General features: G+C 43.8%; 1 protein-coding gene across 1 annotated transcript; it reads right to left on the bottom strand.

Annotated features, from left to right (window-relative positions):
• Positions 1-55,299: 55,299 nt before the first annotated feature.
• LOC137327288 (prostaglandin F2 receptor negative regulator-like) lies at positions 55,300-117,185 on the bottom strand. Its single transcript, XM_067992941.1, has 9 exons — positions 116,840-117,185; positions 87,029-87,394; positions 80,576-81,007; positions 70,656-71,042; positions 69,517-69,939; positions 68,585-68,998; positions 65,253-65,360; positions 60,217-60,519; positions 55,300-58,873 (listed from the first exon to the last, which is right to left on the bottom strand). Exons 1-9 carry the CDS (start codon positions 116,880-116,882, stop codon positions 58,710-58,712), a joined length of 2,640 nt encoding a protein of 879 aa, XP_067849042.1. The 5' UTR covers positions 116,883-117,185; the 3' UTR covers positions 55,300-58,709.
• Between the last annotated feature and the right edge of the window lie 10,086 nt (positions 117,186-127,271).

Genomic DNA, 127,271 nt, shown 5'->3' with positions numbered 1-127,271 from the left:
TCTGAAGAGTCTGTAATCGGGAGGGCTCGGGAATCGCTGGTGTTGGCATTCGGGGGGAGGTCTCGGCAATGGGAGGGGGGAATCTCTAAAATTGTGGGGGGGTAGTTCTGAATTTGGAGAGGGGGTTTCTGAATAAGGGATGTTTCAGCAATCAGGGGTGCTCTGAAATGGGGGTTCTGAAATCGGGGAGGGGGTCTCTGAAATAGGTGGGCTTTGAACTGGGGGTCCTGAAATTGGGGGGGGGGCTCTGAAATAGGGGGGCTTTGAAATGGGGGTCCTGAAATCGGGGGGGGCTCTGAAATTGGGGGGGCTCTGAATTAGGGGGAGCTCTGAATTAGGGGGAGCTCTGAAATGGGGGGCTCTGAAATAGGGAACTTTGAAATAGGGGGCTCTGAAATTGGGGGGAGATCTGAAATAGGAGGTCTCAGCAATCGGGAGAGCTCTGAAATAGGGGAGCTCCGAATTAGGGGGAGCTCTGAAATAGGGGCCTCAGAAATGGGGGAGGTCAGAAATGGGGGGAGCTGAAATCAGGGTGGAGGGGGTTCTGAAATAGGGGGTGGTTCTGAGGTCACTGAATGAGAGGGGCTGAAATGGGCAGTCTCAGGGGGGCTTGAGAGTTGGGGAGAAGAGAGAGAGACTGGGACTGGAGGATCAGGGAGAGACCGGGAATTGGGAGATTGGGGAATGGGAGCTCGGGGAGAGGGAGATTGGGGAATGGGAGCTCAGGAAGAGGGAGATTGGGGAATGGGAGTTCGCGAAGAGGGAGACTGGGGAATGGGAGCTCGGGAAGAGAGAGACTGGGGAATGGGAGCTCGGGAAGAGGGAGATTGGGGAATGGGAGCTCGGGGAGAGGGAGACTGGGGAATGGGAGCTCGGGGAGAGGGGGATTGGGGAATGGGAGCTCGGGGAGAGGGAGACTGGGGAATGGGAGCTCGGGGAGAGGGAGATTGGGGAATGGGAGATCGGGAAGAGGGATACTGGGGAATGGGAGTTCGGGGAGAGGGAGATTGGGGAATGGGAGCTCGGGGAGAGGGAGATTGGGGAATGGGAGCTCGGGGAGAGGGAGATTGGGGAACGGGAGCTCGGGGAGATGGAGATTGGGGAATGGGAGCTCAGGGAGCAAGAGAGACTGGGGATGGAGAATGGGAAATGGGAACGCGGGGAGAGGGAGATTGGGGAATGGGAGCTCGGGGAGAGGGAGACTGGGGAATGAGAGCTCGGGGCGATGGAGATTGGGGAATGGGAGCTCAGAGAGAGGGAGACTGGGGATGGAGAATGGGGAATAGGAGCTCGGGGAGAGGGAGATGGGATGGAGAATGGGGGAGCGAAGAGGATACTGGGTCGGGGGTTTGGAGCTCAAGCAGCCGGTGGGGGGGGGGGGGCGGGGGGGGAGAATGTGGTGGGGGTGGGCGTGGGGACCAGCATTTACTGCAGAGCCGGGAGCAGCAGCAGCAACGTAGTGAGAGAGGAGCAGTCAATAGTGACCTTACTGTGGGCAAATAGTGAAAGATTATTTCCACTGGTGGGCGAATGGGGAGCTAGGGAACAGAAACCAAGGATTCTCACTGGAAGAAACAAGGGGAAAGGGAGGAGGAAAGTGCTTGAACTGAGGGCTATTAGACCGTGGGATACTTCACCACACGTGGCTATTGAGGTAGAGACTAAAACTTCATTTCAAAGGGAATGGGATATATATTTGAAAAAGAGGAATATGAAAAGATCTTTGGGGATGGGGGAGAGGGGAATGGGGTTACAGGAGAGAGTGCCAGAACCGGGGGCTTAATGGCCTCCTCCTGTGCAGTATTTTCTATAATTCTATGAAAAACTTTCCTTTATCGAGTCTGAGCGCAGGGAGTGGTTTAGAAATGTTGGCGCTGGACTGAATTTAGGACAATGTGCCCTGTAAGAAGTGCCCAAACACAGAGCCTGCTGCCCTATGTGTGATTTCTTGGTTGGTTCAGGTCACTCTGTGCTGCCCGGTTTTGAAGTGTGAAGTCTAAGTTCAGATCAGCTCTGACTGAGGTTCACAGTTCAGAGTTGTCAGCTTCATACGGAACCTCTCTTCCCTGCCCTGTGTTTCCTCTCTTCTCCGCCCAGGGTTTCCCCTCTTCTCCGCCCAGGGGTTCCCCTCTTCTCCGCCCAGGGGTTCCCCTCTTCTCCGCCCAGGGGTTCCCCTCTTCTCCGCCCAGGGGTTCCCCTCTTCCCCCCCCCGGGTTTCCTCTCTTCTCCGCCCTCTGTTTCCTCTCCTCCCCGCCCAGGTTTCCTCTCTTCCCCCCCAGGGTTTCCCCTCTTCCCCCCCCAGGGTTTCCTCTCTTCCCCGCCCAGGGTTTCCTCTCTTCCCCCCCAGGGTTTCCCCTCTTCCCCCCCAGGGTTTCCTCTCTTCCCCCCCCAGGGTTTCCCCTCTTCCCCCCCAGGGTTTCCCCTCTTCCCCCCCAGGTTTCCTCTCTTCCCCCCCCAGGGTTTCCCCTCTTCCCCCCCCAGGGTTTCCTCTCTTCTCCCCCCAGGGTTTCCCCTCTTCCCCCCCAGGGTTTCCTCTCTTCTCCACCCAGGGTTTCCTCTCTTCCCCCCAGGGTTTCCTCTCCTCCCCCCCAGGGTTTCCTCTCTTCTCCGCCCTAGGTTTCCCCTTTCCCCCCCCAGGGTTTCCCCTATTCCCCCCCCAGGGTTTCCCCTATTCCCCGCCTTGGGTTTCCCCTCTTCTCTGCCCTGATTTTGCCCTCTTCCCCGCCCTGATTTTCCTCTCTTCCCCGCCCAGGGTTTTCCCTCCTCCCCCCCAGGATTTCCTCTCTTCTCCCCCCCAGGGTTTCCTCTCTTCCCCCCCAGGGTTTCCCCTCTTCCCCCCAGGGTTTCCTCTCTTCGCCCCAGGGTTTCCTCTCCTCCCCGCCCAGGGGTCCCCCTCTTCTCCGCCCTGGGTTTCCCCTCTTCCCCCCCAGGGTTTCCCCTCTTCCCCCCAGGGTTTCCTCTCCTCCCCGCCCAGGGGTCCCCCTCTTCTCCGCCCTGGGTTTCCCCTCTTCCCCCCCAGGGTTTCCCCTCTTCCCCCCCAGGGTTTCCTCCCTTCTCCGCCCAGGGTTTCCCCTCTTCCCCCCCAGGGTTTCCTCTCTTCTCCGCCCAGGGTTTCCCCTCTTCCCCCCCAGGGGTCCCCCTCTTCTCCGCCCAGTGTTTCCCCTCTTCCCCCCCAGGGTTTCCCCTCTTCCCCCCCAGGGTTTCCCCTCTTCCCCCCCAGGGTTTCCCCTCTTCCCCCCAGGGTTTCCTCTCCTCCCCGCCCAGGGGTCCCCCTCTTCTCCGCCCAGGGTTTCCCCTCTTCCCCCCCAGGGTTTCCTCTCTTCCCCCCCAGGGTTTCCCCTCTTCCCCCCCAGGGTTTCCCCTCTTCTCCGCCCAGGGTTTCCTCTCTTCTCCGCCCAGGGTTTCCCCTCTTCCCCCCCAGGGTTTCCCCTCTTCCCCCCCAGGGTTTCCTCTCTTCCCCCCCAGGGTTTCCTCTCTTCCCCCCCAGGGTTTCCCCTCTTCCCCCCCAGGGTTTCCCCTCTTCCCCCCCAGGGTTTCCCCTCTTCCCCCCCCAGGGTTTCCTCTCTTCCCCCCCCCAGGGTTTCCTCTCTTCTCCGCCCAGGGTTTCCTCTCTTCTCCGCCCAGGGTTTCCCCTCTTCCCCCCCAGGGTTTCCTCTCTTCCCCCCCAGGGTTTCCTCTCTTCTCCGCCCAGGGTTTCCTCTCTTCTCCACCCAGGGTTTCCTCTCTTCCCCCCCAGGGTTTCCTCTCTTCTCCGCCCAGGGTTTCCCCTCTTCCCCCCCAGGGTTTCCCCTCTTCTCTGCCCAGGGTTTCCTCTCTTCCCCCCCAGGGTTTCCCCTCTTCCCCCCCAGGGTTTCCCCTCTTCTCTGCCCAGGGTTTCCTCTCTTCCCCCCCAGGGTTTCCCCTCTTCTCTGCCCAGGGTTTCCTCTCTTCCCCCCCAGGGTTTCCTCTCTTCCCCCCCAGGGTTTCCTCTCTTCCCCCCCAGGGTTTCCTCTCTTCTCCGCCCAGGGTTTCCCCTCTTCCCCCCCAGGGTTTCCCCTCTTCCCCCCCCAGGGTTTCCTCTCCTCCCCCCCAGGGTTTCCTCTCCTCCCCCCCAGGGTTTCCCCTCTTCCCCCCCGGGTTTCCTCTCTTCTCCGCCCAGGGTTTCCTCTCCTCCCCCCCAGGGTTTCCCCTCTTCCCCCCCCAGGGTTTCCTCTCTTCCCCCCCCAGGGTTTCCTCTCTTCCCCCCCCCAGGGTTTCCTCTCTTCTCCACCCAGGGTTTCCCCTCTTCCCCCCCGGGTTTCCTCTCTTCTCCGCCCAGGGTTTCCTCTCCTCCCCCCCAGGGTTTCCCCTCTTCCCCCCCCAGGGTTTCCTCTCTTCCCCCCCCAGGGTTTCCTCTCTTCTCCACCCAGGGTTTCCTCTCTTCCCCCCCCCAGGGTTTCCTCTCTTCCCCCCCCAGGGTTTCCCCTCTTCCCCCCCAGGGTTTCCTCTCTTCCCCCCCCCAGGGTTTCCTCTCTTCCCCCCCAGGGTTTCCTCTCCTCCCCCCCAGGGTTTCCCCTCTTCCCCCCCAGGGTTTCCCCTCTTCCCCCCCAGGGTTTCCTCTCTTCTCCGCCCTCCGTTTCCCCTCCTCCCTACCCTCGGTTTCCCCTTTTCCCCAGCCTCCATTTCCCCTGCACCCCGCCCTCAGTTTCCCCTCTTGCCTGCTCACAGATGGCTTCCTGGTTCTTATGACTTGAGGCACATCAGTTGCTGGCGTGACACCACAAGCAAAGATTCTCAACTACAGGGGACCCAACCTTTATAAGGGGGGGAGAGAATGAGCAGTCTGTGGGGGGGGGGAAATGATCAGTCTGTGGGGGGGGGGGGTAATGAGGAGTCTGTGGGAGGGGGGGAATGATCAGTCTTGTGGGGGGGTGAATGAGTAGTTTGTGGGGGGGTGGAATGAGGAGTCTGTGGGGGGTGGGAATGAGTAGTTTGTGGGGGGGGAATGAGGAGTCTGTGGGGGGGGGAATGAGGAGTTTGTGGGGGGGGGAAATTATTAGTTTGTGGGGGGGCGAATGAGGAGTCTGTGGGGGGGGGAAATGAGTAGTTTGTGGGGGGGCGAATGAGGAGTCTGTGGGGGGGGGGAATGAGGAGTCTGTGGGGGGGGGAGAATGAGGAGTCTGTGGGGGGGGGTGATGAGTAGTCTGTGGGGGGGGTGAATGAGGAGTCTGTGGGGGGGGGAATGAGTAGTCTGTGGGGGGGGCGAATGAGGAGTCTGTGGGGGGCGGGGAATGAGGAGTCTGTGGGGGGGGGGAATGAGTAGTTTGTGGGGGGGCGAATGAGGAGTCTGTGGGGGGGGAATGAGGAGTCTGTGGGGGGGGAAATGAGGAGTCTGTGGGGGTGGGGAATGAGGAGTCTGTGGGGGGGGGATGAGTAGTCTGTGGGGGGGGAATGAGGAGTCTGTGGGGGGGAGAGAATGAGGAGTCTGTGGGGGGGGGGATGAGTAGTCTGTGGGGGGGGAATGAGGAGTCTGTGGGGGGGGGGAATGAGTAGTCTGTGGGGGGGGGAATGAGGAGTCTGTGGCGGGGGGGGATGAGGAGTCTGTGGGGGGGGGATGAGGAGTCTGTGGGGGGAGAATGAGGAGTCTATGGGGGGGGAATGAGGAGTCTGTGGGGGGGGAATGAGTAGTCTGTGGGGGGGGTGGAATGAGGAGTCTGTGGCGGGGGGGGATGAGGAGTCTGTGGGTGGGGGGAATGAGGAGTCTGTGGGGGGGGTGATGAGGAGTCTGTGGGGGGGGAGAATGACGAATCTGTGGGGGGGGAATGAGGAGTCTGTGGGGGGGGGAATGAGGAGTCTGTGTGGGGGGGGAATGAGGAGTCTGTGTGGGGGGGGAATGAGGAGTCTGCAGGGGGGGGGGATGAGTAGTTTGTGGGGGAGGGAATGAGGAGTCTGTGGGGGGGGGTGATGAGGAGTCTGTGGGGGGGGCGTGATTAGGAGTCTGTGGGGGGGGGGGAGAATGACGAATCTGTTGGGGGTGGGAATGAGAAGTCTGTGGGGGGGGGAATGAGGAGTCTGTGGGGGGGGGAATGAGGAGTCTGCGGGGGGGGATGAGTAGTTTGTTGGGGGGGGAATGAGGAGTCTGTGGGGGGGGAATGAGGAGTCTGTGGGGGGGGTGATGAGGAGTCTGTGGGGGGGGGAGAATGACAAATCTGTGGGGGGGTGGAATGAGGAGTCTGTGGGGTGGGAATGAGGAGTCTGTGGGGGGGGGGGGTGATGAGGAGTCTGTGGGGGAGGGGAATGACAAATCTGTGGGGGGGGGGGAATGAGGAGTCTGTGGGGGGGGAATGAGCAGTCTGTGGGGGGGGGGAATGAGTAGTCTGTGGGGGGGGGAATGAGGAGTCTGTGGGGGGGGAATGAGGAGTCTGTGGGGGGGGAATGAGGAGTCTGTGGGGGGGGAATGAGGAGTCTGTGGGGGGGGTATGAGGGGTCTGTGGGGGGGGGAATGAGGAGTCTGTTGGGGGGGGAATGAGGAGTCTGTTGGGGGGGGAATGAGGAGTCTGTGGGGGGGGGGTGGAATTAGCCGTCTGTGTTTGGGGGGGCGGTGAAGCTCGGTCTATTTGGGGGGGGGTGGGAAGCTCAGTCTATGTTGGGAGGGAGTGTCTGTCGATGTCGGTGTGAGTGCCCTGATGAATGGGGGGCACAGAGCACCTCTGATGCAGCCTGATCTCCCCGTCCATACCTGCTGCTATCAACACCTCAGTTCGGGAGATACGTATTGAGGTGCTGGGCAGGAGAGATAAACAGCAAAAGCATATAAAAAATGACTAAAATGATCCAGATCTCTGTACAAACCTGCAGCTTTTAAATCAACTACCACCACAGCCGATTGTTTAGTAACAGTGGATGGCCATTTCATATGTTAAAAAACAAACTGCATGCCTGATGTTGAAGAATGGCTTGCAGAATGTCCTTGCTCCCTGATAGATACCTAAATAAAGTCCTGCCTGTTTGAGGCGGGTTCTTCCTATTCCACTGGTCCCTACACCCCCACCCTTTCCGTAGAAGACGGGGACAGGACAGAATTACCACACAATTTACAATATGAAGCCAGCAGCAGAAAATCTCAGCTGGAAGGACAGAAGAAGAATGTGAGAAAGATAACCTCTAACCTGTGTTTGTTACTCACATTGCAATCTACAATTTTGTGTCTAAAACATGCAAGCTCTTGACTTTGGAAAGCAATGTGTTATATCAAAGATGCTGCAGAGCTGAAAATATGAAGTAGCATTGCAGCTTTTTCAGGTTTAAACTAGAATTGAATCTTGAGTTGTCTTTGTTAGACCTTATAACGAATAGGGATACTCAGTGCTTATCTTATCTTTCTCAACAATGACTGCTAAACACTTTATCATTCTGTTTGAAATCAAGGCACTCCCGCTAGATTAAAGACTGTTATAGTATCATAGTGTCATAGTATATTACAGCACAGAAGGAGGCTCTTTGAAAGAGCTATCCAATTAGTCCCACTCCCCCGCTCTTTCCCCATAGCCCTCTAAATGTTTTCCCTTCAAGTATTTAGCCAATTCCGTTTTGAAGTTATTATTGAATCTGCTTCCAGGCAATGCTTTCCAAATCATAACAACTCTCTGCGTAAAAATGTTTCCTCATGTCGCCTCTGGTTCTTTTACCAATCACCTTAAATCTGTGTCCTCTGGTCACTGAACCTTCTGCTACTGGAAACAGTTTCTACTTATTTACTCTATCAAAACCGTTCATGATTTTGAACACCTCTATCACTTTTTTTTTATATTTCAAAATATACCTTATTTCATAAAATTTAAAGATACACACAGTTCAATGTAAAAAGACACAATTTCAAGCAATATAGTGCAGATTGTGTACATTATGATCTCATTATTTCAATTCAGAATATCTTCTAATATATCTGTACAATACAAGGTGGGGTGGCCTTACACGGTGGCCTTTCCCCATGGAGCCTTTGCGTAGGCCGCACCTCGCCTCAGTGCATCCCACAGCATGTACTCCTGAACCTTGGAGTGTGCCAGTCGGCAGCACTCGATTGTGGACAGCACCTTCAGCTGGAAGACCAGCAGGTTTCGGGCGGACCAAAGGGCCTCCTTCACTAAGTTGATGGTCTTCCAGCAGCAGGTAATGTCTGTCTTGGTGTGCGCCCCGAGGAACAGCCCGTAGAGCACAGCGACCTCTGGTACAGAGCTGTTTGGGATGAACCGGGACTGATATCAACGCATCTCTCTCCACACCTTCTGCACGAAGGGGCAGCCCATCAGGAGGTGGACGAGCCCGTCAGTCTCGTCCCCGTAGCAGCCTCGAGGGCAGCTCGCGGTGGCACTGAGATTCCATGCATGTTGGAAGGACCGCACTGGGAGGGTCCTTCTCACCACCATCCAGGCTACATCCTGATGCCTGTTGGTCAGTTTTGGCGACGGGACGTTCTGCCAAATGTCGTTTACTGTCTGGTCGGGGAAGAAAGTGATTGCGTCCACCCTCCCCTTTCCCTGCAGGACTCTCAGAACGTTCCGTGCCGACCACAGTCTGACGGCCTTATGGTCGAATGGGTTTCCCTTCAGGCACTTCTCCACCTGCGACAGGTGGAGGGGTACGGTCCAGCTGGACGGGATATCCTGCGTCTGCTCGGCCAGCGTGGCCAGACACAGCCTTCTCAGTGTGATGGACAGGTAGAAACTCAGCACCTAGTGACACTTGGTGTTTACGTACTGGGACTCTACACATATCCTGAGGCAGCCACACACAAAGGTGGCAATCAGGATCAGAGCGGCATTGGGGATGTCCTTCCCCCATTTGTCTGGGGGTTCGTACATGGTGTCCCTGCGGACATGTTCTACCTTGGAACTCCAGACAAAGTGGAAGATAGCTTGGGTGACTATGAAGATGAATGGGTGGGGAATGGGCCAGACCCTGGCCACGTAGAGCCTCTTAACCTTCTCATCTCGAAGGAGAACAACCTTGTCTTGGATCATTTGTCTCAAAGCTCAAGGAGAAGTGAACTTCTTGTAGTGCGATTCCTATTAGCACACAATCGACGTATTGAATGGAATTAAATTGTTTGTCCTTTTTTTTAATTAACTCACGGGAATGCAGAGTTTCACTGAGTGTGCTTTCTCGAAACTATGGTGCACTACAAAAAATGCAAAACTAAGTGTTCAATTGAAAAGCATTTGCACAGATACTGCTGAAATAGCGAAGCAATGACAGCAATAACTTGCATTTATATTGCGTCTTTAACATAAAAAAAATCCCAAGGCACTTCACAGAGACATAATCAGACAAAAGTGGATGCCAAAGCAAAGAAGGAGATATTAGAAGAGGTGACCAAAAGCTTAGTAAAAGAGATGGGTATTAATGAGGGTCTTAAAGGAGGAAGGAAGATCGAGAGGCTGGTGGGTCTAGGGAGGAAATTACTGAGCATGGAGCCTATGTGGCTGAAAGCACGGCCACCAATGGGAGGAAGGAATGCACAAAAGGCCAGAGTCAGAGAAATGGAGAGTTTGGGGGTGGGGGGTGGGGGGTGCGCAGAGGGGATATTGTAGGGCTGGAGGAGGTTACAGAGATGGGGAGGGGCAATGTAGGTCAGCAAGGACAGAGGTGATGGGTGAGTGGGATAGGATATGGACAGAAGAATTTTAGATGAGATGACGTTTAGAGTGTGGAGCATGGAAGGCCAGCCAGGAGATCAATAGACAAGTCTGGAAGGTGACAAAGGCATGGATGAGCTGAGGCAGGGGTGGAGGAGGACGATATTATGGAGGTGGAAGTAGGCACTCTTTGTGATGGAGAGGACATGGGATCGGAAGTTCAGCTCAGGGTCAAATAGGATGATGCCAAGGTTGCGGACAGTCTAGTTTAAACTGAGACAGTGGCCAGGGAGGGGGCTGGAATTGGTGGCATAGGTATGGAGTTTGTGGTGGAGGCTGAAGATGATGACTTCAATCGTCCTAATGTTTAACCCATTTTAGTGGATATTAATAGATGTGTTATGTATTGTCTGCATACCAACAACATGCCTATCAATGCAAGTGTACTTAACATGTAGTCTTTACTTCTTGTTAAAGATATTTCAGAACTCCAGGAGCAGCAAGCCAGACCGTCTGAGCAACAAGCAATCAGTGCCATAGCACTCTGCATCATCATGTCTTGAAGCAGGCACCATGCCAGAGTCACTCACTCCGGAAGATTTAAAGGAAGAAAATAGGACAAGTCACAGATGTGAGAGGGACGGAAGCGAGGCTTGAAGAAGGTCCGGCTGATAATATTGTCAATTTGTTTTGAGCTGATTCATGACACAGACCTCATGGGGTCAGCTATGGAATGGAAGATATTTCAGGAACATGAACAGATGCATCAGTTACTTGCCTTCTTGGAAGAGAGCAATGTAAGCAGCTGGTAGCCAGTTGGGTGATATCTTACACCAAAGATTCTCTGTTCTGTCATTAAGCAACATGCAGCATTAGAGTCTTCTTCAAGGACAACCTCTGGCATGGCTGCTGAGCACAGTCGGAGCATCTCTCAGGAATGCTCACATTGATGCCGTTGAGACATTGAGATTTACACTCAATGATGTGATAACAGGCAGCTTTAACACACTCATAGACAGACACCCGAGCACCATTTGGACCTGGTGGCAATGCAAACAGTCTGCGCTCACATAGATCAGTGACCAAAGTGATGACTCAGCCTCCAGCAAGGTTATGTGGGAAAATAGACAGGGACAGGCAAGCTGGTCTCAAATTTCACCACTTCCTTTGTCGGCAACTGCCTCTGAAAAAGAGATAAGACAAACTCCAGAAGCAAACACCATAGAAGCGAGCTGGGCCCTCTTCCAAGTTGGGTTAGAGAGGATGTTAATTCTGCCTGAAAGATCAAGTGCAAAATAGTACTCAATTTCCTGTCTACACTAATTTGAATCATTATTCACAACTCCAGGTGCAAACTCAGACGGATTTATGGAAGACATTAGTGGTGGAAGGGGAAAATTGCATTCCATGAAGTATAAAGAGTGGGGAACAATTAAAGGGAAGTATCACCATGAGAGAACAAAAATTCAGCAAGCATTTCAAAATATTTAAAGGCTTTTCAACTCATTAGCAGCCTTTGCCAAGACTAAAGGGACAGGGGATTAAATAGTAGCAGGCAAAAATGAAAGTACGGAGGAGCCCAGTACTTGACCCCCTATTTAATGGCTGGTGATGGGTGCTACATGAAATGCTAATGAGGAGGATTGCTCTCTCTGCCACTTAGAATCATAGAAGTTACAACATGGAAACAGGCCCTTCGGCCCAACATGTCCATGTCGCCCAGTTTATACCACTAAGCTAGTCCCAATTGCCTGCACTTGGCCCATATCCCTCTATACCCATCTTACCCATGTAAATAGAACCATTCTTATAGGTCAACTTTGTATCACGGTCACAAGGAAATGCAACCAAGTTTCAGGCCACAGGTGATGGTTATTGTCCCAGCATGTGCCAGTCTTTATGCTGCGTTGTAGTTTCAGGCGTCCTTGCAGCAGATCGCACTGCTTGACTTCTGCCTCTCTGCTGACCCAGGCTATGAGGAGACAGATCTGCATGGTTATTGGCAGGTAGGTGTGCCAGGGCCTGCAGAATTGGTGAGGGGCATCTTGTTGGCTGCGGCCAATCCGGTAAAGCTGGCTCTTGATTGCCTTGGTATGCCTTCTTTCATGTAATACCACATAAAGCGTGATATGTTGTGATTGGGTGCATCTGAAGAACCTTCCAGGAGAACAATTATTCACGATAGTGATGTCTTCAGGATGTGCCTTCGGAGCTCCGTCGGAGGTCATTTCACCCCCATCTGCAGATATGGGTGTTTGACTGCTAGCAAGATGCACACACAGCACTTCTCAGGCTGACTGACCTGCTTGGCATCCCCCTGTAGGTCATTCTCTTCTTCCAAACACTTCAATTCAGATGATTCCCATTGGCAAATCTATTGATGCCAAGAAGGGTTGATGGGGGCTAAAAAAAATTAACTGGCACGAAGGTTCATGAAAGCCTAAGTGCCGACAGAAAGAAAATAGAAAAAAATTAACAAGAAGAGCACAGAAAAGTCCAAAAAATACATTTTAAAGGCCCTCTGCCTGAAGGACTGCCCTAAGCTTCTCTTCCCACCAGGTTTCCTGGGCATGTTGTGGACCTGACATTCAGCATGCCTGGGAAATGCAGTAGCTTTCTTCCCTGCTTCTTTTGAATATCTTAATGAGCCTTCTGCCTGCTTTAGATAGGAACTTCCAACACTTGCTCCAGCCCTGCCCGGAAAATGGAGAGAAGCCCAAGTTGGGTAGCAATATGATGGAAATGATTTCTGCTGGATTTTGCAGTCCAGTACACCCCATCTGTGCCCATAATGTACCGGATACTAAAACTGCTATTTCTGGCACAAAAGCACGACCATCAAGGTTTGCAGAATGTAGAGGTGGACGACAAGCACATCATCAGCAGACCTCCAAAGCTACTCCTCCCAATGATACATCCTATAGAAATGGTACTGTAGAAAGACCATGGTGCACTAGTACTCAGCACAAGAGGGAAGCACAGCAGCACATCACATTAAATAAACAGGACACCTTCACTATTGGGAAGTCTCACCACCGGCTGTGCATATCAGAAATTTGGGTGTGCACTACCCATAATTTTCCAAAGCATCCGGATTTCCAGTATGCGCTGCCAGCGGGGGAGGCTGACATTCACATTTTCCCCATAAATAAAAGCATTAACGAATGGTGGAGTTTAAAAAAGAAACACAAAGAACATCCAATAAAGCCTAAAGACTGGCCTCCACAAAACAACTCCTGAATCAAGCCCTGGCGAACTAATGATTTTTGCAGTGGCTGCTCTACTTCTGCCAACTCCTTGCCATCACCCACCTCCTCACCCTCTGCCACTGTGGTTTACTGTTCTTCATCTCCAAGAAGGGTGTGCTTCTTTCCGTGACTATGTTGTGCAATGTGCAACTCAACATTACTGAACTGCTAAGTTTTTCTGGGGTATTATTGCACTACACTCCCAGCACAGTCCAAACTGTTGTGTGTGTTACCTGTATTAATGCCTTGTACCAATGAATAACAAATCAAATTTATAGTTTGACATCGGCACTTCGCCCAGCTGCCACAAATTAAGGCGAAAAATGGGTTGGGTACTAATGTGGATGGAAATTCAGTTTGACGGATCTCTGCTTTATTTCCCACTCCCACCCACCTGCTTGCTGCTCCAAATCAGGCAGACACCAGTGGAAAATCTAAGCTGGAGTGTCAGACGGGTGTTAATCCAGCACCGCCCCCAATTCTGGTCAGGCTAATGCCTAGTCAGAAAATCTAGGTTACCACGTCTAGTCACTGAAGGAGCAGCTACCAGCAAAACAAACACAATCCCGAGCTGTAAAGGTAAATTTTGTGAGGCTCAGTGCCACTGAAGGGGCCTCACAGCACAGCCAGTCTGTATTGGGAAATCACAAGCACTGAGTGCTAGGCCGTACTGGTGGTGCAGGGCTCCCAAAATTGACCCTTTATCACCAAATCAGTAGACCATAGAGTGTATTTTCCAGCCTCTAATACTGGCAGCACAGGAGTGGAACAGGTACCAGGGAGCCAGAATATATGACTCAGATCCAATTAGGTGGATCCGCACCACTGCAACTGAGCAGCACCATTTGCACAATTGTCCAGCAGACCTTTTAGGCTGGCCTAAAGTAGTCTAATTGAAATGGAGACGTAGCAACACTGAAAAGAAGGTAATGACATTGCCTGTACACTTAGCCCTATTTTTTTGAAAAAGACAAAAATGGAGTTGAGTTGGCCCATGGCATAGGCATGCAGTTCAGAGGGAAAGCCCTGCCAAATTTTCTGATGGGAGTTCTTCTCTAATTTGAAAAGCTTGCCTAGGAAATTTGACCTGTGCCATATTTGCCTGAGAGTGTAAGTAGCTGAAACGGCTTCCACCCAATTTTCCAGCCTGAAAATATTTCCTGCACCATTTATGCACTGAAAACAGCAAGGGAATTCACCCTCCAAGAGGTCTACATGAGCTGCCAGTCCATGGTGAACCCCGCACCCGCCCCCCTCCCGCCCCTCGCCCCCACGTGCAATTTTTATCGACAAGCAGAAGACTGGAAGCAAACGTTCACCTGCATGAACAAGGTTTGACATGGGATCCTTTTTAGATATATGCACAGATTAAAATGAAGTTGGCTGTAGAGTGGCCTCAGTTTTTGGTCCCTGTAGGGTCTGTCACTACACAATCCAAAGACCGGTCCCTACCAGTGCCCAGGGGTTGTTGAACTCTAGACGGTAAATTTTGGAAAAGAAATACATGAACAAATCGCTTTAAGACTAAACACAATTTTATTTAAATGATTACAAGTACAAGTTCATATAACCTTTTCGCAGTAAAGAGTGGTTATTGAGTTTACCGGGTGATCACTCTGCCTCACTCAAGGCTGTTGTTCTTCTTTGATTTTTTCCTTCTTTGATGTTGTAGCTCTTTGACAGCAGTCATAGTAAGAGACACCAAGCTTTTGCCCTGAGGCCTCCTTTAATGTTGTTTTAGAACAAGGCGATGTAGAATTGGGGGAGGCATCACCCATGTCCAATCGCCTCTCTTATTAGGCTTCAACCACCATTAGACCTCAGGATCTGATGAAGGGTCATCAAAATGAAACGTTAACTCTGTTTCTTTCTCACAGATGCTGCCTGACTTGCTGAGTATTTCCAGCATTCTCTGTTTTTATTTCAGATTTCAGCATCTGCAATATTTTGCTTTTGATTGGAGCAGACCTCATGATTGACAGGTTAGGCTTTGATCATTAGCATACTTCAATGATTGACAGTTAAGTCAATTAAAACTAGATGCCATGATCTCATATGGCAGAGAATTGGTCTTCAATAGTCCTGTTGGTGCTTCAAACTTCTATTGCCTAATTATTGTGTGTGTTGGAGACTTGACTACATTCATAGTCTCTTCATGGCCTGGTGTGATGTTGTGGTCTGTGGCCATCAATGAATTTTGCACATCAAAAACCTGTTAGACGATTTCTGGTAGTTCCTGTTCGCAGTTTTTAAATTGATTGCCTAAATGTTCAAATGTAACATTGAAAAAGCTATCTACCAATTTCTGCTCCTCCATTGTTCTGGCTGGTCTCTGGTATTAACACACCTCAGAAAAAAATGGGATCCTTTCCACACACTATGTGGATCATCGCCGAGCTGTCTGCCTTCACTGTCCCGGCTAAGTTCCAATGTTTTTACAAACCAAAAGCTTGTTCTGCAGGTTTAAGGGACAAAGTTAACCCTTTCCCTGAATGTCACAATATCAAAAAGAGTTTTAACTCTCGTCTTACAGTGTCTTTAGTGTACAGATATGCAAGAATGCCCAACTCCACGGCGCAAAAAGGCTCTCAAACCTCACATCCCTAATCATCCATCAGAAAATTTTGCAGTTGATCTCACACTATTGATTCACAGGGCATCTGATTTTCCAATTTGCTGCTTACAATATATTGCAAAATCAGGGATAAGGTCACATATCGCCATATGTAGTTGTGATACTGTGAGAAGGGTTTTCTGATCCAGCGGGAATGCTGCTGAATCAGTGGTGGGATGGGCTTTTCACCTGGCCATTCCAGTCAATGCTAATCCCAACAGATCTCCTAGGGTCAAGGTCATTTCTATGTGGTTGGCAGCCTCCCAACAAAATTTACATCACTGCTGGGTTCCTGCCTGAGCTGGAGGGAGGGAAATGTTTGCAATGGCTGCTGTGGCATAGCATGGCCGATGGCTTCGGCTAAAGGAAATAAATTAATGATATTTTTAATCTCTTGCCTTGTCTAGTGCAATTGATTGCACTAGACAAGGCAAGAGCTCCAGAAGTACCTGAAGCCAGAGTTGTTAAGGCGTTAATAATGGGACATCCGTCAGAATACATATTCCTATAATTAACATTTACTTTAAATATATCCATCCAAATATGGGTTGACGTTTTCAGCATCAGCCATCACTTCTGATTACAGTAATTCAATCTGTCCAGATTCCTCAGACAGAGCAGCAAAGTCACATTCAGTAACAAGAAAACTCATGTTTGTAAATCGAAACCAGGCTAAAAGTCCTACTTCAAATTCTTATATTGCAAACATTAGCTCCCAAGTATATTCATAAATATGGAACCAAAAATAATGGCCTACAAATTCATGTGTGCCAACTTGCTGGGTGCAAGGATTAATCCCTGCACCTGAATGGGGAGGCCTGAAACCTGGGACCTCATTTAAATGAGACTGGCAAGCTGCGGACACCTGATGGGCATCCTCAGGCAGCTTGCCGACAGAGAGGCTTCAAATTTCGGACTGCTGCTTCGTCGGCAGTGGCCTCAGGTAAGGTCCTAAAGGGGAAGGGAAGGCGATCGGGTGGGAAGATGACTGGGAAGGAAGGCTATCGGGAGAGAAGGCCACCAGGAGGGGGGCGACCAGGGGCAAGGCTACAGACTGCAGGACTGCAGTGGAGCGAGGGGGAGCACTCCTGCCTCTCTCTGCTCTACATTCAGGTAAGTAATTATTTTAAAACTTACTGTTTTGGTGGCGGTCTGCAGTGGTCCATTTAAGCACCCCTGGTCAGGCTGCATGTAGACTTGGCTTTCCTCAATGCAACCAACCTGGTGTCGGCTGCGTTTAGGACAACCCAATTTGGCACAGGGGGCCTCAAACCGGCATATGCTAAGGACCTAACACCTGTTTCAGGCGTGGGTGCTAGACGCCTATTGTTTTGCCTATACCACGATGGCGGGCAGCACACTTCCATTTTGTAATGAGTACGCACTTCCTGCCCACCATATTTAAGGTTTAGTGCCTGACAAATGGGCACCGTACCATTAAATTTCTAGGCCGTAATCACTGCTGAAGCAAACCTCAGCATTTGTACTGTTACATCAGCTTGAAAATTTGTAAGTTGTTAAATGTATCTGATAACATAGGAACAGGAGTAGGCCATTTAGCCCCTTGAGCCTGTTCCACCATTCAATAAGATCATGGCTGATCTGTGACCTAGCTCCATATACCCGCCTAAGCCCCATATCCCTTAATACCTTTGGTTAACAAAAATCTATCAATCTCAGGTTTAAAATTAACAACTGAGCTAACATCAACTGTTGTTTACGGAAGAGGGTTCCAAACTTCTACCACCCAATGCTTTTGGAAGTATTTCCTAATTTCACTCCTGAAAGTCCTGGTTCTAATTTTTAGGCTATGTCCCTAGTCCTAGACTCCCCAAACAGCGGAAATAGTATCTCCCTTTCTCCCTATCAATTCCCCTTAATATCTTGAAAACTTCGATCAAATCAACCCTTAATGTTCTAAATTCCAGGGAAAACCACCCTAATTTGTGTTAGAATCTTAGTAGCTGATACTCCCTTTCAAGCACAACGTGAACTCGATCATATTATGATCGCTATTAGATAAATGTTCACGCACCATTAGGCTGTTAACTAAATCTGGCTCATTACTCATCCTTTCCGCTAGGACCCTGGTCACAGTCTGGTTCCGGTGGAGCCTGTCCCAGCGGTAGTTTCTGTCCCAGTACTAGTGCCAGTGTCCCATGAAATGGAACCCCTCTTTCCCACACCATTCCTTCAGCCACATGTTCACCTCCCTAATCTGCTTATCCCTATGCCAATTTGCACATGGCTTGGGTAATAATCCAGAGATTATAACCCTTGAGGTCCTGTTTTTTAATTTAGCTCCTAGCTCCTGGTACTCTCCGAACCGAACCTCTTGCCTACTCTTTCCTATGTTGTTGGTCCCAACATGAACCACACGTCTGGATCCTCGCCCTCCCTCTCCAATATCCTTTCAAGCCAGTTCGAGATGTCCCTCACCCTGGCACCGGGTAGGCATATGGGACTCTCAGTCCTGCTTACAAAGGATACTATCTGTCCCCCTAATTATTGAATCCCCTACAACTACCACATCGTGCTTCTCCTCCTCCTTCTCCCCGCTTTGGACAGCCTCCTGCTGCATGGTGCCATGGTCAGCATTCTGGCTATCTTTCCGACAGTCTTTATCCTTATCCTCACAGGTAGCAAGTACATTGCACATGTTGGATAGGATCAGTTTCTGCAGATCCTCATTCTCTATCTCACCTGGGTTCCCCGTACTCCGTACACTATAACAGCAGAAGTTATTTTAATAAATTATTTTCTTTTATTTGCAAAGCACCAATTATGCCATAGAGATCTGTTCATCCTCCACCATGTTCTGCCCTAGGGCAAGTCCTGACTCAAGTCTCACACATAAGATTCTTGATTCACTTGAGCAGAGGTGGATTTCCTGTTGCTTTCCTTATGGTTTTTGTCTTCTCCTAGGTGGGCTGCAACTAAGGCTAAAGAGTCCCACCTATCCTTAGAGTGGGGAGACCACCTGCAGCCACCAAACGGTGGACATGAACCCAATATTCAGTGCTGGCGCTCTGCTTGCTGTTAACTTTCTGGAGGTGGCATGAATCCAATCCTTCAGACTCAGAGATGGAATACTTCCACTAACCTGATGGTCACTATGTCTGGAAGCGAGTACCCCATTGGATGTCAACCCTGTATTTAGAAGGTTCTAGACTCCACTCGCCAGGGCTTGAACCCTTTACCTTCTGACTCAGAGGCAGGAATGCTACCTCTAAGCCAAAGACTCACTGCCCATAGGGATCATTTTTTGCAAAATAACTATATCAGCTATCTGTTGTCACTGTTCAGACCTGGATATTTCTAGACAATTATTTATACAGCAATAGGTCTGCACAATTACTTATGGTTGACATCTATGCAATCAAGGCTTCTGATAGAATAGGCCTTTTTAATCGGATCCGTGGTGCAGTATCTTTACTAAGTACTGCCAAGGCAATTTGATTAGAAATGTCTCCAAGAAACAGTCAAGATGATTAATAGTTAAAACTGTTAAAATAAACCAGCCAGAGACATCTTGGCCAACTCCATGTTCTTATGCTGTACAACATTTAACCTCAGTGATCAGTATTTGTATTGTCTTAAGTAGCAAATTATTTTTTTTTATTAGGAGAATACTATTAATATGAAGATGTTTAATATTTAATGGTATAAAACATTTAGGCCATAGTGAACAAAAAATGTGTTTATCACAAGTTTTGCACACTAGGGATGTCAACCAGATAAAATGGACGTTGGATGAGCCCTATTGGTCATCTTCATGATGGGGATTACAGCAATCAGAACAGGCAAATGAGGTCGGCACCAATACTGACCACAAGGAATTCATTAAAAATAGCATCAAGTGTGCTACAGTATTAGTGCTAATTATTTTGTTTGGGTGGCATCAGATGGCTTTTGAGCTGACCTGCTGGGCCACCAGCCATGAAAGTTAACAGTTTACAATGTAGCTGCTAATGTAGTAATACACTAAGGTGTATTAAAATGCAACCCAAGGGAAGTCCTGATTCCAATTGCTCCAATCTAAATACAAAATCAGCATTGGGTAGTTCCAATATTTTATAGCCTAACAAAGCTGGCATTAGGTGGAATCAAATAACGTGGGTGGGAACAATATAAACAAAGGTCTGTCATCTGTATATGGTGACATGGGTCATGGGCAGTAGTGAGACTTTATCAAAAGTTAATGGATTTTGAAGAATGTTTAGATGGAGACATGAAGGTAAGAGATGAGGATCGTTCCCTTGGAAGAAGTCATTATATTTCAATGTACAATAATAGGAAGGAATTAGAAAGACCATTCCTGGATGAAGTTTGGAAACAAGGATGAAAACAGGGTCCTCTCAACCCCAGTGCCTCAACTCTGATCCTACTAACCTTAAGTAAAAAAGCAGAAGGGAAGACTGAAAAGGATGAATCTGAATTTAACAGAGGGAAGTGAAAGGAGGCATGGAAAGGGTTAATTTGAGCACAGCGAAGTCAATCCAAAGTCATACGAGGACCAGAAAGGGTAATCTGAGCTGAGTTGAGCCCGGATAAAAGGAACAAGTATCGTAAGTGGAAACAATGTTTAGAGGGGAAATATAGCAGTACAGTAGTGTAGAAAGTTTTTTTTATATACATATCTTGGAGGATGGATACGAAAAATAGAGCCTATAGTTAGTATCCTAACCACAGAGATAAGAATTCCCATAATATTGTATAGTCAAATTAATGTTCATGAAGTAAGCACCTGTCCAAGGCTGCCATACCCTGATGCCTAGGTGGTAATTGTTTCTAAACTTCTACAAGATGCTATAGTCCCGAGAGCAGTCTGGTGTGGGGTAGATTTGTCAATGAGTGCTCCATTGCACTCTGCGAGGTTCTGATGATGCATAAGGCATACATGATATAGATCCACAGGAAAAGGTAAGCATAGATATCTACCATGATACTTCTAGACCTGCTGATGTTAGCTCTACCTTACAACTGCTGCCATGATGTTTGACAAGGCCGCTCTCCCCCGAAACCCAGGTAAAGAACTGAAAACAAAATACAAAGAATATCAGTTGTAACATGTTAAAAAGGCTCCTCTGTTTGAAATGTGACATAGACATGCTTTGAAATAAGCCAGTGAAAAAAACAGTGTAATTGTTCTGCACTTATTATTTCAATAATTAGAATGTCATTGCTTATGATATTTTATTTCAACATTTGCCGAGGACTGTACAATATTATTAGGAATGAACTTCACTTTTACTCCTTGCAGGTTATTGTTCTGTCTGCTTGCACTCTTACTGCCAGCATTGACTAATATGAGGCTTACTATTGTCATTAAAAGCACATGTTACCATAAAGGCCACATCAATCTTAAGAACAGGTAACCTTGATTTACAAAGATTCATTTAGACATCAAGGCCTTAACAATCCTGTAACAATTTGTATGCTAATACATTATTTGCAGTTGTAAGAAAGACCTTATCTGGCAAGGAGCCGTACAAGCCTACACTATATTTATTCATGATGTGGAGATGCCGGTGATGGACTGGGGTTGACAATTGTAAATAATTGTAAATAATTTTACAACACCAAGTTATAGTCCAGCAATTTTATTTTAAATTCACAAGCTTTCGGAGACTTCCTCCTTCCTCAGAAGAAACATTTACCTGAGGAAGGAGGAAGTCTCCGAAAGCTTGTGAATTTAAAATAAAATTGCTGGACTATAACTTGGTGTTGTAAAATTATCTATATTTATTCAACAGCTTAAGCTACAGGGCCATGCACTATCTTTTATTTATGCTACAGAACTATACACTCATAGGACTATTTACAGCAAGCAAGATTTTAGCTGCAGTAACAGAGTACTCACTAGTTAATCTATCACACACCACGCAGCTCCAGGGACCACAGTATCCTGTGGAAGTTTAGGTACAATTCAATATTTAAGCTTTATTCTATTTTTTATTCAGAGAAAAGAATGCACACATATAGTGTGTTGAGTCGCTATACCATTTTGCCACATAATACTTACAGGAGATACTATACATAAAACTATTTGTCAAACAAACTAAGCCTAGTTAAAAAGCAAAATTATAATTACCTCATAATCCCTTCTAAACAGTTACATCACACAAGTAAGCACCTCCAAGAAAAATTAAAGCAGGTCATATGCCAACACATTAGTACACAGAACAATGAAATGGTGTTAAAGTATCTGAGTGGTGTCTCTGAATGACTCTGGTTGCTTTGATATGAGAATCACATTGTTTAGACTGCAGCCGTGTTATTGGAAAGACTGCAGCAGACTAGCAATACAACACCATATTAAATAGTGCTGAGTATGCGGTTTGTTTCCAATTGGAATTTTTGGCGAGAACAAAAGCAAAATACTGCTGATGCTGGAAATCTGAAATAAAAACAGAAAATGCTGGAAACACTCAGCAAGTCGGGTAGCATCAATGGAGAAAACAAAAGTTGATATTTCAGGTGTGGATCCTTCCTCAATACTGAAAGACATTATAGAGGAACGGCATTTAAAAAGAAACAGAATGAGAGAAAGGAAGAAAGGAGGAAGAAAAAACACAACAACATGCACTGGAAAAAAAAAACGACAGAAGTTATATTCACAGGAGACTCATGCCACTCACTATTCCAGGATCATCCTGGCTTCTCTTCTCCACTACAAATCGTTTTCTTAAACCCATCTCTCCTGCCTCCTCCACCCTCACCTCCAACAAGTGCGAGGAATTCATGGACTTCTTTGTCATTAAGATTGAGACCATCTGTTCAGCTGCCTCTGCTGCTTCCCTCCCTTCCCCAGTCCACCAAGCCAAACTTCCCCCAAGGTTCCCGCCTGCTCTAGCCCCGAACTCGCATCTTTCTCTAGTTTTTCCCCTATCTCCCGTCATGCCCTCTCTGAGCTCATCTTGACCGTCAGACCCACCTCCTGCTCCCTCGACCCTATTCCCACCAAACTGCTGACCACCCAACTTTCCTTCCTGGCCCACGGATGGGTTGGGGGCGGGTGGGAGTTGAAAATAGTTGTCTTTTGGGACGTGACCGCAACTTGGTTTTATTTCTGGGTTTAACGTCGGCGCGGAAAAGTACAGGCTTCCCACTGGGAATACCAAGTCCGAAGATTTTGCGGTCGCGACCCAAAAAAACAACTATTTTCAACTCCCACCCGCCCCCAATGCACCCGTTCTTGGGGTTTAAAATCACCCCCATTGTCTTCGGTCCTTGCCACAAACTCCGTTGTCCAGCCACTGACTCCGTCCCTGTCCCTGGCCACTCTGAGGCTGAACCAGACCGTTTCCAACCTTGGCTTTCTGTTTGACCCTGAGATGAACTTCTGACCACATATCCACTCCATCACCAAGATTGCCTACTTCCACCTCCATAACATCGCCTATCTCTGCACCTGCCTCAGCTCATCTGCTGCTGAACCCCTCAACCATGCCTTTGTCACCTCTAGACTGGACTATTCCAATGCTTTCTGAGCCAGCCTCCCATCTTCCACCCTCCATAAACTTGAGCTCATCCAAAATTTGTTGCCCGTATCCTAACTTGCACCAAGTCCCATTCACCCATCACCCCTGTGCTTGCTGACCTCAATTCGCTCCCGGTATGGCAATGCCTCGATTTTAAAATTCTCTTTCTTGTTTTCAAATCCCTCCACTGCCTCACCCCTCCCTATCTCTGTAAACTCCTGCAGCCCCACAGCCCTCCTAGATCACTGCGCTCCGCCAATCCTTACCTCTTGCGCATCCCCGATTTTAATCGTTCCACCGTTGACGGCCGTTCCTTCAGCTGCATAGGCCGTAAGCTCTGGAATTCCCCCCCTAAACCTCTCTGCCTTTTGACCTCTCTCTCCTCCTTTAAGATGCTCCTTAAAACCTACTTCTTTAACCAAGCTTTTGGTCATCTGTCCTAATACCACCTTATGTAGCTCAGTGTCAAACTTTATTTGATAATGCTCCTGTGAAGCGCCTTGGGACGTTTTAGTACGTTAAAGGTGCTATATAAATGCAAGTTGTTGTTGTTCTGCAACTAAACACTTTAAAGGTCATTCTATTTCTGAAGATAAATGTCATATCATATGAGAGCATATTAAAGTACAAAGAAGCCATATATGTCCCTAAAGTCAAAAGAAGTCCCATTTGAATTTCTCCGGGATAGGGGGAGTTTTAACTTTTATCACCGGGTGACAAACGAGCGAGTGAACCGGCCACCTGTTTTACATCCTGCCCAATTTTCCTTTCCATTGACTTCAATTTTTCGCCCCACGGAATCTTTCAATGACCCAATAGTTCTTTAACTCCTAACGTAGCTAAAAAAGCTTTTATCATTGTGACCGCAATTGTCCACTATCCTCTTTTCCATTGACCCTTTAGCTGCTTTAGTTGTACTTTTTGTTTCCTTTAATTGTGCACGATACATATTTTTGTCTTCCTGAGAATTGTATTCTTTTAATCTATGAAAACATTTTTGTGTAAATCTAATTTGCCTTTGTACATGCCCAGTCAGCCACCTCATCACAGTCCTTGAAATCTGTGAGCTCTCTTAAATCTGGGGTCCGCTCACCAGTGGTGCAGTTTGCCCATGGCTGGAATCTTGCCCCACTGGCAATACTACAGCATAAATGCCAACGCCCCCCACCCCACCAAATTTTCAGCCCCGAACAATTTTATTTATTTAAAAAAATCCCAAGACTAATTAAAAAAAGACTTTCCATTCGGCGGTCAGAGTGCTGTTTGGGCCTGTCACGTGTTAGTGAGACCTGATCGGTACTTAGTGTACAGAGTGCAACAGAATGAAATGGGGAAGTGGCTGTGGTGCTGAGAACTTGCATATAGTTTATGCACATGGTTCATTAAGGCCCGATATAAATTGGACGCTGCACCGGAAAGCTGTTGCAACATGTTGCGCCCTTTCTCTGAAAGTGACTCGTTTGGACTTGCAAGTAGCTACTGTGTTTGTTTCCACCTATTTCAGTGCTTCTTTGCTGTATATCTGTTTTGACACGAACAAATTTACTGAGAGCTTCTTGACGTGGGGCCATATCTGCTATTCGTGCGAGTCTTTCTCACCTTGCCTGCCCTTGTAACCTTTTTGCTGCCTATATAGGAGCTGTACAGCCAAATGAGCACTGGTGTGCTTGGGGAGCTGCTCATGGTCAGCAGTATATGCAGATCACCACATTGGGAAGGAAGGTCTCAGTGCACTCAGCTCTTAACTTCTGGTTCTGTTGGAGGAAAATTCTTGAAGCAACTCTTTGTGCATGCACCAACTTCTTTAGCCTCACTGAAATAAGACCTGGCCAATATTTATCCCTCAACGAACACCACTGAAACAGATTGGAGGCGATTTACAACTGCCGCCTGCCCATTTCTCGCCTGATAAAATCAGGGGTTTGCTGCCCCGTGGACACCTAAAACTCACCTTATGCAACTCTCAGGCAGACCTGTAAATGGGCGAACATCACCCCCGTCTGTTTTGTGTGGAAGACTGTTTTAATATGCAAGTCGGGTTCTACCCTGTTGTAGTATCCCGATTGCAGTTTTGAAGTACAAATGGGCAGAGCATGTGGCTTGCATGCTCCACCCATTTGTACCAGGCGGTGAACGGCCTAACGAGCGGTCCTCAAAGGTCCACAAAAAGGCCCCAAACCTTCCTTTACATTTTATTTTTGTGAGGCCATGAAGAGCAGGACTGCTCCTCCTGGTTCCGCAAAAATACTGCAGTCTGCTGCCGACGCATGTTCACCCCCTCCTGGGTCGACTCCCCCCACCCCCTCAGGACTGACCTGTTGTTGGGCTCAGCATAGGAGCCAGCCGATTTCTCACCTTACCACACCTGGCGAGCTGCAGCGGAGCGCCCGTTTGGCTCCCACAGCTTGCTGGCCGCAATCAAATGGGGCCCGAACCTGAAAATGGTTCTTGATATTGGTTTCGGGCAGGTGACACACCCGCTCTGCCAACCACACACCCGTTTTGGGCGGAAGTCCAGAATCCCCCCAAGTTTTCTGGTCATTTATCTATTGCTGTTTGTGGGGCCTGGCTGTATACAAATTGACTGCCGTCTGCTGACATTAGAACAGTGACTGCACTTCAAAACTACTTCATTGGCTATGAGACACTTTGAGACGTCCTGAGGACATGAAAGGCACGATACCAGTGCAAATTCTTCTTTCGGTAAAAAATAAATCTACTGCTTTGTAGGTATACTTGATAACTTGATACTTATGTCCCGCTCAACCCACCCCCACAAAACTGACAACAGGATTCTATAGTGTGGTTCCAATGGCTTTGGCTCTTCATTTCCTGATTCAAATACTTTCGCTTTTTAAAAGTTTGGCAAAGCCAGGTAAGTAATACTTGAATTTATGCTGCTGATGGCTGCTTACCATTCCGTAACTGTCTTATGGGTTCTAAAGAATAAATTCCATCACAGATGAAATGGCACAATGTTCAATATGGAATAATTGCAAAAATTGCAGAGCGGTTTTGGAAGGGAGGAGATGGAACTGATTATTTCTACTGCAGCACCCTCTAGAGGAAAGAAACTGCATTTACCTGACTGCCCAGTGAAGCACCGTAGAAAACCGAGTTTACTTTTAAGGTTGCAATTAAGTTTTCCACACAAGCAGAATAAACCGTTGAGCGTGCGCTGTGTTTATTTTTATTTCACTTCAGTGCAGGTTATTATAAGCACAGAGGATGCTTCATTACAACAGCAAGTTAAATTTTAGCATCTCTCACATAGAATTCTATCTGAAAATGCTTTACAAGAGGGAGAGAAGGGGACACTGAGCAAGAGTCAGGAAAGGTTACGGGTAGAAAAAAACCAAATAGAACTGTCAAAGAAATAGGTTTTTAACATGTATTTGAAGGAAGTGAGACTGCCCCAAACCCTCATCTATGCTCCAGACTCGACTATTCCAATACTCTCCTGGCCGGCCTCCCATTTTCCACTCTCCATAAACTTAAGCTCATCTAAAACTCTATTGCCCGTATCCTAACTTGCACCAAGCCCCGTTCACTTATCATCCCTGTGCTCGCTGACCTACATTAGTTCCCGGTCCCCGAATGTTTTGATTTTAAAATTCTCACCCTCGTATCCTAATCCCTCCATGGCCTCCCCCCTTCCTATCTCTGTAACCTCCTCTAGCTCTACAATCCTCCAAGAACTCTTGTCCATCCTCTACTCCCTTCTCTCCACCATTGACGACCGAGCTATGTGCTGTCTAGGCCCTAACCTCTAGAATTCCCTCCCTACACCTCTCCAATTCTTTCTCCTCCTTTAAGACCTTCCTTAAAACATACCTCTTTGATAAAGCTTTTGGTCACCTGTCTTGGTGTCTCTTTGTTTGGCTCAGTGTCAATTTTTATCTGTTGTAAACAATTTTACAACACCAAGTTATAGTCCAACAATTTTTATTTGAAATCTACAAGCTTTCGGATGCTTCCTCCTTCCTCAGGTAAATGAGGAAGGAGGAAGCCTGAGAAAGGAGGAAGCCTCCGAAAGCTTGTAGATTTCAAATAACAATTTTTATCTGGTTACACTCCTGGGAAGCGCCTTGGGACATTTTATTACGTTAAAGGTGCTGTTGATTTTGGGAGAGATTTCCAAATACACTTCACTAACTATACAAACAATCTCTAACCTCACTCACCAGGCTGCCCTTTTGAAAATTCTTTATACAGCATGAAATTCACAGGAGTGATTTGGCTCCAGATATTAATACTTTTATGAGTGATTCACGATGGTGGCAGTAAATGTTTACTTCTGTGACTTCTTACAAAGAAAACAATAAAAGATGCTGACAATTTCCTACCAGTCTCTGTACAGCAACACTGCTTCAATTCTTCATAATAGCTCGCAAGTGTAATATTACTGCTGGAAAGCACCTGATTACTACTGATTCACATCAGTTATCATAGAAGAGTCATGTAGCCAACATAATAGGCCTGGTTTTATGAATATACGTTACTACTATTGGGGGGCCCTGACCTCCAGCCAAGTATATGAGGAAATTGTGGGTGCACTGCCCTTGATTTTACAACCATTAAAATTGATGGACGGAAAATCTTGATCATTGTGCCCATGGTTACCATTATGCATGGCCAGCACGCCAGGTCCCAGTGCATTCGCAAAACCAGCTGAATAACCGAAGAGGCACAAACGCTACCTCACTTGTTTAATACGTACAGTAGCTCCCCCTGTTTCTGTCATGCAATCGCTTTACAAAATTGTTAATGAGTATTTAAAAAAGTTATATTTTAGTTTGTTTTTGCATACTTTTGTTGGGATCATTATGTCTGGAAACGTGAAGGAGTCTAACCTGTGAGTAGTCTGTGAAGCGAGAAAGTTGTAGGAGAATCATTTGTGGGCGTAGGGAGAAGATTGAAGGACTAAAGCCCAGGGACAGCATTGAGCGCGATGCAGTGTTGTCAGGGAATACTAAGTAGGGGCCAGGGTTTGAATATTGCTGGGCGGCACAAGCCACGTGAGAGCATTTGAACCTTGTGCAGGATTCTTGTGCCAGGGTCTAGAGTCTTTTTTTCCTTTTGGTCTTCAGTAAGTTATAATTATGGACATAATGTTGCGAGAGTAATGTTAGAAAGCAGTTTGTACCCTCTGTGGTGCTGAGCTTTTGATGCAGGCCAGATTGCTGCAGGAATGTGGCAATCTGTAGCCATGACACACCTCCACAGGGTATGTAAAACCGGATGCAGGACTGCCTGCAGGTCATCCTACTGGCTGGTTCAGAGCATCATTATCAAAGGCCTGGTAGTAGATTTTAACCAACATGGAGAGTAAACAGGGGAATGGCAGCGTTTTAAAATCATGATTGATCCCATCGCAATACAAGAATTTTTTTTTCAGATCACATTCTGGCGTGACAGTTGACAGTAAAAATACCAGTTGCATAAATAATATTAAAAACAGGTGGCATCATAGTGTGGTATGCTGGAGCACCAGATGCAATGCTATTACAGGTTACCCCATACTGCTGAGCTCTAAATCTCAGACAGTGAGGCAGCAGCACTGAGCAGAGCCAGGCTCATTGCACCGATAGAAGACAAGAAATTTAGATGAAGAAGCATCGTTGACCCATGCTGCACTCGGACACCTACCATCAGCTGGCTGAGAATGGCATTATTGTATGTCTGTCAGCCCTTTGGCACATTCAATCACAGGACCAACATTTACTGGGGAAGAAAAGCAAAAATAAAGGTATTAGCTGTACTCACTTCTCACAATAAAATCCTAACTCTAAAATGAAGTGGTTGTAATGTTATTATTTTTGTAAGTGACTTGATATAACAAAAAATGAAAACACATCTAAATTGTATTACATCAAGATCTTGTGCAGCAATGGCAGACCATCGCTGCCACTGAAATTAGAGGAACACAGGAATCTATGAGTAACCCACGTCCTTGTGGTAATGATCCATAAATTCTAATCAGTCAATCTTGCTGAATTGTTGGGATCCACTGGCAGAACAATGTTCAAAGTATGTTGAAGGGGAAAGTTCATGAAAACACAGGGTCTCATTTATAAATGGTGGGTTGTGGGGGAAGAGAGAAATGACATGATTGAAGAGCCGGTGATGTTAATTCATCACTGACTGCACTTTTAGTTTGTGAAGACCCCCAATGGCTCAACGGATAACTGCATTACTCATTGTGGTACTAAGCCCAGCAGTCCAGGAACTACTGTACCAGTAAATAGTACAGTCCTTCTTAAAGTTGGTACTTTTTAAGGTCAGAATTCGAGAACAACCATTGTTCGCATAAACATAAATAGATAAAGCTGCTGTAACTATTTAAAATACTTTATTAAAACAAAAGCCTACTGCAAGGGACTCTTAACTTGTCGGTTTTCTGCTCAGCTTTATCTATATTTGGCTCTCACTGTATTTTCCGACTGTAGTTGTGGAACATCAGCTGGTGCAGACGTTTTTGCTTTCAAAGTTACCTCACAGCAACTTGAAGAGTTCATGCTTTACATTTTCTGATGCTTTATATAAACATATTGTGACGATTCATAAAAATGGTTTCTCAGTTGTTACAAAGTCACGTCTCTGTACATACTTTCTTGGGTTCAGTGGCGTCAGTTGCTGCTTTAAGCTGTCTGAGCGTCTTACTTTTATGGGTGTTCACTTACGTTGCTCTACATTTAATGACTGACTGCCCCGGTGTTTCTTTTCTCTCCCTGCATTCAACGTGAGTGGAAGGGCGAACCCCATTCAGAAATTCACCAATAATTCTGTCAACCTCTCCGAAGAGTATAATCTGCTGAACTCACATGAATAGAATCATCCCAATTATAATAAGTGTGGATGTATTATTGGCCACCCAGAATGACATAATGAATTGTTTACTGTTTCCGATTATTATAACAAATGTCACAATGCCTGGCTCATTAATAATTCTGTCGCTATGCCTGTCAATTTTTAAGCCTGTGTGAATTCATTTTGTTTAAAGCACAACATGGAAACATGACTCATTCCCAAATCTATTCCATGAAAAGAATGATCAAAATCCCCCTTAGAGCATCACACTTGTGGAACATGGGATGTGAGACCAGGCTGCCTAGCTCCTTGCTGATTGATACATTTTATGACTAAGAAATTTGGTATGAAAGTGTGACACAGAAATTGGCATATAAACAAGTATGACATCCAAATGTGACAGACAAATGACATGCTTGATGTACTGCTTCATATAGCTGATTATCCATGGCAGCCCGTGTTGAGTCAGAAACTATGCTGTTGCAAGTGGGTACTTTATTGGGGTGTGAAAGCAGGGAAGCTGTGCACACCTACAGTGAAAGAATTTGGAAACAAATTTGTAAGAGACCTACACAGGTACAGTACAGTAAATGCTTTTTATTTATTGGTTGCTAGAAAATAAAGCAAGACAGCTACTGTCGCCTTCTAGAATACATTACAAAAGATTCCACTTTGAAATTTGGCATTGTTTAAAGTTTTGTTTGTGACATGCTGCAAAGCATCCCTTGAATCTAGTAACTTTAAATTGTTTTATTCAGAAAAATTACCTCAAAAAGTTGAAACAGTCATGCTCTACCTTTTTATGCAAAAGAAGTAAATGCTGATATTTCTACTGTTCTAAAAATGGTTTCTTCGGTTTTTTGTTCTCTGCAACTATCCATTGGAGGGTGTGAGGCTTCCAAACCCTGTTATGTCGAAGTATAATGCAGTAAGTGAAGGACAAAAGAGAATGCGGACATTCATACCATTTTTATTACAGTATTATAGATCTCCTATGGTATTGATTACAGTATGTCAGAGGATACGCTGCTATATGAGAACCATGTAATGCAAAAATATTATTCTACTGTTGATTTAAAGTTGTGTCCTTTTAAGGCCACAAAATCCAGCTGCTGTTAAGTAAACACTAAATGAGGTCAGAGTTTTAATACCCTTCAGACTGCATGTCACAGCTCTGCCTATCTTTTTCATTTTTCAAAATTGTGATTTGTAAGGTCAGACAGATTTTACAGACATTTTGCCTCCTGTGTCAAATGACTATCTTCAGTTATATGTTTTCTTGAAGTGTGACACCAAAATTTGAGCCTGACACTTGAGAATTATGATCACAAGAAATGTGCAATAGACATACAGGGCTAGATTTTCTGTTATTGCAGAACTGAGCCTCATCTTTGGTGCGGCAGGGACTTCTGTCCCCACAAAGCTAAAAATAAACTATAATCTTTTTAAAATAATTATCAGCTTATTGCCAAACTACTTTTATGCTTCAATAATGGTTATTCTTCTCCGTGTTACCACTAGCTGCTTGCCAGCACCACAGCATTCCAAACACTTAAAATCCAGTCCCAGGCTTTAGGCCCATATTCTTCATAGCATTCTGACAGCTCAAGCATCACATTCAGCTGACAACTAATAAACAAATCGCAATGCATAAATCTGTGTTATGACATGCATCAATATAAATGAGTGCTCCATTTGTGCTTTCTTTTCTTCTCTATCCAGCATAAGTTGGTATCTTATACTGCAGTATGGTTTCATGGATTCCAATAGTCCTCTAGTACATTCATAGTATCACAGTATGTTACAGCACAGAAGGAGGCCATTCAGCCCAGCATGCCTGTGCCAGCTCTTTGAAAGAGCTATCCAATTAGTCGCACTCCCCTGTTCTTTCCCCATAGCCCTGCAAATTTTTTTCCCTTCAAGTATTTATCCAATTCCCTTTTGAAAGTTATTATTGAATCTGCTTCCACCACCCTTTCAGGCAGTGCATTCCAGATCATAACAACTCGCTGCATAAAAAAATGTTTCCTCATGTTGCCTCTGGTTCTTTTGCCAATCACCTTAAATCTGTGTTTTCTGGTTACCGACCCGAATGCCACTGGAAAGAGTTTCTCCTTATTTACCGTATCAAAACAGTTCATGATTTTGAACACCTCGATCAAATCACCTCTTAACCTTCCCCGTTCCAAGGAGAACAACCCCAACTTCTCCAGTCTCTCCACATAACTAAAGCCCCTCATCCCTGGTACCATTCTAGTAAATCTCTTCTGCACCCTCTCTATATTGCCGAAGTAAACATTCTTCATATGTGAGCCTTGACAATCAGAGTTGACAGTGTATTTCATCATAAAGGGCATCAAAGCAGAGCTCGGTCCTGTCCCTACACAATACCCACATACGAGAACATTCCACTAGATGTCATGGCATAGTGATTAGGTGAGGGAATATGGCTATTTTTATTCTCCCCACCTCATTAATGCCAAAGTCAATTTTATAGACCCCCCCCCCACCCCACCCACCCCGCCCCGTTAAGATCAGTTTCCTGGTTGACATTTGCTAACTCAGCACAAACCTTACATTGAACCGTGGATCTTTCTGGTCCTTACAGCTCAGTACCATACCATTGGGGCATATTCTCACTGATCCATTGGAAGAGCTCTGACACTTCAGCCTGGATTTTGACTCAGTTCACCCGGCGTGAGTAGGGCCGACAGGTTGTTAAAATGGCGGTTGGGGGTTTGCACTGCGTTCCCGATGAATTCCCGCCTGTTGCCATTTGACTCACCTCAAAGCTGGCCACCTGCCGCAGGCAGATGTGAATACTTTACATTCAAAAGTCACAGTTGCACGGAATTTGAACTCAGAAAAATCGGCAGTTCCGCACAAGGCCAAACCCAATAGCCAGACCTGGTGGGAGTCAGCAGATTTGTCAAAAGAGGCCAAGGCAAGCATTTTTATTTAACTTATTAGAGGATTCATAAGGGCCAGGAGGAGCAGTAGTGCTTTCCCCTGGTCGTGCAAGAAGTCTGTGGGCCTCCTCAGCCCCGGACTTGCCTCTCCCTCCCAGCGTGGCATCTCCTTTCAAACTCCTCCCCCAGCACTAACTTTATATTGGGAACCACTCCCTTGGGTCCTTAACGCCGGCCCTGACGTCACTCCTGCTGGTTTCACTAATGAGGCTCAGGAGTTAAAATGGTCCAGGCCTCGCGTTCAGCTGTCGGGGATTCCGTCCATCCCGCCCTGAGTTAAAATTGGGGCTTTCATTTTCCCTAAATTTAAATTTTACATTTTTTAAAATTCCCTATCCATTGCAGATATCAGAAACCTCAGTGATCTAGGGTATAATATTTAAACAATGGAAGGACAGAGCCAGACAAAACACACTAACAACTTCATCACTCATTTGTTAACGGACAAACATGGTCACTGGGGTAGATTTTAAGCCCACCCTGGGGGATCATTGCGGGTGGGAGCTTAAGATAGGGAGGAAGGCTGGTGCGGAGTTCTTGACGAGTTCCTGCCCCACAGCCATCTTAACTTACCCAAGAAGAGGGCCGCCCACCCCCGACAGGTGGGGGCCTACTCTACATTGTAAAGTCGCGGCACTGTTACATCAGTGCTGCAACGGCATTTTAACTTCTGGATGCATGAGGCCCGCACAAGTCCAACCCCGACAGCCGAACCATGGTAAGGGTTTGTGCAGTGGCCAGAAGAGGACAAGATAGGTTGAAAAATTTAACTTTTCTGTGGAATCCTTTTGGGGCAGGAGGAACGGGAGTGCTCCCCCAGGCCCCACAAGGAGTCCACGGGCCTACCCAGCCCCGGCAATGCCTCCATCTCCCAACTGTCAACTTCCACTCCCCAGCACTAACTTCATTCCAGGGACAATTCCCTCGGGTCCTCGCCTTCCTCGGACTCCCAACCTGATTTTTCCTCCCGCCCGCCAGCTCTGAGGTCACTCCTGCCGGTTCAGGCAGGAGACTGTCCTGCTTCATTCAAATAAGGCCTGGAGCTTTCACACCCGCCCTGCACCCCCTGTCCATCACGAACATGCCCCCATTGTTTCAACATTGAGTCACATCACAGAAAGAACTCATAATATTCCCATGTATTTTTTTTTTGTTGAAGCTTACAGGGGGACCTTACTGTTTCTGCACTTGGTCCTAAAATAGTGATCAGCCATCAATCTCAAAACTGTGTTCACCACAATAATCAATGAACTGAAAATTCACAACTTGACTGATAAGAGGCTCAGCACTTACAATTATGGTGCCCATTCATTGAATGTAAGGTCAAGAAGGAATTTAATCCTCACTGAAATATATATACTTCAAAAAAGCCTAGTCAAAGGAATGAGTGCTGTTATTGTAAAACAGTTATCAGCCATGGCTCTATAACACTGCTCTTCTCTGTCTGCTTCAAAAACTCAGAAGGCTTGCTGTAGGGAATAATCTGGATTCCAGTTAAATTAGTTACAGTGCAGTTCCTTTGCTCTTTTTAGACCATTGTTGAGATGCACACAGTCCAAACAGACAAGAACTTCAGTGCCCCTGTAGTGGTGACCCTACATCACCCAAGATCCTTAAAGGGGGGGGGGCTTTTGAAGTATGAACAACACAGTATAGATAGTTAAAATGACATCAGCTATAAGGAATGCAGCAAGGGCTTTAACAGGCAGTTTAAGGTTATTTAGGGAGGTCAGTAATTTGCTAATATCGGATTTAGCAGTTAGTTACTTCCATTAAACACAAAACAGGTAACCATTTTCATTTTGACCTGCACATTTAAATGTGTGACTGTGTGTTTTAAAACTCTTACAGGGAAAAAAGTATCTATCTTAAAGTGTCTGATTCCAGAAGGGATAGCAGCAGAGCCTGCTTCTGTATTAACACACTATGCCATGAAGGGTAGGTCAGAGTTCCCAGCATTGGCAATGAAGAAAAAAAGCATTGGCTATGGTAATTAGAGCTACTGAGCTGAGAAGAGTCCTTTCTCCAGTTCTTTTTGCTTTCCGCCTTCTGAATTGGGTGAATGGTGCATTAAATTGGAACCTAAAACTCAAAAATAAAAATAAAATGTAATAAATGCAGCTGCTGTTGACATTTAGAAACTGTGCCTTAGATAGCAAGTAATGGCACCTAATATATTTATTTTTTGTTAAAACTTATGGGAGCTTGCTATTTCTACAGTTTACCTATATTAAAAGACAGCATTACTTCATGCACTAATTTGCATATTGAGCAAATCATAATATTTCTGCAGATAAAACATTTTCCAGTTGTCAGGTGAGGCTTGTGTGAATACAGAGTCTAATTATATGATCACTATTAATATCACTGACAGCATAATGCTGTATGGTAAAAGTTAAGGATACATGCCACTGCTTATCCTGGGCAATGGGCCTAATGACTATCCAAAGGGAAGCCAGGTCTAAGGTTATTCCTCCCAATATTACATATTTTAGGAAAATGTTCGTACCTCATAAGGGGACAAAAGACATAGATATCTTTGGAGACTCTTTGCCTGGCTTTCTTCAAAAGAAACTGCTAATTGCTTTGCCTTTACTACAGCATCAAATATGTGGTGTGATCAAAGTCTGTGTGTTAGTGGACTTTAAAGAGCATCAGCACTGCAGGGAATGGTGCAGTTCACCTTATTGAAATGTCTCCGCGTCCCCATAAAGGTTGAATCTAAAGCCCAGCAGCAAGACAAACATTATCTGGAATTTTACACGTCACCATAGACCAGTATTTGTGCAATGTGCAGTAAAATAAGATCAATGGAAAAGCCTAAAGAAATAAAATCATGTTGATTTACTATTTCTGGGAGTGAAAGTGTTAAAATATTACTGCTTCCTTCAAAAGCTCAAAAGGTTTACTGTAAAGAATAATTTGAAAATATTAATTGGAAAAGAAAGTCAAAAATGCAATCAAAAGTCATTTAGTTCAAGCCTTTTATAATCACTTAAGCTGTACCTCCACTGTGCTCTGAAGTCCTGGATTATTGTAGAAACTGTTCTTTAAATCTTACCATTTTGAAAAAGACTTGTATTTTAAATATGAAAGTTTTATTAAATGTGACATCGAAAAACCATCTCATGTTACAAACCTTAAGATTTACATATTATGTGGATACCAATACTTAAATCCCCAAATTGTGTGACTGGTGGTGTAGGATATCACCATGGGCCGATGCCGGTCAGATTTAAGCCGTGATCCTGAGTGCTGCAATTCACGGCGGGTAAAAAAAGTGGCGAAGGTCATTCTCCTTTCAAAGGAAATGTTATAATAATGAAGTTCCACTCCAAAATTCACATTGTTTGGGCTAGCTTCACGCCGCAGTACTCACCTCGCCCATATAAAATGGCTGCATGGCTAAGTCACAGGCTTGATCTGCTGAAGACTATTCTTAAAATTAAGTTATCATTCCCACAGATTAATCAAAACTTAGTGTGTAGTGCAGATGTGTTCATTGTATTTTACCACAGTACTTTGTGAAACTGTATGTTGTGTGTCTCTTACAAATTTCATGTCTGCATTAGGTATTCCTTTGGTTCAGCATCACCAGTCTCTCCTGTAAATGGATCCTGTGTCCCTTATGATCAGGAGTTTATTGTTACTGCCCAATATCTAATCATACAGCAGCATCATCCTGGGGGGTGGAAAGTAACAATGAAACTGCCTTCATATGCTCTTCTCCAGTGTTCTAAAAGGCAGCTTGATTCACACTTTAGTGAGGTGATGCCAAATGTAAATCAACAATTTGGTTTATTTTGCACTTGTTAAGGGAACAAATAGAGAAATATTTGTAGTAAATCTTACTGCACTTCAACTTGATTTTCTGTCACTCCTCGTAACAAGGAAAATAATATAATATGCCACATTCCTCCTGTTAGCAGGCTAAATTTCAATTTTCTGACCAAGACTTGCACTGGGCCTGGTCAGCTATATCCTATAACCCTCACTCAGAGGGTTGTGAATCTTTAGAATTCTCTACCCCAAAGGGCTGTGGATGCTGAGTCGTTGAGTATATTCAAGGCTGAGATAGATAGATTTTTGGACTCCACGGGAATCAAGGGATAGGGGCAGGAAAGTGGAGTTGAGGTCGAAGATCAGCCATGATTTTATTGAGTGGCAGAGCAGGCTGGAGGGGCCGTTAGGCCTACTTCTCCTTCTAGTTCTTATGTTCTTAAGGAAGACATGCTTCCTGTCTATCCCCCTCAGGAGGCTTTCTGCTCAAAGTTCTGACAATGCGTTCAGCTGTCCATTTGTTCCTCAGCTGGGCAGGGAGTCAGCAGCTTGATCTCTGACTGTCCCAGCTCTCCCTGTTTGAGGGTTGGTTTGTAGGACTGCCAATTAAACCAGCAACTGCTATCCTGCAATGGGCCGGAGATTTTTTTATGGGCCTAGGAGGAGCACATCTGCTACTTGCACCCACAAAAATAAAAACGGAAGATTTCCTGGGCCTGTTCTTGGATCGCTGGTTAGGCCACGCATTGCTTGGTACAACTAACTGGAGTGTGTGAGGCGCAAGATCCTCATGTTTGTATCTGCACTTAGCATTCGAGTTGCTGCACCCAGTGCAACCTTGATTTGCATATTTAAGGAGCCTAATGCCCATTTCAGGCAGGTGCCCTGGATGACTAAAAGTCACCTCAGTCAATATAGTGTGTGACTCACTTCTGGCGCAGTTTGGGCGTGGCAGATCATGACATGCAATTTGAACATCTACTGTGAATTTTATGTTGGAAAATCTATCGGCCATGAGTGGAGCTTCTCCCCCTGATGATCCTTAAAAAAAGGCTAAAATAGACAGTAACAAAGTTACAAAGAATAAAAAGAATATTATTAGCTTAATTTCTACCATGTATTCTAATCTGTTGTAGCTATAGTATTGACAAATTAAAAGCAGAATTAAATCTGATTAAACTGAAGGGGAGCCTCTCCTCCTCTGGTAATTTTAACTGTATTTGACTCCAGAGTTAGATCACTCACCCTGGTATGATGCCTGGAAGCAGTTTTCATTATTCTTAGGAACTTACTTTTTGTGTCTCTTGTAGTTCTGGCCTCCAGCCCCAGGCTTTCATGTGTGTTTATGGCATGTGCAGTTCTTCAGAACTCTTGTGCACATATCTAAAATTCACAAGGGCATATTTTTCTGAAATGGCAGAAAAGTCAAATATCAGTTTCAAACCTTGCCCTCTGTACACTCATGCAAAACTTGTATCTAAATGTTGTGAAGCCATTAATCAGCTGGTAAATTTTGTCAATAGGGCATGCTAGCATTTACACTGGCAACTGGACTTGTACTCGGTATTGCTTTCATAACGGTATGAAGTGCCTTGTGTAAATAAGGCTGCAGACTGGCTCAAGAGATCATTTTTAAACAATGCTAGTAGATTTCTTGTAGTATTCCTCACAGGTAGTCAAGGTTATAGGATTGAGAGTGGAGTAAACAGGCGGGGAGGAAGGTGTAGCTGGGGAGCAGAGCAACTGGAGGACGGTCAGGCAGTGAAATCACGGAGGCTGGCAATTAAAGTGCACCTTATTCTCACAGCAGAAACTCAGTGGCTCCCCACCACTGGGAAGAGGAAGAACGGGTGGCGACAAAATTAAAGAGTCTTGAAGGAGACTGTGAGCCAAGGAACAAGTGGGAAACTGGCTGGCGTCATACATGCAATTCAAGGAAGGGTGGGTGGAAAGATGCAATGCTGGGTTAGTATCAGGTAGGTGGAGAGGCCAGCAACAACATCCATTTATGTAGCACCTTATACGTAGTAATATGTCCCAAGGAGATTCACAGGAGCGTAATCAGACAACGAGCAAAAGGAGGAGACATTAGGATAGGCAACCAAAAGCTTAGTCAAAGAGGTTGATTTTAAGGAGCATCTTAAAGGAGGAGAGAGAGTTGGAGTGGTGGAGATGTTTAGGGAGAGAATTCCAAAGCTTAGGGTCTAGATGGCTGATGGTACGGCCACCAATGGCGGGACGATGGAAATGTAAGACCAGGTTAGACGGGGGTAGTGAGATTTTGGGCTCAATTTTGCAGGGAAGTAGCAAGTGCGTTGGGGGCGGGGGGAGCTCCGAAAATTGGGGAAATCCCAATCGGGTTCGGAACCCGGCTTCAACCTGCAGACTTCCGGGTTCCCCACTGACGCGTCTGGGTGCACACATGCCTCCCGAATGCGGAAGTCCCACCGGCAATTAAAGTTGGTGAGATGATACTTTACATAGTTGTTTAGATAGTTTAAGTACCTGAAGTACTTAATTTTCTCCACATTGAGGCAGGGGTCCGATTTTGAAGCATCCTCAGCGTGTTTCCCGTGCTGTGGGAAACACTCCACGTTCTACCAGACGTGTTTCAGCCAGCAGCCAGTTGCACATTCAAATGCTTGTTTGACAGATGGAGAGAAAAGGTGAGTTCTTGCTGCAGGGCACTCAGTTCTTTCAGACAAACTTTTGGCTACGAGATCTTTGTATTTTCACTGAAAGTTCTTATTTTCCACTCACAATTCTTCTGTTCACACATACTTACCTACTTTTCGGACCCCCTCAAACTCATACCATCAGGATGGGGGGGCACGATAGCTGCATTCACCACTACATCCGAGGACGAGCAACATCACCAGCTTCGCCAGGCATGGCGTCCACCTCTGCCACTTGGTGCTCCACAACACAGTGCTGCGCCACAGACACCTGCACAAGAGCACGGAGGGCAACAGCAGAGAGAGCGATGTCGCAGGTGGCAATACCCTCACCACAGGGTCTACAGACCGGAGGCTCAGCTTTCTGGACCTCTCTGAGGAGCAGTGCATACGGAGGCTAAGAGTGAGTCGTTAGGTTGTCGCAGACATCTGCAGCCTCCTTCATGCCGAGCTGCTCCCGGCTGGGCTGAGCGGCATCTCATTACCCATCACTATCAAAGTCACCACTGCCCTCAACTTCTTCACCTCCGGACCATTCCAGAGTGCCACTGGGGACATCGCCGGGGTCTCTCAGTCATCTGAACACAAGTGCATAATGCAGGTCGCCAACAGCTTGTTTCACAGAGCCTCGCAGTACGTCAACTTCCCCATGGGTGACCTCAGCCAGATGGAGAGGGCAGTGGGATTCCACGCTGTGGCTGGCTTCCCACGGATGCAGGGTGTAATCGATTGCACGCATATAGCAATACGAGCATCTCCACACGAGCCAGGACTGTTCATCACCAGATAGGGCTATCACTCTATCAACACTCAGCTCGTTTATGACCACCGCAAAAGATTCCTTCACATGTGCGTCTTATTCCCTGGCAGCTGCCACGATTCCTTCACCCTCCGGGAATCCAACATCCCGCCCCTCTTCCACGCACTGAACACCCTTAAGGGCTGGCTCCCCGGGGACAAGGGATACTCCTATGCACACGTGACTCATGACACCTCTGAGGAACCCCATCACCGAGCAACAGCGTCGATATAACGACAGCCACATCGTCACCAGGTCTACAATTGAGCATGTTACAGGGCTGCTCAAGATATGATTTAGGTGTCTTGATCGTTCTGGGAGAACGCTTCAATACAGACCAGACAGAGTGGAACGCATTATGGTCGTGTATTGTGCCCTGCACAGCATGGCACAACAGAGAGGGGTTCCGCTTGAGGAGATCCCATCCACATCTGCCATCCACATTGAGGAGGAGGCAGAGGAGGAGGAACAGGACGAACCCATGGGCAGAGCAGTGGCTCACCTGGCTGCTCGTGAGGCCAGGGAGTGACTGACATGTGAACAGTTCTCCTAACATCAGAAAGTGTGACGAGTCCAGTCCTCAGACCACCTGGAAAGAGCAGCGCCCACACCCCCCCCCCCACCCCCCATCCCCCAGCCCCCACCCTTCCCTGCACAAAACAGTCCTACAACTACACATACACCCACTGTCAAGTGACCCAACGGGTGGCATCAAGTGTCGCCATTCATGGTGAATCTCATGAAAAGGCCCTATCACAACAGCCAGCCAAGAATGGCCAAGACGTGGCAGTAGTGGTGACAATCATAATATTTATTATGATTTTAACAAAAAGCAAATATAAATGAAAAACATGACAGTCTGTCAAACACCCTTGTGCAAACCCTTCATGATCACAAAACCTTCACCTTTCTCTTCCGACTACTTCTACGTGTTGCATCCCCTGTGGCTGCAGCAGAGGTAGTGGCAGGTTGCTCTTGTTCATGCCCTGACCGATTAGATGCTTTGGGCCGACGCCTTATTAGTTTCAGTGCCCATGAGGGCCCGTCCAAAGACTGCTCCGCCTGCACCTGTGCAGGGTCAGACTCAGCCACCTGAAGAGGAGGCAGCATTGCGGGTATTGGTTGAAAGGGGGGCAACGGGTGAGACGTGGGAGCGCTTTGAGTGGCGTCCCCACTTCCATGTCCCCTTTCACCATCATCCCTCCCCTGGGCCAGGCCCACATCACTCCTACCACTCTGCTGGACAGTAGTTTGGAGGACACGTGTGATGCCGTGTAAGGCCAGTGCTAGTGTATCTGTCTGCCTGTTTAAGGTGGCAGAATGTTGTTCATCCTGAGCCCGAACGGCCGTTGTCAGGGCCTGAATGGACTCATTTGTGAGCCATGCTTGAAGCTCAATGGAGGCTCCCATTCTCTCCATCGCAGACATTCCCGCACTTACCTTTGACACTATCTCAGAAAGTTGCTCACGTCCCTGTGACAGTATCTCAGAGATTACCTCCCATACCTGTGCCACCATTCCACTCATGCAGGAGTTGGACTCCTCCATTCTCTGCGCTATTGTGGAGAGTGTCCGTGGCACATGTTCCAGTATATTACAAATGTGCTGCTGTCCCTTGATCATTCTCCTTTTAAAAGATGGCCCCCAGGGTTCAGCATCTGCGTCCAGCTGAGCAGACGCTGGAGAGGAGTGCGCCCACTGACATGGACTCTCCGCAGTTGCCCCTGCCACCAGTGTCTACTCGTGCTCACTTGTGTGTGGTGACTCACCAGGTGCCAACCCAACTAACTGAGGACTAGGACGCACCGAGGTGTGAGTATCTGCGCTGGTGGATGGCTCGCTAAGATGTGACGGTGCCCCCTCAGAGGCCGGCAGGTCCTCTGAGGAATCGCTCTCTGCTGTCACAGCAGTCGCTGAAGGCTCTGTAAGAGAATAGAAAGCAATATTAAGCATCATCACAGATGTGTCATGTTGCGATGAGCATACTGAAGTGCTGAAGATGGCAAGGCATGTTAACATCAATTCATATTGTGTGTGATGAATGTTAAAGTTGTGTCACCAAATGTTTGTTGGGTGCCAGTCTCGGCATCCCCGACGGACAGGCACTCGAGGATTCAGCTGAGCTCCAGCGTCTCCTGCTCTGCCTCTGTGAAGATGACGATTTGTTGTGGCCCTCTCCAGCCCTTGCCCTCTCCCATGCATTTTGCGCTCTCTTCTCCTATAAGAGGAGAAAGTACAGACGTGTGAGTGAGTGATGGTGAAGTGGCCAACCGATGAATGCATTGCATTGGGTGCGGCTGACCATGAAAGAGATGCATCAGAAGGTGAGTATGAGACAGAGCCATGACATTGGATGAGGATTGGGGTGAGTGGTAGTGGTGGGGTGACTAATGGGGAGGTGAGGAATTGCTGAAGAAGTGAAGGTAAGTTGAGGATGAGCCTTAGTGGATGTGAGGAGTCATGTGATAGAGTAGTGTTGGCAGTGCAGAGTGAGTTGGGGGGGTGGGGGCGGTGATGTGGAAGGCTGAATGTAGGAGAATCAATAATTGTACTCAGTTTGGTTGGCCTAGTTAGGTCATTGAAGCTCTTCCTGCGCTGGATCCAGGTGCGGGAGATGTTGCTGCTGCTGGTGACCTCCTCTGCCACCTCGAGCCAGGCCTTCTTGGTGGCAGAGGCAGGGCACTGCCTCGCATCCACCGGGTAAAACACATCCCCCCTCCTCTTCACCCCATCCAGTAGCACCTGGAGTGAGGCATCATTGAATCTTGGAGCAGCCTTGCCCATGTGTTGCTCCATTGTGGTGTGTGGGTCTTTGCTGCAGCAAAAGCCTTTGGAGCAATGGCCCTTTAAATAGAGCTCCTCCGGCTGACTGCCTGTGATGCGGGTGCGCAGTCCGCCCGCTGCGCAGCTTTCAGATGGCAAACCCGGAAGCCACGTTAAGTGGCACCATTGAATTGCGATCGTGTGGGAAACGGATGTTTGTTCTTGGTCGGGTTACCCGCGCGCCCATTCACCGCCCGCTGCCATCCCGCCTCCATTCTAATATCGGGGTCCATGTTGTAGACATAGAGGCTGGACAAGCCAGGACCTCGGTATGTAAAGGAATTGGAGGGGAAGAACGATTTGAATTGGGAAAAGCCGAGAGACTGAACTGGTGAGGAGATGGAAGCATAGAAGAAAAAAAGGGAAGTCACTCGAAATCATATTAAGATAGAAATTTAAAAATAAAACCAGTAATGTTGTCATGGGAGTGTGATTAGTTCATGGTATCATGTACCTAGCATGGACAAGTCAGTAGCACATAAGCCCATTGCAGTATTACAGACATACTGACATACTCATAACAATATTACAGGCACAAGATATTTATTATATATATTTGGTTGTTTATACTCGGGCAAGAAATGTCATCAAGATTACGTGGCATCACCAGATTGTAATAAAAGCAGAAACTTCTGGGAATACACAGCAAGTCCAACTGCATCTGAAAGTGAAAAGACAGCTTAATGTTTCAGATGTAGACCCTTCATTGGAATGGGTACAGAAAGGCTAGTGAAGCTTCCTTATAGGACTGACCAAAACATAGATGTCAAGGTTAAGAGTACAGAATACTAACTGCTTTCATAAAGACTTTTATAGGTGTTAATTGCCTATGAACTGATATTATAAATGATTAAAAGAAGTGATAACTGCTAGATGACATACCAAGGTCATCTTACTCCAGCGGCATGAAGTGACATTAGAAAGCCAAAAGGTAGGTAAAATGGCTTGAAAATGGAAAGTAAAATGGTGGAACATCAACGGGAGGATATGAAAGGGAATTCGGGCGGGAACAAATAGATCTGAAGTTGCTAAAGTCTGCCTCAGTTGGATTTGTAGTGAGGCCTAAGGAAGCAAAAGTAGTATTCTGATATCCCTAAAAATCATGGGCCACATCTTCTTCACCCTCAGGAACTGAAATGATCTGATTTTCTTTACTTGCATTCTCCCTGAAACAAGCAGTGTCCCGGTAACCATCCACGGTGTAAGTTATTACAGGAGTGGGAAAAACTCTCAGTCATAAAATAGAGTGAGAAGTTTGTTTCTCCTTTTTCCATTTTCTGCTGTTAGACTGCCCAGATTGCTTGAGGAATGATTGGAATGTGCATAATGATGTCCTTTAAGCCACAAGGTTAAAACCAATACATTGATACATTCCATTACTAAATTGAGTTTATCTTTCATTCTAATTGGATTTTGTTGATATATGACATATTTTGGAAATTTAATGTATATACTCACCAGGTTGAAGAATCATTGCTAGCCAGTCCAGCAATGCCTACCTGAGGCACAACTAGTTCCTGTTGATTGCAGGGTTAAATTTTAGCTGAATATTATTTAGAATCAACAACAACAACTTGCATTTATATAGCACCTTTAACATAGTAAAACATCCCAAGGCGCTTCACTGGAACGTTATCAAACAAAATTTGATACCAAGCCACATAAGGAGGTATTAGGACAGGTGACTAAAAGCTTGGTCAAAGAGGTAGGTTTTAAGGAGCCTCTTAAAGGAGGAGAGCGAGGTAGAGAGATGGAGAGATTTATGGAAGGAATTCCAGAGTTTAGGGCCTAGGCAGCTGAAGGCACCGCGCCAATGGTGGAGCGACTAAAATCGAGGATGCGCAAGAGGCAAGAATTGGAGGAGCGTAGAGATCTCGGAGGGTTGTAGGGCTGGAGGAGGTTACAGAGATAGGGAGGGGTGAAGCCACGGAGGGATTTGAAAACAAGAATGAGAATTTTAAAATCGAGACATTCCCACACTGGGAGCCAATGTAGGTCAGCGAGAACGGGACTTGGAACGAGTTAGGGCAGCAGAGTTTTGGATGAGCTCAAGTTTATGGAGGGTGGAAGATGGGAGGCCAGCCAGGAGAGCATTGGAATAGTCCAGTCTGGAGGTACAATCAGAAAAAATAGTGCTTAAAATGTAGTTTTTAACCAGTATACATCAGAAAAAACTGTAAACCTGATTAAAATCTAATTCAAACCATATCTTCAGCCTTTTAAAAGTGGAGCAGAATGGGTCACTTTTTGTGACACTGGTGCCTACTTTTAGTGTTAACACATATGAGTTAAAGCTTCAGTGTTTTGCTTGAGCTCATTCCCAAGTGTACACAGAAAGAATGAAAGATGCTTTAAAGAAGTGTTTCTAAAACGATTAGGCTTTCATCCACAACCATCTCCTGAAATCAACATTTTGCAAAAAAATGATAGATTTTAATCCCCCTGCCTGGCATGAACAGTGTGGGCATGGGGTTAAGATGGTGGTTGGCCCGGGGGGGGAGGGGAGCGAAAATTGCACCACATTCCTGCCCCTCACCATCTTCACTTACCTTAATTTGGGCACGGGAGGGGCTACTTTTTAAATTGAAACATTGCAGCCCAATGACATCATCAGCACCGCGACAGCTTTTTAACTTCATGAGGCCGGAATCGGGCCAATCCCGACAGCTGAACAATCGCAAGAGTTGTTCAGGGGCCAAAAATCTAAAAAAATTACTTTTCTGTGGAATCCTTGTGGGCCAGGAGCAGCAGGGCCCTTGGGCCTCCCCAACCCCAGCCTCTCCTCTCCTCTCCCTCTCCCTCTCAGCGCTGGTATATCAGCTGCTAAAGCCCCTGCCTAGTGTTAACTTTATGCCAGGGACCATTCCCTCTGGTACCCTGCATCCTCAGGTTCCTGAACCGATTTCTGCTCAATCTCACTGGCCGTGATGTAATTCCCGTTGGTTTTGGCCGGGAGATTGTCCTGGATTATTTAAATGAGGCCTGAGGGTTAAAATGGCCTGGGCCTCACACTGAACTCCCGTGAGGGATATCCTCCCACCACTCAACATATGTGTTTGGTCATTGGCAATACTCCCTCACTCGGTCTTCTACCAATGAATTAAGTTGTCTACATGGAAAGGCCAACAGGGAAAGGCCAACAGGAAAAGATGAACAGGAATTTAGGGATTATTTTTGAGGATGAAAGGGGATTCAATGTAATTTCTAGTATACTGCTAAACACAGCAAAGCAAGATCTAAATCATAATCTTTGACTTTCAACCACTTTAATTTCCCTAAAGGGGGAAACACAGGAAGACACTGCTTTTGTTTCTTTTTGCCCTGTTGAAAAACTAAATTTGCTCCGATTATGGGCATTGAAAATATTTGGCAGCAGTGAATTCAGTATAAATTCTAATTAAACAGCCAAAAATACAGACCAATCACTCCTCTTCATTGTGGTGAAACACAGTTTTAAGCATTTAGCTGAGTCAAAGGAAAGAGTTGGATAGCTGTATGGGAACATTCTTAAATTTCAAGGGAAACTTAAGAAATTTTCCTGGGGAATTTCATGTTCACACATGTAACTCATGATTGTTCACAAATATCTATCAAATATTAAATAGTCCTTGCTCAAGACAATCACAACAGAAAGTGAAGTAAAGCACAGCTTGGAAATCGGCCATTAAGAGGTGCAGTTGTTTCCCAGGTTACCGCCATCACGAAGCTGCACGGAAGTCATTTGTAGCTGTTACACAGCCTCAGCTCCTATCTGTACCAATGTGAGCTCATTGAATGAAACTTTGATGCAACAAACAGATTAAACAGAGTTCAATGATGCTTTTGCTATTTGTGTATTATTTGGCTGGGTCCAGTCATTGGATAAACATTATAGGCTCCAGTGAAAATTGTCGATTTGTTATGAAGAATAGAGCTGATCCATCGTGTTCTACTCCATATCTCTTTCTAGATAGTCACTCTTTGCACAAATGTTTTTAACTTTGTCTATAAGTTCCCAGCCAACAATAACTGTGATGAGGATAACTTCTGACATGTGCTGGGTGCACAGAAAACCTGGAGAAGTTATACTGGAGAATCAATGGCTGAGTTCCAAAATATCAGTTTAATGTGTATTCCATGTAAGTGACAGCGGTCCGGGCAATGACACTGTCTGGGACAAAATTCAACATCAGGAGAAAGATGCAAGAAGCTTAGCTTCTGACATTATGTTCAAACTTTTTAGGGTTGAATGTTGAGCAGCTCTCATTCCTGGCACAAACATGAAGGTCAGATTTGAGTCAGTAACTTTTGTTGTGCTGCAATGGTCACAATCATTCCAATATTGTCAAAGTCCGATTTTTACACGAGTTGAACTTGATGGCAACAGCCCTTTTAAGGTCTAATGTTCATCGGGATTGCAAATTGGTTTACATTTTCAGAACAAAATAGTTTCCATTGTATATTTATCTGGAAGACTCTTTGTAATAAAAATGTTATTGCCATATCTTAACTTTAGACAAGAGTAAAAGATGAAACCCTTTTAAGAGCTGCTATTAGTTAATTGTGGTTTCAGTTATGGCAGTCCTGACTTTAGTGGCATCACTGTAAAATAGGCGAGGCGGTACCTCAGTCTACCTACAAAAGTGGTTTCTCCAAGCAAATCTTTTTATGCTGAGCTTTACGATGCAAAGCCCACAGACAGCATGGACTCCCAATCCTTCCTGTCCTCTATCATGGAAGTCTTAGAGGACAGCGAGCGGGAGAGCATGGATTGGGCACTGACCTTGGACGAGCTGACAAAGGCCGTCCAATCCTTCGAGAAGAGTAGAACTCCCGGAAGCGGCTCTTTGTGACTGGATAGGCCCAGATCTACTGGAAGTGGTATGGTTCTGGCAGGCAGCATGTCAGAGTGCACGAGGAAAGAGGCATCATCACCCTCATCTACAAGCGGAAGGGGGAGAGGGAAGAAATCAAAAATGTCAGCTCCGAGCTAAGCGAGATCGGAGGCGGATAAAGGAGGGCCCGAGTGCGGGGGAGTTGAGCTAAGTGAGATCGGAGGTAGATAAAGGAGGGTCCGAGAGCGAGGGAGCTGAGCTAAGTGAGATCGGAGGGGGATAAAGGAGGGTCCGAGAGCGAGGGAGCTGAGCTAAGCGAGATCGGAGGCGGATAAAGGAGGGTCCGAGAGGGGGAGAGCTGAGCTAAGCGAGATCAGAGGCGGATAAACTGAGACCAGCGGTGGAGTTCCAGAGGTGACGTCACCAGTGAAAAAGTGACGCGGCGCAGGGGAGGCAGCTGATTGGTAAGTAGGTTCAGGTGAGTATTTCTACTATTCTACAGTGCAGTGACTAAAGTAAAAAGAAAGGGAAGGTCTGCAGGTCTTATAGCAAGCAGCGTTTTTTAGTGAATCAAGGTCCCTAGTGTAGTTAACATTCGCTAAATAAAGAGTAATTTAAAGGAGTAAACTCCTTAAAGGGAGTAACTAACGAGCTTAATCTAAGGCAAATCATGGGAGCAGAGCTCGCACCTGTGATATGCTCCTCCTGCACTATGTGGGAAGTCATGGACACTACCGGTGTCCCTGGCGACCATGTGTGCAGGAAGTGTGTCCAGCTGCAGCTACTGGCTAACCGCATTTCGGAGCTGGAGCTGTGGGTGGATTCACTGTGGAGCGTCCACGATGCTGAGATTATCTTGGATAGCACGTTCAGTGAGGTGGTCATACCGCAGGTAAAGATTATGCAGGCAGAAAGGAAATGGGTGACCGCCAGGCAGAGTAAAAGGACTAGGTAGGTAGAGCAGGGGTGCCCTGGGGCCATCTCCCTCTCAAACAGATATTCCGCTTTGGATATTGTTGGGGGAGATGGCTTATCAGGGGAAAGCAGCAAGAGCCAAGACAGCGGCACCACGAGTGACTCAGCTGCACAGGAGGGGAGGAAAAAAATTGGGAGAGCAATTGTGATAGGGCATTCCATCGTAAGGGGAACAGATAGGGGTTTCTGCAGCCGCAGACGTGACTCCAGGATGGTATGTTGCCTCCCTGGTACTAGGGTCAAGGATGTCACGGAGCAGCTACAGGACATTCTGAAGGGGGAGGGTGAACAGCCAGAGGTCGTGGTCCATATCGGTACCAACGACATCGGTAAAAAAAGGGATGTTGTCCTGCAAGCAGAACATAGGGAGTTAGGAAATAAATTAAAAAGCAGGACCTCTAAGGTTGTAATCTCAGGATTACTCCCAGTGCCATGTGCTAGCAAGAGCAGAAATAGGAGAATAGACCACATGAATGCGTGGCTTGAGAGATGGTGTAGGAGGGAGGGGTTTAAATTCCTGAGGCATTGGGACCGATTCTGGGAAAGGCGGGACCTGTACAAGCTGGACGGGTTTCACCCAAGCAGAACCGGGACCAATATCCTCGCAGGGGCATTTGCTAGTTCTGTTGGGGAGGGTTTAAACTAGTATGGCAGGGGGATGGAAACCAAAGGGCAGGTACAGATAGACAAATTCAGACCAGGAAACGGGAGATAGAAAAGCAGTTAGTGACGTAGTTAGCGACTCAGAAAGGCAAAAGAAGCAAAGGTTAAATAGTGTCCAGCACAGGAATTTGACGGGATTAAAGGGTATATACTTCAATGCAAGGAGTATTACAAACAAAGCAGATGAACTAAGGGCACAGATAGACACATGGCAGCATGATATCATTGCTTTAACGGAAAGCTGGCTTAAAGAGGGGGATAATTGGCAGCTCAATATCCCTGGATATAGAGTTTTCAGGCAGGATAGATTGGGTGATAAAAAAGGAGGAGGGGTAGCATTATTGGTTAAAGAATCATTTACAGTTGTGAGAAGGGATGATATGCTAAATGGATCATCAATCGAGGGTTGAGCTAAGAAATAAAAAAGGGGCAGTCACACTACTATGAGTGTACTATAGACCCCCGAATAGCAAAAGGGAGATAGAAGAAGAAATATGTAGGCAAATTTCTGAGTGCAAAAATAAGAGGGCAATAATAGTAGGGGACTTCAATTAGCCTAACATCAACTGGGATTCAAACAATGTGAGGGGCACAGAGGGCGCAAAATTCTTGATCGGTGTCCAGGAGAACTTTTTTATCCAGTACGTGACAAGCCCAACAAGAGGGGATGCAATTCTAGATTTCGTCCTGGGAAATGAAGATGGGCAAATGGGTGAAGTGACAGTGGGTGACCATATTGGGGATAATGGCCACAATTCAGTTAGTTTTTAGCATTATTATGGAAAAGGACAGAGTTAAATCAGGAGTGGGGGAAGGCAAATTTTACAAAACCAAGAGGTGATTTGGCAGAAGTGGACTGGACGCAACTACTTGAGGAGAAATCAGTGACAAGCCAGTGGGAGGCACTAAAAAGTGAAATTCTACAGGTACAATGCAGACACGTCCCTTCAAAGAAAAAGGGTGGCACTGCCAAATCTAGAGCCCCCTGGTTGTCTAGAAGTATACGGGGCAAGATAAAGCAGAAAAAGAAAACTTATGACTGTCACAGAAAACTAAATACTGCAGAAAGCCTAAAAAAGTAAATAAGGAAAGCAAAGAGAGGGCATGAAAAAAAATATTAGCTAGTAAGATTAAAGAAAAGCCAAAGATGTTTTATCAGTACATAAGAACAAGAGGATAGCTAAGGAAAAGGTGGGGCCTATCAGGGATGATAAGGGTGACTTGTGTGTAGAAGCAGAGGATGTTGGTGGGGTTTTAAATGAATATTTTGTCTCCTTATTCACAAAGGAAATGGATGATCCGGACGTAGTAGTTAAAGAGGAGAGGTGGTGAAATATTGGATAAGGTAAACATAACGAGAGAGGAAGTACTTGAGGAACTGGAATCCTTGAAAGTTGATAAGTCACCAGGGCCGGATGGATTGTTTCCTAGGCTATTGAAGGAAGCCAGGGAGGAAATAGCAGATGCTCTGAGGATCATTTTCCAATCTTCACTAGATATAAGGGAGGTACCGGATGTCTGGAAGACTGCAAACGTAATACCATTGTTTAAAAAGGGTACGAGGGAAAGGCCGAACAATTATAGGCCAGTCAGCCTTACCTCGGTGGTGGGCAAACTATTAGAATCAATACTGAGAGATAGGATAAACTGTCACTTGGAAAGGCATGGTTTAATCAGGGATAGTCAGCATGGATTTGTTCAGGGAATGTCATGCCTTACAAATCTGATTAAATTCTTTGAGGAAGTGACAAGGAGGATTGATGATGGTACTGCATTGTCTACATGGATTTTAGTAAGGCATTTGATAAGGTCCCACATGGTAGACTGGTCAGAAAGGTAAAAGCCCATGGGATACAGGGAAATGTGGCGAATTGGATCCAAAATTGGCTAAGTAACAGGAAACAAAGGGTAAAAGTTGATGGATGTCTTTGCGAATAGAAATCCATTTCCAGTGGTGTGCCACAGGGCTCAGTGTTGGGTCCCTTGCTGTTTATGGTGTATATTAATGATTTCGACTTGAATGTAGCGGGCATGATTGGAAAATTTGCAGACGACACAAAAATTAGCCGTGTAGTTGATAGTGAAGAAGATAGCTGTAGACTCCAAGAAGATATCAATGGGTTGGTGGAGCGGGCGGAAAAGTGGCAAATGGATTTCAACCCGGAGAAGTGTGAGGGCAAACAGTAAAAGGGAATACGCAGTAAACGGGAATATATTGAGAGGGGTAGAGGAAGTGAGAGACCTTGGAGTGAAGGTAGCAGTACAGGTAGATAAGATTGTGAAGAAGGCATATGGAATGCTCTCCGTTATTAGCCAAGGTATAGAATACAAAAGCAGGGATGTAATGATGGAACTGTATAAAACGCTGGTAAGGCCACAGCTGGAGTATTGTGCGTAGTTCTGGTCACATTACAGGAAGGACGTAATTGCTCCGGAGAGAGTACAGAGAAGATTTACAAGAACGTTGCCTGGGCTTGAAAATTGCAGCTACGAGGAGAGATTGGATAGGCTGGGGTTGTTTTCCTTGGAGCAGAGGAGGCTGAGGGGTGCAAAATTATAAGGGGCCCTGATAGACAGGAAGAACCTGTTGCCCCTAGCAGAGAGTTCAAGAACTAGAGGACATAGATTTAAGCTGATTGGCAGAAGGAATAGAGGGGACATGAGGAAAAAATTTTTTACCCAGAGGGTGGTGGGTGTATGGAATTCGCTGCCCAAATTGGTGGTAGAGACAGGGACCCTCAACTGTTTTAAAAAGTACCTGGACCTGCTCCTAAAGTGCTGTAAGTTGCAGGGCTACAGACCGGGTGCTGGAAGGTGGGATTAGAATGGGCACCTGGTTGTTCTTTGAGCTGGCGCAGACACGATGGGCCGAATGGCCCCCTTCTGTGCTGTATCTTTCTATGGTTCTACAAGATTCTGTGTAAGGCCATCGCCAACAGGCTCAAGTCTGCTCTGGAGCGGCTGATCCACCCGGATCAGACCTGTACTGAACCTACCAGGAAGATCTCTGATTGCCTTGCACTGCTCAGGGATATGATCGCCTATGTGCAGGACCGGAGGGTGAACACCTGCCTCTTCAGCCTGGACCAGGAGAAGGCCTTTGACAGAATATCCCACACGTACATGATGGACGTGCTCTCAAAATGGGTTTTCGGGAGGGAATCTGTGATTGGATCCGACTGCTCTACGCGGACATCCATAGCGCAGTCCTAATCAACGGGTGGGAGTCGGAGAGCTTTCCGATCAGATCTGGAGTCAGGCAGGGCTATCCTCTCTCCATGGTCTTGTTCATATGTTGTATCGAGCGATTGGGCGTGTGGGTAACCCGCCCAATAAAATCTGTCTGTTCCCCATGCAATCGCGGGTAAATTGGAGCCACTTAACGTGGCTTCCAGGTTTGCCGTTGGAAAGCTGCGCAGCGGGCGGACTGCGCACCCGCATCACAGGCTGTCAGCTGGAGGAGCTCTATTTAAAGGGGCAGTCCTCCACTGGCTGCTCCTGGGGCAAAAACCCAAACAGCACAATGGAACAGCACAGGGGAAAGATTGCTCCAAAATTCAACGAAGCCTCACTCCAGGTGCAACAGGATGGATGTATTCTACCCAGCGGACGGGAGGAAGTGGCCTCTCTCTGCCACCAAGGCAGCCTGGCACGAGGTGGTAGAGGAGGTCACTACAGCAACATCTCCTGCACCTGGATCCAGTGCAGGAAGCGCTTCAATGACCTAACTAGGTCAGCAAAAGTGAATTCACTTATTCATTTTCCTACATTCCATCTTCCACATCACCGCCTCCACCCCCTAACTCATTCTACACTACCAACACTAATCTGTCACATCACTCCTCACACCCACTCAAAGCTCATCCTCAACTTACCTGCACTTCCTCACCTTCCCATTACTCACCCTACCACAGCTACTCAACCCAATCCTCATCCAATATCATGGCTCTGTCTCATACTCACCCTCTGATGCATCTCTTTCATGGTCAGCCGCACCCAAACCAATGCATTCATTGGTTGGCCACGTCGCCATCACTCACTCATGCGTCTGTACTTTCTCCCCTTATAGAAGAGAGCCCAGAATGCACAGGAGAGGGCGAGGACCGGAGGGGGTCTGTAACAGATAGTCGTGCTCACAGACCCAGAGCAGGCGACACTGGAGCTGAGCCTCACCCTCGAGTCCCTGTCCGTCGGGGTTGCCGAAACTGCCACCTGACAAACGTTGGGAGACAGAACTTTAACATTCTGCACACACACTATGAATTGATGTTAACATGTCTTGCCATTGTCAGCACCTCAACATCCGTGAATGTGTTTAATATTGTCTTCTGTTCTCTTACAAGGCCTTCAGCAACCGCTGTAACGGCAGAGGGCGATTCCTCAGAGGACTTGTTGGCCTCTGAGGGTGCACCGTCACATCTGAGCGAGCCATCCGCCAGCGCAGACACACACACCTTGGTGGGTCCCAGTCCGCAGTTAGTTGGGGTCGCACGTGGTGAGTTACCACACACATGCACGAGCAGACACTGGTGGCAGGAGCAGCTGTGGAGAGTCTGCGTCGGTGGGAGCACTCCTCTTCAGGCTCTGGTCAGCTGGACACAGATGCTGAACCCTGGGGGCCATCCTTTAAAATGAGAATGATCGAGGGGCAACAGCACATTGGCGAGGTGCTGGAACAGGTGCCACGCACACTCTCCACAATCGTGCAGAGGATGGAGGAGTCCAACTCCTGCATGAGTGGAACAGTAGCAGATACGGGAGGGAATCTCTAAGATACCGTCAAAGGGATGTAAGGCCATCTCTGACCCGGGTAATTGCGGGAATGTCTGCAATGGAGGCAAGGCTAGCCCCCATGGAGCTTCAAGCACGGCTCACAAATGAGTCCATTCAGGCCCTGACAATGGCCGTTCAGACTCAGGATGAACATCATTCTGCTGCCTTAAACAGGTAGGCAGATTCACTAGCACTAGCCTTACAATGCTTCACACATGTCCTCCAAACTGTCATCCAATCTACTTGCCTTAGGAGGTGGTGCAACAAAGGCGCACTAGATTGATTCCCAGGATGAGGGTTGTCCTGAGCAGATTGAGTAGAATGGGCCTATACTGTCTGGAGTTTAGAAGAGAGGTAATCTTATTGAAACATAACATTCCGAGAGGGCTTGACAGGGTAGATGCAGAGAGTTGGTTTCCCCTGGCTGGAGAGTCTAGAACTTGTGGGGGGGGGGGGGGGGGGGTGCATAGTCTCAGGATAAGGGCTCGGCCATTTAGGACTGAGATGAGGAGAAATTTCTTCACTCAGAGGGTTGCGAATCTTTGGAATTCTCTATGCCAGTGGGCTGTGGATGATCGGTCGTTGAGTACATTCAAGTCAGAGGTAGATAGATTCTTGGATTCTAGGGGAATCAAGGGATATGGGGGACCAGGCAGAAATGGAGTTCTTTTAGTTCAAAAATCAGCCATTATCTTATTGAATGGCAGGGCAGACTCGAGGGGCCAAATGGCCTACTCTTGCTCCTATTTCTTATGTTCGGACATTACCTTTTTTTTTTGAAGCCATGTTGGCTGTCCAATATGTTCTTCTCTGTCCAAGTAGTCATATATTACATTGCTAATGATACCCCTAGCATCTTTCCTATTACTGATGCCAAACTAATGGGTCTATAGTTACCCAGGACATAGCCCTGTGAAATTGAAACTGTTTGCCCCCATTTTGCAGCTGAAAAATGATGCAATGTGGTCCAATTTCTACCCCATAGAGACAGAAAAAAAAGGAAGGAGCTGTGAGACAGTGTGGAATACATATAGAAAAGAGGAGACAATGGGAAGGACTCACAGAAAAGTAAACGTTGCAGAGTTAGAGTTGATCTGCTTCACGTTTTCATTGTGAAGAGAAAAGGGAAAAGACAGAAGTGGAAGACAAACAGGGAGGGGGAGAAGACAGAGAGCCAGTTATGGGAAGATAGGCACGAATGTTTTGACTCTAAGCAATGCCACAAAAGATCAACTAACAAAGAATAAAAACTTTAGAAACAAACATTCAACCACACAAATAGAAACCATGAGCAAACTTTAATAACAAAAAACTTATTACAAGTATCACCAACCTATGCTCACAGCTTGTGTTGTATACATACAGCTGTAAGTTGCATTTTTTTCAAATGTAAGAAACATTTAAGTAAATTTATATAGGAGGGGCATTTATTTAAAATTAAACTTGAACTGTTCATTAAGAGTTTGCATGTTTTATGGATTTTAGTTCAACAATTTTTGTCTTTTTAATCTTACACTGACATGTTTTGTTTAACCCAAATGTGCAAAGCAATAGGCAGAAGAATATATCGCTCACTTAGAGATTTCCTAAACATATTTGAAGTACAAAATACCTTTAGGAAATCAGTACCAAGGAAATATGTTTGACCTTTAAGAGCAGAAGTGATATTCTAAGAAAATATACAGGAAAGTGTTTTTTTTGCAATCTAGCACCTGCATGTGGTATCAGAGTGGGTTTCCCACTTGAGATCCAAGCTATGCATCCTGATGGGAAAATCACTCTGTAAAGTCTAGGCACATGGGAGGGGACACACACACACACACAAAAACACAGACAAATTCCTAAGCAGGGTCTGTTTCATGGATTGATCAGCCCAAGGGTCTAAAGTACTGCCGCCTCATTACAGAAGACAGAAGATGTCATATTTTTGTTACATTCTACAAGAGTCACCAGTAAAGCCACTGCAAACTGGTTCATGTTCCAGACAAATAAATTTGGGGCTGCATATTTGAATGTCTCAAATATGTGCCTTGGATCTCAGCTCCAGAACATGCAATATTCTAGGAACAGCAACATTCATCGTGGCACTAATCGTAACAGTGGTGTATTCAAGATGGCTGGCTGGTGCATTTGATCATCTAAATAATTGATTATTTGACTCAAAATTTAAAAAAACTGCACAATTTGAAAATCTGAAATAGCAACAGGAAATGTTTGAATACACAGGTCAGTCAACAACTATATTGTCAGTACAAGTCTGGTGCACACTGCTATGGGCCTGTAGGAAGTGTGTTACAATTTCCTTGATATATAAATTTTTTTTAAAAAAAAGACAACTTGACTAAGTGAACAAACTGGAACCCAATCAGTGGTTGTGATTTGAGTTATTCAATTTATGCATTTAAGTGCTATCATATAAAAGCCACTACTTTAAAACAAAATTCTAAGCAAAATCAATTTTACAAATCCTAATTTTTAGTAAAGTGTATTTCAGTCACTCAGATTAAATACTTGAAGACTTTTTGTAGTATTATGGTAATAATTCCCATTAAGCAATGTTGGCACTTGGCTTGTTCACTAACCTGTACAGAACAAAATAGTATACACACCTGGAGCACAGAAAGAAATGATCTGCTTCTTAGCATGTGCTGGAGACATACAGAAGACCCATGTTGCACTCGATTGTTTGTTTTAGCTTTTCTCCCATAGAGGTTGTTAACCATTGTGCATCACTTCTCCTACAAGTGGGAGATTAGCAGAGTATGGCCATTGTACTGTTCCACAAACAAAAAGTTAAGCCTGGGCTTTCCTCTGGGGTGGGTTTACTGCCTGAGGGGGTTTGAGGCAGGACATCTGCTCTAATCCTGCCACAACTCCGATCCATTTTAATGGGACGGAGCCATTTACCTATGCAGGGTGGGGTTCCTGTCAACAAAAGGGAGCCAATAATGATGCAGCAATGTTGCAGTCAGTAAGGTTATGGAGCCACAAGAAGAGGTTTTCACTACTGGGCCCTCCCTCCAAAAGCAGCTTCCACAGGCCTGGACACTGCTACCCCAGGATATATATAGTCACCCCTCTCCTAGAAGTCCCTTGGATCACCAATAGTAGGCAGGGAAATTTGTATGGGTTTCCTGGCCTTCACCTCTCTGCCATCATTAATGAAATGAGGTGGTGAAGGGGCAGTCAGCTGCCTTCCCAGCTAGGGCAGGTGGTGTAAGGAAAATCCATGGTGGTGCTGGTAGGGGCGGGCATGTGGTGGTAAGCCTCCTCACCCAATTTCATTTTTCCACTGTTGCGCTGCCTAAATTCGGCTAGTTATGGAGGAGGGAAATTCAGCCATTGATCATCTTCCCCAATTGCTCACTTGGTGTGAAAAATGGGAGGAAGAGGCAGACAATGAGATTTCTCGTTCTGTTCCTCTCTCCAGTACGAGCATTATCGCTCTGTGGTAAAACTGGAAGAATGTGTGTAGTTAGAACTGCTTAGCCAGGGATTTTGCAAGTGCAAGTCCAGGACTGGACTGTGCACCATCTTCATGGCAAATGATGTATAAGTGCCCAGAAACCAGCATTTTCATTGGCTCTGGACTTTCAAAAGGCAAATTACAATAGTCCAAGAACAAATTGTGCCGCATGCGTAGAAATTCACATGATTTGTTGTGTGATGCCACACCACCCTAAATCACTTCAACTTATCTGCACTGATGCCAACCCAGTGGCAATCATCCACCAATTAGGCTGCATTTTTATTTTGTTTAGAACTGCATCTAATTTCAATATCAGCTTAATTTACACAGTGAGATATACTGACAAAACCAGGTGCTTCATACAAAGATCAGCTTGAAACAGACTGTACTGGTGTGGGCTGTGTCAAGGGCGATATCCTCTAGTGTAAATTTCACCCTGTGCATGCTCAAAGGCAGCAATAAAGTTGTGCAATTTATTATACTCTTAATACAGTATCTTGGGAATCCATCTTCATTAATGGAACCTCTGCCCCTCCCTGCAACATTAAAAGAAATCCCTTTTCCGTTACAGCCCATTTTAGTCCGTGGCAGCTGTACCTCTTCTCCTTTCGGGTCACAGTCTTTCTTCCAAATGAAAGACTATCCCAGAAGAGTGTTAAACATTCTGTTTATTTTACCAGCTTCAGCCTTTTAAGCAAACCAGTGGAATCTTGGCACTCTGCCAAATTCATTCTATAATATTTCACTGATAATTTTGAATTCACATTCACAGAACAAACCCCCATCCATATTACCATTGGAAGAATTGTGTTTCGTTTACACACACTTCCCCCTCCTCCCCCATACCAATAATTAGAAACCACAATAATGGTGACTGACCAGCAGAGACCAAGGAAATGTGGCTGGAGCCAGGTCTTCTCTACAGACAGAGATGGGCAGACATTGAGAAACACTGGCAGTATCTCCACAGTATCACTTACTCCACTTAAAAAATAAGTCACAAAAATCACAGTGTGACATTCCCAAAGTGTTTTTACCCCATTCAAAAATCTGAACATGGCTTTTTAAAAAAAAAAATTACAATCATTGCACGTGATAAAATTCTAAAAAGACATCAGACACCTCCACAACATCTGCTTTCTCCCCCTCCCCAAATTGCAGTGTAGGTAGTTTCTGTAGTTCATCCAATGGTCACTCCTGAAATGTTGCAAGAGATCATCTCAGTCCGAGGGCATCGTCATTAACCTGTGTTGCTCACATCTTGTTGCAGTTTTCTCCCTAGCACAGGTTCGAGAAGCACAGAATCCGATTGCACAAGCGAGAATTCCAATTAATAAGGCACTGCCAATCCCGTATATCAAAGGCATCTTAAAGGAATTGAGCACTAAAAAAGGAGGGGAGGAAAGGGAGAAGAGGAAGGCAGAAAATAAAACAAGCAGTTACTACATGTTTCTCTGGTCTCATAATATTCCTCTCCATTATGCAAATACTCATTTTCCATTCTAGCACCTTATTTGTCCATTCTTTGAATTGTATTTTTCTGAGCCCTACTTTTATTCACTCCTTCTCAGTTCTCTAATTATCTCTCATTCCCTTGGTCATTAATATTGCCTTTTACCTTATCTTCTATTAACCTATATTTTACCATTTCAGACTGTTTCACTTGATTTGTTCATCTTTGACCTCTGTCTCTCCCACCACCTTTCTCTGCTTTTTTACTATACTCTCCAATCCCATACCTATGTGTTAATAATTAACTTTACAATTACCTAAGAGGGCATTTCACAAGCAGGAATATCCTGTGAGTGTAACCATGGTGATAAATGAGTAATCACAAAATAATTATGACTAAAAGGAGGCCATTTGACCCATTTTGGTTCAGTCATCCAAAATATAACTAATACATATACACACACACATTAAATGGATGCACTGTCAGACAGGCTAGCTTTATCTGTGCAACAGATAAAATCCACTGATTTTTTATCCCTGGAAATGCAATACAGCAAAATCACTGAGCAACATCAATGAGGAGAATCTACTTTGTGGTTATATGCTGTAATTGTGAGGATTATGACATTTTATCTTCTGTTTCACTGCTTCAGGATGTCACCATCTCAAAATAGATTTGAGACACTAAAAGAGGAGATTTTCCACCATCAAGACTGGATTGCCTGGGCATGGTGAATTCCAGAAAATTGGATGCGTTGGAACACATGCCTGTAAAAGAGCCACCCAATTTGCCAATATTTAAATTAATGGAAGAAAATCTTGCAGGTTCCTTTACAGGCATGCATTCCAACCTGCTCGAATTCTCTTGACAGTCACAATTGTAATACTTTTTTTTTGACTCATGTACAATTCTCTAATTGAGAATCTCACTATGTTGCCGTGCACCTCCGTCAATTGAACATGGACAAATAATCTGATGTAGAGTAATGCATCTCATTTCCAGTACCCAATGAAAGTCAGGAAAAAGGACTGCTTATACTACTTAATTTGCTTCAAATATTGCATAATTTAACAAACCAACATAACCAGCAAGAAAAATGAGCATAAATTAATTTTTTGAATTCCTTCCCTCCTTTTTCACTTGGATTTTGTTTTTTTCGTTAAAAAAAATGAAAAATTTCCAGGTAAACTGGCAAGAAATCCTAACTATATCAAGGAACAATGTACTTGTGATTTGCTTAATGGCATCTCCTTTATGAGTAAATCAAAACTAACCTGAAATATCGACGCGTACTGAAAGCGAATCAGATTGCTGTGGTGGCATTTTCTGCCACATTCCAGTTTCGGATTTTATCCAAGGTGTTACTTTGCAGAAGTAATTGCCAGCAATATTCTTCTCAGAACAGTGTATTCGTAGACGGAATTCGTGCATGCTGACTCGTTCAACGCTGATTTCGTTGGTGATGTCGTCTTTCAGGTGTGTCACCACTGACCTCTGATCTACCAGCACCAGGGGACTTTGGGTTGTGTTAACGGAGAACTGTTGGATCAAGAACCATTCTACCTCATACAAGACATCTAGGAGGAAGATCAATAAACCAAAAATTTTAATTAATGAATAGTCCATTACAACCATGTACATATTTAAATTCAATTCTACTCAAGAACTGCATTACATTTCCTGCACCAAAATTTAAACCTTTCCCCTCATTTATCATAAAAGCACCAGGGCGTGAGAAATATTGAACAGCTTGTTTCATGTGCATATTTTGAAAGTTAAAAAAGCCGTCAGTATCCAAAGGATTAGAGTAATCTTTAAGGATTTCAAGTCAAAATGGGTTGGTTTAATCAGTGCAGGAGTTCAGGGGATTGGGAAGCAGCAGAGGATAGATCCATGCCCGCACAAGAGCAAGAGACAGAGACGTTAGTGTCTGTAATGCTGGCAGAGGGAAGGATCATTGGAGAGGTTGGGAATTTCCTGCAAGGAGGCCAAGAAAACCAAGTCATGCTCATAAAATGTTTTTCACCAATATTTCATAATAAAACAAAATGCTCTGGCTTCAAAGGACACTAGATTAAGGGTAGAAGCAGTTGCATATTGTATTACTAGAACAGCATCAATGCTCAGGTAGATAACAGCAATCACAGTAGCAGAACTTCCTGGTAAAAAGTGCATCTTGCACTGCAATATGTCAACAATGTACTGAACTAGCTCCGGCCTGCTCAGGTCACAAGTTTTCTTAACTATTCAGCTGCTAAACAAAATCAAACACATCGAAATATTTTATAGTTTTATAGGCAGAACAGACGCACCAGAGGTGGCGGTACAGTGATACAGTCAGGAGGGAGTGGCCCCAGGAGTCCTCAACATTGACTCTGGACCCCATGAAATCTCATGGCATCAGGTCAAACATGGGCAAGGAAACCTCCTGCTGATTACCACCTTCCGCCCTCCCTCAGCTGATGAATCAGTCCTCCATGTTCAGCACCACTTGGAGGAAGCAGAGGGTAGCAAGGGCACAGAATATACTCTGGGTGGGGACTTCAATATCCATTATCAAAAGTGGCTCGGTAGCACCACTACTGACCGAGCTGGCAGAGTCCTGAAGGACATAACTGCCACACTGGGCCTGCAGCAGGTGGGTAAACGAACCAAAACAAGGGAAAAACCTATTTGACCTCATCCTCACCAATCTACCTGTTTCAGATGCATCTGTCCATGATCGTATTGGTAGGAGTGACCACCGCACAGTCCACGTGGAGATGAAGTCTCATCTTCGCACTGAGGACACCATCCAACGTGTTGTGTGGCACTATCACAGTGCTAAATGGGATAGATTCAGATCAGATCAGCAGCTCAAAACTGGGCATCCATGAGGTGCTGTGGGCCATCAGCAGCAGAATTATTTTCCAGCACAATCTGTAACCTCATGGTCCGGCATATTCTTCACTTTATCATTACCAACAAGCCAGGGGATCAACCCTGGTTCAATGAGGAGTGTAGAAGAGCATGCCAGGTGCAGCACCAGGCATACCTAAAAATGAGGTGCCATCCTGATGAAGCTACAACACAGGGCTACATGCATGCTAAACAACAGAAGCAACATGCTATAGACAGAGTTAAGCGATTCCACAATCAGACTAAAGCTCTGCAGTCCTGCTACATCCAGTCGTGAATGGTGGTGGACAATTAAACAACTAACGGGAGGATGTAAACATCCCCATCCTCAAAGATGGCAGACTCCAACACGCGAGTGCAAAAGACAAAGCTAAAGCGTTTGCAACCATCTTCAGCCAGAAGTGCCGAGTGGATGATCCATCTCTGCCTCCTCCAGATATCCCCACCATCACAGAAGTCAGTCTTCAGCCAATTCGATTCACACCACGTGATAAGTGGCTAAGTGCACTGGATACAGCAAAGGCTATGAGCCCTGACAACATCCCGGCTGTAGTGCTGAAGACTTGTGCTCCAGAACGAGCTGTACCTCTAGCCAAACTGTTCCAGTACAGCTACAGCACTGGCATTTACCTGACAATGTGGAAAATTGCCCAGGTATGCCCTGTCCACAAAAGGCAGGACAAATCCAATCTGGCCAATTACCACCCCATCAGTCTATTCTCAATCATCAGCAAAGTGATGGAAGGTGTCGTTGACAGTGCTATCAAGCTGCACTTACTCGCCGATGCTCAGCTTGGATTTCACCAGGACCACTCTGCTTCAGACCTCATTACAGGCTTGGTCCAAATATGGACAAAACAGCTGAATTCCAAAAGGTGAGGTGAGAGTGACTGCCCTTGACATCAAGGCAGCATTTGACCGAGTGTGGCACCAAGGAGCCCTAGTAAAATTGAAGTCAATGGGAATCAGGGGGAAACTCTCCAGTGGCTGAGTCATACCTAGCACAAAGATGGTAGTGGTTGTTGGAAGCCAATCATCTCAGCCCCAGGACATTGAAGCAGCTGAAGGTGGTTGGGCCAAGGACACTGCCCTGAGGAATTCCTGCAGCAATGACCTTCCCTCCATCATAAGGTTAGAAGTGGGGATGTTCGCTGATGATTGCACAGAGTTCAGTTCCATTCGCAACCCCTCAGATAATGCAGCAGTCCATGCCCGCATGCAGCAAGACCCTGACAACATTCAGGCTCGGGCTGATAAGTGGCAAGTAACAATCATGCCAGACAACTGCCAAGCAATGACCATCTCCAACAAGAGAAAGTCTAACCACCTCCCCTTGACATTCAATGGCATTACCATTGCCAAATCCCCCATCAACATCCTGGGGATCACCACTGACCAGAAACTTAACTGGACCAGCCACATAAATACTGTGGCTACAAGAGCAGGCACATGATTCACCTCCTGACTCCCCAAAGCCTTTCCACCATCTACAAGGCACAAGTCAAGAGTGTGATGGAATACTCTCCGCTTGCCTGGATGAGTGCAGCTCCAACAACACTCAAGAAGCTCGATGCCATCTAGGACAAAGCATCCTGCTTGATTGGCACCCCATCCACCACCCTAAACATTCACTTCCTTCACCACCGGCGCACCATGGCTGCAGTGTGCACCATCCACAGGATGCACTGCAGCAAGTCACCAAGGCTTCTTTGACAACACCTCCCAAACCCATGACCTCTACCACCTAGAAGGACAAGGGCAGCAGGCACATGGGAACACCACCACCTGCACATTCCCCTCCAAGTCACACACCATCCCGACTTGGAAATATATCGCCGTTCCTTCATCGTCACTGGGTCAAAATCCTGAAACTCTAACACTGTGGGAGAACCTTCACCACACGGACTGCAGTGGTTCACGAAGGCGATTCACCACCACCTTCTCAAGGGCAATTAGGGCTGGGCAATAAATACTGGCCTTGCCAGCGACACAGACATCCCATGAACAAATATTTAAAAAATTTGCATTAGTCGATTTTGAAAGTTTTATCAAAGATGTGTGTATTTGAAAGCTAAAAGGGTTTGTCAGTAAAAAGATTGGATAAACCTTTATTGACTGCAGAGTAAAGAAACCATAACTGACTTTTGGCTCAAATAGATTATTCGGTGCAGCAGAGATTAACCTCACTCAGAATTGGGTTAAAGTCAAAAGCCTCAGTAAAACAAAAATATGGACTCAACAAAGTCAAAGGCATTTACACTACAGCACACTGCTCATTTGGACTGAATTAAAAGCTTTAGTTGGTTCAAATTAAAGTGGAAATGTCACTCTTGGCTGGAGTAAGTAAAGGACTTTAAATGTAAGATACTTCTCCAGAAAGGTGACCTTATGTAGCCAGTGTCTATGAGGGTGCTTTTGGGTTACCACCTTCAGGTGCAACTGTCCCTCTCAGGAGGAAGCATTTTAAATGACCTTTGAAACAAAGTTTTGCCGGAGAGGGGAGGCAGTAGTGGGTGAGTTGTACAGGGAACAACTTCATGTGAAAAATGTATACCAATGCTATCGTGCCCAAGAGTACCATACACCTTTAATTAGCATGAGCCTGCACAATCCACAATAATAAAAAAAATTAAGATTCACTAGTCCATTGGGCTCATAGAAAGCAACATTCAACATTCTCTATGCATCACAGACATCGATCGAAAGGGAACAGAATTTAGCCAGAGAGAAGGGGAGGATTTTTTAGGGTTCCCATCGGTAATATACCACAGGATCTTCCCAACCCATACATCACCCAATCCATACTTTTCCCACAATTGTTTACGGCCAACAGAGATCAAATTAGAAAACAAAACAGGTCTTCTTACAAAACAAAATTCTACATTTTTATTTCAAGTATTTATATTTCCACTTCCTCTTCCCTTCAAGAGCTACAGGTCACCTCAACCACCCCTGCCATACAAGAATAAATCTTCTGTTAGTACTTTCTGCCGCTAACACTTGTTTCATTAACTTCTTTCTTTGTGTCAACATTCTTTTATTTTAGATGGAAGACTTTAATAACAGAACTCAAGAATCTTATTGCTTGGTCCTGATTATAGTACATAGGGTGGGTGAACTTAATTTGAAGAATGAAGAGTACTATTCCTTCAGTAAGTTGTCTCTATTCATTGTGCCCCCTCCCCACACATATTACATAATATACTTTGGGAGGAGTATGAGAAGCTGTATGGATAGAAGCCATAGCAGATTCCTGAACAGCAGTAGCTGTTGAATAGAAGGACTCACCATGGCTGCCTGGAAGATTTCTAATGCAACCTGCATGAAGCCTAAGAGCCCATCAGAAGAACATACTCTTGGGGAAAAAAGAATGATACCCATGACAGATCTGGGATAGTTTTCCTAAAATTACCTGAGTTGTTAGGTATCTCCGACAGGTCAACAGTGCAGTTCATCTCCACAGTCTCACCTTGATACACACGAGTCTTCTCAGACTGCAAAGTTACATTAAACCGGGGAGCTGGAGTGTAACACGAGACAAGTTAATAGATAAGAAAATAAGTCATTATCTATTATACTCCGTATTAAATTTAAGTGCAATTTTAAAACTTTGGAACTGCACATATTAGAAGGTGGACAGAAAATGCTTTACATATATAACTTATGAGCTTAACAGACAGAAAATAAGAGAGAACATTCACTCTGTGGTTGGGCAGCATTAGAACCCAGATCATAAGTGAAATGCTAAATTTTATTTTAACAAATATTTTTTCTCCCATCCTGTCCTGAAGGCACTGACTCTTGCTGGCATACAGTTCTGTTGGCACTGGCTAGCCTCCAACACTTCATTAAAGTGCCCATTCTTCATTTAGAATTTTGGATGGTGATTGTCAGCAAGCTATTGAACTATAGATGACCTTGCAACTAAGCCCAATCCTTTAGCTAACTCAGAACAGACTGGAAATCGAACTTTCAACCTTCTGGTCTGTACAGCTCGGTGTCACAGGTGGTGCCTTTACCCATTTGACCATAGCAATGTTCCAACACGCTGCGCTATCTAGTCCTGTATCAGAAGATTTTCATTTCCTCCATTTGGGCTAAATTAAAAGCTCCCAGAGGTGAAGTGAGAGCAACCACATTTGAATCAGTGACAAATTAACTTGAACTTCATAGCACCATGGAAAACCCCACTTACTACAGCCCTAATGCAGCTTGTGCCCTTTCAGGAGTAGTGGTTGCAAACTGATTAAACAGCATATCCATTAATCCTCTGTATTAAATGAATGCTAACAAGATCATTGGGCAGAATATTCACTTATAAAAGTTAGCTGGACTGCCAAAAATGAAAGTGAGTTGATAAGCAGTCAGAGAACCTAAAAATAGTAATGTACAGCTGAAAGGGCAGAACAGAGCACAATTATACACTGTCACAGGGATCAAAGCTCAGAAGTGACTTTGGAACTTGAAGCACAGGGACTAGGACAAGCAGCAATAACTATAGTCTTTCCATTATTTATTGTAGGAATATAGTAAGATTTTAGTTTCAAAAACAAATCCCAGTTTATAGACTAGATTTCATCACAGCACACTGTAAAGATCCTGGTGAAGTGAAGGTGGGTTAATCATTTACAGGTTATCAGTGTTTGACTATTCAATTTAGAGCACTGATTTAGAGCAAGTAAGATTTCTGTACAATCAGCAGTTTAAAAAGCTCAACTGCACTGTGCTTTTAGGAAAACAACATACTTGAAAAGCCAATCATTCCCAACTGAAAAATCACCCCCACCCTCCTTTTGGAAAATCCACTCAACTTGCTGAACTGGTAGTGGGATAGGTCCAGGACCTGGTTCTTGATCAAAGCTGTTACAGGCTTGTATACTGTAATTTTGTGAACTCAGCACTTGTCTGCATAAGCATAAAATGCTAAGGTTTGTTTCACAAGTTTCATTCACACAGAAACTTCATTAGGATTTAGGACTTTGTTATAAAAAGAGTTCCACAATTTTGTTTTTAAAAAAAAAATTCCCAGAAAACTTTATTTTTGAATTTTCATTCCCCCCCACCCACCCCAGGAGGCAAGTTCGATGAGTTCAAGAAAAATGGTTATTTTAACACAGCTGAATGTAGGGCAAGAAGAAAAAGCATGGGTTTTTGGAAATACAGATGCAATATTTGCACTTCCAATCCAGGCAAGATAAGGGGCGGGGTGGAATTGGAGAATAATGAAAAACAAAAAAAAGGTGGAAAAAAGGCCCAATGGGGGAAACCATAAAAAACAAAAACAAAGCAGCAGGTTATGTTCCAGAATTGAGCAATGCATTCTGGTCACACCAAAAATTTGTGAAATTTGCATATAAAAGTTTTAATAGCAAAAGTAAACTGGTATCTGCATATTAGGGTTGAAGACCCATAGCAAGCCATTTTAGATCAAATCTCCAACATTGTGCATCATTACCATCTTTCTCAACCCACCAAAGAATGGCCAACACCACACCCCTAATATAACACTGAGCTCCTCAACCCCTGACAGAGACCAATGGATATGCCAAAAAAATGTTTGCCATAATATTTGGAATTTTCTAACTCCTCAAAAGGGCTACAGATAGGAGGTGAAGATTTTCTACGTAGCAATACTGGGATCCCTGGTAGGATTGGGATGAATGGGGGCCAGGAAATTAGGTAATGTTACAATTTCCAGATCACAAATAAAAATTCTGATTCTATATGTACACACAATAAAACAGATGTCATAACTACAGCCCATGGGCCATATGCAGCACAGTCCAGGCAACTCAGTCCTATTTGTGCTTGTATGTTGTATTGGTTGAATTTTTGAGGCAGTGAAGGAGAAGTTTGCATTTATAATGTCTTCATGAGGTCTCAAAGTACTTCACAGCCAATGAAGTACTTTTGAAGTGTAGTCACTGTTGTACTGTAGGAAAACACAGTGAACAATTTGTGCACAAGGTCCCACCCACAGACAGCAATGAGAAAAATGAATAATCTGTTTTAGTGGTGTTGGCTGAGGGACAAATGTTGGCCAGGACGCTGGCAGAAATCCCATGCTCTTCTTTGAACGCCATGGGATCTTTTACATCCACCTGAGAGATACCTATAGCTCCATGATAGGCACAAAGTTAAATAGCTGGGACACTCCTGCAAAAAGTTCAAGTATCTAATCAGTTATAGAAAAATGTTCCCTTAGTTACTATATAATAAAGAATTATAAAAGAATGTATAGCACAGAAAGAAGCCATTCCGTCCAATGGGTCCATGCTGGTGTTTATGCTCCATGTGAGCTTCCTCCCACCCTTCTTCAATATCGCTTTGTATTTGTAAATCTGGTTTCTTTTAAAATTAAGATCCATTCCCAATGATGAGTTTTAATTTAAAAACTAGTTACTTTCACATGTTTACCACTCCTTCTTTAGGTCTTCCACATTGCCCATGATTTGTTAGTTGAGAGAAGGTCAGGTAAGTTACTCCTAAGCCTTTGCCAGTTTACCAATTCAGCCCGCTACTGGAGATGCACGTTGTCTAGGTCAATTTGCATTATCTCCCTCCCTACCTGTACTACTGTACCCAAGATTGTAAGCTTTCCAGATTCTAAACTACAATCAAACCATCCACACATTATATATGGTATATTATTACAAGGTCAGCAGTCTTCTGTCGATCCACATGCCTACACCACCATTTCATCTGTTAATGACCCTCAATTTGTTGATTAAATTAAGAAACCACCTGCTGTTTTAAAGGCAACAGCTACTGTGTTGGATGAGTTTGCAACTGCTTCAGACCACCCTCCGTTTGTATCTGGAACCCAAGCATGGACAATACAGTAATACGATCCTTCATCGGAAAATTGGGTCCTGTACAGCCGGAAACGGAATTCTTTGTCACCGACTTTCTCTAGAACAACATCCTCCGACCGATCCTTGATGTCCCACTTCTCCAGTTTGACCACTGAGTCTCGAGTCAACGAAATTAGCCTCTTGCTATCCTTTGCATCAGTAAAGGCTGGTTCATTCATTGCTATAACCACTGAGTAATGAGGCACTTCAACATGCTCTGCAGAAACACTACAAGTCATCTCAAAAGTGTTGCCTCTCGTAGATACTGGTTTCTCCTCTGTCGCTGTAATACTCAGGCTTGGGTCTAAGAAATTAAGGGAACGTTAAATGCAATGAAAGACAGGTTCATTGTAATTCTAAACCAGCAGCTGCTACTATCTAAAGGCATTATATATGATGTATACTACATACTAACCTTAGTCATGAATTATTCTACTAGAGATAGCAGGGTATAGTGCACAATGAAAGGGTAGGATGAGAGTTAGTGCCCACAGCACCCCACAACTTGTTCGCCCAATCTCAACCATGTTGTCATGGAGAATGAGCAGAGGTTAGGCACCTCCCTAGGAGTTGGCAGCATGGAAAAGGAGGGGATTTTAAAAAAAATCTGGCCAATGTAAACCATTTAAACATTCTCAAAAATAACTTTCACAGAAGAAAAAACATCCTCAAACTTGTCTGCAACAGCATTTACAAGTGTTGACCAAGAATTTAAATATTGTTCTATATTTTTAAAAAGAAAAAAAAGTTTTAAAACGACAGCAAAACACAGGATTTAAAAAACAAACCAGAGACCTTGCAGAAACTGTAGGAACATTTTACCTTCCGTTTTCCAAAACACATCAATGGCGACTGAAGAGATTTCCTGTTTTTTCAACCACGCATCATCTCGTTGTTTAATCCAGGCAGAAACATTGCAAAAATATTCTCCTCTGTCAGAGACAAGAGCATGTTGCATCTGAAACTTGAAAACATGTAGCGCAGGCTTCATAAAAATGATCTCTCCCTTTTCTGCTCGCTCATTATACTTATCGTCCAATTTTAGTGTCCAATCCTGATCCATCGTTGCTATAGGAACACTTCCTTTGGCAACACCATCCTGCCCTTTTGGGTTGAAATACCAGGTCGTAGTCAGCTTCACATCGTCTGCATTTTGTAAATCCAACACTCGGCACTCAAGCTCTGCTGCCTCCCCCGAGGAACTAGGTATCTTCGTGGAGGTTAGCTGAACAGTATATGTAGGAGCTGTGGTTGTGATTAGAACAAAGTTTACCTCTGTAATGTGAACCTCGAAATTAACACTAACTAACTACAGAAAAGCCACTGGATACAGTTCAATGTACTTATACGCGATCCCATATGTAACTATTTTAAATTAATATAAAAAGTTTGTTGGATTTTTATCAATAAACATGTTAAGCAGGCGAAATCCTGTTATAAGAACATTTCACTTAGAATAGGATTTTTATACTATGAATGTCCACCTACAATCTGTGACCCGATCAATATGAACCTGGCAGCTGACCAGCTACAGCCTCGGGTCCCCTTAGTATGTAGGATGTCCATTATTCAAAGGGTGCCTTCCTTTTAGCGTAAAGGATACTGTTGGAATGTGCTTTCCAATAGCGTAAACCCGCTTGCAACCACCATTCTTCGCAAAAAGACAGCTAATGTGAGTTAGCTTTATGTAAGTGGTTTAATTAGAATCTTTTCCATTTTAATATTGTACAATGTATGTGTCAAGGTGTCATTTTCAGATGTAATGAACACAAGACACAAGGCAAGTAAATGGAGTTGATGCAGATCAGCCATGATCTAATTTGAATGGCAGAACAGGCTTGAGGGGCTGAGTGGCCTACTCCCATTCCTATTCCAGGTAAATGTTCTGTTACTTCACATGTACCATTGGGCATAATCAACAATTATTCTAGCATTTGTAAAACACTGAAGAATGAAATTACCTAGAAGATTAACAGCGACACTGACAGGATTGGACCTTCTCTCTGCTGCTTTGTGCCACATTTCACTAGCATACTGGATCCAGACAAAGGCTGCACAGTAGTAATATCCACTGTCTGTTTCATCAATTTGTAGCACTCTCAGTCTGTAGTCGCTGCCACTACTCCTGCTTAGTGAGACAAAATCTGAATTGTTCACTACTGCTGCACGGTTCATGTGCACAAGAGGTTTCTTGTTTGGAGCATCAGTTGCTGGAGATGTGCTTAAATACCAGCTGACCTCAACCGTGACCGTGTCTTCAACTCCTGTTACACTGCAGATGAGATCAATCCAGTCACCCTTGTTCAAAGTGAGGCTCCCTCCGATTGTAGTGACCTTTAGGATCTGGGCTGTAATACAGAAATTAGTAAGGTTTCTCCCAAGTGCATTCCAAACCCCAACAGTTATCTGAACTTGGCCATTCTGTCTGAAGGGTGTTGCAGTACACCTTGACCGAGATCATGCATGAGGTACATCATCAAGTCAGTCTCAAAGGAACAAGATATATTTAAGTTAGAAGGGAGTTAGCTTGCATTGAATTATATTTCCTGCACATGAGCAGTAGTCTTAATTCCATATGCCCATTCTGTTCCCATATCCCTCTTTCCTTTAACCACCTATCGAACCTATTTTAAAATGTGGACATAGGCCAGGAATACTGTGGACCGGCTCGAAGATAATATTGCAAGAGAATAAAAGTAGCTAGCTTATACTAAAAAAGTGCCCAGTGCCCAAAAGGGTCAGATAGAAGAATGGAATATTAAAAAACACAAGAATTGGCAGTTCTGCTGATAAGAGATCTCTATTGATCAGGGAACAGATGTCAACAATGTATGTCCTGTACAAGGTAATTGTCAAATCAAAGTAGTCAAAACATGTCCCTGCCTATCAACTGACTGTTGTATAGATGCAAATGGTGTCACTCAAGATCACGTTTGCCCAGGAAAGGAGAAGATAAAGCTAGTCAAAACTTATCAAACAAAGGAAATTAAAAAAAAGATAATCCTGTTAACTGTTGAATCAAAAGCAAAATATTGCGGATGCTGGAAATCTGAAATAAACAGGAAAAGCTCAGCAAGTGAGGCAGCATCTGTGCAGAAAGAAACAGTTAACGTTTCAGGTTGAAGACCTTTCGTTAGAACTGGAAGATGTTAATGAGTTAAAGTTTTTAAGCAAGTACAGAGATAAGGAAAGGGGCGGGAGGAAAGAACAAAAGGGAAGGTCTGCGATAGGGTAGAGGGCAAGAGTGATAGTGCAAGGCAAGGAGGGTGATAATGGGACAAGTTAAGAAACAAAAGGTTGGTCTAGAGTAGCTGTAAATGGCAACAGCAGACATTACCAGCACTTGCTGTCCAAAAAAAGTGGGAGCAGTGGCTACGATCTAAAGTTATTGAAAATCAATGTTGAGCCTGGAAGTTTGTAAAGTGCCTAAACAAGACATGAAGTGCTGTTCCTCGAGCTTCCATTGAGCTTCATTGGAACAGTGTAAGAGGCTGAGGACAGAAAGGTCAGAGTGGGAAGGGGAATTAAAATGGCAAGCGACCAGCAGGTCAGGGTCACGCTTGCAGACAGAACAGAGGTGTTCAGCAAAGCGATCAGCCAATCTGTATATTAAATTGAAATCAGTACAAGTAAATCGCTGTTTCACCTGGAAGGAGTGTTTGGGGCCCTGGACAGTGCAAAGGGAGGTGGTGAAAGGGCAGGTGTTGCATCTCCTGCACTTGCACAGGAAGGTGCAGTGGGGAGGAGAGCGGGTTTGGGGTGATTGAAGAGTGGACAAGGGTGTTGCGGAGGGAACGGTCCCTTCGGAGTGCCGAAAGGGGAGTGGGAAGATGTGTTTGGTGGTGGGATCATGCTGGAAGATGATATGTTGAATGTCAAGGCTGGTGGGGTGGAAGGTGAGGACAAGGGGGAACCCTACAATAGTTCTGGGAGGGAAGGGGTGAGGGCAGAATTGCAGAAAATAGGACAGACACTGTCAAGGGCCCTGTCAACTACAGTGGAGGGGAATTCCTAGTTGAGGAAAAAGGAAGACATATCAGAAGCACTGGTATGGAAGGTGGCATTGTCAGAACAGACGTGATGGAGACTGAGAAACTGGGAGAAGGGAATAGAGCCCTTACAGGAAGCGGGGTGGGAGGAAGTGTAATCAAGGTAGCTGTGGGAGTTGGTAGGCTTATAGTAGATATTGGTCGACAGCCTATCCCCAGAAATGGAGATAAAGAAGCCAAGGAAGGAATGAGTCGGAGATGGACCATGTGAAGGCGAGGGAAGGGTGGAAATTGGAAGGAAAGTTGATGAAGTTTTCCGTTCAGGGCAAGAGCAGGAAGCAGCACTGATACAGTGATCAACGCACCAGAAAAAGAGGCGAGGGAGGAGACCTGAGTGGGACTGGAACAAGGAATGTTCCACATATCCCACAAAAAGGCAGGCATAGCTGGGACCTATATGGGCTCCCATAACTACACCTTTTATTTGGAGGAAGTGAGCGTTGAGCTTTTCCAGCATTTTCTGTTTTTATTTCAAAAGAAGTTGTTCAACGTAAGAACAAGTTCAGCCAGGCGGAGAAGGGTGATGGTGGATGGGGACTCGTTGGGCCTCCGTTCAAGGAAGAAGCAGAGAGCTCCTGGTGGGGGATGGAGGCGTAGAGGGACTGGACATCCATGGTAAAGAGGAGACAGTTTGGGCCAGGGAATTGGAAACTGTTAAAGTGGTGGAGGGTGTCAGAAAGGTGACGGATGTAGGTCGGAAGAGACTGGACAAGGAGAAAAAAAAAGTTGAGATAAGTTCCGTGGGGCAAGAACAGGCTGAAACAATGGGTCTCCCAGGGTAGTCCTATTTGTGGCTCTTGGGAAGGAGGTAGAAGCGGGCTGTACGGGGTTAGAGGACTATGAGGTTGGAGGCAGTTTTGGGGGGTGGGGGGGGGGGGCACGAGGGCTAGGAGAAAGGAGGAGGAGAGGAGAAAAAGAAATCTCCGAAGATGATGAGGTCAGCGATGGTCTGGGAAACCGTTAACTGTTGAATTATTTTAAGGGCCTTTGACCTTGTTACTTGATAAACAAAGATCAAAGATCAATCATGTACAGGAAATTCACACCTAATTGAGGCAAACAAAGACACAGCAATCTATGTAAGCAACAAGCCACTTAAAGCCAAATCGAGCAAAGATACTCAGTCTATGCATTTTAGATGAGTTGCAGCAAATGCAACAGTGAGCGTATCCAACAAAAGTATAAGATATAAATCAAAAAGCATAAAAAAATCTAAACAGAGAACGAGATCTACTTGTGTTGCACTTTTGTCCAGAAGACTTGGAGCCTCGTAATACCAATCTTGCATTCTGTTATTGTCGCTTAAATACTGTGTGTACTGATGATTTTGCTGATGTTATAATAAAGCCTTGTTATACCCAATTGGAACTGTCAAGCAAATTATTGGAAGGGTAACCTAGGGCTGGGTGCCAGAGTAGGAGGTTTAGGGGCGATCTTATAGAAGTCTATAAAATAATGAGGGGCATAGATAAGGTAGATAGTCAAAATCTTTTCCCAAAGGTAGGGGAGTCTATAATGAGGGGACATAGATTTAAGGTGAGAGGGGAGAGATACAAAAGGGTCCAGAGGGGCAATTTTTTCACTCAAAGGGTGGTGAGTGTCTGGAACGAGCTGCCAGAGGCAGTAGTAGAGGCGGGTACAATTTTGTCTTTTAAAAAGCATTTGGACAGTTACATGGGTAAGATGGGTATAGAGGGATATGGGCCAAGTGCAGGCAATTGGGACTAGCTTAGTGGTATAAATTGGGCGACATGGACATGTTGGGCCGAAGGGCCTGTTTCCATGTTGTAAACTTCTATGATTCTATCTCAACAAATTGGCAACTCTGGTGGGACTTGGCAAATAGCGAGGCATATGTAACAGAAGCAGAATCCCTTCAGGTTGTAATGGGTCATAATCTAATTACTGGGGGAGGGAACTAGTTGAAGAGACTAAGAGAGGGCAGTGCGCTACCCTTAGACAATTAGGCAGCACAAGTAATAAAGGGGAATAGGACTGCATCCACCAATATGAAGAGAAAGTAAAAGGTGATGTCGTAAAATTAGGTAAGGCAATGATCCTGGTTATGTCCAAAGGGGATGAACCAAACAAGGAGGCATGTGCCTGGATACGAGAACAGGTCAGGGCTAAGGAAATAAAACCAGGCAAGCAGAGCATGTGTGCAGATATGCTATATGGTTCTGCACAACTAAAAATTAAGATGGGTGAAATGTTTAAAAGGAGGAGACAATGGAGCGCAAGTGTCAAAACCAGATACAAACGCTCAGAAGTCAGGTAGGGCAGTGAACAGTTATGGTAGAAGCAGTGACTCAGAAGTTGTGGTTTTGAAAGTGATGAAGATGATCAGATTAATGAGGGAGCATTGGAGGAGGTGGCGTTTCATAACTATGTTGATGATCCTCCTAAGGGAGCACACAAATGAAGGAAACATACAAGTTTAAGAAAAGGGTCTTCCCTATACAAGATTTTAAATTGGGTTAAATTTGGCTTAAGTAGCAAACTTCAGAAATTTAAAATTGGTCCGAGAGAAAAAGGATAAATTAGTTTTGATGGAATACATGAGGGGGAAATATTATGTTCCTTTTCTACTGTTAAATGTGTCTCTGATGTTTGCTTAAGCTCCGCCCTTACAGAGCTAAAGCAGTTTAACTCTAGTCCATGAGCAGTCTTACGTTTGTTCTCTCAGTGCGTGTGCGAAAGCTCGAGTTGTTTGCGATAGAGTCCTTCTGTTTTTAGCTTTGAACTGAATTTGAATCATTGGTTATGAACTCAATGCAAGGAATCAATATTTTAAGGTGTATGAGTGTGTCTCTAGTTGTGTTAATTTTGACTTGATTTAGTGCCTTCAAATTCTTTGACATGATTATATTTGTTTAAAATTATTAAAATGCATTAACGATCAGGAGACTACCTACAATCTTCACTTTTGGTTTACACCAGTCAATCACAAAATCAACCAGAGTACAAAATAAAAATGATTTAATGAAATTTGGGTTTTTAATCTAAATTGTACAAGGCCAGGAGAAAACTGCTTGAATTAAAATTGGACAAATTAATTGCATTATTGGCTACTCAGCAATTAACCGGGGTGGCCTCCCTCAGGTCCATTCGAGGCCTCAGCGCCAGCGTCTGAGGGTGAGCCAACTCGTCCGGGCTCACAATGATAAGCTTCTGGCTTCCATAATTATCCAGTAATAAGGTTCCGGAGGACATGTGACAATCGGCCTTTCATCACTGCTGTGATCAAAGGGAGCCCACAGCAGACGTTATTAGTGGACACTGGTTCTAATGTCACTGTCTTACGTACCTTATACCCCTCTGACTTTGCAGGAGCCAGAAGGGTTGTTCATTCACTGCAAGGCTCTAACAGCTCTGTATAGGAATCTATGCAATTAACTCATGTTGATTTGAATATGGATAGTATTCAAATGCTAATACCTGATCCAGCCGCAATGACTATGCCAATGAATAGGGGGCTATTGGGATCTGCTGCATTAACCCGGTACAGGATATTGATTGATTATACTAACCAATGTTTGTGGATAAGAGCTATAACAGGACAACAGGGTAATATGTCTTCTACGATTATATTTGATGTTTTTACCGTGTATGCAATTAAGAAACTTGAACCATATCCTCCCCTCACTCATTCTGACCCAGGCATTCAAGTGATCTTAATCAAGATTGATGGGGTGATGGCTAAACATAAATATGATTGTGGTAGGCTAGACAAGGAAATAAGGGTTAACGGCCTACCTCGTGGTAAATGTAAACAATATCCAATGCCCACTGAAGGCCATCCTTATGTACAGGCTGCAATTGAATTAAGAGCAAATTGCGATCCATCAGGGATCATTCATGGTGAAGTCACCAATTTGGCTGGTAAAGAAACCAGATGGTAGTTGACCATTAACAACTGATTACAGAAAACTGAATTCAGTCACACCTTCATGCACACCTGTTGTGAGCAATTCACCCACGTTGCTGGCAGAGATTCCAAGGACAGCCAAGATCTTTACAACCCTCGATATCTCCAATACATTGAGTGTTCCAGTTCACCCAGAGGATCAGTTTAAGTTCACATTTACATTCAACGACCAACAATATAGCTGAACATGCTTACCATAGGGGTTCCATAACTCCCCTATAAGCTTCCACAATTGTAAGGCATCTATACTGAAGGGATGTTCTCAGTCTGTTCTACAATAGATGGATCATATTTTGATTGCCACCAGGACACGAGAACAACATCTGATAGTCTGCCCGGAACATCCTGAAGTATTAAGGACAGCTGGTCTAAAGATCAATCCCAAGAAAGCTCAGCTACTACATTAGAAGTATTTTTTTGGGGATCAGTTTATAGCACAACGGAAAGTTGCCTGACACCCACAAAGTGGAGATTACACAGAGGCTACCATAGCCAGTGTCAAAGACAACTCTCTGGTCATTTTTGGGGCTGGTGGGGTACCAACAATCGTTCATTCCACAATTTGCAGAACTTGCTAAGCCGCTGTATGACTTACTCAAGGGAAATGATGATTCAGTTCAGCAGGATTGGAAGAACAAACATACCGATGCAGCAACCGAGCTGAAGCAAGCAGTTGGGCATGCTACGTGCTTAATCGCTCCAGGCCCAAATCAGCCATTTTACCTGGAAGTGGCGGCCACATCCAATTGCTTATGCATCCCGCATCCTGACTAGAGTGGAGAAGATGTTCGACCCATGTGAGCGACACCTTTTGGCAACCTTCTGGGCAGTCAAGCATTTTACTTATATCACTGGGCTACAGACTTTGGTGTTGCATTCTCCCCACACACCTCTGCACTTGCTGCTAAAGCCTGGCAACACGTTGGTCGCGTCACAACGACTGAACCACCGGACATTGCTGCTGATGGAACGTAACCTCCAGGTCACCCCTAAAAAGACAATGCTCATTCCGTATCTTTTATTGTACCAAGGGGAGACACATACGTGTCCCTTGCCCATTTTACAGTTTGATCACCACCCAGTCCTGAAGACCCCAATAGGCAATGCGCAAAGTGTCTACATTGACAACTCAGCCTACCACGTAAATGGGAAACCACATACTGGATTGGCAGTGGTTACCCAAGCAGGTGTACTAGTATAAATGCAACATGCACTGTGCACAGTAGGCTGAAATGGCAGCTTTTCTGACGGCCGTTCACATCATATCTAATGTGGCTATCAACATCTACTCGGAGTGTGTCTATGTCGTCAACAGTACAATTGTTACTACTGAATCACCAGAATAACTTCTGTACTGCAGATCGGGAACACGCAGCAATGCTCTCCCAATTTTGGGTGGCGCTACAAGACAGGAAGGTGCCAATCTACCTTGGGAAAGTCAGGGCTCATAGCAGAATGGTTTCCCCACGGAAACTCGCTGGCTGATCAACATGCTAAGGCGGCAGCACAGCACGGGGCACCGTAGGAAGCTACTCTCATGCAGCAGGTATCAGTGGTGAACTCTCCAACCTCTCCTGGTGGCTTGCACACCTTACAGAATGAGTAGTGAACTCTACTGCCAGATTCGCGAGTGGCACCACCAAAGTGCCACAACCCATGCCGTATGCCCACTGTACGACTCTTGATCCACAAGTCACATTCGGTCCTCATGAAAGAAGGGCACGGGTGCCAATTTCCAGTTGTGTGCGCACCACCCAGTTATGCAGAGGACTTCTTCCAAACCTTTCATTCACTCATTACCTATGGGCGGTCATGCGTCATCGGAAACTACCATCTCTGAAATTAAAGAATCGGCCTGGTGGCCCTCCCTTAAATCATTCATTGTTCATAGAGTTAGTCAGTGTTTAGTTTGTCTGCAGCACAACCCAGGTGCTGGAGTCAATAGAGCCTTTAAGGTCAGCACCTCCGCCAGACGGTCCTTGGACCCACGTTCAAATTGATTTTATTGGTCAACTACAAGTGCTGGGTTGTTTTGTTTACTGTCTAGTCATTTTGGATAAATTTACTAAATGGATAGAGGCTTTCCCGGTATGCACCAACACAGCTTTAACCGTAGCTTGCATGTTACTGCACGAGGTGGTCCACAGGTGGGTAGTATCAATACAGGTGGAGAGTGATCAGGGGTCACATTTCACAGGGAAAATCTTCACCGAGTTACAAACAACAACAGGAATCAAACAGAAGTTACACATTTCCCGTCACTCACAATCCTCGGAGGTAGCGGAAAGGAGTAAATCAGACCCAAAAATTGATGCTCAGGAAATTTTGTGCCGATCACCCTGCACAATGGCCAAATATGCTTCCTATGTGTTTAATGGCTATCAGAGCTACCCCACATTCTATAACCGGCATATCGCCATACCAGGCTGTGACCGGAAGGTTGATGAGGGCACCTGGTCACTTGTTAACCCCAACAGTTACACCAATGTTGCAGGGAGCAGTCAATGAAAATTGGGTACCAAAAAAAAAAAATAATCAATCAGGACCACAAACATTTACATGGCTAAACAATTGGGCAAATCAAAAAAAACAGATGAAGATACTTTGACAAAAAAGGTAGAACCTTTTGAGTATCAGGTCGGCAACCCAGTAATGGTAATAGATTATGGAAAAAAGGAACACCCCTTAGCACCTAGATGGAAGGGACCATTCCCCATAATTGATAAAGCTAGCCCATCAATATACTTGATTCAAAATACTGAGAAGAATGTCAAAAAGTAGCAAATGGTATCATATTAACCAATTTAAAACAGCAGGTTAAAAATTATGTTTTAAACTGAGATAGTAACAGAAACTATGCTTGATTTACAGAACTAAAAAAAAAAACTGGAAATGGAAATTGGACGGTATCTATTGTTCGGACTAATATCCAGTCTGTGGGCGAATCCACAGTCAACAACAAAAGCATGCAACAGTAGTCAGTGGAGACGGAGTTCGGAAAGGCAACAGCACACAGCTGGACCCAGCCACTACAAAGACTATCACGGGGACTGAAAGCTTATGAACTGTATGTTGAATGTAACTAAATTGACAACTATCAGATCCCAGAAAGTTGGGAGTTTGTGTTAAACGTTCAAGTGTTGGTCAAGACACAAGCTTTGTGGAGGCGCAGTGTGTACATTTTTGAGGATGGTCTAGTAATAACCACACCCAAGATAAAACTAAACCTGGGAGAATGAAAGAGGAAGGTGTACAAGGAATTCCCACAAGATCCATCATCCACTGGAAACAGTCTCATTTCTATCTATTCTAGCCCATAGCTTCATAATTTTAAACACTTCTATCAAATCATCCCATCATCTATTTTCTAACAAAAACAGTCCCAATTTTTCACATCTTTTTGCATTTGTATTTCCTCCTACCAGGCAGCATCCTAGTGAAACTTCACAGGACCATCTCTATTTCATCAACATCCTTCCTACGCGCGGTGCCCAAAACTGCACACAGTACTCCAACTGTAATCTTACAGGTTTTAAATAGATTCATTACATCTCTACTTTTATATTCTACAACTCTTGTCGTACCACCCCGTATTCCATTTGTCTTTTTTTGGCCCGATGCACTTGAGATGCTGTTTAGTTAGTACAGAGGGTGAACAAAAAGTGAGAAAGAAGAAAACCAAAATAAAAAAAAGGAGCACAAATTTTCAAATTGCATTCCCCAAATGTTGAACAGCTTGCTGAAATTAATTGTTAAATTTGCACCGTTTTTAACCCCTATACTAGCAACTCTATCCAAACCACTGGTATACCCAGGAAAGTGAGGAATGGTTATTCAGCAATATTTGCATGAAGATTTAACCTATTCCTGAATTACAGGATAATTTACTGCAAATAGAACATACCTAACTGCTGTATTTTGATCGATGCAATGTCTGTACTTTTTTCCTGGATTTTTTTCCAATTGGAGCCATCTTCTCTGACCCATTCTGCTACTACACAGGAGTAAACACCATGGTCCTCAGGTCGCAAGTGGGCAATAATCAATTTGAAGACACCATTTGTTTCCATGACCATTCTAATATCACCACTCTGATACCTATTTTTGTATGAATCACCAGGCTGAAATCTGTTATCTTCAGTGAATGACAGAATGTTCTCCTGAATCACACTACCATTTTCTTCTGACTTTAACTGCCATGTGACAGAGAGATGGGTGAAAACAGATGACGTGGTGGTGGCGACACATTGAAGTTCCAGTGGTTTCCCTTCAGTGTAATTTGCAGACTTCACACTTCTGGATTTTCCAGATAACACAGTCAGTCCATCTGGGATCACTGTTTAATGAAAGAGTGCATCAGGATTATTAACAAAACCAGAACACTCCGAAGCTTAAAAAAGGGATAGTTATAAAAGAATCAGGATTTTTACTTGGTGTCTCGGTAACATCTTGTTTCACACCCTTGACCTGTCAGCTGTGACATGTTTCAGCTAACTTTTATCTCTATGTAACATCGTTTCTGGTAAGACATTCTATCAACCTAATGCGTTAAAAAACAATATCCTAGTGTCTCCCTTTGTTTTTTGGCGACAATCTTAAATATACGCCTTCAAATGACCAATTCACTTACCAGTGGAAATTGTTTTTTCCCCTAACCCCCATTATTTTTTCTCCATCAGATCTCCCCTTGACTTTTTTTGACCTGAAAAGAGAATGAGTTTCTCTAGTCTTTATAACTAAAACCTCTCTGATACCTGATATCACCTTAGTGAATCACCTTGACATCCTTCCTAAAGTAAGGCACCCAAAACTGGACAGAATATTCTAACTTGAGGCCTAATCAATAATGTGTATAAGTTTAGCTTTACCCCTTTATTTTATTACTTTATATGCTGCAAGATAGAGACTGAAACATCAAGCTTCTATCAACACTGTCCAGACTTCATTGTAAGTGAGTACAGAACATCAGTGTGTAATCAATGACCCATTCTACACAGCTAGAACAATTATAGGACCTGGCAGCTTCCCAGGACCTAGACTGCATTTGGAAGGATAACAGATAGATTCTTTAGCATTCCCAAACTGACAAGTGTCAACAAAGGCTGGCATCAGTAACTGCAAGACAACATTACAAAACAGAAATACTTAACAATTCATTCAGTTATTAAAATAAAACCTCTCTGTCAGCTATGTACTTGTTGAAGGAGGCTTTCTTCTCGCCTGTCCCTTAAAGGCACTATATGAACTCAAGTTGTTGTTTCATCGCCCTCACCCTTGTTCATAGTGCACACTATTGAAAAGCAACATTGCTCCCTGGACAATGCAAGCAGCAGCTCATATTACTCTTTAATCATGATTTCTGCCATTCTTTTGAACCATCTGGTCATTGGATTCTTTGCAACTGGAACCATTTGTCATTCTATTCAAATTAGACCACCACTGATGCCCTACAGAATCAAAAATCTTCACATGTTTGATGGCCTATAATCAACTTTGAACATGGTCCACTGAGCCAAATGTCCTTTCAAACACTATTCCCCAAGAGGTAAACTTTAGGTTTTTAATTTTGGCTCGGGGTGGGGAGGAGGAAGAGGGGGAAAAAAAAACAGAAATTGTAAACTGCGGTGGTTCCAAATCATTTCCAAGTAGGAAGTGTAACTAGATAGACTAAATAAATTATTTGTAAAGCATACAATTAAAATTTGACACCATTCTGATTGAGATTTATATTCAGCTCAGGATGCTTGGCTTTAAAACTCTGGGATGGAAGATGAAGTTTCAGCTTTGGCTCAGTGATAGCATACTGACTTGAGTCAGAAGGTTGTAGGTTCAAACCCCACTCCAGGACAGATAATCTGAGCTGTCACTTCAATGCAGTACTTTCGGTGCCGTCTTTCAGATAAGACATTAGACTGAAGCCCGATCTGACCCCTCAGGTGGACGTAAGAGACCGTATTCAAAGAACAGGAGAGTTCTTCCGGTGTCCTGGCCAACATTTATCCCTCAAATCACCACCACCACAGATTAACTCATCATTTATTTTATTGCTACTTGTGGCACCTTGCTGTGTGCAAATTTGCTGCACCTCCACAACTGCTACATCAGCCCCACCCATATCATGGCACCTTGCTAACTGCTCAGATACACAAAGAACGAACGAACCAGAAGGACTATCACATGATGCACAGAGCACCAGTGAGCAGGAAGTTAAAGGTGAGGATATAACAGAGTCAGACCTGTGGGGACAGAAACAACTGCTGAGGAGTCCAGGGGCCTTAATTTCAGGGGTTGAATTTTTTTTAAAACTTTTTTTTGCATGGAGAGTATAGAACTCATGCAAGCAGTGGAGATGGTTTCCATGAATGTGCTGCAGATGGTGGATAAGTTGGAGAAATCCACAACCCACATCAGCAACGCCATGAAGGAAATTTGCAAAGCAATGCAGATCACCCAGGAGCTTGAGGTTATCCAAGAGAGATGTACAGCTATAAAATTCCTGGGAGGCAGACCCATGGACAGTCATTGTCTCTGGAATGGAAGCTATGAATTGCTTCCAGTGGCTCCTTGCAAGACAAACTTAACAGCACCATAGTTCAGGTCTTCCAAGACTTAACTGCAACTATTCGACCTGTTCTCCAACTGACCATTCGGCCAATAAAGCCAATGCCCAACGCTAGTGGGCTACCAGGAGTGAAAGCTGAAGATGCCGCCATGTCTCAAGAGTGACTCAATGACTCCCACCCAAGTGATGAGGTGGCTTAAGAGGCTAGGACTCAAGCAGGTATGGATATAGACACATGGGTAAACAGAGTTAGGAAATAGAAAAATTAAATTTTAAAAAAAAATTTGTTTATGGGACGTGGGCGTCGCTGGCGAGGCTAGCATTTATTGCCCATCCCTAGTTGCCCTCGAGAAGGTGGTGGTGAGCCGCCTTCTTGAACCGCTGCAGTCCGTGTGGTGAAGTTTCTCCCACAGTGCTGTTAGGAAGGGAGTTCCAGGATTTTGACCCAGCGATGATGAAGGAACAGCGATATATTTCCAAGTCGGGATGGTGTGTGACTTGGAGGGGAACGTGCAGGTGGTGTTGTTCCCATGTGCCTGCTGCTCTTATCCTTCTAGGTGGTAGAGGTCGCGGGTTTGGGAGGTGCTGTCGAAGAAGCCTTGGCAAGTTGCTGCAGTGCATCCTGTGGATGGTGCACACTGCAGCCACAGTGCGCCAGTGGTGAAGGGAGTGAATGTTTAGGGTAGCCATAGTATTTATATGGCTGGTCCAGTTAGGTTTCTGGTCAATGGTGACCCCCAGGATGTTGATGGTGGGGGATTCGGCGATGGTAATGCCGTTGAATGTCAAGGGGAGGTGGTTAGACTCTCTTGTTGGAGATGGTCATTGCCTGGCACTTGTCTGGCACGAATGTTACTTGCCACTTATGATCCCAAGCCTGGATGTTGTCCAGGTCTTGCTGCATGCGGGCTCGGACTGCTTCATTATCTGAGGGGTTGCCAATGGAACTGATCACTGTACAATCATCAGCGAACATCCCCATTTCTGACCTTATGATGGAGGGAAGGTCATTGATGAAGCAGCTGAAGATGGTTGGGCCTAGGACACTGCCCTGAGGAACTCTTGCAGCAATGCCTTGAGGCTGAGATGATTGGCCTCCAACAACCACTACCATCTTCCTTTGTGCTAGGTATGACTCCAGCCACTGGAGAGTTTTCCCCCTGATTCCCATTGATTTCAATTTTACTAGGGCTCCTTGGCGCCACACTCGGTCAAATGCTGCCTTGATGTCAAGGGCAGTCACACTCACCTCACCTCTGGAATTCAGCTCTTTTGTCCATGTTTGGACCAAGGCTGTAATGAGGTCTGGCACAGAGTGGTCCTGGCGGAACCCAAACTGAGCATCGGCGAGCAGGTTATTGGTGAGTAAGTGCCACTTGTTTGCATTGTCGACGACACCCTCCATCACTTTGCTGATGATTGAGAGTGGACTGATGGGGCGGTAATTGGCCGGATTGGATTTGTCCTGCTTTTTGTGGACAGGACATACCTGGGCAATTTTCCACATTGTCGGGTAGATGCCAGTTTTGCAGCTGTACTGGAACAGCTTGACTAGAGGCGCAGCTAGTTCTGGAGCACAAGTCTTCAGCACTACAGCCGGGATGTTGTCGGGGCCCATAGCCTTTGCTGTATCCAGTGCACTCAGCCATTTCTTGATATCATGTGGAGTGAATCGAATTGGCTGAATACTGGCTTCTGTGATGGTGGGGATATCGGGCGGAGGCAGAGATGGATCATCTACTCAGCACTTCTGGCTGAAGATGGTTGCAAACGCTTCAGCCTTGTCTTTTGCACTCACGTGCTAGACTCTGCCATCATTGAGGATGGGGACGTTTGCAGAGCCTCCTCCTCCCGTTAGTTGTTTAATTGTCCACCACCATTCACGACTGGATGTGGCAGGTCTGCAGAGCTTTTCATCTGATCTGTTGGTTGTGGAATCGCTTAGCTGTCTATAGCATGTTGCTTCCGCTGTTTAGCATGCATGTAGTCCTGAGTTGTAGCTTCACCAGGTTGGTACCTCATTTTTGGGTACGCCTGGTGCTGCTCCTGGCATGCTCTTCTACACTCCTCATTGAGCCAGGGTTGATCCCCTGGCTTGTTGGTAACGGTAGATTGAGGAATATGCCGGGCCACTCCCTCCTGACAGTATATCATTGTACCGCCACCTCTGGTCGGTCTGTCCTGCCGGTGGGACAGGACATACCCAGGGATGGTGATGGAAGAGTCTGGGACGTTGGCTGAAAAGGTATGATTCCATGAGTATGGCTATGTCAGGCTGTTGCTTGGCTAGTCTGTGGGACAGCTCTCCCAATTTTGGAACAAGATGTTAGTGAGGAGGACTTTGCAGGGTCGACTGGGCTTGGTTTGCCTTTGTCTTGTCCGGTGCCTAGTGGTCCGTCCGGTTTTATTCTTATTGTGACTTTTTTTTTAAGCGAGATTGTACAACTGAGTGGCTTGCTCGGCCATTTCAGAGGGCAATTAAGAATCAACCACATTGCTGTGGGTCTGGAGTCACATAGGCCTGATCGGGTATGGACGGCTGGTTTCCTTCCCTAAAAAGGACATTCGTGAACCAGATGGGTTTTCACGACAATCCGGTAGTTTCATGGCCACCATTACTGATACTAGTATTTTAATTCCAGATTTTTATTTAATTAATTGAATTTAATTAATTGAATTTAAATTCCCCACGTGACTCTGGATTATTAATCTAGGCCTCTGGATTACTCGTCCAGTAACATAACCACTATGCTACCATACCCTAAATGATGAGGGAGGGGAGTGGATGACATGGGCAAGGCAACATATATTCTCATATCTAGTTGCCTTCGGGTGGTGGTGGTGGGCCTTCACACTGCTGCAGTCCTTGTAGTGATGGTGCTCCCACAATGGTGTTAGGTAAGGAATTGCCAGATTCCGACCCAGCGAAGAAGGAATAGCAATATATATCCAAATCAGGATGCTATGAAAATCTGGTCTCTACTTTTGTTGAGCACAAAAGTCAAAAAGATTATTTATTTAATTATTTTTTTTTTATAGATGAGCAGGCTGCATGTTCATCTGTTCCAATCGGAGTCTGACCTCAATTCACAAGTAGCAAGTGGCACAGTGAGAGGCACGACGTGCTTGATATGATGTTGGTCACAACTTTTTAATCCAGAGACAGGGTGAAGGCATGTGATGCAGGCTTAGTTAAGGGTCAGATTTCCTAATACTAATATAAAACAAATATACCAGACCACCAGAAGAATAACATAAGAACTATACTTAGATTAAATAATTGGAATATTTTAAATGGGTGAATACAGACCAAGGTACCAAGTTCAATTTCTGGACTGTGCTAATTTAAATTGATCTCAGCCAGGGCAGTGGTAGGCATACTACAATTGGCAACAGTACCCCTGGCTGGGGACGGGTGAAACAAGGCCCCAGTATTCCTTTCCCTGATAGTTAGCCAGGGACCACCATTGGAAAGGATGCGTGAGCGTGCACAAGACAGGATTAGGCTCAGCTGTGATGCCCCCACAGTTGAACAGCCTACCATGTGGTCAAGACTGTCACACTAAATACAGCAACTTGGGCGAGATACCAGCAAGCTGCCAGCTCCCACTGAATCAGTTGACAACTTTAGGGGAGGAGGGAGAACATTTTTATGATATATTTTACTTTAAGTTAGCAAATCATATAATGAAAATAGATAAAAGTGGGATTATCAATTTGTAGTCATGTAACATAAATATCCACATAAAATGAATTAAATTTAACAGCAATTAATGCATCCTTTGCAAAACTTACCCTTCAAAATCACATTGGCATCATAATTTCCAGAACTATTTTCATCAGTGCTAGGTGTCTGGCATTGATAGTCCCCATCATCATCAAGTTGAGCACTCTTGAAGTGCAGCTCCACAGAACTGTCACTGAGTCTCACCACTGAAATCTCCTTTTTCTGGATTTTCTCTTTGTATTCAGCATCTGAAAATTCAGGTTCCAATGTGCTGACAATCTTTCGCCTTTGACCCGCATGAGACACAGACCAATCAAAGTTTTGTTCAGACGGCCCTTGATAATCACTGACATTACAGGGAATGCTGACTGGTGTTCCTACCACACGGTACAGAGGACCTGATGGGACTTTTACAATACGTCCTGAACTCAGTCCTGCAAGAAACAGAAGAGAAACAAACAATAAATGAATACCCTTCAACTAAGATTGCAATATGGATGCTGTAGAATATTGAGTAAGATAAGAACTCCCACATCCCTGCCAACATGAAGCCTATAAATGCTTGCAGACGAGCATAAACATAGCTACTAGCTATACTTTACTAGGATACGGTTTCAATTGATTGAAATCTAACTGCTTTAGTCAAACTGTGGCTCATCTGGTGAATTGCAAGATAGCTGTTAAGAGGCAGATGAGAAGTTTATTTTAAAAAGGCATTTACTGGCACTGGAGTTGCTATTACTACAATATACTTAATTTCACAAAGTATCACTTCCCATCAGGGCCAACATTTTAAAATTAAACCATCTGTTTCTCCAGGCACAAATCAGAATAGAAGTGGATGCAATAAGCCAGTGTTGTCCAATACATTAGCCACATGTGGCTAACTGGGAATCAAGATGTGACTAATTGTATTTCTGATTGTCTATTGCTCATTTTTTATTTACCACAGTTGTTTAGTATGTGATCTCAATGATAGAGAAGGTTGCCATTTCACCTCAATTATACTGGAGCAATGCTAAAGTTTTTCTTTTATTAAATATACATCCTTGAGTGCACTTAAATTGAGGAGAAGCTTCTTTACCCAGAGAGGAGGTTAGAACGTGGAATTCGCTACCACGTGGAGTAGTTGAGGCAAATAGCATTTCAGGGGAAAGCTAGATAAACGCACGAGTGGGAAAAGAATGAAAAGGTTAGAAGAGGGGTGGGAGCAGGCTTGTGTGGAGCATAGACACCAGCACAGACCAGTTGGGCCGAATGGTCTGTTTCTGGGCTATACGTTCTACGTAATACTCATTCATATTGTGTATGCACGTGTACTTTAACCTTTTTATACAATATCAAGATTTGTACATGAATAATTGCCATTGGAACCATTCCAAAACAAAGATACAATATCTTCAGAACAAGAGACAAAACTTAATACTGTGTTCATTTGTAGAAATGTGATAAACAAGCAAGTATTTTTGGACTCTGGACAAATCACAGACCATTATTAGTCACACATAAAGGTCTAATGTAATTAACTTTTGGAAGAAAAGGCCATGGCCGTCCATAAAATGTCATCACTTGCTGAGAGAATTTCCAGACTCTGTACTCATTAAAAAATCCACATACCATATTATACACACCTGAAAGAATTAATGAGTCAACACTGTAATGGGAGGAATCTAATTACTTAACAGCAATAGTGTTACCCAGTGTACACCCAAAATTTAAGCACACCCCACAATTGGTTTTTCCAGAGCACCCAATGTGAAGCCTTCAGTTAAAAGCATTATATGGCCAGTTCATATAAAGTTTGTGCTTTTGAAAATAAAACACCCTCACTTCCTTGCCATTCTGTAATCTTCATCTTCTTAAACACAAATTTCTGAATTGAAAACTAAAAAATGACTAAAGTAAGATCTTCAAACGATCTATTATCACTCCAACTTCAATTTTGCTTCTATTTTATTTAAAAAAGATCATTGTGCCAATAACAAGGAACAAAAAGGGTGGAGGCAGCAAAACTGTAGAAAATGCCTGCTGCTTGAACAGCACAGGTGAAAGGAGAAGGGAGCTGTCTTGCCTCCCAAGAAAACAACCAAGAACAAAGAGCAGTTGTGAATAAAGACAATTTATGAACTGTGGACAGTCCTCCATGCCAAACTTTATTGTAAATTAAGAATTAGTTTCCCAGGTTACCAGGGCTGTGCAAGATTAGATTACTCAGGTGGAACTGTATAGCTATTTGGCACAAAGAGAAATGAACAAAGAGATACAGGTCTTATAGCTAAGGTGGCATCAGGTAGGGGGATGGGCAACTACATAAAATGCCCAACCCCCTAGGTTTATTGAAGTGGTTTAGATCCTTTGCGCACTTCCATTTTTTGCACTGACATTTATCAAGTTGTACAATTATATCAATCTACAGCAAATTCCTGTTTTTAATTTCTTGTGTAATACTAGAATTTGTATTTAAGGGGGACTGCTGATGTCGGGGGAGAAAGGCACCAAGAAGAGACCAACATTGATAATTGGTGCATCATGGCAACCTTACATTCAAGTGGCACAATACCTTCGATGCAACAGTCATTGTTGTGCATTTACAAACACAGCTAGAAAGTGATGGCAATAATTTTTCAAGGAGGATAGCTGCCACTAAGATTGAGTGATAAGCTCCAATACTGGGGAGGGAGAAACAAACAGGAAAAGCAATTGCTTCCCTATTAATATTGAGGTAAATGAACTCCCTATTTTCTCAACTGATCTTAGAGATTAAGCTTTGTCTTGCTCAGGACAGGTCAGAGGTTGGATGGAGCCAGTTCTGCAGACACCACCACATTTCTGGTTGTAGAGATATTTTTATGCTGCTAACATTCGCATTTGGTGGGCCTGGCAGGTTGTTCTCAGGATTTCTCCCACATTTGGTGGCTATATCTTGAATCCATCTAAAAGCGAGCAGACCCATGCCTCAGATATTCAAATAGGCAAATCCAGTATCGCTACCAACATAAAAAATGTCAGGGCAAATAGAAACAGAGCAGCTGTGGGAGTGGACTACATGAGAAGTCACACAGACTTTGAGGGGTTGGATATGGCAAGTTTGCATTATACCCATGGCACGGAGTCCATCTCACAAAACAATTCAACTACTCACCATTTCTGATTTTTTTTTAAAAAGCTGGAGCCACAAAGGGATATTAAGTATGTGAAAAAGGTGCCAGCTATGTTATTGAATAAACTGCTATGCCTTCTGTAAAATTTAAGTTTTATTGGTGTTCTATAGATGAAAACTAGTATTTTGAAATCCATGCTGCTTATCAACCAGAAGCCGACCGAGCACAAGCTCTATTCTGCAAAGCATAAGTGGTCTAAGATCACCAGAACTAACCAAGATTGTATTTCATCTATTGGACTTCACACTGTTACCCTTACACTTTGTACATGAATCACAAAATAAATCCAAATACATGTATCAGTAGAACTGCAGTACTGGCAAGGTCCGTGGTGGCAGAACATTAGCAGGACCCCATGACAGTCATGGCAACTGTAAGCAGCAGCTGAGTGCATGAAGATCACCATTATGCAAATTATAAAGTCACATTTTTATGTGCTTTATGGAATACTGTAATGATACATAATCTACGTTGTATTAAGCATACATTTATACTGTGGATTTTCAGCGTAGTCTTCTTATCCATCAAGTACGCTACATGAAGTACTGGACTATGTTGCCATTTGCTTCCAGTCAAGTGTGAACCAGCCATACAAAGTCTCCCACCATTGTCCTTCTTGCTTGTTTCACAAACCAAGAAAACCTGCAGAGCCTGAACAGTGTAAAAATCTCATCACCACAGCAATCCATTAATATAAACAAATATCTCTAGATTGCTTTGCTAACAGCAAGGAGGAAGGAAGCAAACAGAAAAATATTAAAATAGCTGCTTGAAAAAGGGAGAACTATCAAAAAAACATATGGAGTGTAAGCAGGAAAATTGGATTAGATTAAGTGGTTTTGCTGGGGGGGGGGGGGGGGGGGGCAGAAAAAAAACACCTGCACAGACTTGGTGGGCTGAATAGTCTAGTCTATTTCTGTGCTATAACATTCGACGATTCTATAACACTGCACAAAACATATCTGGGAATGTTTCAAGACAGGTTTTAGTGAAGAAAAATATTTGACTCATTTGATCTCATCTTTCTAGATACCAACTTTTCCATGCAATAACCCTAATGCAGATAAGGCCATTCTGTTGCCTGAAATAAATGTGACGTGGAGATGCCGGTGATGGACTGGGGTTAACAAATGTAAGGAATCTTAAAACAGTTGGACTATAACCTGGTGTTGTATTTGAAAATCACAAGCTTTCGGAGGCTTTCTCCTTCGTCAGGTGAGTGTGGGATTCGGATTCCATGGAAGGTTACCGCATTTATAGTCAGAGAACAATACCTGGTGATTACCAACGGGCAGTTGGAAAGATTATCTAATCACCAGGTATTGTTCTCTGACTATAAATGCAGCAACCTTCCATGGAATCCGAATCCCACACTCACCTGACGAAGGAGAAAGTCTCCGAAAGCTTGTGATTTTCAAATAAAACAGTTGGACTATAACCTGGTGTTGTAAGATTCCTTGTATCTGAAATAAATGGGTTATTAACAAGTCAGCCACCAGCTAAACAAACAGTATGACTAAAACTAAGACAGTTAAGAGTTCTCTCTTCCCCAATGCCTTTTTTGTGTTCGTGACTAGACAACAATTTCCATAAAAAAAGTGTTACAAACCAAAAGCTCTTGATTTGTGGTAAATCGCTCATTGCAGAATACTCAATGCCTACCATGCTCTCCTGTCACCTCTGAAGATTTGGTTGGGGGGGGGGGGGGGCGGTGGGGAAAGAGGGCAACGCCAACACACAATGTTGTATCACTCAGTATAGGCTAAAACGACTTTTCCAGGTTTGTTGATCAATAAATAATACACAGAAGCAGCGAGATCAGCAAGATACTATTTGGTATAATACTTAACGTGAGACTATGAACCATTCCATACAGGGTTAAGATACCCATTTTCAGAAAGTTACTTCTTATAATCTCTTGATAGAAAATAGGTCATACAGCAGTTTCAAGAGCTTTCACTTGTCCATGTTCAGAGAAGGATTTTACATGTAGGATACAAGTCACACACTCACATAGCAAATATGTTTTCACTAAATCTACAACATTTACCTTCTAGAACTTTCCACATAAAGCCATTTCTTCTGAATTGGACAATCAAACAAGATATAACAGTCCTTGCATCTTTTGCGAACAAAGTGGCAATGGCTAATAACTGCTGGTTTTCTTTGCACAATTTTCCAGAGTGGTCTTTATACTCAAAACACAATAGAAATGACTAAATTGCATGCATTAACATTTCAGACATGATAACAGCAGCCAGGCAGTCCAGTCTGCAAAAGGGAATAACACTAACTCCAATCTGATGTCCTATGAGATGTAACTAGGTGCAAAATAATGCTTTGGTTTTGTTTGTCCTAACTTTAGTTAAAAGGTAATCTAAGCACCTGGGGACATTTTTTTTATGTTAAAGGAACCATATAAATGCAAGTTATTATTTTTGAATATTGGGCCAGTCAAAAAGAGTTTAGTGTTGGGGTGACCTACTGCAACTGGACCTGATGAATAGTGTTCCGATTCAATGAACAGAAGTGCATAAAATATGGAGTAATGGATTTTTTCGATCCATTGCATGATAACTAGACCATCAAGCTCCTTGTATCTCAACAGCCTGTTCAGGGAGAGGGTAGATGAGATGAAGAGCCAAATGTTCATCCAGATAGGGGTGTCTTTGTCTCAGTTTTCCAACTTCACTAAAATGAAACTATGGAGTCTATGCGCGAGCCCAATGAAGAGAGCATTTTACAACACTAGGATCTGACACCACATGCGGTCTAAATGAAGTGCAGTGGCAATTTGAATTTAAAAAGTGCTCAAGGGGTTTGTTTTGAACTTATTCAGAGTTGATGTAAATGTATTAAGGCAGATGCTCCTGCTCTGAAAACATCTAAAATTTAAACAGTTGGAGGGGGAACTCTGCATGTGTAGATTCCTCTCCTGGGCAGAGAATTCCATTTGGAGTCAGACAATATAAATAGGGTACTGCCTGGCTGGAATCAGTACCTGCAGTATAAATGCACATCTTATCTCTGCCTCACATTAATAAATGAGAAGATCATTACCCCATTTCAAGCAGTTAGAGTTCGGAGTCAAAATGATTAGGCAGGAAGGTTATGGGGTGGTTGCCAAAGATGGTGGGGATCTCCTCACATAGATACATGCATTAAATTTATTTAATGCATGTACCATCCAGTGTGATACCGAGCCATATAGAGCAGAAAGGTCCAAGATTTTATTATTGGTCTGTGCTGATTTGGCTGATATGGGTTGGGATGTAGGCAGGGCACTATAACTCACTTCAGCATGCCTGGTCTGAGAGGGGTCAAAACTTCCAGCAGTGAGGATTTCCTTTCTTGATTAGCATCCAGTGATTTCTATTAGTGTGTGTGTTTGGGCTCTGCTGTGATATTCGCCACAATTTGTCAATACTCATTGTCTGGGGTCAGATGTAAAGAATAGCCACTTGGGTGGACTACAGTCAGTCGGTCTGCTGCCGCCCACAGAATTATACTGCAACATGAGAGAAAAAGAGAAAAACAATGATTTGACTTGTTCATGTTTGTGAAAGCTACATTGTTTTGAGGAGAATCTAGAATAAAGCTCTGGACTGTGAAAAAGAATGCCTCGATATTCTTGAGTACCAACGCAAGAGCTAACACCTTTGGAAGAAGTAGGGTTTTGAAATGTACTAAAGAGCCAGAGTTATTAGATGTAGTTTCTTGCAAGGCTTATCGCCTTTATAAAGCAGTAGAACAACAAGATCAGCAATATCATTGCATTTATTGTTACCACCCATTAATAAAAATATTTTCCTTTGCAGGCTAAAGCTGCCATAAGTTATGAGGGTAGTGTGATAGTTCCATTCTAGGTGCCGATTCCTCCCAAAAATTAAGACAGACAATCATATAATTTAAAAAATAAGAGGCATTGAAAATAAAAGCCCTGATTTTAAACCATAAATGTGGAGTGAGGGGGTGGTGGGGGGCAGTCAAGCTCACTTGTCTGAACCCTTATGTGGCCCAGCCATTTTAGTATCCAGGCCTCTTTCACATTTGAAGTGAGGCTCCCACCAAAAATCACTACCTGGCCGGTACGCAGGAAAGGGATTTTGGGCGACTGGAGGCTGCCACTAGGTACCCAAGAGAATGGTTCTTAACAGTCAGGTAAATGGGTCGGGGGTCCAGAGGCATCCCGGTTCAGGAGGAGGAAGCCCAGGGCATGGGGAGACCCAAGGTTTCCTTGTAGGGGCTGGAAGAGTATTCCTGCTCCTCCTAGCCCATAAAGGGGATCATTAAAAAAAAATCTACCTTCTTGGGCTTCTTCTAGCCTCGATCCTGCTTGCCACGAACTATCTCTGGTGGGTCTGGCACTCAGTTGCGCAATTGCACATTAAGATCATGTTGGGTCCTATTTGCATCATAGGATCCTAACTTTTGCAGATTTGAGACCCTCGCTTGCCTGCAGTGAGCCTCCCGAAAAACCAGGAGTTACATTAGCAGAAGGCAGGAGTGTGGCATGAATGGCGAGGTAAGTAGTATGCCCCCATTTTAACCCTATGCACGTTGTGTTTAAAAAAAGGCTAGAGTGACTGGAGTCTGACATTAAAGCTTTCAGCCAATTAAAGACAGTCCAACCCAATCAAAGATACTGTACAAGAAGCTTTAATAAGTAATGGGTGAGGGGATATAAATATGGAGTGGTGGAATATATAAAACAATCTAACGTGGCCTTGAGTCACATTCAAAATGTCACTACGTGGGTTATTTTCCATGTCCCATCACTCATCAGTTATTCCAGCACTGTTCCCATGAGATTCCCATACTCAAGAGGACAGTGCGTGTGGTGACTAGTGGCAACACAGGTCTCAAAAGATGTGTTTTTAAAAAAAAATACTGGCATCCAACTGAAGCTGTTCAGCCACCACCCCAAAGTGTCAGTGCCTTACTGAAGAAGTCAAACTAGATTTTTGGTGGCCAATAAAATTAGAAATTCAAACTGCTAACGCATTCTATTTTGATTTCCCCGCCCCCCCCCCCACCCCACCCCTTTTGTGCCTATAGTACAAAAAAATCCTTATGCCACGCCATATATGGTGTGCCACAGGTAACTGCTAGTCAAAAATCCATTGCTGCCCAATGTGAGTTTATTTTTTGAAAAAGAGCCAAAACATGTAAGCACATTAATGATCAAACAGCAGCTAAACTGAGGCCACTGGCCTGAAACAAGCAGCACCCACTATACTCAAGTAAAAACATTGCATAATATTTGTAGCCAGTTTCACAGCATTACATCATACCTTGGGGAAAAGATTAGAATTAGTAAAACAGCCTCAGCACCTGTTAACTGTACAGTGCTTTTTAAAAAAATGACTTGGACAATTAACACTCAAGTTTTTTTTTCTTTACTAAATGTTGTTAAGTATAGCAATGTGTTATTTAAACTATAATTTATAGATTGAATTTGCCATATATTGTAGACCATAATCCAGAAATGAACTACATTACTCACACATTTACATGCCACAGCAGGAAAAGACTACTCCAAATATTTGCCTGAATAGGTGAAATCTATTCATCACATCTTTATTTAACCTTCGATTTCCTGAAACATCAGTGTGCACAAGTGAGCACCTGGACTAGAAAAATCAGTGACAGTTGCCTGCCCTGAACCTTCCAGATAAATGCTAACATTGCACTTGCTTTCTAAATCAAGAAATACACCGAGCAGCCCCCACGTACAGAAACTGCTATTTTTACATAAAGCCTGTTCAAAGAGCTGTTAGTGGCTTTTAAATGTTTACTTAATTATTATTGGTTTGGGAATTAGGATCTCTCCCCCTCCTCTCGAAGGTGCTTTTATCCATAGTCCCAGATGTTCAATGCGCCTCTGGTCCTCCTTTCATGGTCTCCCTGACTGTGCGGTGCAGAATTGAGATTCAGTGCTGCTCCCTCTTTTTATTGCTCTCCTTCAAAAGAAGGCTTTTAGGAAGCAAAATTGTCTCAAGATCATGATGGATGAGGAAGGCCATTCAGCACATTTACTTCATCCATCCTTGTGACATCCAAATGTTTTTTAAAAAAAAATTTGCCTCCTCTAGTCTAATTTGATCATTACCTCCTATGACTTATATTCTTTGTTTTGACCATGTAGTCCATCACTTTGTTGATTGCTGCTCTGCATTGGTTGGATACGTTTATCGATGTGTCTACTGAAGCTCCTAGATCGCGTTCAACTTCATTCTTAGCTATTTCAACACTATTCATGAAGCATGTTGCCTACTTTTTCTTCCTACATGCAGCTTTTCACACCTGATTATTTAATTTCATCTTTAATTGTTGTGTACTTGCATATCTTGCCCAACTCATCCTGTAATTTCTGAGCCACCTCTTCTAATTCCACTGCACCTACGTAAATGGACAGTAAATTAAAAACAGTAATGCTCCCAACACTGAGCCCTCACTCAGTACTTTCCCTAACCTCCCACTCTGACATGATTCCTCTCACGAGCAATCGTTTCCTAACCTTCAACAAGTTTCTTATCCATTCTCAGGGTTTACCCTGAATCATAGAAAGAAAGGAATCATAGAAAGGTTACAGCGTGGAAAGATGCCATTCAGCCTACTGAGTCCGTGCCGGCTCTATGCAAGAGCAATCCAGCTAATCCCATTCCCCCGCCCTATCTCTAACACTGCATTTTTTTCCTTTCAAGTACTTATCCAGTTCCCTTTTGGAAAGCCACAATTGAATCCATCCCCCCTGGCAGCACATTCCAGATCATAACCACTCACTGCGTAAAAAAAGTTTTTCCTCATATCACCTTTGGTTCTTTTGCCAATCACCTTAAATCTATGTCCTCTGGTTCTTGACCCATCCGCCAATGGAAATATTTTCTCTCTATCTACTCTGTCTAGACCCTTCATGATTTTGAATACCTCTTTCAAATCTCCTCTATTCCAAGGAGAGCAATCCCAGCTTCTCCAGTCTATCCATGTAACTAAAGTCCCTCATCCCTGGAATCATTCTAGTAAATCTCTTCTGCACCCTCTCCAAGGCCTTCACATCTTTCCTAAAGTGCATTGCCCAAAACTGGACACAATACTCCAGTTGTAGTCAAACTAGTGTTTTATAAAAGGTTCATCATGACTTCCTTGCTTTTGTACTCTTATGCCTCTATTTGTAAAGCTCAGGATCCCATGTTTTTTTTAAAACCACTTTTTCATCCTGCCATGCCACCTTCAACGATTTGTGCACATATCCCCCAGATCTCTTTTCCTGTACCCCTTTTAGAATCCATCCATCCATGGTACTGACCCCTGGGGACCACCATTGTACACCTCCCTCCAGTCCAAAAAAAACCAACCACTCACTACTTGCTTCCGTTTCCTGTCACTTAGCCAATTTTGTCATGGGCTTCAATCTTGATGACAAGCCTATTAGACAGCACTTTATCAATCTCCTTTTTGAAAGTCCAGATACACCACATCAATTGCATTGCCCTCATCTACCCTCTGTTACCTCATCAAAAAACTCAGGTTAATTAAACACAATTTGCCTTTAACAAATCCATGCTGGCTTTCCCTCATCAATCCACACTTGTCCAAGTGACTGTTAATCCAGGACAGAATTATCATTTTTAAAAGCTTCCCCGCCACCAAGGTTAAACTGACTGGCCTGTAGTTGCTGAGTTTATCCTTACACCCTTTTTTGAACAAGGGTTCAACATTTGCAATTCTCCAGTCCTCTGGCACCACCCCCATAATCTAAGGATATTTGGAACATTATAGTCAGTACCTCCGCAATTTCCACCCTTACTTTCCTCAGCAACCAAGGATGCATCCCATCCGGACCGGAATGACTCCCCACAGCTTTAAAGTTTAAAGCTTAATCAATAACCTTTTGTATGGAAATTTGTCAAAAGCCTTTTAGAAGTCTAGGGATGCCACATTGTAGGACTTGCTACAGTGTATTTGGGTTGTCACTGCCTCAAAGAAATAGGACAGGAACTTCCCCTTCTGAGTCCACGTTGACTGCTGTTCACTAGATTCTTATTGTGCAGGTGATGCTCAAGTTTACTCCTGATAATGAATTCCATTGTGTTATGTTACCTGGAATGGAAACAAGACTAAAGGGTCTTTAGTTGCAGGTGTCTCTGGTCACCCTTTTTGAATATGGCACCATGTTAGCCTGTTTCCAATCTATTGGTACCTCTTCAGTATTTAATGGCTCCCTCAGTGATCTTCAGCGACTCACTGATCTGCTCCCTAATCCCTCCAACACTCTGGGATAAATAACATCTATTCCTGGGGATTTATTGGTTTTGAGCCCAATTAACCTATCTAGAACTTTCATCTCATTTATAACAAAGGCATTGGTTGGAAAGGGCATGTTGCTCGTATCTTCCCTTGTAAATACTTGAAGGAAGTGGTCATTCAAAATATTTACTATTTTGTGCTTGTCCTCAATTTGAAGCTGGCATCTTTTATGGTTTTCACCTCTTCATCACAATATTGAGAGCAGTCACAGAAAGATGTTTTTTTATTTTTCTGATTAGATTCAGATGTATGCCTTTTCTCAAGGTCCCTCTTTGCTCCTCTGATCACCTTTTTAAAAAAAACGTAATTCTGCGGTTTCTTGTATACATTCCAGTGAGCTCCTTCTCCTGCAGGATTTGTGCAGGCTATTTTTCCTCTCTCTCTCACTTAATTTGTTTGCTGATCCATTTATTTAGTCTGAGCTTGTTGGTTTTGGGAATGTATTCAAATCCTACAAAGCATTTGAAAGTCTTCCACTTGACAATTACCCAAAAGGAGCACAACTGAAACCAAAATCTCAAGTGTGAAACTGCAGGTGCAGACCCACCTCCAGTCATCAGAAAATGGCTTGAGCAAAACATTGTTGGGTTTATGACCATTAACAAAAAGTTACTGTGTAGTACTATGAGAGTGTGTCTGGGCTACAACCTTGCAGACACCTTGAACTAGAAATTCGGCCGCCTAGCGCTTGTAGTTTCAGCGCTACGCAGCCTTCCGAAATGCCAAGATGGTGTCTTGGCATGTTTCCAGCACGATGTGTGCCGGACGCCAACTTGGTATAGCGCATGCGCAAATACCGAATACCGGCTGCATGTAAAGTAAGGAGAAAATGGATACAATCAGTGTGCAATGCTGATTTAAAGAGACAGACATCATTTTGGGACTTAACACTCAACTCAATGCACAATCTTAACCACAACCATCTGTACACGTCTTAGAATGCCTGGGGGACCCCCCCCCCCCCAACCAGCGCTGTTTAAAGGGACCATGCAAGATTTACAGATTAGTTGCTGGATTATTCCTTCTGGCTGCTGATGCATTCATAACTGTTTTTGGAGGTCTCCTATACTTGAATACTAGTACGCGGGGATATAGTCTAACATTTAGAGCCAGGAGTGAAGTTAGGAAATGCTTCTACATGCAAAGCATGGTAGAAGGTTGGAACGCTCTTCCACAAATGGCAGTTGGTGCTAGCTCAATTGTAAATTCTAAATCTGAGATTAATAGATTTCAGTGAACCAAGGGTAATAAGGGATATGGGGCTAAGGCCACAGATCAACTATGATCTCAGAATGGCGGAACAGGCGCGAGGGGCTAAATACCACTTGCTGCCTCCTGTTACGTGCCACCTTCTCCTGCAAGAAAACAGGACGTGTGTTTGGGTGGTGTGCCTGTCATGGTTGACTAGCTGCTAGTGTGTGACCGGTGAGTTGTGGGTATGCAGCTTGCGACTGTGCTAATGTGCAAGGGTGAGAGGAAGCATCTGATGGGAAGAGTTGAGTACCGATGGAAAGCATTTGTTGGTAGATGGGGGATGTAGTGCGTGGAGCAGTGGGTGTGGCTAGTGGCATAGTAGGCAAGAGACGCCACTTGACCTCACTCACCTTGACCATCTTCCTGCACTGCATTCATGTTCGTGGTGTTGTGTGGCTGACATTGACTTTGTTCCCCTGCTGCCTCCCACTGCCTTTTGGGCATATGTCTGGAGGGACTCTTGCCTTGTTCTCCCACCACCCCCACGGATATAGGATATCCCTCCTTCTGTCCACTTCTTGCACCAAGGTCTCTAGTGCATCATCAGAGAAACTTGGTGCATGCACTCTCGCAGGCCCGGTGCAAACTCAGATCGGCAGATTGGTGAGGTCTGGTGTGGAGATTGGAGGATATGGGATTTATTGGTGGGCAATCTTTATTCAATCTATACAAACTGATGAGTTATGTTAAAACATAGGGATGGGAGCTGAATCTGTGTTTTACGTGTGCGATGTCTGATCTCCGTTCAGACTCTGCAGACAGCAGACTGTTATTTTCAGCAAATAACAGGTAATGGCTACCTTTAAAGAGATTTTTAAGAGACAGCCTGCTGGTGGAAAGTGCGAATTGCATTGAGTCCTCGTGGCAACGCTGATTCAGAATGCTGCCTGAAGGTAAGTAGTGAGCCTGGACGAAAGTCTCGTCCTGCCTGCGCAGGGGCCTTTGGGCATGAGTTAATAGCGGATCGTACTACCTACACCTAATAGGCCCTAACCAATTTCCCCCACCCACCCCCTATATTCCCACCCTTCACTTCCCAATACTGGGTCCCATACTCACAGCATTGCCCCATAGCCCTGCCTCTAGGCATAGCCTCAGCCCAAGACCTAACACATGCCCTTTGGAGAGTAGAAGTCAGGAAAAGCAGGACCTTAATCAGCGATGGCAACGTGGAACATAGGAGCAGGAGTAGGCCATTTGACCCCTCAAGCTTGTTCCGCCATGCACTGAAATTGTGGCTGATCTGTTTCCTAACTCCATCCACCCGCCTTGGCTCCCTATCCCTTAATACCCTTGGCTAGCAAAAATTTAAATCGATCTCAGATTTAAAATTAATTGAGCTAGCATCTATTGCTTTTTGCAGGAGAGAGTTCCACACTTCTACTAACCTTTGCGTGAAGAAATGTTTCCTAACTTCTCTCCTCAATGGCTTGGCTCTGATTTTAAGATTATGTCCTCTTGTCCTAGACTCCCCCAACAGCGGAAACAGTTTCTATCTACCTTATCAATTCCTTTTAAAATCCTAAAAACCTCAATCAAAATCACCCTGCATATATTCCAGGGAATACAAGCCTAGTTTATGTAATCTCTCCTCATAATTTAACCCATGGTGCCCTGGTAACATTCTGGGGAATCTATGCTGCACTCTTTCCAAGGCCAATATATCCTTTCTAAGGTGCGGTGCCCAGAACAGTACACAGTACTCAGTACTCCAGATGTGGACTAACCAGGGCTACGCATAGCTGTAGCAAAACTTCCTCCCCTTTATATTCTAGCCCTGTAGTTAAAGGCTGGAGAGAGAGATGCCATTATCAGCAATACATAAGGGAGAGCAGCAACATTATCAGCAGCACACCGTGGAGAAACATCACTGTCAGCAACACACAGGGGAGAGAAACACCATTATCAGCAATACACAAGAGAGAAGCACCATTAGCAGCAGCAGCACACATGCATGTCAAAAATCAGTGGATTCAAATTTCATGAGCTCAGGGAAGTATCACCATCAGTCACTGGTGACTCAACAAGGCATAGGAAATTTGATTCTGCTGATTTTAATGGCAGGCACTGTACTATTGCTAAGTGTCGAACTCTCCAATGCTTCCATTGATAACTGTATCGCCCCCACCCCATTCTCCAAAGAGCATGTGTTCAACTGCAGCTCAATCAATAAGTAATAAATAATTTACATAAATGATATTCTGTACTCAGGAGAACATTGCAGCAAGAGAGACGGTTGTATTAAAAAAAAATTGTCAAGGGGCTTTCTAAAATCCTGGGTGCACCCCTCCACTTTGTGCAGAGAAGGGACAGAACCAGTACATTGGTGATTTTCAATAGTTAAACTTGGAATCACACACATTCAGGAGCTTAGTCTTTCACTACAATACATGGACAGGATCCCAAGATTTATATACAAAGTAAATGTTGCAGTTAATATTTCCTAGTTAGGAGGCTCAGATCGCTACTTAATAAAGGGCTGCAGTCTCGATACTGAAAATTCTAATTCACGGGATGGATTGGAACAAAGGCAGCCTTCGGCTCATTTGATTGCATCCTTCTAGAATATGAATTCTCCCATGTCCCCGTTACTAGCTGTTTCTTAAGTTACTCCACATCCATCCTTCCTAGCAACCCCATTGCAGCTGTTCAATATACAATTCTATGTCAAAGAGTTAAATTATTTGGTGCAAACTGAAAAGTATTTAGATTTTGAAATGAAATTTAGGAATCCCCAAATCAACACTTCCTCACCGAGAGAGAGGAGTAACCAATTTTGTATTCTTAAGAAACAAAAGCTATCCCTTAAACTATAAAATAAAATACTTACTCAAATATGACAGTTGGGCTGGTCAACAGAAAAAGGAACAAATTGGGAAGATGGGAAAAAGTAATAAAACTTGTATATCAGATTTTAAGATAAAATGCTACAGGTCCGTGAGGAGTATAATTATCAGGAATTTCTGCCTTGCAAACCTGAAATTTTTGCATGTTAGTGACGACTGACTCGCATCATTTGCTTTAATTTCCACAATAGCTTTGGAAGATTTTTAAAACTGCCAACACTCAATGCCCACTCCAATGAAACATCGATAGAACACGGTCACTTGATGGGGAAACAGCTTCATTGGTGAGGGTTCTGATTCAGTCTTGTACCCACTCATCACAGTATTATCTGGTATTCTCAATCCTGGACACCAATCAATATAGTTTTAGTGTGCTGAGATTGGAGGGAGGCTTGTTGCCTGAAGATCTTTAATGCTGAGACTGCAGTTCTGTCAAACTCTCGGCTCTGAAGCTGGAATGAACGAGTACAGCTTGAAAAGCCTCCTTACGTGCCAGTAATGGGATCCTGTCATGTAAGTCCTTAGGAGGACTGAGAATGCAATAGAAATAAAAAAGGGGGAAAAAAATTGCAAAGGCTAAAATTTTCAGCCAATTTGCACACAGCAAGCTCCCACAAACAGCAATGAAATAATGATCTGTGGTGTTCATTGAAGGATAAATATTAGCCAGGACACCTGGGAGAACGCCCCTGCTCTTCTCTAAATTGTGCCATGAGATCTCGGATGTCCACCCGAGGGCATTCGGGGCCTCAGTTTAACATCTCAACCGAAAGACATTCCCTCCAACAGTGCAGCACTCCTTCAGTACTGCACTGAAGGATCAGCCTAGATTATGTGCTCGAGTCTCTGGAATGGGACTTGACCCTACAACCTTCTGACCCAGAGGTTAGGTAAGGAAGGTAAAGGTCTGGTGGGAAGTGGGTACAAATAGCTATTCTCTGCCTTTACATCCATGAACTCTCATCAGCCCACTGAAGGAGAGACAGACAGATTGATTTATGCTATTTTCAAAACTTAAGCCAATAAATCATATTATGGAATCTATTACACTCCTTTTGAAGCAGCCATGCAACAGTGGTGGTGGAAGGAAGTGATGTAGATCGACTTTGTGCTTGCTATCTCAATCCTGGGTTTAGTCCACTAGCCAACATGGGCTCATGTTACTGTGGAGTAAGGACTTGGCCCCATTCAAAGCTTCCACTGTAGTTTGTTCTGCCAGCACCTACAATGGAGTCAGAATATATGAATAAGAATCCATGCAGTTATTGGGATCCAATTGTGTGGTTAATTGAAAATACTAAGTGCTTACATAGGAATGTGCTTACCATCTCAAAAAGGGACGTGCAGACAATTACATCAATTTCAAACTAGAAGGCTGGTAGACCGCAATGGCTAACTTGCATTCCTAGCCAAAGTTTTATCTAACTGGTATAACAAGAATTGGGCAAAGAAATTCAATATTCACAAATCACAATCCAGCAATGTTTCCAGTGAGCTCACTGTTGGTTTTGTTTCAAAAACAAATATAGATTTCAAAGGAGAACCAATTGTGGCTGGGTATAAATTACTGTATTAATTTAAACCATGGAAAGAGGCCATATGGCCAGCTCTTCAACTGGACCTGTTACTCGAATCCCATTTCCCTTTGTCCATGTATTTTTTAAATTTTCAAATACTTATCTAATTCCCCTTTAAAATGGTGTTACAGTCTCTTGTGGTAAAGCATTCCAGGTCCTCCTAACCCTTTCTTCTAATTTCCTTCCACGATCTTCCAGTGATAATCCTAAACCAATGCTCCCTTGAAACAATCTATTACCATTTACTTTCTCAAAACCTCTCAATTCTGAAAACCACTACTGGATCTCCACTTAAATCTCTCTGCTCCAGTAAAAAAACACAATAGTTAAGCCTTTCTTCATAACTATAACCTCTCATTCCTGGTATCATTTCAGTGAATATTCTGTGGCTTTGCTTTTCCATGACTCCAATAACCTGCCTATAAAAGGGGTGCCCAGAATTGCACAAAATATTCCATCTGTGATCTAACTAATGTTCTGTACAATTTCAAAACCATTCCCTTGCTTTTATATTCAATAACCCTCTGTATAACAACCACAGAATTTCTCTTGCTTTTTGTGCCCTCTTCTATCTGCATTCCAACTTTAAAGATCTGGGCACCACACTTCAGGAAAGATGTGACGGCCTTAGAGACAGGGTGCAGAAGAGATTTACTAGAATGATTCCAGGGATGATGGACTTTAGTTATGTGGATAGACTGGAGAAGCTGGGGTTGTTCTCCTTGGAACAGAGAAGGTTGCGAGGAGATTTGATAGAGGTATTCAAAATCATGAAGGGTCGAGACAGTAGATAGAGAGAAACTGTTCCCATTGGCGGAAGGGTCAAGAACCAGAGGACATAGATTTAAGGTGATTGGTAAAAGAACCAAAGGTGACGTGAGGAAAAACTTTCACACAGCAAGTGGTTAGGATCTGGAATGCACTGCCATAGGGAGTGATGGAGGCAGATTCAATCATGGCTTTCAAAAAGGGAACTGGATAAGTACTTGAAAGGAAAAAATTTGCAAGGCTATGGCGATCCGGTGGGGGAGTGGGCCTCTCTCGATTGCTCAAGCATAGAGCCAGCACGGATTCGATGGGCCGAACGGCCTCCTTCCATGCTGTAACCGTTCTATGATTCTATGTGTCTGCACCCCTAGATATCTCTGGTCTGACCATTTAGAATATACTTCCTTTCACTGTTCTTTCTCCTAAAATGTACTACTTCATATTTTCTGCATTAAATTGCATCTGCCATCTATTTACCCACTCTGCTAACTTGTGTCCCCTTATGCAATTTCTTAGACCCTTCCTCACTGTTTGCCATGGCCCCCTAATTTGTTATTGTGAACAACCATCAGCTGGGAAATTTTGCTTTAAGCAGAGGAAAATAACTTCATATTTTTGCATGCACAGCACACCTCACCTGCCAGTGCAAGCAATCTCAGTTTAAGCATTGGCAGTCTAAGCACCCATCAGTACTCCAGTAACTATAACATTTAACATCATGGTTTTGAACACCCAATGACAAACAGCATGCAGGTAAAAGTATATTTTGCCAAGTTGATTTTCGTTCCTCTCCCTGATGCTATAGGCACATCCTTGGGTGACTTGTGTGTTAGTCTAGCCCTGGTAATGTATAACATCTGCTGTAAGTGGAGTGCTTATATAGGATGTGAAGTTTAAAGATGCATTCAATATATACACAATTTCAATACTACTGGGCAAACTTTAAGCCTAAAAAGTCACGTCAGGAGCTACCCAATATTCTTCAATTGTTTGACTTCATTTTCTGAATTTCTATAACAAATCCTGACCTTCAGCTCTGGACACCGGTCAACGTAACGACAGTGGTTACAGGATGCAAACTGTACATATGAACAGTTATTTTCAAAGATAAGGAGACAATATCTGATCAAAATGACAACACTAAATCAGAATAATTGTGCAATCTTGCATGATAACCTGAGAGATACATAATGCTGTGTGTTTTTAAAAATATCAGTCACATCATTCATGAGTCTGAACAGTCAAGGAGTTACAAACATATGAAAAAGGAAAGGTAAAGACCAGCTGTCCACTGAGCCAGTCCTGTCTTGGCATGGTGTAACTTCTGCACAAGACCACACAAACACATATAGGCGTGGTAGGATCAGAGTCTGGAGTGATGTGTGTGTTATGCAAGGTGTGGACCTGCCTGGACACTCATACCATGCAGGATGAATCATATGTATTAACTGTACAAAGGTTGTGCTCCTCAAGCAGCAAGTTATACAGCTAGAGAGTCAACGGGACACACTCCGCAGCGTTTGGGAGGGAGATGTTGTAGAGGGTGGTCAACCCACAGGTTGCTAGTGGACAATCTGGCAAGGGAGATTAGGTGACCATCGGCAGACAGGGCAGGAAGCAACAGTAGAAAGGGGATCAACTTTGGAGCAGGATTTCTCCAATAGGTATACCTGTTCAGGTACCAGTGATGTGGACAAAAAGGGTGACAGAAGAGGGTAACTATGAGCGACCACAAGGCACTGGGTAACGAGTAGTTAGTCATAGAGGAAAACAGTGCGGATAGTAAGAATAGGCAAATGGTGATTGTGGGAGATTCTGTAGTCAGAGGTAGATAGTTTATGTAGATCCAGAGACCTAAATGATATGTTGCTTCCCGAGTGCCAGGGTTCGGGACATCACAGAGCAAATACAAAAGGTTCTGGAATGGGAGGGTGAGCAGCCGGAAGTTGTGGTTCATTTGGGAACCAATGACATTGCAGAACCTTGAATCTACTCCTGTCTAAGAGATTTCAAGGAGATAAATTCTAGTTTAATAAGCAGAACCTCCGGGGTAGTAATCATCTAGTGCCCAAAGCAACAAAGGGTTATAAAAAAGGTAAGAGGTGCCAAAAGGAAATATGAAAATAAACTTGAAAGGGATATCAAAGCTAACAGCAAAGGTTTTTAAAGAAGTATTTTAAGAGAAAAAGTAGAATGTGGGCCCATTAAAGATGGATACAGGTGAGACTACAATGGATAATAAGGAAATGGCAGACATTAAATTAGTACTTTCTATCAGTTTTCACAGAGAACAAAATACCAGTGGTACAAGAGAACCTAGAAATAAGTAAAGATGAACTTGATATAATACAGTAGATAAATCTTAAAAATGGAGAAAATAACAGGACTTAAGACAGACAAATCCTCAGGACCTGGTGGGTTCCACCCCAGAGTATTAAAAATAGGTGAGGAAATTGCAGGTGCATTTGTCATAATTTTCCATATGCTCTCTAGATTTAGAAATTGTGCCTATGGATTATAAAATTGTAAATGACACTCCATTATTTAAGAAGGGAGGGAGGGAGAAACCAGGTAACTACAAATCTGTCAGTTTAACATCAATTGTGGGGAAATTACTGGACAAGTATCAGCAAATCAAAGAGTCAACATGGATGTGAAAGGTAGGTCATGTTAGACTAATCTAGTTGAATTTTTTTTTTAAAAAGAGATCACTAACATTTCCAGCACAGATACGATGGGGCAAATGGCTTCCTTCTGTGCCATAAATATTGGTCAGAATACTGAGAACTCCCTGTTCTTCAAATACTGCCATGGAATATTTTACATCCGAATGAACAAATAGACAGTGCCTCGCTTTAATGTCTAATCCGTAGGATGACAACTCCAACAGTACAATACCGTCAGTACTGCACTGAAGCATCAGCCTAAATTCTGTGCTTAAATTCTGGAGCGCAGCTTGAAACCACAACCTCTTGACTCAGAGGCCGGTGCTACTAAAATGAGTCAAAATATCACACTGGAAGATAACAGATTGTATTGTATCCCTTTATAATCGATCTTTTATATAATCTGGCAACATCACAAGGTTTCAAACAATTAATGACTTTTGCATACATCTACCATTAAATATCTTTTGAAATTATGCAGTTTTAAAAAAGGCGTGGAATTTAAATTTTTTTTAACCTAAATGCACATTTCACTCGAGTCAGGCACTTTGCACTTCAACAGACAATTGTTACAAATGAACATAATCATCAGGTAGCATCATAGGGAAGGGTTCTACTTAGGGTATCACGTAACATTGAAGGAATTCAGGGTAGTATCACAAACTCAGGGTTCAGTGGGGGAAAAAAAAGTTAACTTGGCACTGTGTTTCACGTTTTAGGATTTTGACCAGGTGCCTTAATTGCTACACCAGATGAGAGCTAAAACATTTTGAAGTACCTAGCCAGTTGAAGTCACATTTTGAAGTGGCCAAATATTTATATCAATACATCAGTCTGTCTTAAAACAAAGTTTATGCCACCTATATACTTTAATAAGCTGTAGAGTACTACATCTGACACTATCTGAACTGCTGTGACCGGCTTGTACATTGTCATTATTGTGCACACACACTTCAGAGCTGTTCTAACCAATACCCTTCTTGAAATGTCAAACTAGAATTGCCAATTGTAAACAATTTTACAACACCAAGTTATAGTCCAGCAATTTTATTTTAAATTCACAAGCTTTCGGAGGCTTCCTCCTTCGTCAGGTGAACGATGTGAAAATGAAATCCTCATTTTTCGAGGATTTCATTTTCACATCGTTCACCTGACGAAGGAGGAAGCCTCCGAAAGCTTGTGAATTTAAAATAAAATTGCTGGACTATAACTTGGTGTTGTAAAATTGTTTACAATTGTCAACCCCAGTCCATCACCGGCATCTCCACATCATGACTAGAATTGCCAAGTTAGGGGTGGGAGCAGGAATGTAACTCAGCTCCTGTATCATTATTCTACAAATTTAGGCCATTTATAACCTTCCTGGTTATTTTGTTTTATTCCAAATTAGAGCTCCAACTGACACTGTTGTTGGAGGGCAAATCAACATGTGACTACTGTCCAACTCCCACTCTCTGAACAGACCTAACAACTACTCTCCACATGGTTGTTAAACAGAGCTGAAAAAGAGGTAACAAATAAATGTTTCAGAACAATGTGAAGAGCAGTCACACAAAGAAGTTACAAGTACGTGATGCTCAACGAGAATAGCACTGAAGCATGATAAAAAGGTAATCAGAGGGAAAAAAAATCTTTAAAAAAACATAGCTGCAGATGCAAAACATAAGTGCCTTCAGTACTATAACAATAAATGATCAGTCAGACGAGGGGCGAGAACCACAAGAGATGCAACAGGGTGCAAAACAGAGGATAAGCACAGGATAGCAAACATGCTAAATGATCAACTCCAGGTATTCACAAGGGAAAATATGAGCAAGATACCCTTCCCAGAGTTAACCCAGGCAAAACTAATGGCAGATATAAATGAGATAGAAGCCCTGGATGGGCTAAAAGGCTCAAAAACAATAAATTCCCATGGATAGACAGTATTTATCCTAGTGCTAAAAGGCCAGGAAAGAGATTTGTGAGGCATTGACAATTATGAAGGCATCATTGGACCAGTATATTGGAAGCAGGTCAATGTGTTGCCCATTTTCAAAAAAACCACTCAATCAGAAACAGGAAACTACAGATCCATTCAATGTACTTAAATCCCATGTAAAAAAAATTGAATTAATCATCATGAGTAAACTTGAACTTAATCTGTACAACAACTTAGTAAACACCAGTTAACATGGATTCAGAACAAAGAGATCTTCCTAACCAACCTCCTTGACTTCTTTGAGGAAGTCACGACCCAAGTGGACTATGGTAAGCCTTATAACGTGTGGTACTGGGACTTCTAGAATGCATTTGACAAAGTTCCACATGAAAGGCTATTAATTAAGCTCAAAGCTGTAGCAATTTAGGGTAAATCTTGGGTATGAATGAAAATTTGGCTGAAGGGTAGAAAACAACAGGTACTTGTTACAGGAGTTACATAGTGGGTGGGAAGCAGTACTGAAAGGGATGCCCTAGTGCTCATTGTTGGGGCCTTTGCTGTTTCTAATTTACATCAATGACTTGAACTCAGAAACCCAATGCAAATTGAAACTAGGATAGGCAGTGGAATCAGAGAAGGAAGCTCAGACATTAAATGTAAGCTGGACAGAATATGTAAATGGTCAGAACAGATGAAATTTGATGCTGGCCAGGGTAAAATACTACACATGGGAAGGAAAAGTGGGCAACATATATATTCGATGAATGGTGGTGTAATAGCCAAGACAAAGTTGAGAAAAAAACATGAGTCTTAGTAGATTTCATACTTAACATGTCCAACCAATGCAGAGTAGCAATCAACAAAACGTTGAACTTTATAGAGTCAAAACAGTAGAATACAAGTCAATCAAATTTTTTACAGTGCTCTGCTCAGACCAGACTTTAACTACGGTGTCCAGCTACGATCATTGAGACACAACGGAAACATTCAAGCATAGGAAGCAGTGCAGAGAAGAGTCACAAGACAGAGCCCTAGTGTTAGGAGACTTAGGTATAAGGAGAGACTTGGATGAGAGATGATCTTATTAGAAGTATATAGAAAAGTATAAACGGTATGAAAAAAGTAAATCCAAAAAACGGCCAGTTGGATTCTGCAACTTGGGGACTTAGGGTCATTCCCCATGGGTGAACGAAGATGAACCAATTGACCTCCCTCATCCATTATTGTCTTGTGATCATGAGCAGCGGGGGTGGGGCAGGAAGAAATCCAGCAGTAGCCATGTTTCTGTCCCCCCCCCCCCGTTAAAATTAGTATAATTTCTCTGGTTTCACTAATTCAAGTTAAAGCCTCTGAATGCAGCTCTAAGCACAAATGAGGACTATAGTGAAGTCTAGTATTTTAGCTTTGAAGCTTCCTATCTAGAATACTATCAAAGTTTTAAAGGAAAACTATCATCTAATTTGTTCATAATTTTAAAAAGATGTCTGATTATTGGCACAGCACACTAAAACACAGCAAAGCAGCAAGGAGCGATGGGACATGTTTGATCCCATTCCATTGCCTTCTTAAACTCAGCTACGCCACCGAGCAAAGGCGTCACTCAGAAGCCAGACATTTCCTAAGGTGCAGAGGGAGTAAGGAAAAAGAAATTCAGTGGAATGCATACCTTAGCAATTGCCTCAAGAACAACAAACGCAGAGTGGTCTAGAAGTAGCCCAGGAGACTAGAATGGGGATTTGTTTTTTTTTTAAAAAAGGAAAACATATTTAAAAAGTGTAAGTTCCGATGCTATATGATTTAAAACTGTTAGGGAGAACAAGTAATTTGTCTAGCACTTTCCCTGTGGCATCATCCTAACATAATAGAAGCTCTGCTAAGCTTCAAAGGCTTGTGGAACTCGGCCTCAAAATGTTGTTAGAGCCCGAGTAACAACTGATTTATTTCTAACCTTTTCTTCCTTGCCCTTCTTGGTTCTGAAGAGATTTTATTCCTTATTTGACACACACACTAGTAGCCAAGTTTCACTCTTAATGCTTAACCAAACTGAAACAGTATGACAGAGTAAATCAAAAACAGAAAGTAAAAGCCTGCTAAAGTAAATCCATATTTTGGGGGGGGGGGGGGGGGGAAAGGGTAGCTACATTTAGCAAACATCAAAATCTAAACTGTAGCAAATAATATTACAACATACAGTCAAACTAATAGACCCTTATGTCTGACACCGTCTGCACCACTAGTCCATGGCCTTAAATCTCACCAAACTAATAAACACTTAACAATGTAAAGGCTCCAAGTACAAGCTCACTCCTAGCATAGCCACATAATAACGTCTAATATCATACCAACTTAAGACTTTCATGACCTCCTAATTTAACTTGGTAATCAGCATCCAAAGACCATTTTAAAAATTAAAATTTCTAGGTGAAAATTTATAATAGTTATGACCAATTACTGTTTTCTTTTTGAATTGCTTCAGGAAAAAGGATCTTAATGCTTTGGAAGAAACACTCTCATTTTTGCATTCATCAAGCATGGCACAGGTTAATAGAATGTCATTGGGCAAATCCCAATGCTCCCCAGGGTGAGGCGCATCCCCTTAATAAAGGCCTGACGATCTGCCCAAACAAAGTGAAAATCTGTGAGTAACTTGTTACACAATGATTGTGAAGTTAGAGTTATCTTGTAGTGCCCACCAGTTGCGAAAAGCTTCTATTACAGACGGAGTGAAGAGTAAAGCTCTCTCTGCTTCAGCCCACAGGAAGAGAGCACCATCACTGCACCAATACGAATTTCCATTTACTACCCTCAGGTATCCTTAAAAACTCTTCAAGTCCAACTGCCAATTTTGTACTGAATGCATTAATATTTTTAGAATGTTACAGCACAGAAGGAGGCCATTTGGCTCATTGTGCCTGTGCCAATGCTTTAAGAGAGCTATCCAATTAGGCCCACTCTCCCGCTCCTTCCCAAAGGCCAAAGACACAAAAGTCCAATTAAAATCAGAGATTGAAATGTTCGGAATCATCACAATAATTTTTAGTCATTTTAACTTGAAAACAGAAAATATATTTCTAAATCATTATACTTAAAACAAACAAGCTTCCTGATGGTTTAGTTAGTAAAAGAAGTAAATAATTAAGCCACAGGCTGGTTCCAGCTTTGATTTCCAGTCTGTGCCGAGTTAGCCGATCTCTGCCTACTCCTCATGGTTGTCCAGTGACCCCCTGCTGGAAAGTTTGTGTATGAACATCAGGTATGGACAGGATCAGTCAGTTGTGATGCCCTCAACGGTAACAAAAACAGCCAACAATGGAGAGATTCAAACATCCAGTTTTCCACCCATGACACAGCACCGAAATCAAAGTCATGAATGACATCCTCAGTGACTATGACAGTGATGCACTATCCCTCCTCATCCTTCTCAACCTCTCTGCAGCCTTTGACACAATCTACCACACCCATCCTCTTCCAACACCTCTCCTCTTTTGTCAAGCTCAGTAGAACTGCCTCACTTAGTCCCATTCTTACCTACCCAATCATAACCAGAGCATCGCCAACAATGGCTTCTCGTCCCACTCCATTAACTTCAGAGTCCTCCAAGGATCAATCCTCATCATCTATATACTGCCCTTCAGCAGCCTCATCTGAAGTCATGGCGTCAAGTTCCATATGTACACTGACGACACCCAGCTCTACTTCTGCACCTGTTCACTGCTTCCCTGTTATCAGACATCCAGTCCTGGATGAGCCACAATTAAACACTGGGGAAAACAAAGCAATCACCATTGACCCATCATAAACTGTGCCCTCACCACCAATTCCATCCCTCTTCCTGGCCAACGTCTCAGATTGAACCAGACTGCATGCAACCTCGGCATCCTAATTGACCTAGAGCTAAGCTTCTGACCCCATATCGTTTCCATTACAAAGACCCCTACTTCTATCTCTGCCCCTACCTCAGCACATCTGCTGCCAAAACCCTCATTGATACCTTTGTCACCTCCAAACTATTCCAATGCTCTCCTGGCCGGCCTCCCATCCTCCACTCTTCATAAACTTTAGCTCATCCAAAATTCTGTTGCCCGTATCCTATCTTGCATCAAGTTCCACTCAACCATCACCCCTGTGCTCATCGATCTACAGTACCCTAATGCCTCAAATTTAACATTTTCATCTGCGTGTTCAAATCCCTTCAATGACTCACCCCTCTCCATCTCTGTAACCTTATGCAGCCCTACAATCCTTCGAGGATTCTGCATTCCTCCAGCTGTGGCCTCCTGTGCAGCCCCCACTCCCTTTGCCTCACTACTGGCAGCTGTGTCTTTAGCTGTCAGGGCCCTAAGCTCAGGAATTCCCTCCTTAAACCTCTCCACCTATAAGACACTCCTCCTTGATCTTTTGGTGACCCCTCCTAATATCTCCTCCTTTGGCTTGGTGTCGATTCAAAGTCGGATTACACTTCTGTGAAGTGCCTTGGACATTTTTTCTACGTTAAAGGCACTATATAAATGCAAGTTATTGCTGTTGTGTAGGTTTACAAATTAACAATGACTACATGGACAAAGTAATTGGTTCAGTGGAATTGTAATTCAATAAAGAGGGGACAAAACTAGCAAAAATAACCAGACAAGTACAATCGGTAACATAATACCATGATCCCACATACATTGCTTACACAAGGTGTGGCTCTAAACTTTCTTGTAAAATGTTTTTTTAGGGTATCACTATGGCAACAATGTGTAAAAAATACTTGGTATAAACTTATCAAAATGGAAAAACTTATTTTATTCTGTGGCAATCGTGTAGATAATAAAATCTCAGTTCGCAGATTTCATTATGAGTTAGTTTAGCTGACTGCAGATATTAAAATCTCAGCAATAATAGAATGATGTGAGTTTGTTTCAAAGATTAAAATTACCAAGTTGGCATTTTTTTTTCTTTATATACAGGACTCGAAGGCCAAAATGATATTACCCTGGTATTTTTAAATAGAAACACTACAATAACAAATGTGGGTTTAACTAAGTGACAAATCATTTTTTCAGGACCATGGGTGATTACACTCAGATGTGGGGTAGCCCCAGAAAGCGTCAAGACTGTTGACATCTGTCACTGGGACAAACACTGTTGAACTTTACACATTTATCAAAATGTCTATCTGAAATATAACTTACACTCAATGATAGGGTCCCAATAACAACCACAGATAAAGAACAAGCCAGAATATTTCTGAGCATGGCAAAGTAGTAGAAAAAGCAACAAAACCAGTCAGATTTGAGGAGATGAAGTCATAGAATCATAGAAAGTTACGGTACAGAAGGAAGTCATTCAGCCAAACGTGTCCGTGCCGGCCGGAAAAAGTGCTATCCAGCTTAATCCCATTTTCCAGCACTTGGTCCGTAGCCATGTAGGTTACGGCATTTCAAGTGTACATCCAAGTACTTTTTAAATGAGTTGAGGGTTTCTGCCTCTCCCACCCTTTCAGGCAGTGAGTTCCAGACCCCCACCACCCTCTGGGTGGAAAAAAAAATTCTCCTCAGCTCCCCTCTAAACCTTCTACCAATCACTAAAATCTATGCCCCCTGGTCACTGACCCCTCTGCTAAGGGAAATAGGTCCTCCCTATCCACTCCATCTAGTCCAGTCATAATGTTATATACACCACAATTAAATCTCCCCTCAGCCTCCTTTGTTCCAAGGAAAAAAAAATAACCTCAGCCTATCCAATCTTTTCTCATAGCTAAAATTCTCCAGCCCTGGCAACATCCTCATAAATCTCTTCTGTACCCTCTCAAGTGCAATCCCATCTTTCCTGTAATGTGGTGACCAGAACTGTATGCAGTATTCAAGCTGTGGTCTAACCAGTGTTTTATACAGTTCTAGTATAATCTCCCTGCTCTTATATTCTTTCCTTTATTAGCCGAGGCATGGAATTCCGTATGCCTTTTTAACTACCTTATCAACCTGTCCTGCTACCTTCAGGGATCTGTGGACATGCACTCCAAGGTCCTTTTTGTTCCTCTACACCTCTCAGTATCCTCCCCATTTATTGTGTACTCTCTAGCCTTGTTTTCCCTCTCACATCTCTGGATTGAACTCCATTTGCCACTTTTCTGCCCACCTGACTAGTCCATTGATATCTTCCTGCAGTCTACAGCTTTCCTCCTCACTATCAACCACACAGCCAATTTTTGTATCACCTGCAAACTTCTTGATCAAGCCCCCCACATTCAAGTCCAAATCATTAATATATACCACAAAAAGAGAGGGACCCAGTACGGAGCCTTGCGGGACCCCACAGGAAACAGCGTTCCAGTTGCAAAAGTCCTGTGATCGCTCCTCCTTTATGAGGTTCAGAAATAAATACACACCAAGAGTCCCACTGTACATAATTTAGCCAATGGTTATTCAACCAAGTAACACTCAGGCAGAGAATGTATTGTGACTGAGTCCGCACAGTAAATAACTATTATACCCATCGCTGCTCAGGTTAGTTTTCTGTCTATTTTTTTTTATTTGTTCATGGGATGCGGGCGTCACTGGCAAGGCCAGCATTTATTGCCCATCCCTAATTGCCCTTGAGAAGGTGGTGGTGAGCTGCCTTCTAGAACCACTGCAGTCCGTGTGGTGAAGGTTCTCCTAGAGTGCCGTTAGAAAGGGTGTTCCAGGATTTTGACCCTATATGAAGGTTGACAAGGATAGTTTTTTCTTAAAAAAAAGGAAAGCTTTTAATTTAAATTGGGAATGCAGAGGGCAGAAGAAGGTGATAAACTGCTTGTCATTGTAGAGTGACACCGTGCATCTGTTTAAATTAGTCGCACATTTACCCTGCCTGTACAACATTAAAATGTCGCTGCCAAAAAAAGTTAAATTATCTCCACGAAAACGTATCGAGTCAGGAGACTGAAATCATGGGATCGGTTCCAACAAATAAGGCCAAGTCGCAACCAACCTGTAAACTCAAATCACTTTTGAATAATTCCAGTCCCGAAAGATCATCGCTTAGACTCAGCAGTTTATCGGACAACATTGAGGTTGATCCTAGATTAACTGTGAAATAAATACGAATTCCTCCACCTAAAAACCAAAGATTCTGATCACAGCAGCAGCATTAAACGGGGGCAAACTGCTCTGGACGGGTTATGTGTGTGTGTGTTTGCTTATTTAATGAAAACCACCTATAATCCGCAATCCCCGGAGCTGAGGAGGCTCTTGTTCCTTCGAGCTCACCGCCTCCCAGTCTACGGCGATACTTTCCGCCCCAGAAACGTGGTCCTTTGATGGGAGGAATTGGTTTGAGTCGGCGGTATAAGAAGTGCAGTAAGAGTCGGCACGCGGGGGTGGGGGCTCCAGGGAGCGCAGCGCCGGAAAACTTACCCCAATTCACCATCACCAGCAGCAGCCACGCCGACCGCTCCATGTTCTCCAAGGATCTGCCTTTCTCTGAAACACTTATAATATTCGCAGCAAAGGGGGGGGGGAAATCCCCTCAGTACTAACTCCTGGAGGGTTTCCAACACGTCACACTCTGACTCCAGGTGGCACTTTTTCCAACAGTACAAACTCTGAACTGAAGCTTCACACTTTTACAAAAACTTTGTAAACTCCGTGTAGAAACCTTCTTTCACGTCCGGGAGGAGGGAAAGAAAAAAAAAAGCTTCATTTGTCAGGCACTTCCGAAGTTTCTATTCCCTGCCCCCATCGACATTAATCCCTCGCCGTATAAAGCAGGCGGAAGCTCCAAAAAAAAGACTTTACCCTCTTTCAGGTAATTAGCGCTCTTAAAGGGGAGGGTTTAGCTCAGCGGGCGGAGACGTTTGGCGATTAAAAAAAATCAAGGGATTGCAATCCCGCCTCACGACCCTGGATTTTTTTACTTTTGTTTCTGCAGTTGGAAGACAGGTTCTTATTGTTTGTTGATATACACATATTTTGGAAGCAATGGGCTCCTGGCACTGTGTACATTAAGATTGTGCGTTGTCACTAAATTGCTGTGGGCGAGTTTCACTGCCTCTGCGTGTATTTTCCTCTTTTTCTGCAAATAAAGGGTTAATTTCCATGTTATTGTAGAAGTTAACAAATCTAAATCAAAATGGCAAGCGTGCATGATTTTGCTGTGGATGAATTTGTGCAAAATAAATCAATTCGCAGGGGGGGAAAAAATCAACCGATCATGCTGCACTTCCAATAATGCTCAATTCACTCTTCATAGCTGATAGCATTGGCTCAGTGGTAGCACTCTGGCCTGAGCCGGCAGGTCGTGGGTTCAAGCCCCACTCCAGCAACAAGCACATAATTTAGGCTGGCACTTCAGTGCAGTACTGAGGGAGTGTTGTACTTTCGGAGGTGTTGTTCGTCAGATGAGCCAAGGTTCCACCTGGCCTCTCAGATGAACTTAAAAGATCCAATGGGACTATTTGAAGAACAGCAGGGGAGTTCTCTTGGTGTTTACAAAAATGGGAGTGCATGGAATTGGAGGCAACCTATTGGCTTGGATAGGGAATTGGTTAGGAGATAGGAGACAGAAAGTAGGCGTAATGGGTATGTACTCAAATTGGCAGGATGTAAATAGTGGTGACCCCCAGGGCTCCGTACTGGGACCACGGTTTTTCACTATATTTAGAAATGACTTGGATGAAGGAATAGAGAGCAATATAACTATGTTTGCTGATGACACTAAGTTGGGTGGCACAGTAAATATTGTAAATGGGAGCAGAAAGTTACAAAGCGACATTGATAGATTAAGTGAATGGGCAAAACTGTGGCAGATGGAGTTCAATGTGGGAAAGTGTAAGGTCATCCACTTTGGACCTAAGGAGGAAAGATCAGAGTATTTTCTAAAAGGCAAGAAGCTAAGAACTGTGGATGAGCAGCGAGATTTAGGGGTCCAAGTACAGAAATCACTAAATGCTAGTGGGTAGGTACAAAAAATAATTTAAAAGGTTAATGGAATGTTGGCCTTTACCTCAAGGGGGCTGGAATACAAAGGGGTGGAAGTTATGTTACAGCTGTACAGAGCTCTGGTTAGACCCCATCTGCAGTACTGCTTTCAGTTCTGGGCACTGCACCTCAGAAAGGACATACTTTGAAGGGGGTGCAAGGCAGATTTACCAGAATGATAAAATCACGCAAGGTGTAAAACAGATGGCCAACCCGATCCCATTCGTTTTCCTTTGGGTGGGTTATGTTAAAATTACCCCATTAAATCAGTTTTGTATCCCTTTTCTGAACGGTCTTCATTGTTGTAATGTCTTCTTTGTGTATTAGTGGCCAAAATTGGGCACAGTACACAAAATGCAGCCTAACCAGAGCACTGTACAGCTAAGCATGACTTCTTCCAACTTGTACTCTACTGCTTTGGCTGTATAATTCAGCATTCTATTTGCTTTGCTTGATTGCTATCACACAGTGATTGGACATATGTGGCATCAAGTGTACTAAAACCCCATGATCACGTTCCTTGTTACTCCTTAGCTATTTCAACAGATTCCATGGAGTACTTATGTTTTCCATTTTGTTTTATTCCTATGTACAGTGCTTTACATTTGTCTGTATGGAATCTCATCTGCTATTGTTCCACTCAGTTACATATTTTGTCCAAATAATTTTGTAGGTACTGAGCCATCGGTGGGGGCCGATTAGGGATCATAAAAGAGATCTACTCTTGGAGGCAGAGGGGATGGCTGAGGTACTAAATGAGTACTTTGCATCTGTCTTTACCAAGGAAGAAGATGCTGCCAGAGTCTCAGTAAAGGAAGATTTGGTTGAGATACTGGATGGGCTAAAAATTGATAAAGAAGAGGTACTTGAAAGGCTAGCTGTATTTAAAGTAGATAAGTCACCTGGTCCTGATGGGATGCATCCTAGGTTGCTGAGAGAAGTAAGGGTGGAAATTGCGGAGCTACTGGCCATAATCTTCCAAACATCCGTAGATACGGGGGTGGTGCCACAGGACTGGAGAATTGCAAATGTTACACCCTTGTTCAAAAAAGGATGTAAGGATAAACCCAGCAACTATAGGCCAGTCAGTTTAACCTCAATGGTAGGGAAACTTTTAGAAATGATAATCTGGGACAGAATTAACAGTCACTTGGACGAGGGTGGATTGATTAGCAAAAGCCAGCACGGATTTGTTAAAGGCAAATCGTGTTTAACTAACCTGATAGAGTTTTTTGATGCGGTAACAGAGAGGATAGATGAGGGCAATGCAGTCGATGTGGTGTATATGGACTTTCAAAAGGCATTTGATAAAGTGCGGCACGGTAGGCTTATCATCAAGATTGAAGCACATGGAATAAAGGGGGCAGTAGCAGCATGGATACAGAATTGGCTAATGGACAGGAAACAGAGAGTAGTGGTGAATGGTTGGTTGTTTTTCGGACTGGAGGGAGGTGTACAGTGGTGTTCCCCAGTGGTCAGTGCTGGGACCACTGCTTTTCTAGATATATGTTGGTGACTTGAACTTGGGAGTACAGGACACAATTTCAAAATTTGCAGATGACACAAAACTTGGAAGGGTAGTAAATAGCGAGGAGGATAGTGATAGACTTCAAGAGGATATAGATAGGCATGGTGGCATGGACGGACACGTGACAGGTGAAATTTAACGCAGAAAAATGTGAAGTGATACATTTCGGTAGAATGAGGAGAGGCAATATAAACTAGAGGGCACAACTCTAAAAGGGGTACAGGAACAGAGAGATCTGGGGGTATATGTGCACAAATTGTTGAAGGTGGCAGGGCAGGTTGAAAAAGCGGTTAAAAAAGCATATGGGATCCTGGGCTTTATAAATAGAGGCATAGAGTACAAAAGTTTGGAAATCATGATGAATCTTTATAAAACACTGGTTCGGCCACAACTTGAGTATTGCGTCCAGCTCTGGACACCACACTTCAGGAAAGATGTGAAGGCCTTAGAGAGGGTGCAGAAGAGATTTATTAGAATGATTCCAGGGATGAGGGACTTTAGATACGCAGATAGACTGGAGAAGCTGTGGTTGTTCTCCTTGGAACAGAGATGGTTGCGAGGAGATTTGATAGAGGTATTCAAAATCATGAAGGGTCTAGACAGAGTAGCTAAAGAGAAATTGTTTCCATTGGTGGAAGGGTCAAGGACTAGAGGACATAGATTTAAGGTGATTGGCAAAAGAACCAAAGATGTCATGAGGATAAACTTTTTTACACAGCAAGTGGATCTGGAATGTACTGCCCGAGGGGATGGTGGAGGCAGAATCAATCATGGCCTTCAAAAGGGAACTGGATAAGTACTTGAAAGTAAATAATTGCAGGGCTACGGGGAGTGGGACTAGCTGGATTGCACTTGCATAGAGCCGGCGCGGACTTGATGGGCCGAATGGCCTCCTTCCGTGCTGTAACCTTTCTATGATTCTATGATCCCCTTCTAATTTGTTACCATCTACAAATGTGACCTGTTTGAGCTTCTGATCCAAGTTATTAATGTACACTAGAGACAGTCTGGGTCCCACAACTGATACCTGGGACATTTTACTCAGCACTACTTCCCCTAGTGCCCTCCAGACATAACTATTTTAACAAATACCTGCTCTTTCCTACCCTTCACCAATTTCTTAACCATCCTCAAGTTTTACCTTGAACTCCTCATTGTTTGAAGCCTAAGTAGTAATCTTTCATGTGGAAATGTCAAATGTTTTTTGGAAATCAAGGTACATCATGTTGTAGGGTTCCACAGTCCACTTCGGATATCACTTCCTCAAACTTGCACTGATAAAAACACTGGGGAAACCACTTAGAGGATTTGTAAGAAGTTCCATAACTTGTATAAGAGCATAACAGCAAGGCTGTCACTATCTTAATATAGAGGTGAGGATATATATGGGTGACTGGGAGTTGTTAAAGAACTGGGAATTGTTAAAGATATCTATGAAATAAAGGCAACTATGGGCTGTAGTTTTAATAAAGCACTTTAATAAAGGACTTTTACTATTCATGAGGAAACACTCGCAACACCTGCAGCCAGGCAGGCTATAAGGAGAGAAAGAGAGGAAAAAAGAGAGCGAGAACGAATGAATGAGAGAAAAAGAGATAAATTAAGAAAAAAAGGATGCGAGAGGAGAGAAGTAATCTATATTAATGTTACTTGCTCAACCCTGCAGCTTCTGTGAGAGATACAGCTTGTCATTTTTAACTATGTTTATATATTGGCACAAATCAGCACCTGAAACTTTTATGCTAACAATTTGTCCAATGTTGATAATTCTGTTTAATATTCAAACTTTAGAAAACTTGTACAGTAAATGGCATCAATTGGCATCTTCAATGCCCAGTAGCGTGTGCATTTTAAAAAACAATTCCTCCATTCAATTTTGAAAAATGATAAAGGTTGATTTATTCAATAGTTTATGGCTGTAATCACAATGTAACATTCAAATCTAGTAACAGGATCAATTGAGAAAAATACTACATTCTAACATACACATTGGTAATTCATGGAACCTACAAGTTGTCATTTGAAGTTCTTATCATGTCATCATATTTCTCACAGAATAAGTTTCTACTAATCCTGGACTGTATGTATATAATTAATCTAAGAACATTTCAGAATTAGATCCTCAATCATGATTACTTGATACTTATCAAGACATGTATCAACTGAAATTTCATTCAATACATGTAAATATATATAAATGTACTGGACAGGTATAAGTTCCAATTTTATCAGCTGGTTTATTACAGTCAATAAGCTGCATGTCTTAAGTGCCTTCATATACAGAGTCCTGTTTAAGTCACATTCAATCCCTAAAGGATTGAAGGAGGTGAATGGAGTAATTGTTTTCCACATGTACGCACTATTGGTCAATGAAGATGACAGTTGAATCCGTTTATTATGCATTTTGTCTGAAGTTTATATGCACCAAAACCACACCAAACACAGACACAATCACCCTTTCTTTTCTTCTTCACTTTCCATCAATAGAGCCTTGTCATTGGTGTGCACACTCCACTCCAGCCAGTATAGTGTTCGAACTACGATGAGAGACTTTATATAAGTTTGGTAAACAAACAACAGCAATGTAATAACTTGTATCGACGTGCTTCAAATATTAGGGAATGCAAAAGGAAATTAGAGATGGGGTGATAGTTAGAAAGGATGGATAGCTGATGGTGAGCTTTTTAACAGTAGGGTTGATGACAGCATTTTCAAGGGGACAAGGACAGTGTCAGAAAAAGGCAATTGTGAATAATGTCAAGCCCCATGAGAACCAGGAAGGGCAGTTCAGTGACCAGGAGTGGCATAGAGAGAGCAGGTCGAGGCAGTAGGAAGTGGATCTCACAAAAGTGATGAGTTTGGAAAGCATGATGGGGAGAAACTGCAAAGTGATGAGGGTTCAGGGCTGAAGTCGTTAGAAGGCTGAGGGCAGCAGAGGAGGAGAGGAAGGGGAGGGAATAGTAGAGATGGCCTTATCAATGATTTAGGCCTCGGGTGTAGAGAGAACCTATGGCCAAGGAGTGGCTATGGATATGCTTTGGGGAGTTTATATGAAGGATGAGATTGAGTGAGAATAATAGAGTGGTGGTCAGAGGAAAGAACGCTAGGGGAGTTTTGGTGTAGGTTGAAGTCACTGAAGATAAGGAGTCACTTGTGCAGAAGCTAATGAAGTGGAAGGAGGAGAGCTTGATAAGGAAACCAATGTGGGACTTGGGGGGCAGTAGATGATAAGAATTTTGAATGAGAAGTGGGAGGGATGGAGGTGTGTGAGATGCTCGAAGGAAGAGAGAGTGCAGGAGTGAGGTGGGACTTGACAATCAGAGCTGCACCATTGCTAGGGTGGTTTGAGCAGGGCAGGTGGGGAGATTTTAATGAGGGGAAGGAATTGTCGGTCATAAGCCAGGTTTCTGACAGTGCCAATATATCAATAGAATCATCCATAAATATTCTGCAGGGCAATACGGAATGGGGCAGTGATTATCAAACTAAAGTAAACACTCAAATATAATTTAAAATATAAAATCTAAAAATTTGAAACAATTTTGCATGCACTGACTTGCCTTTCCATTCATTCTTTGCCACTTACTCTGCTCTATTTTATTTTAACTTTGTTTTTAACTTTATTTTTAAACATTGTGCCCTATTCTAACTATTCTAGATTGTTTATAGTCTAAAACACTTTACTTATATGTTTTCCTCTGCCTCTGAGGTTCTATCATGCCTTTTGGAGAGGGAACCTACATCAAAAAAATGATCATTTTTCATCCAATCAAAACCCAAAAGACCACAGATTGCCATGCTAGTTCTAGAAGTGACCAGACCAATTTTGGATGTGCCTTAAAAGCACCAGACCAGGAATCATTCTTGCTGGACAAGTTATCTCATTTGGACACTGGCAATCCAATTGCCTTTGGACAAAATAGCTTGACTGCAGTTCTGCAATTGTAAAAATAATATGTCTATTGTTCACTAGTGCATGACAGTTTGCTTGTGAGCCCTGATTTGATAATACAGAGATCAGATATTCTGAACAAAAGCAAAATACTGCAGATGCTGGAAATCTGAAATAAAAGCAGAAAATGTTGGAAACACTCAACAAATCAGACAGCATCTGTGGAGAGAGAAACAAAGTTAATGTTTCAGGTCGATGATCTGATGATAGATCATCGACCTGAAACATTAACTCTGTTTCTCAGACGTTGAGAACCCAGGTGATTCAAATCTGCCAGCCTCAGTTAAGATTAGTTTGGTCAGTTCTTAGTCAGACCGTTAGTCTAACATGTCGTGCCTTGTAAAAGCAGAATTTATTTTAAAAGTCAGACGGTAGCAGGGAAATTGGCACCATGACTAATTTGTAAATCATTTTATACAGCACATGCCAGCAGTAAACTAAAATGACCACCTACACCAGGGAGTGAGGAAAATCAAAGACAATAACGATCTATTTTTATATAGTGCCTTTCACGTGAAATGTCCCAAAGTGCTTTACAAGGGGTTGCAAACATCTGGATCAAGTAAAAAAGAAGTCAGGGAAGGTGACGTATGGACACAGAGCTAAGTTTGGGGGAGAATTTTCTTGAAAGGAAAAGTGGTAGCAAGACAAAGGTTTATAGAGAGAATTTCAGGATGTGTAGCATGCTGGCTGAACATTCTCTTCCTGATGGTGAAGCAGTGGGAGGGAGGGGTGTGCCGAAGGCGAAAGTTGGAAAAGCAAAAGTGTATGCTGGGCTAAAGGACTGGAGATATTACAGAACAAGGTGCAGCAAGACCAGAATTGAAGGTGGGAACAACAATTTTGAAATGAATATACTGGGGAACAAGGAGCCAATGGAGATTGGCGAGGATAGGGGTGGGGGTTGTGCAGGACTTATTGTGGAAAAGTTTATCGGGCTCTACAGTTCTAGGTGAATTGAAGTTTGTGTATGGTGGAGCTGGGAAAGTCAGTGAGGGAACATTGGAGACATTAAGTTTTGAGGTTGTGAAATGGAAGGTTTCAGCAGCATCAGAGGAGAAGGTGGATGATGTTCCAGAGGGGAAGTTAGCTGCTTTGATGATCGCCCTGTTGTGAGGTTTGAAGATCAGCTCAGGGTCAAGCAGAACATCATGAACAGTTTGTTTATCCCTTCAGTTCAATGCTGAGTAAATTACAGCGACCTCCCCATACCACAGACAGCAAACACTATCCTGATAGTGTTTTTATTCAAACAATAAATAACAAACCTTGTTGTATTGTAAAAATGGCAGCAGACTCGTATTTTTGCATTTTTTAGTTATGCCGACTTTGTTGCTAAGGTGACAATTTTCAGTGTTTCATAATTATGTTGTCTCCCTAAGTCCCTGACTGGATGCCACTGTATTATACTTACTGGAACACCTAGTAGAATGTTGCTTCCCCACTTGCTGTGGAGTTATGTTCTAAAACTTAATTTTATATATTATTGAACCAATTTTCTAAAACAGGCAGGATGAGTAACCAAGGTTGTTTCCATCATAACAGTGTCTTAATGACATCATCCCTAGTGTGTTTAAGAAAAGCATAGCAGCTGAGTCAGCCTGATATGGATATGAACAACAACCATTAACCCTCAGCAATCAAAATCAAGGTTGCCCGTAGCCAACGCTTAGCAAAGGCAGCCATAGGGGGAGTTCCCATCTCTCATGCATTGGCTGCGGGCCAGAAATGTGCAGTAGCCAGTATTTTCACACACAAATGCTGATTTCCCAGAAACGCTTATGATGATTCCTTTGCTCAAGGAGATTGTTTGTGCAGAACTTTTTGATGGAGAGATAATTCAAACCGGTGACTCCAGTTGAAAACCTGACTCCTAACAGTTCGACCGCTCAAGCCTTCAAAAATGACTGAGCCATAGAACCATAGAAAAGATACAGCACAGAAGGGGGCCATTCGGACCATCGTGTCCGCACTGGCTCGAAGAACAACCAGGTGACCATTCTAATCCTACCTTCCAGCACCCGGTCCATAGCCCTGCAGCTGACAGCACTTTAGGTGCAGGTCCAGGTACTTTTTAAAAGAGTTGAGGGTCCCTGCCTCTATACCAATTCGGGCTGCGAATTCCATACACCCATCACCCTCTGGGTAAAAAAGTTTTTCTCATGTCCCATCGAATCCTTCCGCCAATCAGATTAAATCTATGTCCTCTAGTTCTTGAACTCTCCGCTAGGGGAAACAGGTACTTCCTGTCTACTCTATCTAGGCCCCTCATAATTTTGTACACCTCAATCAAGTCTCCCCTCAGCCTCCTCTACTCCAAGGAAAACAACCCCAGCCTATCCAATCTCTCCTCGTAGCTGCAATTTTCAAGCCCTGGCAACATTCTTGCAAATCTTCTCTGCACTCTCTCCAGAGCAATTACGTCCTTCCTGTAATGTGGTGACCAGAACTGCACACAATACTCCAGCTGTGGCCTTATCAGCGTTTTATACAGTTCCATCATTACATCCCTGCTTTTGTATTCTATACCTCGGCTAATAACGGAGAGCATTCCGTATGCCTTCTTCACAATCTTATCTACCTGTACTGCCACCTTCAGGGACCTGTGCACATGCACTCCAAGGTCTCTCACTTCCTCTACCCCTCTCAATATATTCCCATTTACTGTGTATTCCCTTTGACTGTTTGCCCTCCCTAAGTGCATTACCTCACACTTCTCTGGGTTGAACTCCATTTGCCACTTTTCCGCCCACTCCACCAACCCATTGATATCTTCTTGGAGTCTACAGCTATCCTCTTCACTATCAACTACACGGCTAATTTTTGGGTCGTCTGCAAATTTGCCAATCATGCCCCCTATATTCAAGCCCAGATCATTAATATATACCATAAACAGCAAGGGACCCAACACTGAGCCCTGTAGCACACCGCTGGAAACGGATTTCCATTCGCAAAGACATCCATCGACTTTTATCCTTTGTTTCCTGTTACTGAGCCAATTTTGGATCCAATTCGCCACATTTCCCTATATTCCATGCCCTTTTACCTTTCTGACCAGTCTGCCATGTGGGACCTTGTCAAATGCCTTACTAAAATCCATGTAGACAACATCGACTACACTACCCTCATCAATCCTCCTTGTCACTTCCTCAAAGAATTCAATCAGATTTGTAAGGCATGCCTTCCCTGAACAAATCCATGCTGACTATCCCTGATTAAACCATGCCTTTCCAAGTGACAGTTTATCCTATCTCTCAGTATTGATTCGAATAGTTTGCTCACCACCGAGGTAAGACTGACCGGCCTATAATTGTTCAGCCTTTCCCTTGTACTCTTTTTAAACAATGGTACTACGTTTGCAGTCTTCCAGTCATAAGAACATAAGAACA

This window comes from Heptranchias perlo, chromosome 11 (assembly GCF_035084215.1).
Source record: "Heptranchias perlo isolate sHepPer1 chromosome 11, sHepPer1.hap1, whole genome shotgun sequence".
NCBI lineage: Eukaryota > Metazoa > Chordata > Chondrichthyes > Hexanchiformes > Hexanchidae > Heptranchias > Heptranchias perlo.
This window is presented reverse-complemented; position numbering and strand designations above follow the sequence as displayed.

Coding starts and splice junctions, on each gene's coding strand:
- LOC137327288 (XM_067992941.1), bottom strand. CDS start 116,882: ATGGAGCGGTCGGCGTGGCTGCTGCTGGTGATGGTGAATTGGG. Junction 71,043..80,575: donor GATCAAAATACAGCAGTTAG/GTATGTTCTATT, acceptor TCTGTATTACAG/CCCAGATCCTAAAGGTCACT. Junction 58,874..60,216: donor AGTACGCGTCGATATTTCAG/GTTAGTTTTGAT, acceptor CTCCTTTTTTAG/TGCTCAATTCCTTTAAGATG.